The 144,179-nt window shown below is 41.1% G+C and overlaps 1 protein-coding gene across 2 annotated transcripts; it reads left to right on the top strand.

The window, feature by feature from the left end:
• The first annotated feature begins 50,419 nt into the window (after nt 1–50,419).
• On the top strand, nt 50,420–142,890 carry nlgn4xa (neuroligin 4 X-linked a). 2 transcript variants are annotated; one of them, XM_076723051.1, is made up of 7 exons: nt 50,452–50,800; nt 59,512–60,237; nt 74,228–74,290; nt 84,234–84,386; nt 126,721–126,906; nt 129,837–130,626; nt 139,516–142,890. In XM_076723051.1, the coding sequence occupies exons 2-7, from the start codon at nt 59,787–59,789 to the stop codon at nt 140,408–140,410; spliced, it is 2,538 nt and encodes an 845-aa protein (XP_076579166.1). In that variant the 5' UTR covers nt 50,452–50,800; nt 59,512–59,786; the 3' UTR covers nt 140,411–142,890. The 2 variants fall into 2 exon arrangements, with proteins under 2 accessions (XP_076579165.1, XP_076579166.1); XM_076723050.1 differs by lacking the exon at nt 74,228–74,290 and having other exon boundaries at nt 50,420–50,800; nt 139,516–142,876.
• The last annotated feature ends 1,289 nt before the right edge of the window (nt 142,891–144,179 follow it).

The following is a 144,179-nucleotide window of genomic DNA, read 5'->3' as shown; positions in this document are numbered from 1 at the left end:
CTACGTCTCCTGCCATGGCCCTGCCTGACATCCACTGCAACAGCTACTACTATTAGTTATACTTTCATTATTATTTATATCCATAGTGCTGTATTACGTATACTATCTGTTACTGATACATACATATATCACATACATGAATATATCATATATGTATATACTATGCTGTATATACTACATAGAGTTAAGAGTCTATTATTAGAGGTGTCACTGTTACTGTGATTGCATTTCTGTATCTGGGTTTGTCTCTCTCTCTCTCACTAACGCAACCCAGTCAAGGCGGATGGCCGTCCACCCAGAGCCTGGTTCTGCCTGAGGTTTCTGCCTGTAAAAAGGATGTCACTGCTGTCACTGAGTGCGTGTTCATGGGAGACTTTTTGGGTCTCTGCAGATAAAGAGTTTGGTCTGTACCAGCTGTGTATGGGAAATGTCCTGAGACAACTTCTGCTGTGATTCGGCACTATGTAAATAAAATTTATCTGCTGGGATCAGATGACACAATAACAGCTCAATAATGGCCCATCTGATTTATGAGGGTGGGTCAGGAACAAAAATGAGGTAATCCAGACATCCCTCTCCTCAGCAACATGTTCCCAAGACAGATCACATACACTCTGTCCAATGTGTCCTGGGTCTAACTAGAAAGCATCCTGATGAGATGCCCGAATCACCTCGAATGGCTCCTGTCCACGTGAAGGAGCAGTAGCTTGACTCAAAGCTCCCTCCTGATGTCTGAGCCCCTTACCCCATCTCTAACCACGAGCCCAGCCAACCTACAGGGAAGGCTCAGTATCCATGATCTCATTCCCTCTTTAATAATGTTGTATGCTTTTATTCTGAGCATCCACTGGTCTATTGAATTCTTTTTGGTGGGAATTAACTCCAGACATACATTTCAAACAATCTATATCTGTTCCACCTTGCCTTCCACTTGTCTGACAGCCAATGTTAAACTGACAAAAGAATAGTCATTTTAATATGCTTCAGCAGACGCTTGGCTGTGATATCACACTTTGGCACATCATCGTGGTTTTCCTCAAACATTCTTTGCTGTGGAGAGCTCAGTGAGAGTCAATAGTGATCTAAAGCAGAAAGGAAAATGTAAAGTAAAAGGGAGCCCATGAATACTTTACATGGGCTTTCCTGCGAAGGATAACAGTGACAAATGAGCTAACAGAGCATCAGCATCTCATTTCCAGAGTCCTCACACTCTCTCGGAGCACTCTCTGTTTCCTTTTATCCCTTGCTGGTAGTTTCTTTTGAGGTGTCCACGATGTGGCTTAAAGCATCCATTAAAACCAGTAGAATGTGTGCCACAACACGTGTACCACAAAACACTCTCTCCTGTCCTTGTACATCAGCAGAGCACCATGAGGATGCCTGGTACAACCTTCCACTTTAAAGAGACACCTCCCTGTTACAGCTGCAATAAAAAGGAATTAAATATAGATGTGTACAGTTGAGAGAATACCGCAGTTTAAAGGCAAGCAAATGATGCAGTAAAGGGTCATCTGGGTTCAATAAAAAGTCCCTCGGGCTTCATGGTGAGTACATCAGGAAAGCTGGTCTCCCTTGATTTCCTGAATTATGTATGTGAGCATCAGGCTGAGGTGGTAGGAGCAACACTTCCATCTTACAGTATGTTAACACTAGGAGTATACAAAATGTGTACCATTTGTTAATTTGCTCACATCGTTGGAAATTGTTATTATCCCTTATATTGTATTAGTTGCTCACAGTCTTACAGAATAACCACAAGTGCACATAACTTTTTTCATCATCTTAACTCTTAACTCTTTTGTGAGGAAGGACAGATGTTTTTCATGCTAAGAGTGGGAACTTGAGTGCACTCAAAAAAAAAAAAAAAAAGATTTAAAAAAAAGACTTGAAACACACATAAAGACTGTCCAATGGCCACCATGAGTGACTATTTCTTCTGAAACCTATTGGATGTGGTCCTCAAAATGTTGCCAGTTTCAAGCACATTGGCCAGAAAACACAGACAAAGCGCTGTGCAGATATGCTGCATGTCACTGTTATTGTCACTCAGTTCCATTTGCATTTGAATGGATGGCAATGGTGTTGATCTTTTCAACAGTGTTTTACATCTTCATTCAGACCATCTGATATTGTGAAAGTTGGTAATTCCGTTCTCTTCAGACAGCTTCTTTAGTAATGCTGGTGTACAAGCCAATGTTGGCAGCAGTCACGTCTACGCACACAGAGACCAACTTTGTTGTCCAGTCACGGAAGAGCTTCACATGTCCATCCATTATCACCTGTGCAGTTTGGTCAGCACCCAACTGAATCAAACCAAGGAAGCCTGAGGTGTTTTTACACAACTGATGTTGCACATTCCTGATTTTCAGGATCGAGCCAGTTGCTTTCATTCCTGGATACAAGTTATGTGGAGCTCGGACAACAACATAATACTTGAACCATTAACATGAAGTAGCATTAATATTGTCTGTATTTGAATCCCACTTTCAAAGTAAAGTCTAACCTAGGTCCAAGTATAAGCTGCGCAACCCTTGATAGTCTTGGTGAATAAAGGAAAAAGAACTGAAGTTGTCATTGCCATGTTGTTATGTAGCAATGTCTTTATCATCTCAGTTGAGTATGTTATCATGTTAACGTTTGCCAATAAGCAGCAAACAAAACAAAGCACAGTTGAAGGCACTGGCGATGTAATCCCTTTTACAGGTATTTGGTCATTAACTTATACAATTATTAACTATTTGACAAGAAGATATTTTGACCTGATAATCGTGCTAGAGTGGCGGCTGGTGATTATTAACCCTGGTGGGAATACAGGCACTTGGCTTCTGCTCACCCCCGGTTCAGACAAAAGGTGCAAGTGCTGCGATAGGTCAATTCCTGAGCAAGCAGTTCACACCAGGAAACATCAATTCATCCAGAAATCAATGATTCTGGGGCCTCCGTGTGGCACAGTTTTGAAACACGAGTCAACCTCTGAGCCTTTGCTTGGGATACTCTTGGCATGAGGCCAGCGCTACGACCAGTTTGTCATTTTCAATTTGAATTTCACAAGATCATCAATATTCTCTGCACTCTGCAGAGGGCTTCACCCCTCCACACACACACAAGGAACACACCAGAGGAGAGACAGGCGAAGTGAAGATTAACAAGGTTGGTAGTGGTTACTAACAGGCTTGGTGAACAACATGCTAACGTGCTGTCAGATTCTGTTTTGTGTGTGTGAGTGTGTGTGTTTTTAGCTGAACTAGAAAAGAGAATATTAGGTTAAAAAAGATTATTGATGCTGTTTGCCCTCTGTGAAGTTTGCTGGAAGTGATGTAATATAACCCAGTGCCTTTTTTGTGGAGTGACTTTATTCTCTTTTGTTCACAAAAAAAAGTTTAATCCACTCGGTCCCTGTCAAGAACATGCCAAACTAACAGGCGGCAATATAATCCAACTCCCGTCACCGTGTTGGCCAAACAGAAACCTGGTAAGGTAGTACTAGTAGGCAAGTAGAGATCTGACCAAGTCTCGTCCAAAACCAGTGACACTGGCAGTGACGGATTATGTCGCAGTGACGGCCCTAGAGCCGTCCGATGCCTCTGTTCCTCAATATAGTGGAATAGTAACTGGACATTTATCTATAGACATGTAAAAGACTAGGTTAAGGTTAGCACCAGCATTATTTTAGCCAGATCTGCCATTGTTGGTGGTTTTGTCCAAGACCCGGTCGCAAGATTACAGATCCTACTGCGATGGATCAAGTTTTATCAGGGGCATTAGCTTTATCAAGCATTAGCTTTAAAATAGCTTTATCAAGGGCCCGAAACTGAGATGATACTGACTCCGCATCAGTTACATTTGTAACTATCTTGACTTTTAAGGGATGGATTGTGCTGCAGGATGGAACGCTTTGAGGGATTGGTGGCCATTATAAAGTTTGGAAAAGAGTGGAGCTCTATGGCACAGAGGGACAATGCAAACAACATCAGTCTCTGGATACTCACACAATGCTTGTTAGTAGGATGCATTCATTGTTTGTTTGCAGATAGGATTTGTTGCAGCTCCCTTTGGTTGTGTATCTGTATTTTATGATGTATATTGAGCATCTTAGGGACAAAAACAGAAAGAGTGCTGTTTTATTTTATTGTTGTTTACTGTTTTTTTTTTTTGGTTGTTCTTTTTTGGGCAAATGTGGCTGCAGTAAGCTTTGGGTTCTCTTTCTCTGGATTAGAATTAAAAGCATTCAAAAGGTAAGAATTTGAGTTTAATTATAGCTTGATTCCACCAGACATGGCACTATGATGTCTGTGACGTGGTTTTGTTCCGTCCTCCACATGGCTTCATACCCCACCGGGAATGTTTCAGAAGGGATCTTTAGCATGCCACACTTAAGAATTATACAGTACACAGGGTCCATATATTTCTGATCATGGACACAGATCCTTCAGATCATGGAAAATTTTTTTTACAATGGTTCAAAGATCCCATTGATTGGCCTCTTTGGTAGGTAGATCATATCTGATCCAACCAGCAGAGGAGTATGAGCAGGCGTTTGTTAATGTGAAATGAGCTGTTTATGGGTGGGCAACTGTGGTCCACTTATAATTTATTTTAGGATTGAAGGTCAGATGTGAGCAGGAGGGAGTCCCAGCCAAACCCAGCATGAGAGGGTGTGTAGCAGTGTAGTGATGGAGCTTTGCTGGACAGAGCAGGGAGAAGTCCATGGAGACACCTGCTGCTTATTAACCTGTGTATGTATACTGTATGTATATCAGCCAGTGCAGAACAAACAGAGGCACAGACACCAGGCTGCTGGCAGCAGGAGCTTTTGGCCTACAAACATTGTTCATTTATAGACTATTGGCTGATCCCCAGCGGAAGTGGAAAAAGTTTTAGCACTGATGGCACGTACTTTAAATCATGTCTTGCTTTTCTTTGTGACAAAAAAAAAGAGGGAGGGAATTCTCCAGGGTCTCTGCTACAATAAAATTCTGCACAGTGTTTAAGGCTTCATGTTGAATGGCCAAACTTAGCCATTTCTCAGCTGTTGGGAAAAGACTGGGTGGCAGAAAAAAATCAAAAGCCTTTCTTGTCTCACACAGCACTCACTCTCCACTCTTCTTTTTGAGCTCTACTTCAGTCTGTGGGGTAAATGCGTAGTATGCAAATAAGTTTGTTTAAGCCACTATGTGGACAATTACAACATTAAGCACACCACTACTGCAATTTTCACTTGGATTATCTATCTTGTTCTTAAGATAAGATATAACTTTATTAATCACTCGCTGGGGAAATTAGGGTGTTACAGACAGCAAGCAGTATAATAGCAGATAAAATTTATAACACAATAGAAAAACTACATATAAGGCTTAGTATGCACAAAATGTGTAATATTTAATAGATTATATATATTATAAGATACTGCATGGATGTAATATGTGATCTGCCTTTTCCCCCATTTTGTCCCTGTGTTTTCCCCCTCCTTTTGTCTCCTGTCTGTCGTGTGTCTGAGTCTCTGTCACTGCAGGGTGTGGCAAACGGATTGGGTCCAGCTTCCTCTCCTCCTGAGCACAACTGCGCTCAATCAAGTAATCAAGACTCACCTGCTGTAACGATGTATAAGCACCGGTGTTTGTGTTATCTGTGTGGTGCCTAATCCTCACCTGCTCTTGTCCACACCCTGCTCTGTGTTCAACTCTTCACTGTTCACCTGATAAATGTAAAATAGTATTTTAAACAGTAAGTGAACAGTCCTTTTGAGAGACTGCATCCACTGTTTAGATCCCAACAAAGATGCTGCAAATACATTATTTGTTTTCATACAGTGGCATTATATGAACTGAACTGAACTGAAAAATGTCAAACCATCGTTGGTTTAAGTTCTTCTAACAGCCCCACGTCTCAAACCAGTAAACAGCTCTTTGAAGCACCGCTGACAATTGAGGCTTTGAGTGTCATCCACCACATGGTAATCTTCTTTTGAAATATATTGAGACACAATGTATGAAAGAAATGCACATTGATCAGCAACACAAAGGGAAAAGCGTGCTCACTAAATTACAGTAGTTGTTGTGACGTCATTTCAGTTTAATAAGAGGTAAACGCTTTGTGCAGCTGCTTGATAAACAGACGATGGGGATGAGTCAATGGCACGCTACACTGTCAGCAAACTAACAAAAGATACAAGAGAGTCGACCACCTTTTGTGCTTTTCGAATATAGCATTTGAAAAAATCTAAAAGACTCACTGTTAACCCTCGTGTTTTGTATTTTTTTGGAGTGCTCACTTACCTGGAGTGGTGTGAACAGTGTGTGTTTACAGACGGTCAGAGAAAGGCATGACACACAGCACGCAACACTCATAGAAGCCCTGAATATCGGGGACAGAGGATATTGTGTGCGGGTGTAATGAGAGCTGTGTTTGCATCAGCACTGCAACACCACTTGAATTATGAATTGCTAAAATGATGAATTAGTCATGTCTCCTGGTGCTTTGCAACTAATGCATTGATTCTATTTTTCGTAGTGGGAGGAAACAGACATGACGTCACATTAAAGCCACATTCATTGATCTATTGACTACTACAACTGTTGCTGTTCCTACTGATCCCTCACACCTCCATCCAGATCATTATTTTTTTTAACCAAGTAGATGAATGGACTGCACAACTGCAGGCTACATAACTTTTGCAATGATTTGCCGGTCCCACACAAGTCCAGCGTCATGCAGGTTACAACAGATGCTTCAGATTTCACCCTTAAAACTGACTAAATAACAAAAGTAATTTTATACTTTAAAAGGGACTTAATGTTTCATTTAAGATGAAATTATTGGAATGGCTTAATGTCACTTCGTACATTCAAAAAGTGCTTTACCCTTAGAAATACCTCAAAGGCGCAATGTAGTGTTGTTTTTGGCCGCCTGGTTTAATTTTAGTCTGAGTCTAGTCTTTGTGTCCAGCCGTCATTTTAGTTTTCATTAGTTTCAGTCACGTTCATCGGGTCCCGTTCTCTGTGTCAGTTGTCTGTCGTTAACGCTAACCTACCGCAGCTCCATCTTCTAAATAATGCCGTGAGTGGGGATTGAGGAAGTAACGTCGCCTGTGACTGCGCAGTGCGACCTGATGCAGCCCCTGAAGTGAGACACAGGAAACAGAAATACTGCAAAATAACAGTAACAACACGACGAGACGAAATAACGTTATAACATTTCGTCTCGTTTTCGTCAACGAAAATGAGGAGACATTTTAGTAGAGTTTTTATTTTGTAAACCACATTTAGTCTCATTTTTCTCATTTTTTTCAGCAATATTGCATTATATATTTAATTATAGTTATCTTCACATGACCAGCATTTATGTTGCATCTTGTCTTGTTTTTGTCACGTGATAAACGTTTGTTGACGACGATATTTAATCATAATTTTCGTTGATGACAGCAACACTAGTGCAACGTGTGATTGATCTGTAGTGTGGAGTGTCCCCCACGCATCCCCTGGACACTCAGATCAATGCATAATACAGATGGTCCCAACATACAGACAGCAACTCAAGAGGGCTAAACCATCCAGGACTACAGTAAGGCAATGGACTCCAGAAGCAACTGACATACCTCAGGACTGCACAGACTACACTGACTGAGAGAGACCCTGAGGACAACAACAAATTTGCTGTGTGCGCTGAGTCTCCCAAAAGGGTACAATAACTACAAACCCTGGTTCACCAAACACTTCAGAGGACTCAGCCACAACAAATAAGAGGCATTAACAGAGGGTGACATGGATACATTCAGGCTGCCTAGACACAACCTCAAGAAGGCCATTAAATTTGCCAAGGAGGATGACAGAGGCAGGCTGGGACACAATTCAAGTGCCAATGACCTTGCAGCTGCCCGATTCAGGACAATCACAAATTAAATAAGAAGAGCCCTGCTATAACCTCACCCCAACCATATCTGAATGCTTTGTGCCACCCTGTTCCAAAACGTCCAACGTTATTCCCCTTCCAAAGAAGGACTGATCTACGCCCCTTCAGACTTGTTGCTCTAACATCAGTTGTCATGAAAGTGCTTTGAAAAATTCATCCGATCCTTCCTCACACCAATCACAGACTGTAGCCAACCACTCCATGGATGATACTGTTATTCTCAGCCTGTACCACACACTTCAGCACCTGAACACACCCAGCTTTCATTGTCTTTAATACTATCCTCAGTTGCACACCAAGCTGCGACAGACAGCTGCAGGCACACCGTCCTATTGTGTGTAGTTTACAGACTTCTTAACCAACAGAAAGCAACAAGTGCAGCCACCTGTCTGCCCCCATCGCCACCAATATTAGAGATTCACAGGGCTGTGTCCTTTCCCCATATCTGTTCTCCCTGTACACCACTGTGCACCCCCAGCCACCCTTTCATCAAGCTGGTCAAGTTTGCTGATGGCACCTAGGACACTGATAAATTGGCCTACAGGAATGGTGATGGTCATGGACTTCTGAAAACATCCCCCTTCAAATCCCCCACTACTCATCAATTATGCAGCTGTAAAGGTAGTAGAGTCTGTTAAATTTCTGGGTACCACAATCACCAGGGACCTGAAATGGGAGACACGCTCATCTCTTCCTCTCTCTCGCTCACACACAGAGTTTGCGACAGTACAACCCCCTACTATAGATTGTGCAGTATGGGCAATTGTTTCACTGCACGGTATTACCAAATCAAACTCCTGTTTAACTTAGTACATTTGGCAAATAAAGTGATTCTAATTCTGATCAGAAACCAAATCTTCTCGGAGTTGAAGCAGAACAGAGAGATTATGCCCACCCACTCCGCTCTAGACAGAGCAGGGGCAGCTTTAGGACAAGGCACTTCCAGACTGGATATTAATGAGGCATCAGAAGAATTAGGTCTAGTAAAAGTCCCTGTATCCCCCTCATTAATAAGACAGAATCTGTGCTCATCAAAGAGATTCTGCAGTGAAGTGACTTGGTGGGGAAGTTGGCCAGCAAAGAGAGGAGCTGGTTCCAGGGTGTTCCAGCATGTGGAAGCTATTGAACTGGGGTTTTGGTTCCAGAACGCATTCTGGGGTACAGAGGAATGGTGCAATCAGGTTTACTTGCACCAAAGAAGTATTAGTAAAGTTGTGATATGTATTCAGCACGAGAGCCATTTATTGCACTTTCAGAATACAGTTTGTCCACCTTTTTAAGCTTGACATAAAAACAGATTAGATTGATCACTATTCAGTTAATTATTATACTCTGATCACAACTGACCTCACCCTGAAATGTGCTCAGATGCACCTGTGACCACACCCAACAAAAATACGATTTACAGGCAGGTAAATCAAATGACTACATAAAATGCGATAGTGGTGCTTGCAGAGAAATTCTCTCACTGTAGAGTTTTTTTTTAATCACTCAGTGTTTTGGTTACCTCTCATCAGCCTCGTTTTCAGTCGGCAGCTGTTTTCAGTTCATTTAACAGCTTAAGAGCCAGATATATTTCTCAGCTGCTGGAGACCAAAAGCAGAGCTAAAAGGAGACTAAACACTGATATTAATAGAGGGAAATTACATCAATCAGGTGGACACAAACATGACTCCAAATGTTGCTTTGCTTGATGTGCAACTACATAAGAACTATGTGTCATGTTGACCTGTTTGACCGGCTTGCTTTTTTTTTTGGCCCTAAGTGGCCAAAATTAGTTAATGCCACTTTCAGAGGTCATGAAGTGGTCAGTTCACACAAATTATAAAGCAGCTCCAAAAAGATATTGTTCATCGTTGCCTTTAAAAATGACCCACCCCTCCTGTGGAAGGTGGTTGATCCCAGCTGTTTCCACTCACTAATCAGGGCCTGGAGCTTAAAGGCTGGGAGAGAGCTGCAGACAGCCATTTGGCAGATGACAGTCATGTGTGTTACTAGCATGGTGCTACTTTGTGCCTGAGTCGGCAGACTTACTGTTGTCTAATGTTGGAAGCTTCCCTCAAACAACTCCCCTGTCTTTGCGTGGGGATTGGTAATTGCGAGTCCCTTTTGGAGGGAGTGTGCTTATCATCTAATTAAGGATCTTCAGTTCGGCCTTTTGGTATAAATAATTCATTGTTGTTGTAAATAGTTAAGTTCCTTCCTTTTCCCTGGGTTGGTTTATTTATTTATTTATTTATTTATTTATTTATTTAATCTATCTACCACTCATCCCCTGGAATTTGTCAGGGAAGTAACATGGTCACTACAAAAATGATTCATCTGATGTTTTATGACCTTCTACCCATTCGATAAAGATTTGGTTAGTTTAAGGCACTAAAACAGCTTGGTTACCCAGGTGAAAAAATACTTTATTTAGATTATACTTTTCGAAGAATGTACCAAGTACACTTTTGTTTTGTCGCCTTCAAGTGTACCCAAGTAGTCCTTGAGTACCACCTGAGAAATACTTGAGTATTCTTGCAGTGTAAATAGAGTGCTAAATTGGCACAACTTTACCGAAGTACACTGGTGAAAATTGTGATTCATGAGCATTCAAAACACACTTGCAGTGCAATTGTATTATATCAGAAATGTGTTGGAAATATACTTCAATGTTTAAAAAGAAGTAGAATGAAAGTACACTTTGATTAAGCACTGAAATAAGTATACATTCTGTAATTTAGTACACTTATAAAAGTACTCGTAAGTACAACTTATTTTACAATTAGAATAAAGTATACTTTTCATAAGTACTTTGAAAAACCACTTTAAGTATTGCAGAATTAGAGTATTCATTTTTAATACAAGTAGAACTTAATGACATCTAGTTAGAAGTACATTTTTTAAAAGAATATGTCAAACATACTTTAAATTAAGCACAAAAAGCATAATTAAAGTGACTTTTCTGTATTTTTACAACACTAATGGTATACTACTTTTTGACCTGGGTGGAAAAAGATCAAGGTTTACTCAAAAAATCCAAGAAAACCCTAAACTCCAGCAATGCACATGGGTAACCACCTCGGTTCCAGTCAGATTTTTGCCGTAGAAAACTACTATGTAATCGCTGAGGCAGCTGTCATGTTAATTGGCCTTTTAGAATCCGTTGGCCCTTCAGTGGAGAGCTATTGATTTCAGAATCACTGCTGTACCTCTCTCACTGACCTCTACTGTACATGGCGAAGGCCAAGCCACCATGTTTCCAAGAGCATAATTAGAATGGATCTAATATCTTTTTTATATGCGCTCATGGCTCAGCTATAGTGCGCTGTAGCCTCCCCCTTGCCAGACCTTTATTTACCCGAGTAGGCCTGCTGCATTTTGATAAGAGCCTCTGTCTGGAAGAATTAATGTAAAGAGAGGGGTTTCAATTTGGGAGCAGGACATGTTTGAATGGGATAAATTCAAGCAAAATGCACCGGCGCCTCATCCCATACATGAGAAAAATATAGACTTCTCCAATCGTCTGAAACCTTCTGCTTATTTTTGCCTCAGTGATTAGCTCTGTTCACATTCAAGTTTGGAGCATCACTTCCATGCAGACCATCCTTCCTCCCTTAGCTTGATGGACTGTCAGCGGGTACAGACTGCTGCTCATTTGTGCACATTACCCACTTATTCTTTATGTGAGAAGTGTTGCTGAATACAAAAAAGTCCACACAACAATACAAACTAGTGATGCATCTGCAGGAGTTAGCGCTTTCATTTTTTTTTTTTTTTCGAGAAGTGCAACTATGGGCTGACAGAGGGGAGGCTTGTGTTGCTCCTGACGGATGTCGCCAGCCTTTACTCATGAATTCTAAATCAGCCTCAACTAATTAATGTGGAAAGGCCATGCTGCAGCCAGACATTCTCTGTGAGAGCCAGACACCAGTTGAGAGAAGAGGAGGCTGTTAGCAGCTATCCGATGGAAAAATAAGAAAAATAGCGAAGCAAGAAATGGAAAATCACTGATGATATGAAGTAGAATGTCCCTTTATATCAGGCTTGGAGTGCTCCTCCGCTTCTTTCTTCTTCTCTCATGCCCTCTCTTTTCTTTCCTGCAGTGACCTCTCCTGTGTCTTTGATGAACCCAGGAGCAACTTTTTTGGGGGGGAGCTTTAAACTCAGTGTCACCTGTCAGCTGACCAAGTATGTTTGTAGGCCATATCTGCAAGTTCTTCTGATATCTTATAAGTCTTTGTTCATCGATTGTGACTATGCAACATAAATACTGTTCACTTTATGCATGATAAGACTTGTTGTTTTCTTAGTTAGCTTGAAGCAAATCTGTTGCTGCTTGATCTTTCTGGGTATATTTGATTGTTTAGCTAGCTGGATAAACTGTTTCAACGACAAAGAGGGAGGCCAGCATAGAGAGAAGACATCTTCTCATGGCTTCTGTGCAGAACAGCTTCAGTGAGCCACTGCACAGCACTTCAGCTTTAACAGCTTGTCACAGATGACAACATTGTAGAAATGTCTCTATTAAGCGCTGAACAATGAAGAGGAAAAAGTGCCCAAGTGCATCATGTGACAAAAAATGGAGGATTTAGAGATTCGGTCTGTATGCTCTTATTCACCAGGATCATTCTGTAGTTGGAAAGCAAGCATAGCTTTAGCTACAGCATGTGCAAAAGCAAATGTGGTACGAGCCAGAGCAGCTTTCTAACAGAGAGAAATAGATATTATACACCAGAGAGCAAAGAGCGATGCACAGTTAGATGCACTGCAGCAAGAAAAAGAGAAGGAAACAGCTTTTGCTAAGGCTGCCACTTCGGAGGCAGCTTTTGAGAACATCTCACCTGGAAACTCAAAGCCTCTCCCACCCAGGAAAGACAGCGTGACACCTCATCATAGACACAATGGTGTTGCTAGGGCTCCATGGGGCTTCAAGCAAGAAATCCCTGGGGCCCCCACCCCACCCGTGCACGCCGCAAAAATTTGTTTTTTGCACACATAAATGCACAATTTCTGGGACATTTGCGATGAATACTGAAAAAATAGATTAGAGGTTCTCAAAGTGAGGTCCAGGGACCAACAGAGGTCCCTGAAAGCCCAGGCCTATCAATAATTGTTGTTGTAAATAAGTGGCTCAGGCCCCCCAGTGGCTGGGGGCTCCAAGCAACTGCCTGTCTTGCCTGTCTGCAAGCCCTGCCCCTGCATAGACAAAGGCAAGCTAGGACATCTACAGCTCACCATGACCTGCCATCTCCCAGCATCTATGTCAGGCAGACAGATAGTAGAATGAAACACAGGTATCAGCATATCCCTGACACCAACACGTCAGAGCCCTGCTTGGACTTCATACAGACCATACTGGACAACAACAATGCAGAGTACAAATAGTTAGTGACCTAAACCAGGCAGGTGCCAGTAGTTTCCTGGTGCCCTCTCTGACCTTGCCCACTGGGTCCATAGCCAGGAAGCAAACTCAACCTCACAAGCAGAAGGCAGAGAGAGGAATGTCACAAAAGGAAAATGTGATGCACACAGTACTAGTAAAACACCATTCCAGACATTTCAATGGATAACTTTCTAGTTAACAGCTACTAATTCATAGCAGCCATTGCAGACTATCATTATTTGTTTGCTATAATGTTACAATTTCATCTGCCCAATAGAAGGTTACTGTCATATTCGTCTATATTGTAGTTCATGGTTTCACCACTCCATGCCGCTGTTATTTGCCACTTGCTGTAGGTGAAGGATGTGTAGTTATCAAAGAATGAAAATAAACGATTAGCTATGTAGTTAGCTAGGGTAGTAGCAGCACTAGTCTCTTAAGTGTCAGTGACAACTTAGCAGGATGAACCACATGCAGAAACATCTGAGGCAAAGGAGCTGGTCAAAACGATTCACAGATCTGTTCTGTTATTCATGAGTCTCACAGTGTTCAGGCATAACTGAGATTCTGGACACTCATGTTTCATTTGCTGTTAAGTAACTCAAACTGCCTTCACACCTTCTTGTTCTTTTCTCTACCAAAACCCCTCCTGTTGTACGTCTTCAAATGCCATTACATCATAAGCTATTTCTTCCTGAACCTCAAAAGCTGGCAAATGTCACATCAGTGCATCATCTTTCGAGCTTTACATAACATGTCTGTTTGCTCTTGTCTGCTCCCAGGCAGCAATCACACAGGACATCCGCTCTTCACGTGATCAGGCAGAGAGCGAGGGTCTGTTCAAGCTCGGCCTTTGTTCTTCCGCCTCCACCTGGGTCCCTCTTTGCTGCTGGAGGCCTTCACCTGGATCTAGCTCTGGAGAACCAGCTGGAAACAAACGTCCCCGCGCTCAATCATTCCAGCGAAAACTCAGATGACTGGAACATCTTTATCTCAAAACAAACTATAAGTCTGCTGCAAACGAATGGACTTTGGCCACCTGTCTGTCTGTTTGATACCTGTCCAGGTGGAATTGCATGTTGCACAAGTTCAGGATTTCCTGCCACAAGTGTGGTATGGTGCGATTTAGATTTTAGAGGCTATTGGTTTATAAATGAAATGTCTCATTATTGGTATTATTATTGTTACTGCGTTTCTGGACCTTGAGTGCATTTAATTGCAACACAATCTGTCTGAAGAAATTACATTGATGTGCTTGTGGAACAGAGAATAGATGACACTGTTCACTGTTTACTGCAAATGAGGGTGAGATTACTGAATTTTCATCCCTGGTGTTAATGCAGTATATTGGTTTGCTGTCAGAATTTAGGGCTTTGAAGTTCACATTTGTGTCATTTTTATTCCAGATAATGCAGAAGCACAACCATTCTGATCATTTCGAATTACAGCTGCTACTGCTATTAAAACAAGTACAGCAACAACTGCACCTGGAATTACAACTACGACCACTGCTACTACTACAACTACTACTACGATTTATATGATAAACAAACTTGTCCTACCGTGACTACTACAGATTAGTACTGCTGACTGCTACCTCTACTGCTACAGTACTACTACTACTACAACTAAAAATGTTATATATTGGTCAATGTATTTAGAATTAAAAGACTCCTGACAAATAATTTTATTGCCTTACATCCAAGCAATCAATATGCTGCTATCATGAACTTGTGAAGTTGCTGCTGCCTCTTAACCAGGACCCCCTAAATGTGGGGATCCGCAGTCTCTTCATTTTTTCCCTAGTGTACTCTTGTGTTTCCCTGTCCCTCTGTTTCTTGTCTGTTTCTCCCCCTGTCTGTTTTGTGTGTATGTGATCACTGCAGGGCATAGCTGGCAGGTCTGGTCCAGCCTCCTCCTCCCCAAAGCACACCTGACTGCAATTATTCAATCAAGACCCATCAGTTACCACAGCATATAAGCACCGGTCTTCAAAGCAGTATTCTGGGTGTTGTGCTCCAGCTACACCTGGTCTGTCTTCCTCATGAGTTGCTGAATGCAGATTCCAATCTCAGATGTGTTCCCCCATGGCTGCCCGTCTGCTCAAGTGATTGAATCTCTCAGATTTGAGTGCTACTCTGTCGAGAAGATCATTAAACTGCTTCAACTTTTCTTCATCTCTCGCCTCTTTGTCTGAGTCACAGTGTTCGGGTCTGTTTCTTGCCAGTCTTTTGTTGCCCCTGTGCCAGCTTGTTTGAAATGTGTTGCTGGCATAACATTCAGAATGAACACGTGTTTGTAAAAATCATTGAACCTGATGAGGTGAAACATCAAATGCTGTCTTTGTACTATTTTCAATTGAATACGTGTCCAAATGGATTAGCAAATTAATTATTATTACGTTCTGTTTTATTTCTATTTTTCACAGCAACCTCAGTGTTTTGGAATCAGGGTTGTCTTTTATTGAGCAAATACGTATTATTTTCATCGTGACAGTCATCTGTAGGTCTGTTGTGAAGTGGCACCTTCACACTATGTCTGACTTTATTGTTGAATGCAGCCATTTTTTAAAAAGTTTATAGTTAATATATGTATTTTATTTGGGTCTTATTGTGTTTCATTTTGTGAATATGTATTCTACTGGTTGCAGATCATGAAGCTCTCATTCAGGGACCCATTGAGGAGACCACAGTGGGAATACATGTTGCCAAAGACCAAGATGTGTCCACCAGTGGACCTGGGACTGCCCTCCAGGGCAAGATGATGTGAATAATTTAAATGAAATTGAATTATTTTCAAGATCCAACTGCTTTGGACTAGGAGGATGTAATTCTACATAGGATATGAGAAAAATCAGCAGTCCTTGAATGCTGTTGATAAAATTTGCAAACCCTTCGACCACAATGTGGGTTGCAGTGGCAGTCTCTTTGCCATGGACCTGTGGGTACCTGGACTGCCTAATCTAAGTATTTATGAGTTTATCAACCTGAAACATCATTCATCACGATCCAAAACATGATTTTTCTTATCACTGTGGGTTTATCTGTTGTCTCCCTCACCCTGGAAATAGTCATGTTCCATATTGCCCTTCAAGTAGCTGCTCCTTCCCCAAAATGTATAGCTCGCCCCTGCATCCTTAATGAGGGATATTTCTGTATTTTCTCTGCCCAGTGGAGCAGCTTAACTAAGTTTAATGATGTAAATGACCTGGTTCATCAGTTTAATATTCTATGTTCATCAGTTTTAGATTACATTGCTCCCATTAGGGTGAGGTCAAGGCCCCAGTCAAATCCATCGTCCTGGGTAAGTCATGATACTCGCAAACTAAAAAGAGAATGTATAAGAGCAGAAGAAAGGTGGAGGAAAACTAAGTCCACCTCCTTCATATGAGAAAGTTCATCTTCTGCTTATGATTCATTAGTAAAAGAAGAGAGAGTAGGCATTTTACAAACCTCATAGCTGCAAAAAAGAGTAACTCCAGCGCACTGATTGACTTGTAAACCCTGCCCCTTCAACTGTTTTGTCCTGTTCTGTTGAAGATTGTGATAACTTATTCTATTGAGAAAGGTAAGGACATCAAAGGCTCCATAACGCCCCCTATTTGATGCATAACTTCTCCTGATGCCTCCCCCACATTTTTCAGTGAATTTACCCCCATTTCCCTGAACACTCTGCTTAATTTTGTGTCAAAAATGCACTTACCCTCATGTCCCCTTGTACAAAGAAGTATTAGAAGTCATTGCCCCTTGTCTTCTGTCTATTGTAAAATAGACATTCACAGTCCTCTGGTTTGTTCCCTGACAATTTCAAACAAGCCTCTGTTCAGTATTTTTTAAAGAAACCTGATCTTGGTCCAACACTCCCTCATAATTACAGACCAGTCTCTAAATTAAGCTTTGTCTCAAAAATCATTGAAAAGGCTGTTGCTAAAGTGCTAAATATCACCTTTTATGGCACACTATTATTTATTGAATTTGAGTAACACAGAGATGCAGGTGGCAGAGTATTATTTGGCAATCACAATTAACATGATAAATGGATAGCTCAAAGCACATCAATCCACACGTGGCGTTACAACGTGTCTCCACATGTGACTTCAGTCACACTGTGAGTCTACTTGTGTTCCACTTGTGATCAGCCTCCATCTGTGAAGAGAACGCGGCGCCAGTGGCGGACCTGCCAATTCTGGTGTTCTCTGGTGAATGCCAATCGAGCTGCACGGTGCTGGGCTGTGAGCACAGGTCCCACTCAAGGACATCGGGCCGTCATGCACACCAGTAGCCTGCTGGAGGTCATTTTGTAGGGCTCCGGCTCACACAAAGGAGCAGATATCGGACCCTTCTACAGCCCTGGCTGGTCTCCTGGTATCTCCTTCATGCTCTTGAGACTGTGCTCAGAGACACAGCAAACCTTCTTGTGACCGCACGTATGGATGTACCCTCCTGGAGGAGCTGGACTACCTGTGCAACCTGACTGGACTGCAGGTACTGCCTCATGCCACCAGGAGTAACAAGGACACTAACAGAACTCAAAACTAGAGAAGAATCAGCCAAGGAGGATAAGGAGAGAGCAATTGTCTGTGGCCACCAAATGCAAAACTGTTTCCTTTTTGGGGATTGTATTGCTTTTGCCTCTCAGTTGCACCTGTTCATACCAGAAAAACATTGAAACAGTGAGGGCAGCTAAAGGCTGGAAAAACCGTGGAATACTCAAAAACACTTGTTTATAACATTCAGTTATAAATTAACAGTTAAATTGGTGATAGGTAATAGCATCATGACCGGGTATAAAAAGGGGCATCCTCAAAAGTGTCAGTCATTCACAAGCAAGGGTGCGGCCATGTTCACCACTTTGGGAAACACGCAATTCTGAAATAAATATTAGATAGATAGAAAAAAAACTTTATTCATCTCCATGAGGGGAAATTCAGGTGTCCAGTTGCACATATGAACAGATAAAAACAGATAAAAAAAAAAAAACACACATTACCAATACAATAGTAAATAAGATAACGAATTATGTGCACAGTTGAACAGTTTAACAGGAGCTGTTATACAGCCTTATGGCAGCAGGAATGAATGATCTCCTGAACCTCTCAGTGCAGGGAGAGGAGCCTGTTCCTGCGGCTGCTTCTCTGAACTTCCAGAGTCTCATGAAGAGGTTGACTTTTGTTGTTGAGGATGGCGTGCACCATACTCCTCATCCTCCTTTCCACCATTGGACCCCACTGATTCTACCCATCTCAGAGGCACACCTACTGATCAGCTTATCCAGCCTGTTACTGTCTCTAACAGCCATACTGTTCCCCCAACAGACAGCACCACAGAGGAGAACACTAGCAACCACAGACTGGTAAAAAAAAAAAAAAAAGTGCAGCATTTCATTACATACCTCAAAGGACTTAAGTTTCTTTAGAAAGAAAAATCTGTTCTGTCCTTTTTTGTACAGCGCACTCGAGTGTATGGACCAGTCCAGTTTGCTGTCAAGGTGCACTCCCAGACATCTGTAAGACTGAACAACCTGAATGACCTCTCCATCAACTGTGACAGGCAGACGGGGGAGTTTCTTCCTGCCGAAGTCCACAATCTTCCCCTTGGTCTTTGATGTATTCAAAATTAGACCATTCCTCTTACTCCAGTCAGTTGATACAATATATATTAATATTGCTCAGGAACACTTCTAAAACACTTCTTCGACTGTTATTGGCAAACACAGCTTGTAAAGTATTGCATTCTGTTGAATTTACATTTTACACAGCGTCCCAAGTTTTTTGGGAATCGGGGTTGTATATGTAGATTGTAAACATAAGTGAAGAGTATGGCTCCAGGAGGACGCTGACCAGGGAAGCACAGCAATTACACAGACAGGGAGACAAACAAATGGAGACAGGGAGAAATGAGATAACATGCAAACCAGGGAAAGAAGGAGAAAAGATGAGAGGCTGAACCTCCTGGGGGACAGTGGTCCAGATCTAAACATCTGGATGAGGCACCGACGGAGAGTGAGGTCCCAGGACAACCGATGACCCAGCACAGAGAAGCCTGAGTGAAAAGAGTTTTCCACTGGTGCCTACAATGTCCAGCTGGGTGAAAATAGTCCCCACCAGGGGATGTGTTTTGCAATTTTTAAGCACGTGCTGTCATCAGAAAACAGCGTCTATGTAATCATGCGGTGGATTAATAATACTTCAACAATTCCTTAATTGAAAAAAACTGAATCAAGATAAACGAGTCTGATGTAACAAACTGATTTTCTGCAGGGCGGCCTCCATACGCAGCTCGAACTCACGGGGTTTGACAGAGGCTACTATGTTCGGGCAACACTTCTCCTCGATTACAATGCGTGACCAGAAGCGGACGTAGCTTTTTCATTTTTATCTGACTCATACAGCTGCACACAGCCATAAAATCTTAAACGAGCTTGCATCTGCTGATGTGGTTGCACTTTGGCGAGTTTGTTGAAGTGATGCACTCTTGCTAGCACACTGCCTCTTTCTCTTTTTGTTGCTTTCTCTCAGAGGACCTCTTTGACATGACTGTGTGTGTGTGTGTTTGTTTGACATGAAAACATAGCTTTTTTTTTTTTTGTTCATTCAGCTTCGGCACTGTGAAAAAACTCCTGTTAGGGAAGACCCTGATTTTTTAAAATTGCATCCACATTTTGGCCATTTGGCCGTTATTTCTTATTTTACCAATTCTGTCCACTGAGTTTTGAGGTCAACATTCTTGCTATTTTTAGCTCCTCCTATAGGTTGGGCTTAAAATGCCTTTGGTAGGCCTATTTCTAATCATGCCCTGAAGCTGTGTACTCAGATTTCTGCTGATTAGACAGATTGGTAATGAGTTGTGCCCATTTTCCCTCCAAGCCCTGGCTTTTGAAAAGTTTTTTGCTTGATGCCAGCCATGCTTTTCGTCCGATCTTGTGTATCTCAGTCCCCCGATGCTGTATCCCCATTTTGGTGTTGATACAGTGAAAATCCAACAAGATCTATTCATGTTAATGTTTTTCAAAAACTTCAAAATGGCAGAAAATCCATCACAAGTGTTTTTGTTTGTTTGTTTTTGTAGATGTTTGATGGCTGTGTCATGGGGATTCCTCTGAGTTCTGGTGGGTCTCATCCAATGGGATGGATTTGGATTTCAAACCAAATCTTACACTCAGGTGTAATTTGGAAAGCCTGACTGGATTTTGGCCCTTTTTTTTGTTCTCTGTTCAGAGTTTTCAGCCTTTAGTTTTTTCATGCAGGCCTGTCTTTGTTCATCCACATGGTGAGGCGCCAACATCTGGCACACTCAGCTGGGAGACCTCGTCCTGTAGTAGAGTTGGACTTATGGTGTTAAAGACAGAGCTGAGGTCCACAAACAGGATTGTAGCACAAGTTCCTGAGGAGCCCAGGTGCTGGAGGGTGAAGTGGAGGGTCATGTTGACATTGTTTTCAGACCTGTTGGCTCTGTAGGCAAACTGCAGGGTGTCCAGGAGTAGGTCAGTGATGGTTCTGAGGTGGGACGATACCAGATGCTCAAACGACTGTCCTGTCCTGTCCTGTCCTGTCCTGTCCCGTCCTCATTCTAAATGCATCTTTGTTTTGCAACCTTCACTGTCTGAGTTTGGCTGTAAACCATAAGCCACCCTGGTGTGTGATTGTAAACAGCAGTCCTCATCCTCACAGATGCTGATGTAAGACGTCACAGCCTCTGTGAACTCATTCAGACTGTTGGTAGCTGCCCTGCAAGGTGACACAACACTACCAAATGGAGAAAACACAAGTAACTGTTTGCCTGTGTTTTCTGTCAAGTCAATTACAGTCAAATTCTGCAAACACTGCAATGAACCAAATAAGTAATAACCACCACAAAAACTCTTTCTCCTCAATGTGATAGGGCTGTTATAGAGGATTCCTTTTCCTGCATCAATTAACCCTACATAGTTTCACCATTAGCTTCCTGAGACAAACATCATAAAACACAGAAAACGCAGGTAATCGCATGCAATTTATTTTTTCATGCTTCTAAAAAAGCTTTTTTACAGCAACATCCAGATTTAAAGCATTGTAGTTCACCACAAGATCATTGGTTTTGCAGATCTTGAGCCTCAGGTTGTTGTCGTTGCACCTTGTGATGAAGCTCTAAGTCAGTCCGATGTTCTCGTATGTAAAAATAGTCTCTAAGTGAAGACAGCATGTTACTCACTGGAACCATGCATGTTACAATAGTGATAAATTCCATTTTGCCAAAAAAAATACAGTTAATACCTTTAAAATTCAGTCAAAATCTTCACTACATATACACAAACTACAACTTGACCGGTTGGTGGAGGCATATAATGTGGTGCTAATTCTAGTTTGTACATGGTTCCCTCATTAGAATATCGGTCATTTCTTACATTGCTTTTTTTGCTTTTAATGTTCTGTTCTGCGAGCGCACGCACGCACGCACGCACACACACACACACACACACACACACACATATTGGACATGCTTCTACATGTGGACTGAAGCAGCAGTGTCTTCTCTCTCTCTTTCACATTCACAACAGACAGGCAGCTCCCTTTCCCTGACTCAGTGTTTAATGACGGTGATCATTTGTATCTGCTCGAGAGATTTTATATCGCCTGTCACAATAATGCCACTCTTAACCTCACAGAATGTCACAGCATGCCCTCAGTCCATCCGTAATAAAGAGGACAAAGTTGTCCTGAGTCACTCGGAAAAAATGAGCTCTTCTGCTGGTGAGCATGCAGGAGATAGGAGTCAGCCAGTGTTTACGCTGTGAGGAGTGTTTCTGTATGAAGTGGGATTGGATTAGACTCCACTGTAGAGAGAGCTGGATTTCAAGAGGCTTTACAGGTGTAGAACAATGATGCAATAGCCTTAAAAGTCTAGGTTTAGGCTGGCCTAATGAATCTAATGAAATACTTCAGTCAAACTGTATTGTAATTGGACAGCACATATGAAGGCGTAGAGTGAAGCTCTGCGGCTGTCTTCCAAGTTCAACGAGCTCTTTCCCATTGCGTAAAGAATTTTTGACCCCTGCTGGCAGAGCACGGAGCGCCGGCCAAATGAATTTACTCTGAAATGCAGACAGGCATGAGATCAACAGTATTCGGTTCCACACAAGATTGGTTTAAACTTCCGGAGGTGGAACCATCCAGTGGAGAAAAAGATGTGGAAAGTTGGAAGTCATCTTCCCTATGAACCTTTAAGACCTCCAGCACTGTGAGTAAGGACAGAATTACTCCAGTTCATATGTTTGATGAAGTCATGTCATGTCTATCGGCATCTGTTCAAAGGCAGCAGTGGCTTAAGTCAGAGTGAAGTTTGCCTGCATTTGCATGTCACATTGCCCCCTGGAATTGTTTTGACTCATCATCTCATTTTGCTTTTATTCATTTTCATTACAGTCACGGACTAATGTAAGCTTTGCAAATCTGCCGTGACACGCCGCGTGTGATTACTGCGCCACGAAGAGTTGCTTGACAAGTGCGCCGGCCCCTCGCATCCGCGTGCCGCGCACCAGATAAGTGGAATGAGAGCTGCCACTAAAAGGCATGCAAATTCAAGTAGTTCCACGTAGAATCCTCTTCTCACTAAAAATTGGCTCGCAACAAAAATGTAGCAGTTACAAAGGAAAACTTGTTCACATGAAAATAGACCATGACAGCACTCGAAGCAGTGAGTACATATTTACTCTGCCAATAGTATTGTTTCTGAGTACTGAATATCATGAACATGGGGTTCCTGCTGTTTTTTTGTATACAACTTTTTCACTGTCTTCATGCACCAGGTATACAAATTGATTGCATAGATATGTATTCTGTTGTTGTAACTGGTGTTTTGTCATTGTACGTTTTCCATACGTGATTATAATATCATGGTGCAAATTATTGAAGTTGTGTTAGATTTTTAAAAAACCTACAAAGCGGGCGCTCAGCACAAAGGGCTACTTTATAACAACGACATTTTGGACAGAAACCAGTTAATTCCAATGGAATCTAAGTGACCAATTTGGTTACAATGTGAAGTAAATTTGCACATTTTTGCTGGTCTTTGCATTCAACTTGGGTGAAGTTTGGCCTCCATTGTTGGCCAATGGCAAACTGTTCTTTGAGGGAACAAAGAGATCTGAGAAATGCAAAATAGAGGAAGCACATCTTCCCAACAGCATCTTAAAAAATCCATCTTACAAACTTTCTCCAGCTTAAGAGGTATTTGTGAAAAGTTTCGGAACTTAAGACACTCTGAAAAATGATTGTACATTAACTAGATTTGCACCAAATTTCTTCAAGCTCAGACATCGACAGGGCTTGATTGGGAGATTAATGGCAGACTGGTGCTCATAGACTAGTCTAGATGATTTGGTTTCCCAGTGGAGAAGTAGCAAATGTTCTTAATGGCACTTTGTGCTTCCTTATTTCCATAATTTTTGTCTTTAATTTTTCTTCCTTAAAAGCTCCAAATGAACACTGTGGATTTCTATACATGGCAACATCATTATACCACTGTCTCTTGCACTGGCAAAAAAAAAAAAAAGGGCATCCATCACATGAGGCAGTTATGTTGGTTTGATGAACATACGTCAACAGAGTGTCAGAATCATTTGTTCACAGCGTTATGTGACTAATATGGACTGTCATTATCTCCTCTGTGATGTGGACAGAGGTCCCGTGGCTCCCAACAGGAATCCTCCTCATCCAAGTGCCACAATTCAGGCCAATTTCCAGCTTGTTGACATTTTCACTACTGGCAAAGTGTTAAATCAATTTCAGGGTCACATTTGTCCTGGGGTAATTGTGCGATGCTAATTGGCCCTGCAGCTGAATCCTGTCAGTCACTGAGGGAGAAAGGGCAGGGTGGAGGGGTGGAGGGGTGAGGATGGTGATCACCAAGGCCAGCTGCTGCACCGCAACCACTTCCGGCAGCCAGTTTCACAATGACTTCACCTTTCTCAGAAAGACGAAGAAAGACTGTACTTTTTTTAATTGAAAATTGACCAAATGACTGTTTAAAATGAAGGTGTTAACAGAGAATTACCACCAAGTCTGCAGTTCTTCTCAACTTTATAGAATTTAGTTAATTGCTTTGGGTTTCCAGTCCACAAAGTCAGCTCTCATTAGCCTCGTTTGCACGCTACCTGCCCAGCACCAAACAGTAGACAGACAATAGTTGGAGACTAGCTTGTGACCTCGTGGAGCATTTTGCAGTAAAGAATGTTTCAAGCTGGAATGACACGAAAGAGTTCCCTTTTTCCATCACTGCAATGACATCAGGCACACCGGCTCGCCTTAAAAAAAGAAATAATGTTTCGCCATTTCTCTTGGAAAGCGTGGCATTTTGCGTCTATTCTTCCTTTCTTTGTATTTCTAAGATTCTTTTTCGTATAAATGAATTGCCTCGGAGATCAGACAGACATCCCCTCACCCCTGCTGTAAGGCGATGATATGTCTGTAGTGTGTTTTCAGCTTTTTTTTGAACTTGTTACTGATACAGGTATTACTGATGCAGTGATATGTATTATTTTTGGATGATGCTTTTCTTCACAGGTCTGTCATTTCCTCAGAGTTTCTTATGATGGTTCCTGGAAAGATCTATGTAACTTTGTAGAAGTAGAAATTCGCTTGTGAACAAAAAACATTTATTCATTCATTCATCAAAATGCAGCTGGGCTTACTTCCTCTGATCACAAGGTGTCAGTATAAATTTGAAATTATGTAACCGGTGGAAAGTAATGGTTAACACTTTATTTGAAGGGTACTTCTCATGCTTTGCAAAGGTATCTGGACTTGCTTGAGGATCGAGAAGATGAGTCAGCTTGAACCAAATTTGGGGAGTCCCAGACATTTTACCTCTTAGACCAACATGACATCGTCATGACATGACATGACATGACCTGGAGTGACTATGACTGAGTCTTTACGACTGTTGTCATTGTCAGTTATGGCATTTTTAAAACAACTTGACTTTAACTATGATAATAATAACCTGTCATAAACATGCCATAGCAGGCTAATCATCAAGCCTAAAGAAACTATTTAGCTTTGTGTTTTAACATTAAATTAAACTGTCATATGTGGTTGGTTTGAAATTGGCTGTCATAATACCATTACAATTGTGTCATGAATATTTTTCTTTAACTACAGTGGTACAGTCTGGATTAGCCATTAAAATGTCATTAAGTTTAATTACACTGTGAACGCAAATACACATGAAACATTTCCTTGGCCTCAACTATAGTGGCACTATACTATATGGACAGTTGGACAACAGGGAGTACAGTAAGTTTACTACAGTGATTTATGGAGTTTCCCCAATGGACAGGAAGCAGCTTTACTTGTTTCTAAAGTATGTTAACAGCTAACTGCTGCTCTGCACTGAGTGCTTTTTCACTGGTGTGATGATCTTTGAAGATGAGCCAGAGACAGACATGAATGCTATTAGAGAATATACATAAACAGATAAACGAGACTCTAATCACAATGAAATGGGAGCATGTCTGACATCAGAGCAAAGGAAGAAGAAATGAGAATAAAGAAATAATTGGGTAATGCTTTAGATTACAGCCCACAATGTCCAGCACATTTAGTTATTATATTTCTATATATTATAATATTTAACTCTCAATGACACTTCTGTTTATGAAGGAAAACTGGCCCTGAGGGCCGACAAATAGCCTTTTGCCTGCTACTCGAGAAACAGGCAAAAGGCCTGAAGTGAAACAAGAACAAATGCCAGTTTAGAGCTCAAGAAATCATCATCCTTGGAGACAAGCTCCAAGGATTCAGCAACTGATGATGGCAATGCAATGTGACACAAATTGCTAAATGGATGGTGAGTACCTTCCTGTCCATGGTTGTACCACATCAGGGGTGAACTCAGTGTAGGATATTCTTGAGCAGACCCCAAAGACTGTTCAATGTGCCATGCCGAAAGGATTATACTCCCTTGGTAAACACTGTGTGAACAGCTCTGACCAGATATATAGAAAAAAAAAAACTGGTATTTTCATTTAAGAAGTTCAAAGGTCTCCTGGAGAAGACAGAAGACAGGACTGATTAGCAATTGACAGTTAGTGGCCCTGTTTGAAGTTCCACATGACTCCCTGACAGCAGGACAACTGGACCCCTGCCATGCCTGGTGCCTAACAAGCAAGACGGAACAATGAAAGATTTCTCATAATGCCATTGAAAGGAAGAAATAATCCAACACTACTGCTGGAAAAGAAACAGAAAGAGAACTAAAAACACTACATCAGTGTCTGAAACTCACACAAATCACACTGGGACTCTTCCCTCTGACACCCAAATATTTCCCAGTTGTGATTGACTGTTACTCAAACTTTCCGAAAATGGCATAGTTAACCTGTGTCATAATACATAGAAAATCAGTGCGGAGTGACAACAGACCATGCATCAACAGCAGAAAGTGGCAAGAGTAAACCTTCAAGCATCTAATCCTCTGCATGCATAGTCAAATGGAGAAGGTTGAAAAAGGAGGTCACATTCTCAAGCAATTCCGAAAGAAAGCGGCCAACAGTGACTCCTACATTACATTCGACATCCTTGACCTGCATAAATTTCCTCATCTGGCTCCTTGCGTGAGTCCCACAGCTCACCGTCACCTCCGATCTCTGAATGTGTATGTGTGTGTGTGTGTGTGTGTGTGTGTGTGTGTGTGTGAGTGTGTGTTTTGGGGGGATACATGATAATAAGAATACATACATAAGAATACATTCCCTATTATTAGTTTTCTCACCATTTTATTTCTACATCTGCTTTGACTGTTTTGAGATGGCCTTTTATACAGAGTGTAGCAAGGAAATTCAAAAAGTCTTTGTCCAGTACCTTTTGAACAAGTTTGATACAGCTTGAAGACGATTAGAGGTGGCAACTCTGCTATACATATATGAGAATTGACTCCAAACTCCCATTTTAAACATACCATTGTGAAATATGGAGGAATATGGGGCTGCTGTAGGAGCAGTGACGCTGGATACTGCATGTCAGATCACTGGACATCAGTCATTTCTAAAAGCACTGATGTCCAATTCATATCTGCTTTTTGTTAACGTGAACGTATCATGACCCCACATTGGGCAAATGCAGAATGGCTCCGTGATCACTGTGAATAAAACAACTTCTCCACATGGGAGGCTCAGCTGTCCTTATACATGCTTACTGCTCAGGCAGTGTATAATCACCATGACGTAGCAAGTGTGTAGGTGTGGATCCTACAGGTATGAACAAGTACCAGTGTGAACAAGTCACCAGCTTACTGAGAATTTTGTTGAAGGATAGCTAAATGAGCTCATTAGAGAATGAATTATTTTAGACTGAAACTCTGGTACATGCATCAGTGTGTGATCTTAACAATTACAGCTGAATGATCTTTAACGAAGCTCAATGAAGCATGAAGCCTGAACTCCTTCCACTAACTTCAGCTGAGCGTACTGACCCCCGTTCATTCAGCCTTACATCTGTTTTATATTAACTTCATCTTGTAACATAACCATGTAGAGATTATAGATTAGGGTCCAGCTCATTTTAGTGTAATACAGCTTAACTCTATATCAGTAGCCCGTTGCTGTTGAAGGATAAGCTCCAAACAGATGATATAGCCATTTATATCATCTTGTGTCTGGCTTGTCAGAGCACCGTTAAACGATGGATGATATTAGCCCGAGGCTGGTTCAATACCTAATTTAACCGCCCTCTCTACTGTCTTAAATGATAGATCAATCAAACATGGCTATTGACTTGATTTACATTTTAAGAGGAGCAGACACAGTCACACTGCACAGGCACACTGCTTTACAGAAAAACATCTCCATACTCAAATAGAGATATTTTTCACTAATAAAAATGTCTGCATTGATATTTTGAAAATAATATTATTTATCTTAATATATCATGTCCATCCACAGTTGGCCAAACACCACCTACCGGGTCCCCGAGCCTTGCAGTCCCTTTAAAAGTGAAGGGTAAAAGAGCACTTTACTTTTCATACTATGGGTATAAGCTGATAATACTTACATACTTTTACTTCAGTAAGGTTTTTAATGTGGGGTTTTTACTTGTAGTGGAGTATTTTCACAGTGCCTCATCCATCTAAGTTCTCCACACTCTATATATAGCTGTTGTTTATGGACCAGTTCTTTCTTTTCTGGCTTTCCCCTAAAGTAGCCCAGACCCTTGTACTGCAGGAGTGTTCCTGTGCTGGACAGGTTATTTAACCATCAGGATACACAGCCTGATTTTCTGGTCGGCGGGGGGGGGGGGGGGGGGGGGGGCAACGGCAGTGCTGGTGGATCTTCTGAACCATGAACAGAGACATCCATTAATTCATTCACTTAATTGTCCATTCCTAATGTGCTCTCCTGTGTTATCCTCTTCTCTCTGCAACCTCATGTCTTCTCTTAAAAGCTCAAGAGGCTCGTCTTTTCCCTCTCTTTTCTTTCTTTTGCTGACTGGCTTTCCTCCTCCTCTTCCTCCTGTTCAACCACTTCTGCAATTGGTCATGATGTGTCCAACAGGGATGGAGGACAAACTACGGCCAAGTTGCATCAGTTTCCCACTCACACCCTCTCCTGACCCTGGGCACTTGCAATCCTAAGGCAGAGGTAATCAATCATGCAACAGCAGCAGCAACAGGAAGACCAATTACACCAATTTGGTTATTAACTTGTGTGATTAAAACACAGTTTCAAAAATCACATGTACATATTTTAATTGTGTGTAGCCTTGACCTGCAAACTAGTCACCTTCCCCAGTCACCTTCTTTTTTTTCACATTTGTATCCAACATCCAGCCATTGAAACTTGCCAATTGATCAAAAGAAGGATTTGAAGGAGGCTTCAAAAAGGGACAGCCGCGTCGCAAGGCTGTGACACATTCAGTTTTCCAATGTAGTCTTTGAAGGATGAGGCGTCTGAATTGAGACACTGACACCCACTGTGACACGAAGGGGAGGTTGGACCCTTGCCCCAAAGTGCCTCAGCCCATGTAGAAAATGTCCAGTATGCCAGATTACCAGTCCAGCACTGCTTAGAACATTCTATTCATTTCCTGGAGTTGAAATTTTGATCTTGCTTTAACAATGCATTCGCAAAAAATCACCAAAAATCGATCAATAGCAACCTTGTCAGCAGTTGTCCAGATACAGTATTTTGTTATGAATGGCTGAGTGATATCACCATCTTTTAGCCCTGGCACTGACAAGGCATTACCGTGTTACAGTTACTCTGTGGAATCTCAGGTTTCAAATGACACCTCACTTGACCAATCACAATCTGCCATATGAGGCCTATCAACCACAGTGGTCAATAACACTCTGAGTTGAACCTGAGTCGTGCCTTGTTCTATTCTTCAGAGGGAGAATCTATCCATTTGCAACCAATTTTGCAGATGACTGGCACTTTAAATAACCAGTGAGATTCAGAAAATGCCAATATGCCTCTGAAGTGGCTCCAATCATACAGCTCAAATCATCTCAAATCAGTTCTATTACACACTGTTTGAATGATAAAATTTCATTTCATCAATACAAATATAGACATTTATGTAGATAAATATAATACATTGGCTTTTTCTGGAGAATGCCTGGATATATCACCAGAAAAAACAAGAAAATATTCAGTTCATTATTGAACTTGGACTCAGGTAAGGCTTCATGCTCCCATGGGGGGTGAGAGGGGGATTTTTTATTTATTTTTATATATATATGCTGCACAAAAATTGACGGGAAATATCTCTTTGGAGGAACATTACAATTGATTTGTGTGTGTGTGTGTGTGTGTGTGTGTGTGTGTGTGTACAAATACAACATATAAAATTATGCATAATAGGTAGTTCACTGGGGTGTAGTACAAACATAACGGTACAAACATGCCTCGAAGCTGATTTTTATGTGCATTGTTAACTGTAATAAAAGGGGAGCAAAGGGTTGATTTTCTCATTTCTTTACCCAGACAATGGCCGTGAGCTATTTATGTTCAACAGCATTGTTGTAAAGGGCATCTGAGCACATGCGTTATGATCGACTATAACAGTTTCTTACGGCATGTCCTTACAATGTAGTGAGCAAGCAAACATTCGATTTATACCATGTTGGAGTGTCATAACAAAAGACTGGCATCGCAAGACCTTGAAAGTGAGTGAGGCAAAAGTTTGGTGAGATAAAAATACAATGAACAAGTCCAAGTAGAGCAGAGTGAATGCCGAAACTTATTCAGTCTGACTATATATCCTGGATTCATGCTAATGTATGATAGAAAATGAAGCAATATCAAGAAGTTTATTCTACAATATTGCTTCCCTTGTTGATGCTTTTAGGGTAATTTCTTGTGTAATAACAAACTGTATATCAAATGAAACTTCTCTGTTTACGGATTTAGACTCTCCATTTCCTCTAATCACCTGTAAAGCAAAGGAGGACACACAGTTGAGAGGGAATTTTCACTCTAATATGCAAACGCTGAAACACAAATCAATTGCAGGGGGCAAATAGCTTTTTGATTAAGATTCCCTGGCTGCCTAATGAAGAAAGCTATCTCTATATATCCCTCCTCCTCTGTACACTTATTGGAGGGGAAGTTAGAATCTATTAAAATTGAGAGCTCTTATCTGTAGATGTGGCATGTTTAGTGGCAAACATGTACACCACTGGATGCGAGGGATGAAGCGAGTGTATTGATCACGTCCCAAAACTCATCAAGCCATTCCAAGAAAATGTCCTATGGATCTGACAGCCAGTCCACTCGGCCCTCGTGATTTCCTGGGTGGGTAATGACAAATATTCAGCTGTATGCCATATAACATAAGGGAGACTTTGGCATTTGTCATCAACTCCTGTTACAAATTGTTTTCACCCCACAGAGACACTGATAGTGTTCATATGTCGTCCACATGGCTGTTCTATGATTGTACTGAGGCTGTGTTGTCAACGCTGAAGAAAACACTGTAGAGAGAAAAACAGTATGTGCAAGTACAGAATGAAGGATTGGAAATAGGGGTATGATGACAATGTGAGACTTAATGTGAACTTGGCATCACTAGCATGCATACGCATGAACCACGATTCATATCGCGTCTGGCATATTTTACAAAAAGAATGACTCTGAGTGATGTTGCTCTTCATTTTTTACTACGTCCATCCCATTTGGTGAGATATTTGGAGAAACTTTTTGTCTTTTTGGCAGGTACTCAATCCCTCTCATGTTCATCCTGCCAATAGAAGACGAAGTCGGTAGAACATACTCACCTGCTGTACCGCAGGGGAATTTGCAAACACATCAAATAGGCGGTTATGTCATCAATATTGCAGACAACCTTTTTTTTTTTTTTTTTTGAAAGGTTACAAATATGGGACATTTTATTTAAATGAGAGGACAGTAGGAGAGCAGGGTAAATATACGAGAAACCCTTAGAAAAACAAGTCTGTCTGCAAGTAATGTCTTTTCTGTTGTGGTTGTGTTTGAGTTGCCACAGACACAAAGAAATTTTCTGAAAGGATAATAAACAAAACTAACTTTGCTGATGCATTTTACACAGTTTAGCCAAATCAAAGTAGCATGCTTATCAAATGATCGGTGTGATGGTCGTTTCTTCAGCCCACTTTTTTGTGGCTGTTCGGAGCAGCTGCAAACACACTTATGGGTCCTGGTCGCCAAAGCCAGGCAGAGGGCTTGTGATAGAGGGCAAGTTCACCCATTCAGATGCGTCGGTCTGCATGGGGTATTTATGAAATGTATCCAGGCCTGGACTGGTCATCAGGAGCACCAGCACAAGTCTGGGTGACCTGGCTGGCTGATTGGCCCAGAGTGCCAGGCCAATCTCAAAACTGCCAAATTGAATGTATAAATCAAATCAGTGAAAACAGTAGTCACTGTAGGTTCTCTCTCTCTCTATCTCTGTGTGTATATATATATGGATACATGTCAGCCCATAAATTGAAACAAAATCCAATTTACTTCAATTACATTAGGATTTCCCTGGCTTTTGCAGTTAATTACAGTATAGGGATGCAGAGGCTCACATTGATGGGAGTGATTTGGTTAGCAATTTTTAGATTAGATTTTTTTTCTATTAAATTGATTTAAACTAACAAAATACTTTTGTTATTTTGCTGAGGATCCTATGGAGCCTCTTCACTGACCCCTGCTTGTCCTTGGACCCCACTTTGAGAACCAATGGTGTATCCATCATCCTCTCCATGTGTCCAGCAGTGCTCCTCCTCTCTGCTTGCCCTCTCTGGTTTCATAAGAGGCTTTCTGTGTCAGTGAATTTTCTGCACCCATGCTTCTCTTCCACACACTAACCCCAGGGCGCAGCCTTGTTTTATGCATGTCCTCTTCCCATTGCGAGGCCCATAAATGGTCTCTCAGTGGGGAGAAGTGGGCCAGGGCTGCTGCATGCCACTCACATGGGATGTGCAGGGCAGCTGAATGCCACTGATGGTCTGCCCTGAGCCTCGTTGACTGTGGCTGATTAACCCCCCCCCCCCCCCCCCCCCCCCGCCCCCCATGCCCACTCCCTTCCTTGATATACTCTCACACACTGCACTCTCTGACTTCAGGAAACTGACTGTAAAACAGTGATTGCATGGGTCATGTACTCAGCAACTGCCTGGTTTTGAGGGCAGCAAATATCACCAATTAATCCATTTTAACTCACACTGAGTTAAAAGGAATATCATACACATGTAGACACTGTGGACAGTACAATTTTGTTTTGTCATGCTGGTCCCTGACTATTTTTGAAATATTCTGTGTAACAAAATTCACTAGTTTGCACTTATCATAGAACAAGAGTAAGGGTGCTCTAATTTGGTTCAGTTTAAATAAACTCTGGTCAGTTTTATCAGTTTTGTTTGCTTTGGTTTGTTTGGAGAAAAGTGACAGCTTTCAGTTAAACTTGTGAGAACCAAAGAACCAAAATGAGACGACCTTAAAATGTTTTCAGTATGTCATTATTCACAAAGTATGGTCAATTTTCAGTCTAATAACACTGATAATGTTTAGAATTAACATTATTTCAACTGAGAAATGTCAGTCAGACATGCAGAGATTTGTGCTGATTTGTGTTTCAGACAAGGTAAATGACTAAGAAAAGAATAGGTATCATCTGCATAGCTGTGGCAGGGAAAGACATGAGATTGAATAACAAAGCCAAGCAACTTGATAAAAGTCTGTTTAGTGGTCTGCCTTTAAACCAGACTAGCAGGGGCCAAGAGGATTGTTCTGGTAGAGATATGCAAAAAGAGTGAGAAGATTAAGACATCAGGCTTAAGTGTTTAAAAACAAATAGGAAAAAGAAAGAGGTCTGCAAGTCTTTACACCACAAGGGCTGAGTGTGGGTTACTTTAAAAGAGAGTTCAATTGAGGTGAATCTGTTGGTGGATATGAGATAAAGACGATGTGGCAGTCACTGACTGGTGACTCTCTAGTGTTCAGGATAATGAAATAATTGAATGGTTGGTTAATGTTAATGCAGCACTGTAATGCTGGAAGTTCTTGGATGCTCTCTGAAATAACCTTTGATGGACAAATTGGCTGTAGATTGCTCTGTGCAAACAGAAAGAAAAGACCACAAGCATTTCTTTGTGAAGCCATTATTGATGAGCCTTTATTGCTTTGGCTGTCCAGTATTCTCAGCAGGTTTACGACCACTTGGCTGCTAAGCTTAAGTGGACTAATAACCCTGGATACAACAGACCACAAGGCAACCAGTTTTGAGAGTTTTGATTGCTTCAAAATAAATAAATAAATAAAAAGTAGGCCAAAAACAATGTTGCTAATAAATACATGGCGGAGAGAAAACATTTCTGTGGGCTTTAGCAAATACTGAACAGTCCATCTCCAGTCTTTGCATTTCCTTTGTATAGAAACCGATTGGGTCAGGGCAAACTGCTTTGAACCATAAGCTCAGTCTAGATTTGACAGTCAGGTAAATTCCACTGATACTTCAGATCAAAGTGTCAGATGTTAGTCCTCTCTTTCGGCTGTGCAGCAGTGTTCAGCAGCAGCCAGATGTTCCACTTATTTCTGAGCTTGCATGTTTTGATTTGGGATATTTTATGCAATGTAAACATATGTGATTAACAATCTTGCTCTGAATTTCTTTTATCTGGAGATTACCACTTTAATATCTCATTATACAAACATAACAAATGGTGTTCAAGATTAGATAAGATGAGATAATCTTTATTAAGCCCACGGCAGAGAAATTGGCATTGTTACAGCAGCAAAGAGGAGAGCACAATAGTAAGAAAAGTCAGTGAAAACAAAGCAAGATATGATACATAAGTGAATAATGAAATAAGCAAAAACCGGTAAAACAAGGCAATATTGATATTACGTTTAGTGTGATGGCTGCAACTACTGCCACACAACTTGCATAAATGCTTTCATTTTACGTTATAATAGCCTGAGTTAAGTTCTGTTCAGCTGACCTTTTGTATGGGCCCAGAACCTTTATGGATTGACTGATTTTTCTTGTAAATAAATCTCTTTTTTGTGAAAATCAACCTTGGACTCCTCATTGCATTGGTTTTGCGATCAATGCAACATGGAGGAAGGAGTGCAAGAGGAGGCCGAGCAGAGACTAAAGAGACACACACCAGACCAATGCTAATTGTTTGACCTAGTAATGTTTTTTTTTTTTTTTTTTTTTTAATTTATAAATCTCATAATAGGACAATTATATAAATCTGAGGCGACAAAATATTAAAAGAAAGACACTCTCCTGCTCTTGCAAAAACCCTCCCTCTTTCCTGACCAATTTCCATACAGTCCTTTAGCCAAGTAGCTAGTTAGACAGGTGCTCTCACTGAAGTCCTTCAAATCCTTAAATTCACTCCTATTGTTAAAAGCTGTGAACAGCTGATACACTTTTGAGAAGAGGAAGGAGAGAATATTGATTTTTGTTCACTCAACACAACAAATGTGGAGAAATATATTGTAGGCTACAGGTGACTTCCTGAATGCATAATCATTGTCTCAGATGGTGCTCCCATGAAATATCTGTGAACTCAAGTAGCACAAGAAAATTGTCTCAGGCATCAGCAGTCATTTTTATTCACTGAAGGAGGAATAACAGCCGGGTGTTGAGCACATCCTCGTAGGTGTTACTGTGCTGCACTGCTCATGTGATTACCCCACACAGTTTTTGACTGAAATCATTAAATGAACTGGAAACATTCAAAGTTGATTGACAACTGAGGCAGATTAAAAAGAAACAAATGAGTGTTGTGATAAGATGATTACTGAAGGAATAATACCTTCCTCACTACAACCACACAATGTAGGAGGAGTTTGTAACTAATCAGCACTCACCCAGGGTTACTTTTCTAGGAGACAAATAATGCATCTTAATCTAACATGGCAACTGTGTAACTGTGGCCTCCCACCTTGCCACTTTCTGTCCGACAGATAGAGCTATAATGAATATTTGACGTTATTTCCTCACTTTGCTGACTCAAACAGGAGGCATGCGTGATTACACAAACTAATCACTGCTTATGAATTTAAGTGATTAAACAGAATTCCGAAAACCAGGCAGTGAGAGCTGCAGCATCCGCACCGCCTGCCAGCGACTAATGGGCTGTCAGTTACCGCAGCCAGTGAGCCAGTGAGTGCTGCGAGGTAGGGCCTGCTTTTCACAGGTCAAGGTCATAGACTGGATTTTTGTTCACTCAGCCCAGGTTTGCGTTCTGGGTTTTGTTTCTGTTGTCTGAGATGGGTATTTTGAGAGTTATGTCACGTGTTTCTCCAACATCTGCTCCATAATTCATTGAATGGTAAAATGTCCAGGGAGCCGGACATTTTCCAGGGATTGCGAGACATTCATGTCACACGTTGTTGAACTCGAGCTTGTTGCATATATTTATAATGTGTTTGTCGGCTTTTCAGACACTTCAATATAATTTATCACCGTGCCACGACAATACAAGATTCCTTGTCATAATTCCTATTCAGATAAACATATTAAGCATCCATACCTGTTGTGACTGACAATATATGTCAAGAGGTTGACATATTCCCCCTTTACACATAAGAACTGTGAGTAAAATGACCTTTATCACCCAGTCCTAGTATGATAATGTAATACACATGAGCTTTTGTCATATTGTAAGATTGTAACGATGATTGAATTTATGCTGCTGTTATTGTAACCAAATAATGCAATGAAATCATGGGAATAAGAGGGATTGAGAATTGAAATGTAATCAAGCGCAAGGTTTTGTAAGCAGAGCTAAGTTAATGAAAAACAACTTGTGATCTTGGGAGTGGAATCAAGTGAGTCATGTATTTTTCCACTCAGCAAAACCCAAATGAGGAGTCACATAGACACTCAGATGAGGAAGTCACGTAGGCTGCAACCGATGGCCTACGCCAAACCATGCCAAAGGCCAAAAGCTGAGCGGAAAATCACCAAAAAGGGACATGCACACATATAAGTTGCACATGCACCAATTCAACAGTTTGGTGGACAAAAGAACGTACGTAATAGAGAGGAGCGATTAAGAGAGAAGGTTATAAAATAGAACAAAGGAGAGTTCTTCATCTCTTCAACCTTAAGCCAACTCAAAAGAAGGAGTAAGTGAGAGGCCTGACATCGCAAAGGAGGGTTCCAGTCAACTCAAGAGGACAGAGCACAGGAGGAACTGGAGTTTAAAGGTCTTCTCCACTCACTTTGCTACAATAAGGATGGGACTTTGAAGGGACTTAAGGACTTTGGACAGAGTCGTGGGTTTCTTCAAGTTTCCACTCCTTAGCAAGAAGAGACAGGTTTTACTGGTCAGAAGACTGATCTCTTTCCCTTTCTCAATAGATAATTAATGTTTAGCTACAGCTTTTTATTATATTTCTATGTATGTTTCATGTTCATGTTATATGAAATAAGTTTGATTAATACATTCTTTAGATCTATTAAGTAATTTATGAATGTATTGATAATAAAATACGAAGAATGTGAATTAATAGTAAATAAATGCTTCATACAGTTGCATTTAAGCTACATCTGCCGACAACTCCATATACTGTTGTAAACCTTTTATTACTTCTTTATATACTCCTTATAATATAAACATAAAACATAAACATGGCAATGGTAATCTGAGGAAATTCCCACAATGCATTGTAAAAGCAGTGTCAATGACCTTTTCCAAAGTAATTCCTGCCCACTAGCCCTTTACTAGTGTCACTACACATTGAGTCACCCTGAGCTGTAGAGGGCTCTCTGCATCAAGATGGAGGGTATAAATAAACACATACATGCTCACCACACTCCACCATGAAGCAAAGCCGGTCACCATTGATACTGATGGACACCTTACTCTCAGATAATGTATCACAGTATACGATTTTGTACAGACTTTTTCAGTTCTTAGAGGATGAAGCTTAATGATTTTAGTGATCACCTGACTTTTCCTCTAGTGCCTGCATGAAGTCGATATTTTTATTTGTGAGAAACTTCAGTTTATGACCAAATACCTGCAAAACTAATGACATTTTCACAGCCTCAGCTGCCTGTGTGTTTCGTGCTAATTAGCTTGTAAGCATAAACACACTAAACTAATAAGGTGAACATGGTAACATTGCACTTGCTGAACATTAGCATGTTAGCATTTCTCACTGTGAGTATGTCATCCTGCTAACATTAGCATTTAGCATACAGCGCCACTGTGCCTGCACTCTTTCCACTAAGTTCCATCGGGTGCGTTATGCCCGCAAAGCGTATGATGGAGGTGACTGTTGCCATTCTCGTCAATTAGCACATTTCCATTGGGCACATAGTGTCTCCGTTGCAGAGGCATCCCAGAAGCATATCAATTCCAGACAGCAAGTCAGATGCAGGAATGATGAAGAGAATCCGATAAATATTCAACGTAAAATATCCTGCGTAGACTCCCAATCATAAATCAACAATAAACACGATTAAAACAGACAAAAAAGAAACCATCTAACTATGAAGACTAGTAAGCAGAGAAAACCAGAGAAAAGGACTAAATAAACACAGCAAATCAACAAACTCAGCAGGCAAAATGCTCTGCTCGGTGGAGATTCGAGACACATGGAGGATGGAGCAAATACGTGTTGCATACCTTTATGTTCCACCTTACTCCATTAAGGGCACTCTACCTCCTGCATTGGTGCTGAACATTGGTATCATACACATGGCATATCATGCCATGTGAATGTAAATAAAGTATGCTAAATTCACTCTAAAAATGTAGTGAGCGTAAGAGATATGTTACACAATGGTTTAATATGTGACAGATCAGCAGCATGAAACTTACATTTTGATGTTTTGATGTTTTGATTATATTGTATTGCAGTTTGGTTCTGAGCCTCCTCTCTCTGTACTCACACTCTGGAGTCTCGCTCATCTGATCTGATTGGTTACACATGAGTGATAGCCTATCAACACTAAAGGTTACTGTGCCACAGACACGCAAAAAGGTGCATATGCACAGACTGGAGCTACTCTGGCGAGCAAGTGGAGCTGTGCCTTGTTTCAATGGATTAAAAAACACTTCTCAATATGAAAAGTAACACTAGCGATAGTCCGACTAGGAGCATATTATTGAACAAACGTCCAGAAGGTGTCAGTCCTATAACACTGACTGTCCAAACAGACGGTGTGACATCATGTTAACGCTTGATTTAGAAAGTTCAGCATCTAAAACTTCAGATAGACATGTCAGGTTTGAAGAGTGAAAACTCTAGAAAAGGCAGAGATGCACTTTTTCTTCACTGACAGCACCCTCGGTGGACCATGATGCAATGCAGCCAAAAGACAGATTGTACTTCAAGTTAGGGCCATGACAAGATATAGTCATGGACACACATGCCTCGTAAAAGAATCACCACAATGTTAAACTTTTTACATGCGAATACATCTTTGGCTTCTGAAAGCAACACGTTTCGGCCTGTTATAACACAACAAACACCAGCTGCAACACTGAAATAGGGACTTCACCTACACTTTAGAATATCCAGTGATGACACTCCATCTGTTCGTCTGCCCGGTCGCTTTGGCTGCCATTTAAGATTTGGATCAAAATTCCTGTTGGTCAGCAGATTGCCAGGAAATTTCCACATTCTGAGGTCGGGTACAAACTTTGGGCAACATCAGTCCAAATTCATGAGATGCACAGGCGACATGGGACATCTGCAAGGTGCGAGAAGCAAGGATCGCTGAGAGGTCCAGGAGAAAGAAGGATGTGAATATCAATGTAAAACAGATGGAGGAAATACCTCTGGCAATTCAAAACACAGAAGGGGAGAATAAAGGAGAAAGGAAGATCAGGACTGTGGCCATGACAGAAAGGGCTTATAGCATTCAAAACATTTGGCAACTTTACATTTCTTGGTATTTATTATTTAATATTTCTACTGACTGATTCTACTGTATGACATGTAGGATCCAGATCATGTTAAATCCACCTACATTATTGTGTAAAAAAACCAAAAAAAACAGCATTTCAGTTGCATTGTGTACATCCTCTAACCTAAAAGTGATCCTCAAAGAAAATTCGATAGTAAGTTTTCCCTCCCGTTTGGTGTTTTTTTTTTAACCTGGTCTTGAACAGGGACCAGCCTTCCATGCCAGCAATACCTCTGGGTATTATAGCTGAAACCTGGTCAATATTTGAATACCTGCATTCATGTAGTTTGTGTCTGAATTTGGCTACTGCTATGAAAAATGCAATGGCACAAATGTGTCATACTGTTCAAATTCTCACCCCCACAGCATCAAACACTCAAACTTTGTCATGCCTCTTGGCATCTCATACAGCCGCAGAGGGTACCCTTTAGTGTTTTTTAGATGCCCAGAGCAACTACTCCAGCTATCCAACACGTTCCCATCCCAGCGACGCACAAAGCCGTCCTGCCACAAAGCCTCTTGAACATGTGGTTGATGTTGTGAAAAGGTTCCAGTTTGGTTTGGTTTAGGCATCACAACTATTTGGTTGGATTTAGAAAAACATAAAAACATACTAATAAATCTTTGAAAGTCGTGTGTTTGTTTGACCTGTCCATCAGCTTCCACAAAACTATTACTTTATGTCTTTAACTTTTCTTGATCATGGAAACCTCAAAATGAGTTTGGAGGCCCAAAGAACTCTGGCATGCACTATAAATAGTTTTATAGTTGCATGAGGTGTCCTCCTATCTGCATTCTAATACACTTGTGACCACTTGAATTGTTGTTTCATGATTGTCATATTTAAAAAAAAAAAAAAAACATGGTGAACCACAATATTTTTACAATTGTTTATGAATTTCATTCATAAGTGTTCTTTATTATAGTTAATACTTTGGCGTTTCTTTTTTATTTATCAATTTGGATGGATTTTGAGCTACCTGGCTGGAAAACACCAAACTAATCCGGCAACACTGTCCGCAGCTCTCCTTAAATTCAATATAGCAAAGCTATAATAACCTACCATACTAGTCTACAGTGATAATTATATGGAAGTAATACTCCTGCCTCTCTTGCGAACTCACCAACACTAGATAGACCTTGTTCCTCATGCTTGCCCTGAAAGCAGTGGTAAGTAAACCAGCATCTACGCAGCACCGCTCTACATGTCCTGACTTGTAGTATTTCACTTGCTGCTATCAACGCTTTTTCTGTTATCTTTGAAAAAGGATGTGAGTCCAAATGCAGAACACAGACAATGGACAGGAAAAAGAATTCATGATCTCAAAATGGATGTTTACAGGGAGATGTTCCAAGTATATCGGCAGGTTCTTTGGGTGGTGGACTGGAGCTGGGCAGAGACAGCAGACTCGAGACATGAGGACATGATCCTGAGACACAACTACAATAGAGTACAGTACATTTAAGTACTTAAAGTACTTAGATGCAATTATGGCAGCCCTGAGTGGCAGTTGTGATGTCTGGGTTTAATTATATGATTGAGAGTAACTCATCATATACTTATGTACATATAAGTATGGCAATTTTTAAAACACAGTTACAAAGTGATTCATGCACAAAAAAGAACAAACAAATGAGGTAAAATACATTACAAAGGACAGACCTGACAAAACACAAACCGAAACAGAGCCAGAAGAGAAGAACTGTACTGGCTATAGTGGCTTGTCACAGTATTTTCAGCCTCTTACCTGCTGCCATTTCCTTGCTCAGCCAGTACTTTTCCACTCTCACTCCCCTTGCCAGCCATACCTCACCACTCACCTGACCACACACCTGAGATTCATTCCCAATCAGTCCAGTACTTAAGCTGCTCTCCCACACTCAGTCAGTGCCAGATTGTTTCTTCACATCATGCAAGACTTCCCAGCGTTCTTTATCAGACTGATCTCTTGTTACCGAACCTGTCTGCCTTTGACTTTGTTTGATCTTCTGTTCTGCTCTGCACTTCCTGGATCTGCCTGTCTGTGACAGCTGAATGTTTGCCTCGCCAAATATTTCAAGAGACTCTCAATAGTTTCGAACAGAACATTGATCTTGCCGCATCTTGTACTTTGAAAGGCAATCATTCAGAACGGGACATTGATCCGTACTATGGCTTATCCGTCTGTCACGCCACTGGGTCCTAAACCAACCCATTACATGGCTATATAGATGAGTTTTTAGAAACAGTCTGAAGATTCAGCAAATCTGATAGTTTGGTGGCATGATACCAAAGGGCTGGGGCTGAAACAGCAAAGGCACAATCACCTTTGTTTTGCAGTTGAAGAACTGATAAAAAGCAAAGATTAAAGGATTGGATTGGTTGAAAAGTGGAATGCTAAAGAGGTCAGAAATGTGACTGGAGGCAAGGTCATGCACAGCCTTTGATGTAATCAACAGAATCTTGTTGCTTATTCAGAATTTTACAGGAAGCATGAACAGGGGTCATGTGAGACCGGCAGATAGTTATGGTTATTAACTTGGCAGCTGCATTTTGATCTAACTGTAGAGCAGCTTGACAAAGACACATGTAGAGAGCATTACAGTAAGCAAAGAGAAAACAAGGGTGTGAGTAACAGTTCAAGATCTGTAGAAGACAAGACGCAATTGACTTTTGGTTGTAAGTTATGTACTGATCAAAAGATACAAAGATTTTTAGTGGTAGACATTTGATATAAGTGAAATGGACCAATGAACTGCTGCTGTGAAAACTGCTGTAACCCATGCCACGGCCATACATGGACATGTTTGTTTAGCAAACAGAAGCACTTCTGTATGACAGTGACATCGTGTACCAGTCCTAGGGCTGATGCCCACAAAGTCAAAATTTGCAGCAGAATGACAATTTTATTCAAGCCTCAGAAAAAATTGACCATCAGTGGATACTAAAACATTTCACAGAAAATAAAACAAAACCCCCCAAAAAAGCCAAAGCAGCCCAAATGAAACTGACTGCAGATGAGCTCAGAGCTTGATTTACAGATGTTGCATCCTGCTACATTTTGTTAGGGTGATTGTCGCTCGCTTATCCAAACACAGCTTCAGCCAGGCTCCACCAGATTTAGATCTTCTGCTTCTATGCAGCTGCCAAGATGGCTGCAAGCAGTGAACCCAAGCTCCAAAAATGCTCGATCCTGCATTTCCTTGACTGCACCTCAATAACATTTTTCATTTGACCTTCCCTTCACACCTGCAACTCTCCAGCTCTACTTGGTTTATAATTCAGGCTTTCTGCTAGAAATGTGCAGTCTCGAATCCCAAGACATGACGTACTCCAGCGTTAGGGCTCCTTTAGAGCCACAGAATACATTTTGCAACTGTGTTTACAGGCTATGGAGGATTAGCCATGATAAGTCAACTGATCTTTATGTGTATGGACAGGTGCCTCTTCTTTTTAAGTTGACCCTTGGCCCATCAACCTTCAGCCACAGCTGAAGGTTGATGTGGTCTGCTAAGGTCAAGGAAACATGATCCAAACCAAATTTCTGACAGGGGTGCAGGGAAAGAGGAGGGTTGGACCCAAATGCAGGACACTAAGCGGGCAGTTTGATGAAAAAAAAGGCAAGCTCTAATAGGTAGGCAACGAAAACTGGAGGCAGGAAGTGGGCTGAAGCAAACCCGAGAACGCAAAAGCAATCCAAAAACTGAACTAACAAACTCGGATGGTACGAGGAACCCAAACAATCAAATGCAGATGACCTGACAACTGAAAGAGGGAAAACACATGGACTAATTAACTAATGACACACAGGTGATCCAGAAATCAGACAGGAAAACCACACAAAGAAACCAAATAAAACAGTAGACAGACTAAAAAACAAACAACAGCAAAGAACATTTTGCCATGACCTATTTTAGCTGAGAAACACAACCCTGTGAAAAATGTAGTTCTGGCAGGACTGAGTGATCAGTCGAGTGGATGACCTCTTTAAGGAGTTGTTCTTTGTCAGTTGGGGAGCCTGAATCAGTGGAAACACCTGTGTGGACGCTCAGAGCCTTTATATGTGGAATACTCTATTGCGCAGTGAGACCAGATTTAACTTCCCATGTATCTCTATGTGGAGCTTGGCCAGATACATTTGCTTCTGCTTGCCAATTGACCCACCTCTTTCTCTTTGCACATATTTCTATCTGATTGAACTATGACATGCAGAATTGCAAGGCTCTCCAATGTCCAGCCAGTTTGAGAGAGGGCGTGGGATTGAACTTTCATGCATGAGTTATTGTTTGTCTATACTCTTGTTTTGTAACTGCACCGTGAAATAACCCAAGCAGCAGAGAAGGATTGATGTCGCTTGGCTGCTGGGACTGCAGACAGTAAAATGTTCGATGAAATGCTGGATAATTTACAACTTTGTTGACTGCTCCTGTTTGCCTGCTTGCAATTTCGGTCCGACTGCAGCTTTGAGATGGAATTTTTGATTCATTACAGGTTGTACAGTCAACATGTCCTCATATTTAAATGCCAAAAGAGGTTGGTGGTCACTGTCATCCAAAACAAAACATAAAAGCATTACAAAAATAATGTATCAATGATGTGTATTGGCATTTTCTGATGTTGATATTTATTTATCCTACCCTGTATGAAGTTCAATAGCAATGTTTTAATTTTGTTTTCTATATGCACATGACAACTATAGCAAAATAATAATAATAATAAAATGTAGATGGCAGGGTCTTTGAAGAGAAATACACCGCCACACTTCTAGTGGGTCTTCAGTGATGATTGAGAGGGATTATGTGGATTTTGGGATTTTGTCTTTTTACATTATACCTGTATGTATACCTTTATTCTATAACTATGTATTTGCTTGCTTTTGTTTTTATTGTCTTTAAAAGGTGCAATATGTAATGCGCATTGAAGAATATTAGTTTAAAACTTTCAAATGTTAACTAGAAGCAAGGAGTGGTGCTCAGGCGCATTAAAAATTGTGTCCCTCTGGTGCTCTTCAGTTTGGGGATCCGAATAATTTCGAACTAGTAAATAAGTCTGAGGCACTCAAGAAGAGGTTTCTTCTTGGAAGATGTACGGTCTAAAGTGTACTTGAAGTGGTCCTTTAAAAAGCCCACATGCGATTTCAAGGTGGCCGCGGGCTTCCTGCGAAGGGAACAGCCTGAACTATGTCAGCCTTTGAATGGCTGTTGTGATGCTTCATTACAAAATGAAATTCAAGCACCATGTTTTTCCATTCAAGGACTTTCCTCTCAGCAAATGATTCATTTTGAAATATAATCTTTTATTAAACCTAAATTGTGATCAATGTCTGCCATATACTGTGTATATTCTATTCACCGATTTGGACTTTTCTGTGCAGTACTTTTTGAGGCTCAAATATTCTACATAGGTATATGCAATATGTATTCATATTGTGAACCAAACTCATAATCCCCTCCAGGCTTACACCTTGCAGAGATGAATATCATCTGACATACAACGCTGAGGGCTCAAATCCCCACAACAAGCCACTTCTCAAGCTGTCATTGTGACACACAGCAGGGCATTCTCCCTCACAGTCACTCTGTCACTGTACGGTGATTATTAACTGTAGTTCTGTCAACACCGCTTTACTTTGTTAGGACAAAGTAGTTCTGAGAGTAAGTGCTTGTAAAACATGAGCATCCTGTTTTAATTTAATAGTACATTAACATGGTAGGAAGTAGGTACCACGTTAGCAAGCCTCTGCCTCCCCACACCAGCCGATTAACAACATTCAGATGAAGCACAAAGACAAAGCAGTATGAAATAAAATCCAAATGGTCAAAATATAAGCATTGTGTGGTTCATTTGAATTTGAAGGACCTTTCAAGGTATTCCAGTACTTGATTTTTCCCACTCAAAATTCAAGCACATGGTGCAAAACCTGCAGTGAAATATTGAAGAAAATGCCAGTGCAACTGGTGTTTTGAGTTTTTGGTATCTCTTTACAAGCTAGTGAGATTTTAAAATCTAGAGGTAGGATATGATTTTGTTGTGATGGCACTGGGATATACTACAGCTTTCTTCATCTAAATCAAAATTGCACAGCAATAACAGGAAGATCCCAAACACAACAGAGCTGCATCACCACACTCTGCCACACCTGAACGCCAGAGAGCAGAAAATAGTGTTGGATTTCAACAGTAATAGTGCATAAAAAGAACCACAAATGATGATAAACCAAACCTCATCCAGGACCTCCACCTCAGTGGTCTTCATCCTTTAGAGGATGCTGTACGCCTGTTAAAAGGCGCTGGGAAAATCAACAACTTTGACAACTCAACTTCAATCTGCAGTGAGGATAGAATTTGGACTATGCCTTGACATGTGAACATACCTGTATCATTTGTCAATTATGATAAGGCCATAGTCCGGGCTGTATTATATTCCTGTGAGTAGCATCATGTAACATTATCAAACAGTAGATGCAGATGAACGGTGAGTTGTGAGTAATGCTAATCGTAAGGCCTCTAATAACAAGTTTAGCTATTTATTAACGCGAGCTAACGTAGCTATCTACTCAGTTTGTTTCCATTAGGTTGGCTAAAAAGCTAACAGATACCTATTTGATGGTCCATTCTGAACAGAACTTTGGGATTACTTTGCCCTTACATCAGTTTTACAGTACCTTGTTGTGATGTGTTGGTTTTCCTCACACAGTCACATGTTCAGATGCTCAATAGATGATGCTTCAAAATGGAGCGCGGTCAGCTGTAGAAGTTGCGACATTTAGAATAGTCCCTGCAATCATTTTAAGTGACCAAGGTGAAGACATTTTCCAAACATTCAGCACATAAAACTGAAACTATCTGCACGGCTGGATACCAGTGGAATTGAGTCATATGTTTTTTTTTTTTGTAAATCAGTTGAACTCAGAGTCACAGGGTGGGCTTTTCCTTTAAAGGGAAGGTTGAAGTGAGTTTCAGACTGATACCCTCAGACCTCGAGAGTAAAGTCTTACCTTTCCAGACTGTCCGGGGATTGTGGAGCAAATACACAGAGTCTCTGCCTGTTTAGAAAGCCTGAAGTCTCAGCAGTACTAAGCAGCAGAGGAGGGACTGGCATTGATCGCAGGCAGAGTATGATTATTTTGTGGGAAGAGACTGTAAAATGTTACTGATGGCTCCTTTAAAGATTATGGATAAAACAGGCAGGAAAAAGAAGCCCTCTGCTTTGTCTCTAATTGCATCAACACAGCGACTACTGTATGTCAATGTTAAGTATTCGCCGAAGAGGCCTTGTCCTCATCTTCACGTGTCAACACCAGAGAGCTCGCTGCTCCTGAAGAATCCCATCGTCATGCCTCAGCGGTCCCTTTACTGCCTTTATGTATCTGTTTGCTACCCCGAGGCGACAGGAATTGTCTGTGCTTAAACACAGAGGAAGAGAGGAATCCTCGCTGTCTCAGATCCCCCCCCCCATCCCCCCACCCCCATCTCTGGCTCTCTGCATGCGGTTACTGCCACTGTTTATCTAAATCATCAGAGGCGAGCTTGTCCTCTGTGAAGTATTAAGCGCCACACTTCTTGCCCTCATCTTGTGGTGCTGCTGTAAGTCTACAGGTCTGACAGTCTCTTCATTCTGCAAGAGAGCACACACTCCATCCATCCATACTCACTCAATCCACTGGGTGGATTTACACTGGGCTTTACCTTGTTTCCATATTGCAGAGATCTGATGTAGCTGCTTGCACTGACTGTTGGCTGTAAAATACATGCAGGCCTGTCCACACTTTTTTTTGTGAGAGTTGTTTATATATATCTTTTGTGCCTTAGATGCTGTGCTATGATGCCATAGTGATGTCATCAGGGTTATTTCAGTTTGGGTTTGAAAATGACAGACTTATAACACAAGTGGAAGAGTGGAATTTGAAGGATGTTGGTATTTAGACCTAATGGTAAAGGTTAAGGTCTAAGGAAAAGATGTTTGATTGCATTATGGTAAATGTAGGATCCAGTCTTTACGGAATTGAGGGAAAGTTTGAAGGAAATTTTGATTTTTACCACATAAAAATGTAATCAGCTGGTTAAACTTTTGAGAACTGTCTTCTGTTTCTTGATTAATTAGTTGTTGTCAAGTAGCAAACTAAGTCAACTTTAGTGAACTTTAAAAAAATGCCCAAATTTAAGAGATTACCTTTAGGCAGCTAAAGCTAATTGTGTTCAGGTTTAGGTCTCATGTTTCAAATTCAAACAAGGACCTTTTTTTTTCCAATAATATGAAATCTGTGGCTTATGTGCATGAAGTTGAAGTATTACCTGTCTTGATCATGGATTGCTTTGTTTGAATTTGGATAAGAGAGGTAACCCAGTGACTCTTAGAAACATGACTAAAAAGACCTTTAGGTGATCACTAGACTATTAATTTTAACCTGAGAAATGCATCTAATTACATTGTAACAGATTTGCCACGTTTCGACTAAAACCTCCACTATGACTGCACTTCAGATGATGAAATTGTCGGTGACTATCCCACCGTGCAGCATGCATGCTAATACAGGCAGAGAAAGGTCACACGTGTCATATTCCGAGTTCCACTGCCACAGGTTGCAGGTGGATTTGTTATCCTGCTGAACATTTGATTTGGCTTCACCTAGGCACCATGACATCCCCTCATCAGTCATGAAAGTCACCCAGTCATTCTGGGCCAAGCTGCTGACAGAAGCTGATATACACTTCAGAGGCGTGGAGGATACCCCCGACTGCTGAGGGTTATGATGTTGGGAGAGGGAATAAATGATGACGATATCAAAGGGAGGACTGCCTTCTGTGCAGCTCTCAGCCTGCCTCATCCTTCGGCTCTGACTCCACTGTTCGGTCCTGCTGTAGGCCTGTTTTCTACTGACACGATGATGAGAAGCATGTTGATTTGAGATGAACTTGACCTTGATATCACAGGGAATCCTACTGAAACTTCAAAAGGCCGAGCATCCATTTCCAGCCTTTTATCGTTATCTAGATTTAGATGTGGACTGCTGAAGGGAAAGGATATCAGCTGTGGATTGTGAATGTGCTTGGCATTGCTTTCTTGAGATCAGATAAAACTTGCATGTGAATTGCATGCATAGGCCTGCACCTAGCAATTGACATTTACAGTAAAGAAAGCAGAAGTTGTGAAACAGGTTTGGAAAGATGAAAATACACCATTTATAAATTTCAGTGTTGTCATGGTATCCCAAATAGATGTCAGTTTGTGGTGTTTCATACCAAGCTGTATAATTGTGGATGATACACCTGTATGTTAGAGAGACCGTCCTCACCAGAAAAACAACTCGGTTGCTGAAATGACCTTTACTCTTGCCTGTAAAGTGGGCTCTTGTGGTCCTGCAAACAATGGCCGCTGTCTTACAGAATCAAAGGAGGAAGTAGCGTGACAATGTTATAGGGCCACAAAAGCACTGAGGAAGGAGGTCAGGGTGGATGGTCAACCAACAAGTCCTCCAAACTAAACAGTAAATTATGTTTATCACCGCCTTCCAAAGTGACGTATATAGCATAAGGATTCCCTGATCTGCCTTCATTACAATTAAGGATTGGGTAGACTTTGGCACAGTTTCTTTTCAGAAGCTTGCAGATGCAGACACATGCATCTGCATGTCATGACAGCCCTTACTTGTTTGTGACATAGCTTCAAAAGATGAGGATTATTTGATGATGATGATGATAATGATAGTCATTGTTGGACCCATAATATAATTTTTGTTGTTTGTTTCATGGGGTCAGAGGTGCAATCCCCTTTATTTGTCACACACTACATAGAACATGCTACACAGGCCATGCCTTGGTGAAATTTTTCCTCCACTTTTGACCCATCCTGGCAGTCCTTCCTCCACGGCAGACCAGGAGTAGTGGGCTGCCATCCCACCCAGTTTCCTTTGTCATCACCATTGGTCAGGTGGTGATCTTCATGCATGTTTTTAGAGGGGGGTTTCATGTTTTTATGGAAACACGGGGAGAACATGCAAACTCCACACAGAAAGGCCCCTTTCCTGGAGATAAGGGGCAGCAGGCACCGAAGGCATGGTGGAGGACACACCCTCCGGCCCACAGCGCCCCAGATGGGAATCGAACCCAGGACCTTCTACCTGTGAGGCGACAGTGTTGCCAACCCTGTGATTAAGAGAACAGATGAATGGAAACGTACCTGTGATGATACCGATGACCTACAGAAGCAAAGTTATAGGCTACCTGTGCCAAGGTGAGAAATAATAACCCCATAATAATAAATGGGTCACCTTACTCAAAGACACCTTATTGGACATTGGTTATTTATTGTTGCCCAGAACACGCGTCTGAACAAGTTCTTCCCATTCACATTCCAGTGGTGGGGGGAGTGATGGGTGATTGTGGAGCCCCTATTGCCATGACATTACAGCTTCTGTCCCCAATTCTTACAGCACACAGAGTTCCTTGTCATGTCGTGCTATATGCATTAAACAAAACTAGAGCAAGACTTGAAAAAAAAAATGCAGAATTTTTCTTTCCATCCTATTGGAGTAAAGTATTCCTCAAGACCCCAGGATCCCAGTTTGAAGAGCAGCCTGTGCCATGTCCCATGCTTCATGCCAGAGCTGCCACAACACAGCGGCTGGTTAAGCGTGATGGAGAGAATGCGGCAATCCATTGGCTGCAGGCTTAGTAAATTTCAGTCGTTGTGGTCCAATGGCAAGCTAGTGAGAGAGGGAGAGAGAGAGAGAGAGAGGGGGGGGAGAGAGAGAGAGAGACCTGGATTCTCTATCACTAATCTTGTCCTCGCAATACACTTGCTCTGTGAGAGCAATTAGATTCAGCACCGTTTCCAGTGCCTCTGCAATGACTCATTGAAACATCTTCTGTGCTGATAAAGCCGCATCTCTATTCTCACCCACCACTCATACTCTCTCTCTCTCTCTCTCTCTCTCTCTCTCTCTCTCTCTCTCTCTCTTACACACACACATACACACGCGCGCGCGCGCACGCACACAGGACGTATAGGGCTGCCTTCAGTACATTGCGCTTCTTACTTTGGATTTGTAGTGCAGCAGGCTGGACGTGGACTTTTGTATTGTGTTTTTTCCTATGTGGTGTTTATTTCGCCTTAAGTCGGGACTTACGTAAAAGACTCTGACTCGGTGGAGGTGCAGGCTGAGGTAAGTGCGCTGCCGGCTTGATGTGATCCTGATCTTTACAGCTTTTCCTCCAGCAGGAAACATACTAAATGTATAGTCTAGCTGCTGAATTTGCGTGCGTTTGCAGCCGCTGACCCCCCCTGCACCCCTCCTCCTTCTCCTCAGTCTCTGATGCCTTGTCCGGACGCGCTTCAGTCTCACATAGGAGCATAATCCACAGGGGATTTATCCAGGGACATTTACTGTTAACCTCAACTGGATCACGGTCATTGTTAATACTAATAATAATATCAGAACTTCCTTGAGGAAAAAAGGAAACAAGCACAATATGGAGGGGTTTTTTTTATTTTTTAATCTAAAAAAAAAAAAAAAAAGAGCCCACAGCGGCAGAGGCTCATTCTTGCGCACTTTCATCCGACTCCACTTGAGGTTTTGTTCATTTGTCAGTGTTCTGATGAATGATAAAACGACTGCAACACCTCAGTCCGCAGTGAATATGCTGATTACAGGCGGTCAAATCACAAATCACACATTCGGCTGTTTATTATTTGTGCAAATCAGTGTTAAGCGTTGTTCCTGCGCAGACCGTGATGGTGCTTTAACCAAACTCGGTGCCAAAGCAACAGCTCGGTTAACTTTAATGCGACAGGACGACAAGAGAGGCGGTTGTGATCTAACAGCACAAAGCGCTTTCCCTCAGGATGGCAAAGCGTTTAAATCCATTTCACACCTGCGTTTTCCACAACTCTTTTGTGTCTCAACGAGGTGCAGCAGAGACGGGCATCTTCCAGCAGCCCTCTGCGCGCATCTCTATCCAAACAGCCACAAGATGGTGGTGTGGATATCTGGATGTGGATTTTTAGGGAAAAGGCAGAAAAGGGGGTGGAGGGTTGAGTGGGGTTTATGCCGAACATACCTTCTTCACAGCTACACCGCTGCTAATGCTGTGATTTTCAGCTTGTGTTCACACTGGGTGGCATTCAGACTGGCTCTGGCATGGATTGCAGCTTCACACAAGCAGCTGGTTTAACATGGGATGACCTTGTGTGTGTGTGTGTGTGTGTGTGTGTGTGTGTATGTGTGTGTGTGATGTCAGGCACATACCTGCCCCCAAGATGAAATGATAATGTTCAAAGTGGCCTGTAGGTCCTAAACAGAGAAGGGCTCATGAGGACACAGAAGTCTTTCAGGAGAAAACACATGATCTGTCAGTATCTTAATAGTAATGCTGTTATGGGGCGTTGTGGATGGGTGTTTGTGTTTGCTCGGGAAAAGTGTAGGTGTTACCTCTTTTGCATTTCAATCCCTCTGCAGGTCTGCGCCGCTAATGTGCAAGAGGTGTTAACTGCTAATAAAGTCACGTCTAAAGGGAGATATATAGATATATTGCTAAAAAGTTTCATATCTTCCTCCAGTGCAGCTCAGCTTCAACTCATCCTGGCATAAAGCAAAGGCTGCCTTCCTTCGCCATCTTTAGCGGGGTGGGGGTGGGGGTTGTTTGAGACAACACTGGAAGATTACTGTAATTGTTGTTGTTTGACAGTGATTGAGAGATATTCAAGTTTTTGGAATCTGCAAGTAATTGTGGGGAAAAAGAAAACATGTACTACAGTTTTGTGTCCAATCAAACAGACACAATAATCGTTTTACCCCCACGACTTATTGTCGTCCGACAAGATTTTGGTCCAATTTCAACAAACTGCATGTCATTCAAAATGAAAGTCAAATATTCACACACACATCGCTCCATAATCCACTCCTCTTGCATGTTCCAAATAATTCCAAGGGTTCCTGGGAACATGTCATTGGACAAATGCCATAAATTGGTTTTAGCCTTTTGTCGGAGAATAATCTTTGGTGAGTGCAGGTGCCTTTACAGTCTTCACACACAGCTTGGCTTTGAATATTTTTTAAATTTCAGTTTTAGTTCAAGGAACACTGACCTTGTTAGACTGCACAAATGGAAGTAATTTAGAAGAGAAAATGATCAACTGAAGCTAAATATTGCCCAAATGTTGCCTTTTTGGTGCGGTCCAATTCTAAATATACATCCATTTTTGTGGGACTTGCATCTGCTTCCATAATGTTGCCATTTCCACTGCAGGCCCTCCATCATATGGTACATCAACATGTTCATCTGACAGATGAGTGATGACATGCAGATGCTGAGTAAGCAGCTGTTCGCTGATCCAGCTGAACCATATGCAGTCAAACACAAGACTGACAGGTTGAGAGCAGGGGTTGGAAAATGTGATGTTAGCCATGCTGGACTATCTGCTATTGATACTTTTTCTGTTGTGTAAGGGGGCTACTGGAGGTCTTAAAGCGGGATTATTGCACAGTAAGATGTCCTGTTGTGTATCAGTCCCACAGACATTACTCCACCAGTCTCTGGTGGTCAGTAGGGAGTTAAAGTCACATGACAGACCATGTTCAGCTGAGTGAATCACAAGAAATAAACCAATATGTCTCCACTTAATATTTAAGTTCTCAGTACAGAACAGTGTTACAGCTTTCATACATAGCCGTCAGTGTATACACCCAAAACAATTCTCTTCATAAGAATCTGTGTTTATTTCGACGTTGGCTCTAGTGGTCAAGCCAGTGAAACTAAAGCCACGATTCTACCACACAGTTCAGTTGAGTTCAGTTCGTGACACATTAGAATGCTTATTTTCGTGTTTCCATCGTCAAAAGTTATGGGTGGTACCAATTGAACTTTTGAGGTATCCAGCACACTGATCCGGTGCTTAAACGTGGAGGTAGAGACACTGCAGTCTGTTGATTGGTCAGAGAGAACTGGAGCAACCAGAGTCGTCATCTGCTCTCATTTACAATGGCCTTGTCTTGCTGCCTGCAGCCTTTTTTTAAACAAAGCTTGTCTGCTCATTGTAATGAACAACCACATACTGAGAAGAAAGAACACCAATCTTCAGTGCTTAATGTGTGTCCGGAGCAAGTGTGTGGTTGAGCGAGTGGGAGAGACTGAGCATCAGAAAGTGACAGCGAATACGAGTGGAGCAGAGGGAAAGGTTGCCAATCAGTCTGTAAATGTACAGTATAGATTACAATGTCTAAGTCTATAAATGCTGCAGCTTCTCAAGAGAATTATGTATTAGGAATGGGTTCTAAGGGTACTATACCAAGTCTTTTGTGAGGAATGCAACCTACAACACTTCTGGTCTACATCTTGTTTAAAGTTCTTTTACATAGTTGAATGCAATAGAAAAAAACTCAACTGGCAATTGGTTGTCACCAGGTTAATGTTCCTGCACATCAAAAGACATCTTCAAAACTTGAAAACAGAGCGTGTCGGTGGGATTAAGAATCAGGAGGCCATCTTGCTGCACCAAAGCCAGAAAAAAAGTGACAGTTCTGTACACATGTACAGTCAACTCACAGGAATAACTCTTAAATATATTACTTTGACTGACATAACATTAACTGCTCCTAGCAGCTGTTAACATTGGTTCGATGGATATGTAACATGACTAACGTGAACATGTTTTCATGAGGATAAATTTCAATAGTATCCAATTCTCCAAATAAGTTCAGAAATTGAAGTAAATGGCTGCTGAAACTGTCATTGGTGAGAACTGGCAGGAGAAGGAAAGTTGTAGGCATGCTGGCCTTTTTTATTTGTGGGAGACATCATCAAAGGACAATTCAAAGAGGAGAGGCATTGCATAAATTTGCGAGGTGACTCAGTGGATAGTGCCATCAAATCCAGAACTGACTGGCCGAGGCTTTTCTTCTGTGTGGAGATTGCATGTTCCCGTCACAGTTCAAAGACATACAGTACTCTACTTTTCACACCCACATAACACATGTAACATGGGCATGATTGCGGATTGTCTGTTGGAAATTCAAGTGTTGAAAGATGTGAGGGGAGGGAGTTCAGATACTGCTCACCCGTCTGACGAGCACATTGAAGAATACTGATGCCTTCAATTGGTCATCACTTTTGGATTTGTCAGATGAAAATGTGAGAACATTCTATTAGCTTCCTCCAGCTCATGTAATAATCTTTTTAGAAGATTTTAATTAAATCACCGAGCAAGTGTAGTTGCTCCCCTATAGCACGTATTTTTATAATAAAAATTCATTGCCCTCTTTGTTTCGCTTTCTGTTGCTTTCCAGACATGCACAACATGCATCTTACACAGCCTAGCAGCAGGTCTTACTTTAATGCCTAATACAGGAGTACATTCAAACTAATTTAGCTCAGGCTGTACCCATTTAGTGTTAGTGTACAGTATATTGTGAAAGGTCTGAAAATATGTGCTAATAAAAGGTTTTGTGGCTTTGACAGCAACTTGCAGTCAGTTTTTATAAATCTGACCCCCATCATGGTCCAAATTATCTTAATTTACTTAATTAATGTCTTAGCTTTTGTACCCTATCAAGAAAACACACATACAGTGTACACAAATGCAAGAACATGTACGCACAGACATCATATGTATGGTAATGTAGCTATTTATTGGCTTCAAAGGGTCCGTGATATTTTATAGTCAGGACAGGGTGCCTCTGAAAGAATCACTTTTTAATGACTGAAATACAAATGACAGAGATCACCTTCATTGATATTCATAAGACTTATCTCCTATAATCATTTAGAATGTGAACAATGTTCGCAATCTCCAGTGTGCTTCTGCCAAGGAGAGCCGTGGAGCGTGCTTTGTATTCAGCCCGAACCATCTGAAGGACAGTTTATCATTAAATGCCACATTATTACAAATACTGTACACTGTATTTTGCACTGTACATGTGTCACCGTAACATTTACAAGCATGTAACCTCAGTGAACAATGAGGAGCAGTTTCACCTCTGATATCCGTCGCTGCGTCGACCCTTTTTACTGTTTACTGTATGATTTCTGTGGTGCCATGTCAGGCAAGCGCAAGTACGGCTACAGATCTTCTTCATATAGTATTTCATTTCATCACTATATCACTGCACTTGTAGGCAAAGAGCCAATGATGAACAGCATGTGGTTGTGCTCAAACGCAAACAAAATGATGTCCTCAAGGCAATATGTCTCCTGCTGATGTCTATGTACAGTAATGTTGAATATAGTTTCCTTTCAACACAGTCAAAGGCAAAGGGGGTACAAAATGTCCCACTCTAGTTATCATGACAGAGTAAACATAAATTGAGCTATTTATTGAATCAGTGAGTCCATTATATTTCTTTGTAAATGCTTATGTCAGCGTGTAGAGGGGAAGCTGTGGTAAATGTGAAGATCTAGTATTTTAGATTCTTCGGCTCCTGTTTTAGTGACTCACTGTCATAGTAACATTGAATAGAGACATTGTAAATTTGAGTTAACTGTAGTTTTATGATGGCTGAATACCAGGGCTTGCTAGGAATTCAGTTTCATTACACATTAGAACAGTTATTTTCTGGTTGCCGTTGTCAAAAGTTGTGAATGGCTCCAACAGAACCACTCCGTTACGTCTTGCTTCTTTTTTTTTTCATTACCCGTGTGGAGCTAGAAACACTGCAGCCCGTTGATTGGTCAGAGAGAATCGGAGAAACCAGAGTCACCATGTTGTCTGCCCTATGCTGTAGGATTTCCCAACTCTCCTGTTTTTTTTTTTTTTTTTCAGTCATCTTTTGTCTTCCTGCCTGCAGCCTTTTCTCAAACAGACTGTGTCTTGTCGTCAAAAAAAATTCCATAATGAGAAGAAAGAACACAAACCAGTCATTGTCTTCCATTGTGTTCTTGGTGTTTAATGTGTGTGTGGTGAGCAGACGGATTTTAAATTGTATTCTGGATTTTATAGGGAGCCGGTGCAGAGAAGCTAATAGGGGAGAAATATGATCCTAATTTTTGTCACAACACATGCAGCAGCATTTGAGATCAGTATTAAAGTCTTAAGTGACTTTTCTGGGCAGCCTGATAGAAAGGAATTGCAGCCTGGAAGAAACAAATGCATGGAATAGTTCATCTGTATTGTGTGCCTGATTTTTGCAATGTTAAAGGGGTGAAAAAAGGCAGTCCTTGAAATTTGAACCTTCATGACCGCAGTATTTCTAAAATCCTAGTCATAGCCCTGCTGAAGACTCCTCGCACAGTAGTGTTTTGTTAATGAAAGACTGATAAAATACCCTTTAAAATGTCTAAAGTGCCTATGTTTCCATTGAAGTTACACGTACTGTATCATGTGAGAAAGGTCTTTTTGGCTCTGTCAGAGTCCACAGATACTCTCAATGACAACACATGATCATGTCACAGAATATAGTCTTGATTAGATTATTGTTAACACAGGGTTTTTCCTGCCTATTTAACTAAAAAGAAGACTGTATTATGGGCTGCCACCTTTTGTTAAAGGTTTCTTTTTTTAGCCTCAGTAATTTCCTAAAACAGCTGGCCACTGTCATTTTGAACAAATGCTACCCAACAGGAAGCAATCGTACATTTGTTGGTGACTATTTTCAGTAGTGGATTAATCCACATTTGGTGCTCTAGTGAGTATTTGGGGCAGCAGGACAGTGTGTGTGGGATTGAGGCAAAATACAGTGTGTGTGTTCATGGTAACGGAGGGGCATGTCACCCAGTGCAACAGTGTGGCTCACTGATGAGTTTTTAATAGTTATTGGACAATACTGGATCTTTATGGGAGAGAAGAATAAGATATCAGTCCTTGGATATACACACAATATTTCTCAATAGAATACATTCATTGTCAGATGGGTCACATAGGATTTGTTGACAATAGCAGAAAACAAACCTGTTGAATGCACTTGTATTGTCATGAAACAATTGCAAAAACAAGTTTTTGATTATTATTATTAATGAAACTTGCATCATTGCTAACTGGCGGTCTTCATTTTCTGTACCTTTTATTGGCGCATTGCTAAATTCTTTTGGTCCTCCTCCACCACCACCACCACCACCACCATCAACTGTCAGTCAACTGTGTGCATTCAATGTCTTGTTGATTGTTTTTTTTTAATAGAGCAGTGATTGTTATGAGCCATTTTAACAGTTTACAACCTGGATGTCTTAAAATATGAATCTCTGTAAATCAGTGGGATTGCATGACACCATTGGCTCAAATATCACACCTTCCTTTTTGTTTATGTTTGTCCCTGTGCACAATCTACAGCACAAACAAAATGGAGACCTGGTAATAAAAATTTTTTCCCTTTTTTTTATAGACCCATCTTTTATGATGACCGGGTTGTCAAAATGTTTTAATAGCTTAATAAATAATAAAGCTTTATAGGCTTGTTTCCGTCAAGGTAAACTTGGTGAGATCCTGTATGTTGCCACTGTAATACAGGACACTGTGTGAAGGTGGATTGTCAGCAGCATTTTTCAAGTCATTTTCAAGCCTGAGCTGACTGTTCCCAGGCAGACAGGTTTACATAACAGATCCTTATAGCTGTAGTAAGGAACCTGAATCTGAATCAGGTCTGTACTGTTTCATTTTTCCTTGTTGGAGGAATATTTAGTTTAAAAATCTGGTTTGCAAAGATTGCCATGTACTTTGACCCTATTAGCAGAATTCAACTCATTTATTCATGCAGTGCTAAACACAAAGTACGGCCGATGGGAATGTAGTTCGTTTGGAGATATTGCGTCATAAAACTTGATGGATAATCGTGACCTGATAATGGCACTGGATGAAAAGTTAAAAAATCTCAAAAGTGGTTACAGTTCATCATTTTGGGAGAGTGTTGGCACGAGAGAAAATATCCACATCCATCCATATGTCTCTGGTAACAGTGACAAAAAGATAGATCTGTGCTGAGGCTTCTGTCTCCTCTATGAAACATCTGTATGCTCACTGTGCTGGATTATTAGAAACTATGATGAACTGGTCTTCGGTCACATCCCTAGCCCACATCCAGACACAGTCTCTCCCTCCTCTTATGCATTAGTTTCATTTTGTTGACTGAGTTGCTGCTGAGACAGTTGGTCTGTGTTTATTTCTGACTCAGACATATTTTTACAAGTTTGCACTAGTTGTAGAAATTGTGTACTATTTTTCACTCCTACTATTTACTATTTTTAAAAGCCAGCAAACTACCTGACTTTTATTCATTCCGTCGATGGTGTCAAATCCGAAATGCTCACACATATCTGATGGTTTGGTGTCAAGAATATTCATTCAACAAGGCTCGCTAATATCCTTCATTTTGCATTAATGGAGAGAACTGAAGGCAACAGGGCTGCAACAGACCAGAGTCATAGTGCCCATCTTGAAACCGTGGTGACGGTATATATCTATGTTGCCAGGTTGATAATGTGTGTTAAGCATCCATATCTTCACCTTAGTAGATTCTTTGCAGCGACATCCATATTCAGTGTTGTCTACTGTCATGGTCACAACTTGTGTTCTGTCAGAATTAGCTTTATTGGACAAGCATATTAACGCCTACTAGGAATTTGACTTTTTTGTTTCTCTCAATGAACGTACGCACTAATAGACATACAGCAGCAGTCCAACAAAAGCTCAGTGGTTTTGCTGAGCTTCAGGTGGGGTTAGGGTTAGGGTTAGGGATCACCAAAGTTAGCAGAATTTATCCTCTGGGGACCATGAGCATATGAAATCTTTTGGCAATCCACCTTGGGCCCCCCATAATCACTGCTGCTGTGAAATGTAGCATCTTTATCTGTGGCTAAATCTGGTGTTTAACTCCTGCTGTGTGGATAAATTGCTTAACATAATTCTTGATACAAAGGCTGGATCAACGTGTTTTAATTCTTTGTCTTTCAGGATATCCATCAAGCTGGAGCTCAGGTAACCAAAGAGCATCCTAGGCTCTGTCTTGTTCTGGACTGGGGAGTCATACAGCAGCCGCCGATCTCCATGCAGGCTCTCGGAATGGGGAGCTCTGAAAAAGTTGCTTTTTTTGACTGGGGCACCTTTGCCATGCTCACAGCCTGAGGAGGAGCAGGAAGCATCTTGGTGGAGGGGTAGAGGGGTTGCAGAGGACCCGAGGGTGGACCATAACCACTACCTGCCAGGCTCAGGCTCAGCACAGCAGGAGCATGTCAGCACCTGGAGGCCCTTCATGGATGTGTTGCTCCACGGCCAAGGCCAAATTTTTGCTGTGGATAGGGCTGGTGTCCATCTGTCTGGCCACTGTTCAGGCCCAACAACACCCTGTGGTCACCACCAATTATGGAAAATTGCGGGGAGTGAAGGTTACATTACCCAATGAGATCCTCGGACCAGTGGAGCAGTATTTGGGGATCCCATATGCATTGGCCCCAACGGGGGAGCGGAGATTCCAGCCTCCGGAGCCACCCATGTCCTGGCCTGGCATCAGGAATGCTACTCAGTTTGCTCCAGTTTGTCCTCAGTTCTTGGAGGACCGCTTTTTACTCAATGATATGCTCCCTGTGTGGTTCACCGCCAACTTGGATACAGTGGTAACCTATGTGCAGGAGCAGAGCGAGGACTGCCTTTATCTGAACATCTATGTCCCCACAGAGGATGGTAGGTCAACTCTACCTCTTCCTGTATACCTTTGTGTTGTTCCCTACTGTATTTTATGCTTGCTTGTGCAGGTCTACCTTGAACTTCAAGGTTGTATTTTACTGGGAGATTTACAGTCATGTTCCACTCAAAAGAACTAGTAGATTACTTAAAATATATATCATTGCTTGAGGATAAACTCAACAGATTTTTGTTATGGCTTCCATGAACAATTGCCCTCACACTCATGTTGTGTACCTTTTAATATCATCATCATTTGAAGGTTAAGTAAATCTTGTCAGTTTCCCTTCTACACAAGACTGGACTGCCCCAAGTTCACAGTAGCAATTAGTGATAATTTGATGATAGTTTCATTGTTTGGGAATAGCCATCCTTTGCTTTGACAATTTTTTTCCCTTTAGAAGACAGCCAGCCAGGCAGAAATGAACAGCAGACATTGTGGGGTGTATTTTATCCATCTTAACAACTAGACCACCCGGATGCACCAGCTCCTGCATTTTTATCGAATCTGAAGGCCCTGTCTTGTGAAGGAGCCCTGTGTCAAAATTCATTTTTTTTTATAACTTCCTCATTTCAACTGGAGTAATTAATAGCTAGCATGACCAGCATGAACAAATAAAGGCTGCTCATTAATGTTGATGTTTCAAATTAAAAGCCTAACCGGAACAGGATGGGTTATGCCCTTCAGGAAGGAAGGAATTGCAAAACTGAATCATTAAATAGTTTAATTAACGGTCACTTAACCAGACAAAACAACTGCAAATGGAGAATTAGACTTTTTTTTCTTTTTTTTTCTTTTTTTTTTTTTTAAATTAGATATCAGAAATATGAGTATACACGTAGATCAAAATGCTACAACAGAATTCAAATTACTTTCACAACAGTCATCCAGGAACTGAATCATCAGGTCAGGAAATGAGCAATCAGTAATTTGGAAGCTTGTGGTCAATCTGTTACCAAATTATTCATCAAAAACATTTGTAATCATTCATAGAATATCGAAAAGAAATGAATATTTGTAATGAATATTATACAGAGAATAGTCAGAATAATCCATGGAATGCCTCAAGGTGATTCACAACCGGTGCAACAGATTCAGATGAGGAACGGTCATTAATGAGCAAATTGCCAAGAATTACACCGAATATTTTTCGTTCAGTTGCTTTAAAGACCTCATGACACACATGGTTCTGGACAGACATGATTATAAACTGCAACTTGACTAAGTGGAGGAGGCATACAATTGCAGGGCAGTAATTCTAGTTTTCTTCTGCTGCAGCGGACATATCTGCTCCATAAATTACATGTCCTGTGTTCTCCTGACAAAATGCTGTTCGTTTTCCATGTATGTACATAAAGAACTTGGCTCAGGCTGCCAGCTCAGCTCTCGTACAAAGCATATGACAACACATCTCTTTAGCGGCTGAGAAAAGAAGCAACACTACTTACATTTTCCCAAATAGCCTCCCTTTAGTAGTAAAAATAAAAGCTATTAACAATACATTTAAAAATCACTGATTGAACTCCTTTCATTTGTGTTCTTACTTGCACTTTATTGGACAAAGTAGCTTTATTCTCAAATGCAAAAGCTTAGAAAGAAACAAGCTTATGCATTCTTTTTTTTTACAATGCATTTTCTTTTTCAGTGAATAATGTATCATAACCTTTGATTTTTGATTTTGCCAGCAGTCTAATCAGTGAACAATGGTTTGTCCAAAAGGACAGGAGAAGCAGAGCCTCTTGTCAAAGTGCTGAGAGCTCTGTCAGTCTATGCTGCTTTGTTTTATGACTGATAAAAGTGCAGCTGAGCAACAGTGATGCAAGATAAGAATAAAAAGAAGTACAGGATTAAGGTGTAGATCTCGGGTTAAGGGTTCATCCACAATGTTTTCTGCACTCCTCTGTTTGAGTGAGCACTTGTGATTTGGAGTGGGTGTGACACCAACAGAGCACTTTACCTGCCCAGGTCCTGCAGCAACCATCATAAGGACTCAATGTGTGTCCCATAAAAAGTGTGTTGAACATAACCTGGAGAGGTTGGAGGTCAGGAGGAGCGGACTGGCTGAGCTGTCTTAGGAAGCAGCAGGACAGTGTGGACAGCCTCTGGAAGGTTAGTGAGGCACATTAATGTGTGTGTCTGCCTGAGATCTTTGACAGCTCCATGCTAAATTTAGTTTGAGCTCTTGAGTACATGGCAGGTTAAAAAGTGCAGGAGAGAGATAATCGCACAATGTTAAGTCAGCGTGCAGTCGGTGTCTTGTTTGAAATGTTCCGCATTTCAACCCAAAGAAGCTCTGCCCCTAAAGCTAAGTTACTGCCAATGCTTTTATTGTGGAGAAGCTACAAGAAAGGCAGTGTGTTTGCAAAAAAAAAAATTATCAGGTGGAAATTGAAAGTGTGTTCAGATTTCTATTACTCAATGCCAGAAGGACAAAAGAGAACAGCTCCAATCTTCAACATGTCATCAAAGTAAGAGATTTCATCTTACTGTGTGGTGAAGTGGAAAAACACATCCATCATGTAAGCACAGCTCTACTACTGGCATGGCATGGCTTGGCACAGCTACCAACCCCACCATGGAAATTTTTTTTTTTACATTTTGACCCACTTGAATCCCTCATTTTCCACTGCATATCTTTCTTTCTTCCCTAATGCACTAACAATGAACACCTTGCCCATGTTTGGCAGTTGCCACCATACATTGGCTGTATTGTACAGATCCACAGCGCTGATTCTGTCAATACAACGACAGAGTCATAGTATACTCACCAGTATTTCAGTTGTCCCTTTATTGGTGGGGTTTTAATTTTGAAAAATCTGCAGGATGTTCTGAGTTTCGGTAGCTTAAGGTCATTTGAGAAAAATGGCAAAGTGGAAACATTAGAATGTATTGGTGACTAAACACAGCTTTTGTCTTAAAAAGAGGAAGTGGTGATGTTGAGTAGTTTCATCCCCTCAATGTTTTCTGTCTGTCTTCATGGCAAAGCCATAGTCGTCCTTTGTTTTGTTTGTTTTGGCTATTATTTGAGAACACCAGCTCTAATTTGAGAATTTACGGTAGTTTTGTTTGGTGCTGGAGATTTTGATCTGTCTGAGTGCTTGCTCAAGTGAATGAATGTAATTGTTTGTGTGATTACTTAGTTGTGGCATTATTTGTTCTTTATTGGATGGCAGTGCTTCAGGTGTTGGTGCACAGATCTTCAGTACAGTTTTACTAGATAGATAGATAGATAGATAGATAGATAGATAGATACTTTATTCATCCCCAAGGGAAATTCACAAGTTCCAGCATATTCCACAAATTTTAAGTAAAAGTCATGCAATAAATAATCTAAAAACACAGCAAGCAAAGAATTCCAAGTTAAAAGTAAAAATGTCCAAATATCGATTAACGATTGCCACATATTTAAAGTATTGTGTCTTGCAATCTCATTTATCCACAACGGTTCCTTGTGTTTAAGGTTGTTGTGAATATTGAACTGCGGGTTTCTTCACCAACAATGTTTTCTCTTGAAGGATTGTTCATCTCTTCCAACCACCAGACATTTAACATCACAGCAGAATCATATGGTGCATTTATCTAATTCACCTCCACTTTCTATATAATTTTTTAATTAGCTGTCAGTGAAATGACTTCCATATATAGATGTGATGGGTTGTTTTGTACCTCGTCAAGCAATCAGCAGTTAATTGAAATTTCTTATTTTTATATTGTGTGTTGTTTTTTATTTATTTTTAGGTCCCGGGGATATTGCAGTGTCTTAAATGACAGACACCTTTTTGCCCCCATTATGGAAAATTTTTCCAATGAGATGTGCCTAAATAAGGGTTAGGGTTAATCGGATTTCTAATGGTCTATAAAACCTTACACAGACGGGGGAAATGCTGAGCAAAATTTCCCAGAGCTCCACGGGCCAAATTCATATTCCTCGATTTGTTCAGCCCAGATATTCAGATTACTGCTATTTAATTTATGTAAAGAAAAGCTGCAAATCATCACATTTGAGAAGTTGGAACCATGAAGCCTTTGCCATTCCTGCTTGAAAAAACGATGTAAATGATTAGATGATTATCAAAACTTTGCAGATAAACTTTCTCAGTCAACTAACTGATTAATTATGAGCCATACGCAGTGTGTTGCCTCAGTCGCCCAAAGTTAATGAAATGTTGGATTTTGGTACATTTATGAATGATTCCTATAATATCAGCAATATGTACTCATTACAGTCTTTGATTTATTATTGTTGTTATGTGAATTCATCACACAGGGTGTCAAAAATACCAGCAAAAATATACTGCTGTTCAGCACGACCACTATGACTTTGTCCATTTATCTAACAGGGTCCTGAAAGGTTTTCATCAGACCAGGCATTGTGAAACATGATGCACTACATTAGTCCAGGCAGCACTATGTCTCTAAGCTATTTTTAATGGATTTTTGAAAGCAATGGGAGGCAGTGTGTGTATGGAGGTAAGGTAAACCTGTACGAAAACACACCACAGTGACTTCAGACTGTACATGAAAATCACCCAAAGTGGGGCTATGAAGTTTTCACCCGAAAATGTGAGGCTTGCTCAAGAGCCTCAGCTTGGTAAATGGACCAAACTGCATTTTGTAGATGTAGATAATGCACTGCGTTGTTTTTATATCACATATTTCCCATTATTGCAAATAGAGAAACCAAAGGGTGAAGAGCGAGGGAGAAAAGAATCATAATAATGTGTCTCTCCACTCTGTGCTCAGCGGGGAGTGACATGTCTATCCCAGTTAGAGCTCCCCTCACTGCCCATCATCTTTATATCCCCTGAGTTGGTCTTTTCAGAAATCCGGTGTAATGTCAAAATATCCTGCCAGCCGGGGATCAGGGAGGGATTTATAGTTTTACTGCACCTCAAGTGGGTTGACAGATTAAGCGATGCCTATTCTTTGTCATCTGATTTGAAGTTGAAAGAGCAAATCCACTACGGCCTGCACTGAGCATGCTCAAATGACTGTATTGTCAGAGCCCTTTAGATTTCCTGCTGAATCCATTGGCCGAGCAGACAAGGTGCTGGCTGTCTGCAGCTGAAATCCCCGAGAGCTCTTTTCATTTGTGTGCATAAAGAGAGAAAGAGGCTATGAGGATATAGATGAAGTGGGGAAGTAGAGAGAGGCTAGTTTGGAGTGTGTGTATGTGTGAGTGTTAAGGCAGTAAAGCTAGCTTTATCAGCCTCTGCAGTAGCTGCAGACTGACTGGAGAGGTGGCGTGCAGCTGTATGAGGAAAGATGTTTCCTCGAGGGGGGGGGGCTTTCTCAGAGGGGGAGACAATAGCACGGCTCACATCGTCTCCATTTGTTTATTGTTGACATCTCCAGTTTTACTGCTCAACACTCAGTATGACGTCAAAGCTGCCTATTCCCTTCATACGTCCTTCCACAGGCACAACCAACAGCTTAGTGTTTCAGTAGCATCCATGATGTTTTCCAAGCTCCCAAAGCAAAAGACATTTTTCAACTTTTTTGTGCAGCATTGGAGCCAGCTGTTCCTTAAATTAAAATAGTCTTTCCAGCACTTCATAGGGCCAAAATAAAGCGAGGTAAACCGAGGTAAACGCAGAGAGAAAATGGCTGTAAGACTGCATTTTCTGAGTCACTGCAGTTCAGTTTTATTTACTCGCATCTCCATGCCAAACACATCAAGTGATTATGTAATTTTATAGGGTGTAAAGTCAGCACTTCCACCTACAGCCCAAATCTGTACTACGCTCAGTCACAACCTGCCCACAGTGCTGTGGGAAATAAAAACAACGAACATCAACTTTAACATCATTTCATTTCTAGATGTTGTTACGATAAAAATGCTAATCATTTAAGAATAAGAGCACAGCTGTGTTAGTTGCTATAAACACTAGCATAATTTACATCCACAACATGGGTATGGAAGATTTAAATGTCTATATAAAAACAGTTGTTAAATCTATTTACTTCCAATACACACATTTACTGTCTTATATGTTAAATAACATTGACATTATTGAGTGTTTTGTCTTTAATTATTGAATGCTTTATTTTTCATTGTGACCTGAACTTTCCAAGGCCTCATTAAAAGCTAATTACAGCACAGAACATGCAAAGTTGTGCCAAGATGGTCCCACTAAGTGTCTGTTTGTGCAGCTTCCTTCCTGTCCCTCCAGCTGGCTAGCCGACAGGAAACTGTTTCAATCTGAATGGCTGTCATTCATACTAATCCCACCCCCGTGCTATGATTGGACAATGGATTGTTTTTTTAATTTAAGCATGGCCAGCACATCTCAGTCTTTCCCTTTGGCATAGACGAGGCATCTCAGCAAGGCCCTTGCCTTTCTGAGACTTCATGAAAACGAATGACAGTGCTTAAATCTAGCATTAGTTGGTGTCTACAGCTGTCTGCTGGATTTGATTTTAATGTGGCATGTAAAAAATCAGTGTCAGAATGAAAACATTATGTGGACCTTAATTAATCACTGATGCACTAATATACAACCTGGTGAGCAAAGTGGCTCAAGTCAAACACACAGGCAGTGTTTCATGCCCAACAAGCGCAAGCTTGGACGACAAAAAATACTAAATGGCAGCCTGCTTATGGTGGATCCTCCAGCAGTGACTTCACGCTCCTTGAGGAACTTCAGTGATGTGTTTTTGATAATCCCTGATTTGACTGGAGAGTGCTTGCTGAGCTCAGACCTTCTGAGTTGGAGGAGCACAGTGGGGCAGAGAGGATTCTAATGTGAAGGATGAGGACGCTGTAACACATAGTGCACTTAAGTAATCTGATTCTTGTTGATTGTCTATATTAAGATGATTTCCGAGACACTAGGTTTCTGCTACAGATGCCAGTCCTGGGTAATGTTTCTGCCAGGAACTACAGCATTGTATCCTCACACATTACCCATAATAAATTGCTACAGACAAAATGAAAACTCAATTTAAGCCCACTCTTACAGTTTCTTTCTAAATAGTGTCCTCTCTGTCCAGCTCCCATTAGGGCAGCTATTATATGAGTTGATAAAAAAGCTCCTAAATGCATCCAGGTTACCTGGAGTTATTACTAGTTGCATAGAAAGCCTTTAATTGATTTTGCCATATAATGTATTACAGTATGTGCTCACAGTAGTTTGAAATGGGGAGTTTTTTTCGAGTGTCGCCTTTCAGGAGCTAAGCTCAACAGACAGATAATGTAATTATATAATGCAATTATGTAAAAAGTACTTAACAATTGAACATTGGTCAAAAATGAAGCAGTTCAGGACGTTCACACACCGTTTCCAGTGCTTTTGTCAGACTTTCATTATTATGCAAAGAACAATTAAATATATAACATAGTTTCAGGTGTATTTATTTGGTGAAAGAACCTCTAATTTCACAGTGACCACTCACTGGTGAAATCAAACCTGCAGGCTTCATATATAACAATTCCCTTTTGATACGCTTCCACATTTCCTCTGGGTTCTTGTGCGTATGTAATCATATGCATAGAAGGCTTTTAATTGGGGTCATTGGATCAATGTGATCCATGTCAAGTTCTTTATTTTTTTCATTTGCACACAAAGAAAACAAGAAACTAATAAGACTTGTTCGTGTTTGTCGGAACTGGCAGCCTTAGAAGGCGGGGGGGGGGGGGCAAAGCCTGTCCAATTGAACTTTTGAGCCCCTTCAAAATTATCAAAATTCATTTTATTATAAGTTAAAAATACACATTATAAAATGATAGCGAGGCTGGCATCAGGTAGACTCACCGCCAAATCAGGTGAAATGGGTGTTCAAACAGCATTTATAATGAGAAAAAACCATTGGTATAATCACTGGTATCATGGGAAAGAGTGGTTGGAGTACATGGTTTCCCGTGTAGGAAATTTTGTTTGTCTACCTATGCTGATTCCACTTTCAGCATAAAGGGGTATTGCAATTAAAAGCATGTGATTGGATCTAACAAAGGCTTTCATGAACGGCTTCTAAAGTGCATCTGATGTGCGAGGCCATCTGGAGGGAGATTAACACAGAATAACTGGGTAGAAATGGATACAACATGTCCTCCATTGTGGATATTTTGGCAGTTCTGGCAACAAATCAGTTGGCTTTTAGAGATAAGCTGGAGGCATTCGGTTGTATGTCAGAGGGGGGATTGAATTCGGCATGTTATCGATAATGTGTACGTATTAAATTATGTTACATTAATAGCGAACAGACCGCATATTATCACTTTAATTATCACTTTAATTGTAACATAGTGTGTATTGCTGAGTGTGATTGCTCAGTCAGTCAGACAGCACTAAATAATTTTCTTTCAAGTGTCCATATACTGATGCACAGTGGCTAATGTAGCTGTTATTAGCCTGACTGACTCTGTCTATGTCCAAAAGATGTCTATGTTCTATTCACCGTAACTGATAACTACAACACTGACGTCAAACTGATTTCCCATTATTTCGAAACAAACTTCTCCACACACCTGTGGTTGGCCAGATATAACAGTACCAGGCTGCTAATAGGCCAAGCCACGGACATTTGCTGTACATGCACATCCTGACAAGTCAACGTGTCTTTCCACGTTGTTACCACATGGACATCAGGAGCTACATGGCGGATTATTTATGACCCTTTATATGACTGCATTTAACCGTCCATACAAGCAGGTGTTCAAACACAACGGGAATTGCTGCTTAGTTTCTCACATTGTAAATATGTATAGCTCAATTTTAAAAACACACAATCAGTTTAAAAGGCTGATGCAAATGAAATTTGCAGGGGTACGATATAATTTTAAAATATAACACTGACTGTGACTGCTGACAGTTGAACAGCAGTGATGAATGAACTATATAGACAGTAATGTAATAAATGTATATGTTTAAAGGGAACTGATGATGGACAGGTAATCAATCTAATTTCTAATGGTCTTGATTTTGGAGTGCAGTCACAAGGGGGCTAATTTTATACGGATTAACAGCATGCATTTTCCATTTATGAGGTCTTCAACCTGAATTCTCACCACAAAGTCAAACTGATCCCGTCTTTGTCTGGCTGCACGACATATGGTCAAGTGCTCAAATGTCCTTCAAGCCTTTGTGTGAGTCATGTCCAGATTCAAGATTTATGTCTAAAAATTAAATTATAGCCAGTCTGAGTCCTTTCAAAGAAGACGAAACATGCTGCGACTGTTTGAAAAAAATGACTCCCTTGTGAGCCGCCTGATCCCAGTTGTTATTTTTAAATACAACATTTTCATTAACACCCGAGCTGGCCTTCCTGTGCTCACAGTGCCTCTGAAAGGAGCTGCCATTCTCTCTTGCCCACATTTTTCGCATGAGGGCTAATGGCAGTCGGTCGTACGCAGAGAGAGGTGAAAGTAAATGACTTCAAGCTGGGTCACGACATGGCAGAGAGAGGGAGAAGTGCTGTCTGTGTCGTAAACTCCCCTGCTCTCAGTTTGCTCAATGCTGCATCAAAGGTGGCAGATCAAACAACAGCCAAGATGTGACATTTGAAGTCTGTAATCTTGTAACATACAGTACTCGGTCGCCATCAAGATGTCTTCAAGGTAGCCTTGGTAAAATACAGGATGTCACATGACACTGGCTGATACAAATCAACATTTTTTTTCTCACTATTTTTCTTTACTATGGACTATGTTTGCGTTAAATTGCATCATGTCACAGAGCTCTCATGTCCAAACCAACAAGAAATTCCATTTATATAGAGGGGGAATGTCATTAAAAATAGACTATAAATTGCTAGAATTACCCAGAAAAGATGACAAACTCAAAAAATTAAACAAAAAGCACCAGTTGGTACATGATAAGTGGTTCGTTCAGGTAGACGCAACCTATCCATAACCATAACCATGCCCTATAATGACGTCCTAGTTAATAAGTACACCATCCATATATCGATGTATGCATAATTTTATGCTGCTTTATCTCATAAGACTGGACTGTGATTGTGCACGCTATTAGTACAAAGTATCTTCTTATTTTAGTTTCCTTACTTGACAGATGAGTCACATGACTAAAATCCCTGAAATCCCCTACATCCTCTCAGGAGTTTTCAAATAAATTACAACACAGGTGATTGTAAAATCATCAAAGATCAAGCCAATCAGTATCCTTGCTTGTAACAAACACATGTATTTTACTTCTCTGGGTGTATAATGCAGCAGTTTATAGACTAAGCCCCCCATGAAATGTGAGTTTCATAAGGCTGAGGTTATGCTCATTCATTTTGATGTGGGTAGACTCATTTATTGAGGCTCACATGTATGTTGTGTGTATATGTGCAACAGCCTGAGCAGATGTGGATGTTCACGCTCAGCCGGGTTACACTGACATGGCACTAGCCCATGTTTATTCAGCTTACTCTCTCAGTAGACATCAATGCTGGGCAAACACTCCAACATCCCTGCTATGCTGCCACATTATTTGCCTGTTGAGACCTATTCTCCACCATTTGCTGATCAGAGAATGCTGTAGCACACATCATGGAGGTTGAAACACAAAGAGATGAGCAGATAATACATTCTGTATAGTGTAACAGCTCAAGGACTATTGGGCAGCAAGGATAATGAGCACCATTTTTTTTTTTTTTTTTCCCAAAAACTCCCATTTATATCATGCCTGCTTCATTTCACTGAAGCAGCACTTGCAGCAATAGGCCCATAATATATCTCCTGTTTTAAAGATACAGTCCATGGTTTTGTTGAAATGCCCCATTGTGTTATAAAAATCATCACATTTTCTCTAAGCTCACTGCTGATGTTTTGTAACTCATAGTTCAGATATGAGCTGCAAGGAAACTTGTGCATATTACCACATCATCAAAATGTATGTTGAAATGAATGGTTCAACATTTTGGAAAATACACTTTCTTTCCATGAGTGATGAGAAGATTGATATTAGTGTCATGTCTGCGTGCTAAAGATGGAGGTCAAATCAGGGCATAGTTAGCCTAGCTTAGTATAAAGAGTGGATGTGGGCAGAAACAGCTTGTCTGACTATCCAGAATTCCAAAATACACCTACTAGTACCTCGAAAGTTCATGTTTTAGGGTGTGTTGCTCGCTTTGACAAATAACAGTAAGATGCAGTGACAGTACACAGCTTCCTAAAGTCTTGTCATCACAGTGAGGTTGCCTGGTTCTGTACCATCATGCCTGTACAGAGTCCAAAACCAAAAACCTGTGCTCAGTGATCGAAACTGGCAAGCCATCACAGTTGCCAAACCACCCAATTTTCCTGGGAGGCTATTTTTCATCACAGGTTCCTCCCAGGATCGCAATTCTCTTATATTTCCAATGGTTTATGACTAATTTCCACACCTGCTTTTCCCTTTTTGCTATCACATTCTGTAATCACTAATCCTGGCCCGTCCTGTGTTCGTTGCTCGTGGAGTTTCAGGGTGATGGACTGTGAGGGGAACTCTCCATGCATTGTGAGGTTTTTCATGTCTTGATATCAGTGGTATCTATCTCCTCCTGTGGCCTGCTTATTATTCCAGCTGGGTATCTGATGACTGGTAGGGCATACACGATGGATGATGGCTTTAGTCTTATTCCCACCTTACTGAGTTCTTTGTGGAGGTTATCAGTGCACTGCTAGCCTTGTATACTGCCAAACACTCTAGTATCCATAAGTGGGACACTGAGTTGCAGACCATGTTGTAGTCAGTCCAGGCAGTGCTGCAGTTGGCCTGCATAGTCTTGGGTGAGTGCTCTATTGGCCAGTACCTAGTGCTTTAACCCTCTGGTGTTATTTCCAATGGCCATCTGAGCTTTGCACATGTATTGACTCATGTGGCTTCTCAGCTTAGTTGCTATAATGCCTGAAAGGAGCTTCCATGTTGTGGCGAGGCAGGTTATCAGTCAGTAGTTTGTTGTTGTACCCTTGAGAGAATCCTGCATGATCAAGATTGTTCTACCTTGTGTTAGCCTCTCTTGGTAGGTGCTCGTTGTTAGCAGCTCACTCATTTGTACCAGGTGAGTGCTTTTAGCTTCTTCAGCCACAAGGAGTAGATCCTTGCTCTCTCTAGTTTTTTGTTCTTGAGACTCATTGTTGGATGTCTGCCTTTTGTGAAGTTAACTAGTTCGTGTTGTGGAAGGTCGCTGTGGTCTGCTGTTGTGTTCACCAGCCACTTGGCATTAGTATTGTGTGATGCCTCTTTCTCCCATATGCCCTTCCAGTATTGCTCTGGGTGTGTATGTCCTTGTGCTGTTATTCTCTTGCTAGTGGCTGTACACTCTGGATGGGTCTTTGGAGAACAGGCCGTTTTTCTCTTGGTCTCTGCCTCTCTGGTGTAACTCTGTGAGCAGTCTATTAGCAGCAGTAACTCTTTGGCAGTCTCTAGGGCCTCTTGTTTACTTCTTTTCCATTCAGGGCCTGTCTCTCATAACACTCCTCTGTACTCCAGTTAGCCAACTAACATTCAGCTGGGCGTTCTTGATCTTGGTTTCCAACCTTCATTCTTGGTCTTACGCCGAAGTATCTCCAGGTTTACTGTTACAGTGACATATGTGAGTTCACTGGTTTCTGTGATGGTCATTGTGGGTATAGTGAGTAGGGCTTTGTTGACAACTGCAAGTGTCACATCCGATGAGATTTTTTCAGTAAATTGGGGGAGTTGCATCCAGGGATTGTGGTCTGGGCACAATTTTCATCCTCTCAGTGGATGCAGCCATCATGATTGGTGGTGGGGAATCATCTAGTTCTTTCACAGTGCTCTACTCTACTGGGGTCAGCTCCATCTCTTCACGCTGTTCCCATTGTGTTTGAGCCTCTCAATCTCTAGCTGTGATAGTATCTTCCTTGTATTGAATTTATAGCAATGAGCCAACAGCTGCTTCATGGTCAGTGATGAAGAAGAGCCAACCCTCTTCCAGGGTCATCTCTGTCTCTCAATGATGTTCAGTAGTGTACCCATTCTGTCTCTCAGTCATCAGCTGTGATAGTAGTTTCCCTCTATTGATGTTAGAGCACAAACATTAGTCATAGCCGCAGCATTGTCAATATTTTTATTTTGTTATAATGAAACAATAAATGAATTAATCTTGTCTTGGCCCATCTTGCAGTACCCATCTTGGGGATCAGTGGCCTATTGTGATGCAGAGAATGTATATTGCTTTAAACAAACGTTCTTGACTTCTTATGTGCTGTATGTATTTTGTTTTTTAACAGTTACTTCTTTCATATCCTTCTGGACTTTTTCTTATACTGCTGAAATATATCACATGCATAAATCCATAACTTTTTTTTTTTTTACACTATAAAGTGTAAATTAAACAGATTAAACAAACCAAACATATACATTAATGTGGTAAGTACCATCCACACCAAGAATGATAACTATAACAATAACTATACATATATCGTGTTTAAAATTGTTCTAACTAAAGTGGGTGGTGATGCTGGTGGTATCAATCAAACTGACCATGGCAAGAAAGCAAATTTTCCAAAGTGTAGAACAATTCTTTTAATTAAAGTGGAATGAGAAGATTCATATCATGTTTGTGTGTTAAATGCAAGCTTTCAGGACTGTCAAATATGATTTTATTGTTTTTCAACTCATGAACCCTTCATTGGTGATCATCACATTCCTGAGGAACATAAGCTGACTCTATGTCTGACTGATTCACCTGCTTTGATGCTGCACACAGACTGTTCAGTTAATGAGGGTACGTATCACAACAGTATGGCAGATTTGTTTCAGCTGATGAAACTGTTTGGTCACAAATTGCTGTTTTGGCCCTGCCAGGCTGTTGTTGCGCTCCTGTTTATTCAAAGACTCTTCATCAGACCACAGCCTGTTCAGCTCACTATGGGTTTATTCCCACTTGTTTTTCTCTTACACAGCACCCAACCTTTTTCATGCATTTTTAAGTCAGATTTTTCTTCTTTTTTTTTTTTGCCCTGATTTTTTTTTTCCCTTTTTTCTCTTTTTTCTTTTCAAATGTCTCCCCTTATTCTACTTTTCTCCTCAACACTAGGAGCCAACTCAAACAAGGCGCAAGGCGCAGATTTCAACAGTAATGATGGTGACGGTGATGAAGGTATTTTCTATCTTTTTCCCCTTTTTGACCAGCAAATAAAAGCTTGACACTTGTGCATGACAGCAAAGCTGCAGACCTCTTTTTTTGATCAGTTTCTTTTGACCCCTTTCCTCCCCCTTTCTTTTTTTACTTCCCTTTAAGTGCGTCTGAGTGCACTCCTCTCAGCTCTTCATTTTTGAATCAACCTCTTTCCTTTTTGGAGTCATGTAAATCAGAGGACCTTGACTGAGGTGAGAGGGCACCTCTGAACAGGAAGGAGGTCCCAGTAATCCTTTTCTCACCTGTCATTGCCAACTCAGATGTGATCTGAATTTGGCTCTGCATGTTATTTTGCCTCCTCTGATGAATTAAATTTTTAAAACAATCATGTCCCTCTTTTCTCTTTCTATGTTTCCTTTTTTCCTTCTCCCATTGCTCGGTGAAGCATGAGCACTAACCCATGTTGTTTTGACAGTGCTAATTTGTTCATCAGTGGCTTGGAGAAAATCTCTGCCACATGTTTTCTTTTGTTTTTTCTTTTTCTTCTATTAACGCCTCATTTTTATGCATGATAATAACCAAATGGCGCCATATTTTTTCTTCGCTGTTTTGGGTAGTCTGTGGGGACTGCTGACTGAAGGTGAAAAAGCCAGAGGAAATATTTCCGTCAAAGGGCAACATTTGTCTTCTGCGAGAAAGACATGGAAGTGCCGGAGAAAGCAGTGGCATTTCTGAATCACATTATTATGGGCAGTTGTTCAGTTTTTACAGATATTGCTCTAGAGAGTGATATTTGACATAATCCTCACCATTCATTCTTCTGCACAAGTAGGCATTAGCCAGGCAGCTCTGTGTGTTGTGTGTGTAGATCAGGAACCAGTCTGTAAAACTCATGTCTGACGATGATAGATTCAAAGTACCTGATAGAGAGGATTTGACTTCAGCTGTGAATTAATCAAACCAAAATATATTCCTTCATTGAGCTCTGCAACCATTAATGGCATTTAAACCAGGGGTGCTGCAGCTGTCCACCTTGCGTCTCCACCATGTTATTTCTTGGACTAAAATCATGTTTTCTCAGGTGTATGCTGCATGTCACCATTTGGCTGCGTTTCTGTTCTTACTGCATATGCACTTGCGGGAAGTAATGCAAGGGTGAAATCTTCAGTCAGACATTGGGAGGTCCCAATAGTCAACCCCTTCAAATGAATAATTTAAATGAGAAATTCCGCTAAAATGATTTACATTTATTTAAGGTTAAGGTAATTAACAGCCATTAGCACATTGAAAAAGAAGCACTCATCTCCTATATGTGTCCACATACATTCACACCTGGTACAAAGTACATAGGCGTATTTCGTAAAGATGATCAAAGTAGTGGTAAAGTTTTAGCATTGATTTTTTATTTTTTTTTAACCAGTAGCTACATGTTGGACGTGCAGTAAAACAGAACATACACCCAGACAGCAATAGACCAAGTGTCGGAGGTAATGTGCACCCTGGCGCACACACACTTTTTCAGTTCACAGCAAGACAGTTTAGTGACAAATCAATGACAGACCCAACTTTCTAACAGCAGTAACAATCTGTTTTATATTAGACATAAATGATCCTGTGTTTTAATTAAGTCCATTCAATTGATTTATATTGAATCACAAACATTATGACACTTTTCATATGGAGCAGGTCTAGACCATACAGAGACCCAACAGATCCCCAATGAGCGAAGACCTTCCTTTTAACAGGCGGAAAGCTCAAACAGAGCAAGACTCTAGGTGGGCGGCCATCTGCCTTTTTTTTTTTTTTTTTTTTTTGCCTTTATTCAGCATAACAGTTATGGAGAGATAGGGAAGAGAGGAGAAGACACACAGCAAAGTGCCCCAGGTTGGAATTGCACCTGTGCCACTGCTGAGGGCTGTGAGTGATGAACTGGTGCAAAACAGTGATCTTTGGGTCAAATTTCCATATTTCATTTACCAGAGGGCATCACCCCCCTCAGTCTTCATTACAAGATTGAAATAATAATGGAAGATATAATAAAGTGATAGATAAGTACAGATAAAGTGATACAAGATAAGTGTTACTGGATGTCGATTAGGTGAATTAACCACAGTTAATGCAATTTGTAAAAAGAAATATTAATAAACAATCAAAGAGAGAACAGAGAGTTGTGGTCTTGTGTTCATTTTTCTTGAACTTTCACGTTCAGTGAATGATTCATAAATTCATAAATCAAATCTGCGTTTGTCAAAAAGTCGTGTCACTTGTATTCAGCATAAATGGAGCTGTCTATACAATTTAGTGAGTAAAAGACATTTTTATTCTCTGGTGAAGTAAATGTTTTGTTCTGTAATTATACAGCATCAGAACATCACTCCATCTCTGAGATTGATGATCTCAGATCAGTCTTAAACTGATCTGCTCCGACCGAAGAACCTGCAGAACACTGCTCTTATAATGAGCTGCTGCAGTGGTCGATGTGGTGCTAATCACATGCAAATTGACCCATTACACATGTAAATGTAGCCCTTGATGTTTTTTTTCTTTCTTTTTGCCAGTACCATATTGAAAATTGATGCAGTAAAAGATCAGTCCGGGGTTGTTTGTTGTCAACACATCCCACAAAAATAACCAAACCAACAATGCATTAATACATCTCTCAATACTGTCTGACTTCCCTTCCTTGTCTGTGCCCATTGATTCCTACTGAAGATGTAAATCTTTAAAAACACCTCAGAAATATATAGTTTAATTTTAATAAAGGACTCAGTAATTTCCTAAAACAGGTGGTCACATCACTTTTTAACAATCGCCACTCAAACAGGAGCAAGTAGTGTATTTCATAGGGAATATTATCAGATGAATCCATATTTGGTGCTCTTGTGAGTGTTTCTGGCAGTAGGACACTGTGTGTGAGATTGAATCAAAGAAGCTAGAGTGTATGTGCTCATGGTAATGAAATAATCTGTCAACCAGTGCAACAATGTGGCGCACTGATGTGTTTTTTCTAGTTTTTGGACAACACTGCTCTACGGCAGGTCTATACAAACCTGTCACATCCATCGACCCCTTACCTGCTGCCACTCGCACTCTCATCTGCTCACCTGTTCAGCCAGCACTCTTCAACGCAGTCAGCCACACCCCCCTGCTCAATCACCTGTCGCACACCTGGGGCTCATCACCAATCAGTGCAGTACTTAAGCAGCTCTCACTCACTCATTGCCAGCTTGTTCGTCGCCTTCATGCAAGACTCGCCAGCATTTATCCTTGGATGGATTTCCCGGTAATGACCCAGCCTGCCTTTGACCTCACCTGTTCTCCTGCCCCCCTGGTAACTACTGTAGCTTTGTGACTCTGACTATGTCTTTTGCCTTGCCCTCCCTGAATCTGAGACTCTGTGAGATTGTTTGCTGTTTGGCATACCAAACAAATCCTGAAGTCATTGTTTACTCTGAGTGTAGCATCAAGCCAGCTTCCATCAAGGCGCTGCTATTGGATCCTGGTAATACCCGTTACACAAACCTATGGGTTGGTCAAGCAACTTGGAAAGTGTAGTGAGCTGAGCAACCAGTTACTCTACATTTAATGAAGCTTCACTGCACCGAAGCTACCCCAAGAGAAATGTAGCAAGCTAAGCAGATAGGCCGTTTAGTCGCTAATTAAACAATATACAGTGCTATTTGCTCTCACTGTTGCAAAACCAATATGGCAACAAAAAAGAAAAAACACCTGCTCCACAAAATGGCAAAAAACAGGTGCTGAGAGAGTGTGTGTTCATCTGTATGTGTGCACACACACCTGTGTTTGCATGGGTATGCTCAATGTAGACTTGGGCACATTTGCAGGACTAATTGTCAAAATTTAAGGGAGCTTTTGTGGATGCTACCACGCTATTTGCTCAACAGTACCACCACACTACCAAGAAATGTAGCTGAAGTAGCAACATTGCTACTTATAATGTCGCTACTGCCCAACACTGACAATGACTCAGTATAACCATGTTTGGAACTAAGAGATTAGGCAGGTAAAGTTAAAAGTTAAGCTATGCTTGTTGGGAGAAAGGTAGGAAAGGAGGTCAGGTTCAGGAGAACAAGCTGTAGACACATCTTTTCACCTCAGAAGGTTGTCATGTAGGATGTTTAAGCAAACAGTTCCCTCTTGGCCCAACCAGCAGACACAAAGCAACATTAGCATTCATTTGGAGTTGTATTTGTGTCGCTCTCTTTTTAGCTCTGGTTTGGTTTTCACCCATTCCTGTGTCTGTCTGCGGTTTGGCAGGTAGTTTACAGTGGATTTATCAGAGCTTTTTAACTGAAAACAGCTGCCTGATGCGTCTGGAAACCAGGGTGACGAGAGCACAGAGACTGAACCAAAACACAAAAGCTTAAACCAAAGCGTGAGCTCGGTACCGCTTTAATGCCTTGTTTTATGACCTGGATTACTTTGCGACAAAAAGCAAGTAGAGGGAGTAATTCTTTAGTGTCAAAGTGTCCTTAAAGCAAGACACCAAACCCCAAAAAGATTCAAATGGGATAAAAGATGCACGTCACTGGTTAAATTGTCTACTCAGACATCACTGTCTCAGTTTTAATGTTAGAAAGAACATGTCACAAGTGCCAGCTTTTGATGATCTTAATTTCTACTACAGGAAAAACACAAACACTTGCACGCTTAGAAAAAAAAAGATTTCTATATGGCAAAAGGTGGGGACAAAAAAAATGTCCTCCAGCACGATCTTGCCTTGCCTGTGCTTTCAGGAGACCGTGCAGGATCGATGCACTCTTACTGTTTGAACATCTGCAGTGGCAATGAATTACTCCTGTGGATCCCTTGTGGTTCTACCTATACCTCACCGGCTGCTGCAGAGAAACCTCACAGCACTGCAGACAACCCATCTCAGACGTTACGTGTTGTACCTTCCCACATCATTTTCTTTAAGTTTACTCCTTCCAATTCAATGAGCTTTCTTTCAGAGGTGCTCGCCTTGAGAGCACAACTTGAATCAAATGTGCCCTCAATTCTAATTATTCAATTATGTCTCCAGAACAAGAAGTATTCAGGGCATTATTAGAATTGCTTTTTGAGATGTTACTGTAATTACTTTCCTCCTTTTGAAAAGAGACACTGTGGAAAGAACAGTATGGTGAGTTCAAAGAACAGGAGCTGCACATGTATATTCCCATAGAAAAAATGTTAAGTACATATGTGTATATTATTACGGAGCCCCTGAAGTGCCACGAAGAAAAAAAAAAAACTATATCGTGCGCACAAGATACTAAAACGTGCGCATGAAATACTAAATCAAGCACATGAGATACTAAAACGTGCGCACGAGATACTAAATCGAGCGCACGAGATAATCAAGCGCAAGAGATACTAATACGTGCGCACGTTTTAGCTAAATCGTGCGCTCGAGATACTAAAACGTGCTCTCAGATAGTTATGTCCCACGCTTTGATTGTCCGTGCATACGGCCCTCTGTAGTCACCACTTTAGCTTAAACGTGCGCACGTTTTAGCATCTCGTGGGCTCGATATAGGTTTTTTTTTTTTTTTTTTCCTTCGAGGCACTTTAGGGGCTCCGTAGTGTGTGTGTGTGTGTGTGTGTGTGTGTGTGTGTGTGTGTACTTGGCATATGTACATATATGTACTGTATATCAATGTCCCACCAATATTTGAAGCATGGAAACTCACACATATCCACTCAACACCACGGCAGCTGAGAACTGTGAATTCTAATTGGCTGGCAGGTGTTGATTAATTTTGAGTCAGAGAGAGAGAAGGAGTGTGAGAATATGGACAGAAGACTGGGCATGATATTAAAAACTCTCTTTGATCATGAAGCCTTATGTTACTGTACTGGTCTGTGGTTTATCAGTGGCAAGTATGAACTACACCACAGACAGGAGTCTCACAGATATCCATGTTTAGGCTTTGTCTCCTCTATGAAATGTCTATATCCTGATCATGCTGCTTTAGTATAAACTGAACTGGTTATGGTCACGTCTCTAGCTCGTGTCCAGGTGCTGTCTCCAAACATCTTCATCTCTGTGCAGTTCTCATGCATTAGTTCTGTGTCATTGCTGTGGCAAATCATTGTAAAATGTTGTTGACTGTTATATAGATAGATTTATCCATTCATGAAATAGACTGACGTTCTGTCAACACCCCCAACTGTGACTGACGTCCAGAGAGAACATTATGTTTCCATACTGGATATAGCAGAATGCAGTGTTCCTCTTATTTGTTGTAAATTGAGTGTATTCATGATTTATGAGCAGTTGGTGAATTGTCTCTTCATATTGTGTGTATATAGCCCAGCAAACAAAAATCTGTCGGATTAAAGCTTAAATATAATTCATATTGCACATATCTATATTAGGTAATGTAACACACTATGTTTATAATATTTACAAGGTACAAAAGTATTGGACACACATATCTTATGTCACATATAGTGACCCAGTATATTATGCAACATGTACAGTATTTGTATGCCTACAAAACTAAAATATTCCTGCTACATATTAAAACATGCAAATTTTAATATATGCAAAAAGATGATATTGGATCAAATATATGTTCATTTTCTGAGGGCTGTAGTTCATTCTTAGTCTCTATGGTTATAGTTGCATTCTAGATGTTCACTTGTTTTTTTTGTTTTTTTTTTTGGTTCTTGGTACTTTTACAATACGCTCACCATAAGGTTTTCAGTAGTTGTTTAGCTGTTCCTGACAGGTTTACGTGACTTTGGGCCACATAATGACTCATATGCTACTCTGGAGAGAGGAGGCTGGCTGTTTTTTGGCGTGTCAGTAGGATTGTATTGAGTAGGCTGCGGTCTGTAGAGAGCTTGCAGGGACAGACAGTGGTGATGGTAGTGATAGTGGGTGGAGGTGGTGATTTGGGACACACTTTACATTGCCTCCATTAACTGCCATTTGCATTCATCCCACTAACAGTAGAGAATGCTGAAAGCAATGGAAAATTCAGACACACCCCCACAAACAAGCCCCCCCCTCCGTGAAACACCATCCCCTGCTGCCCCCACCCCCATTACCCATATAAATATGAGTAATGCGTGCGACGCTGTGCAGCCAGTGGAGGAATATATTACCCCCCGGCCCAGGTGGCAGTGATGAATGTCCGAGACGAACTCACTGCACAGTCACCCTCGAAGGTCTACAGGCCCTGCGGAGAGTGAGAGACACACAGACAGCAAGACAGAGGGAGAGAGAAGAGCACTCGAAGCAGTTTGATTTCTTTAGTTTTAAGTGCACTTCACACTGACAGGACTGGGACATGGTGCCCAGAGACCACCCTCTCCTTCTCCAGCCATAAAACATGGCTCTAAATCGGCAGGGCTTCTCTCCGCTGGATCAAAGTGCCCTGAGTGGACCCCCTCTCTCCCTCCCTCCTGGCTTCTGACTCCACTGCTGCACTACACCAAAAGAGATGGGTAGTAACAGTCAATTTGCCTGTTTGTTTGATGGAGAGCCACCCGAATAGTTTTGTCTTAGCCCACAGAGGCCTGCAGCAACCATCAGATGCATATCAGTTAGAGACTATGACAACATAACGGCACCGCTCTTGTTTTATGTGCATCTGCCACTTCAAGGTTGTTTCCACCGCCCACACTGTTCCACTGGGCCTCTCATAATGTGGAACTGAATGACAAACAGGAACTTATTGACACCATCCTGCTGTCCTTCCTCTGTAATTAGCAGGCCTGTATTTAACTAGAGTAAATCTGTCCATGTCGGTCCAGGATGTCCAGTCCAGCTCCTCCTCAGGCACACTGTTTAGAACCCACATTATCCCCACCCCCTGCTTGGTTTCAGGTGAGGAGCTGTGAAAGAGATGCAGGCACATTAGCAAAGCCAAGGCACCCAGTCAGAGAACAGCGAAGATTAATAACCTATCGCTGGGGGTTGCTTTCTATTCCTTTGCCTCACTGTTTTCTTTTGCAGAGGAGGAGAATAATGCACTCCTCCTGCCCTGTGCCTGCCTGCCTGCCTGCCTGCCTGGCTGTGTTGCTCTCTGCCAAGCCTACTGAGGTGCAACATATACAGTACAGCCAACGTTTCAGTTTCACACCATTGTGCATCTCACCACAGCCTATGGCAACTGGAAGAGAAACCAATAATTGGTGCTGGGCACCCTCTTTAAACCAATGGCACAGCACAGACTCAAGCTCTTTAGGTACCAAAATTTTATATACACTAAAAGGGAAGTGATGTGTTTTATTGATGGTAGCTTAACATCAATAGAAACATAGGACAAAATGGAAACTATTGGTGAATGAAAACAAAAATTATGCCCAAAACCCACAGCACAGTCCTGACTATGACATGACTCTGTTGTTATACTGATGTATTTAGTGGTAAGTTTGCATTCAGAGCAAAGTAAACAAGACCACAAAAAACAACAATCTTACTAATTTGTTATAAAAATAAAAAAAAACAATAAATTTTGGCTGTTATACAAACCTGTTTCAAATAGAGGCCCGTTCTCTGTATTTGAGGTAAACTGAAATCACTGTTTAAGAATTTACAGTAAGGGCAATATCATGGCTTTTAATATCACTCAGTCGCAGCACACAAGCTGCCCAGCTCCCCTCTCAATTTGATATTTTCCTCAGCACATGCTCTCATCCCAAATGACATTTGAGACTTCCAAGCAGCCTGGTTGGCAGGGCCGGGGATAATGGGTTTGTTCAGCTGTTGGTTCTAGGCAGCGCTGGAGATCTGAGATGCTTGGGCCATGTGAGGACAATGAGGATACTACTTTTTGAACTTGGGTTAAAATGGGTGAAGTGAAAAAATATGTCCAAAAACACTATATCTGCGACAGCCTGCCTGTTTTTAAGTGTTCAAATCAGCTGGAGGCTCCTGATGATGAGATGCTCTGACGGATTTATTCTGAACCCTACTTGTTTGGGGGATTTACTTTATATCTTCTCCTCACATCTTCTTTCATGCAAGGGGCCCACTCTTAATTTATAATCACCACCTACACATGTACTCATCACCCAGCTTAATCACAACTGGAGAGCCTCATAAACAAGGTATTCATTTGGCCTAATTGCAGAGTCCCCTGCATATTACGCTAAGAACAAATGCTGCAGGCAGAAGAGGAGACAGATGTAGAGATTGCAGGGTTGAAGCCACGAAAATGGAGCCATGGAGCTTACTGGAGAGTGTCAAACAATATCTCTAGCACCATCTATCCTCCTTATTTGCCGCACTGTAAAAATTAGCAGCGTTCAATTAAAAATGCTCAAACTTATTACCTTGCTGTGAAGAGTCTGATACTGTTTAGTGTTTGCTTGTTGATTGCAACTTCAGGAATTGATGTTGTCCATGTTTCCAGCGTAACCATGATTGACTCCAATGTTACAGCTCCTTATATAGAAGACTTTAGTCTCAAACAGTAGTGGAAGAAGGATTTGTTCTATTAATGAACACCACTACATACAGTTTTAATATAACTGTATCCATATCTGTGTATTTTTTATTTTTTTTTTGCTACAGATGCTGAAAAACGCCAAACTCAGGAATTATCATACATATAGTGTGTAGACCAATATTAGGTTGGCACAACTGTTGGTATTGATGCACATGTTGACCAGTTAATAACAAGATTTGTCAATAGAGGAATGTCAAAGATGCATTTTAGGTCATTCATTACATAGTTTATCCACCAGAGAGCATTTGATTTTTACACTGTAAAATGTTCAAGCTGCTGATATGTCATTGTTATTTATGTCTTTCATTGTAATGATTGTAATAATCCAAAATTTTCCATAGCTAATATTTTTGGGGATATTCTTCATCATCACATATTTCAAACAGAATTCAGCTGCGTAAAGCATGTGGTTCTCCTTAAAATCGCTACAAGCTAGATGAAAAAGCAACATTTTTATGTCTTTTTTTTTTTTTAAATTTTCATTTTCTTCTCTGCAGATATTCATGATGAGAACGGGTTAAAGCCAGTCATGGTTTACATCCATGGCGGCTCCTACATGGAGGGAACTGGCAACATGATTGACGGCAGCATCCTGGCCAGCTACGGGAACGTCATCGTCATCACAATCAACTACCGGCTTGGAGTTCTGGGTGAGTCTACCAATCTGGGCCTTTAATTAGTTTTGAGAAGGCCGATTGAGTTTGAAAGTGAATTATTGATTTAGGGATGGATTTAATGACTAATTTGTTTTCATTGTTTCACCGAGGTCCTGGTCTTTGTGTGAAGGGGAAAAATAGGGTGGATGATATATATGTTGCTATTTGGGTGTACATGTAGGAAGGTGGACCGTGGAAACCTTCTTAAGCTGTTTATGATTGCATTGTTCAATCTTTGATGCTTTTAATTAAAATGGAATGACTCATGGTCTGTATGTTATGATAGATTTTAGATGTCATTTGTATGGAGCAAATACATGCTGAAGCAAATCAAGCAAATTAATGCACTCACACTCATATACACACCGCAGAGATGTTTGATACTCCATTCTTGCTCTTGATTGTGTGCATGGTTTGTGGGGTTGTATGCTGCCGGCTATTATGAGTTTTGTCTTACCAGTGCCAATCAGCTGCTAATGGCAGTGTAGGTGGTAGTCTGCATTCTCCTCCTCTGTCAAATGGCTGTATTCAAATGCAGCCTTGAATGACAACCCCCCCACCCCCACCCACAGCACAAGATGAATTGATGAAAACTAAACAAACATTCTGGCATTTGTATCCTTTTCAATTACATCAATCATTCTGCAACATCAAACATCCAGCTGCCCCAAAAAATTCCATGCTGGGAAAATTGATTGTTGTTGTTGAGCTGGTACCTATACCACAGTGCTGTGCATCCGATTTTGTTCTAGTCTGTAAGATGATGGTTTCTGGCTCATATAAAGACTCTCTGTCTTGCCTTTCACGTAAACGTTTGGGTTCTGATTGTCAGTTGCCCAAGAAAATGTTTGAGTCTGAGAGGAGGCTGATAATATCTTTTATTTTGAGGTAAAGAGTTTTCAGTCACTCTATATTGAAATCCTTCAGGAGGGAGCTAAGCTGTGGCCATTTTGGAAATGGATAGAAAGATACAATTGAGTTAATTTGTGCTGCTGTATACAGATCTGATGCCGTACTGTTTAAGAAGCAGTTAGCGTATATCTGAAAAGTAAAGCAAGTGAGAGTCCTTCGTCCACTGTGCTTGAAATGTTGAAGAAACCATCACCGCACTCACTCTTTCCTCTGCAAGATGGGAGGCTATATGGGAGGAAATAGCAGTTTGATAATAATATCATTATGGTCAGAGTTGAGCTTGGAGATTGCCGAATGTTCTCAAATTCTCCTTTGGTGACCTAAATAGTGATTTGTGATTTAAAATCGGGCCTTTCTTTCTTAAATACCCTTTACCAGGCTACCAGTTGCTCCTAGGAATGAAAACAAACTCCCTGCCTGCACACTAGCAACACAGATTGTACACCTGCTTCTTCCAGACCTTAAATCATACCTAACGTTGCCTTTTATGCAGCCATGTCTAACCCAAGGTTTGTGGTACCAACATCATAAAAAGGCCTATTGCTAAAAATGAAATGTGATACTTGAACAAATCCTCCAAACAATGAAGGATGTCATTTGTCCATGCCCTCTAGAATGACACAAACAAGTATTTTTGTATCAAATGCCACTATTGTATCCTAAACCGAACCGCACTGATGAGGCCAGGGGAGCTTCATCATCATAGTTGCAGTAATACGCTTGTTTAAAGTGAAGGAACTGCGGCAATCATGGTTAAAAGAAACCATCACTGATTCTCTGAGGGAAATGGGAAACAAACAGTTAGTTGGCGCATCCATCCAGTCCTTCTTCTTCAGACTTTGTGGTTTTATAACAATGTCACCAGACTTCCTCCTTTGCGTAGTCAGAACTCCGAAGTCCACTCAAGAACTTTGTTACTTGAACATAAGTATTTTTCAAGAAAAGGTGTCATGAATCAATATTGCAGTAGAAATAACATATACCATAATATAATACACAGCATTACCCATATCACCAACTAGTAAGTAATAATAAAGATGATGGTGCACTTGGGAAGACATGGGTGGTGGTGATGGTGCCCTACATATCCTACAGTATACCATATACTGTATGCTGTAGCTTTTAGTAGAGCTACAGGAGACAATAATTGAGAATGGCAAAAAGGGGATAACATACTGTATAAGCTGGCTCTGTAAATGCAAAGCATTGGAAATGTGCACTTGTTTTTCCAGGCAGTGCTTAAAAAAAAATATACTTTTACATAACTGTAGAATAATTAGTTGAAATACAGTTCATGACAGACAACTGCAGAAATGGAGACATCTCTTTTCATATATCAATGTAATATTGAAATTTGTTAAGTTTGCTGATGTGTATGATTAAATCTTCACAGCTGTTTTCAGACTCTCTGTAAGGAAAATGAATCCTTATGCTTTCAAGTTATAGCCAAATAATATTTGCCTTCTTACCACTTGAAGTTCACTTATATAACCCTACTGTGAAGGCAAATGTACTTGCATAGACCTAGCCATGGTTAATAGCAATATATCTGTATAACACTGCTGTTTGTATTCATTGTTTGGTTTAAAGTTCATGTATCTGCCATGTGGTTTCTAAGCTGTTTGCATGTGGTTCGTTGTCTGTGAAGCCAGACTACATCCTTATGTTCATGCTGCCACCGCTGCTGCTCTGCTCTGCTTACCATTTGTTATGAGGCCGAGCTGTCTGCACCAGTCACTATATTTAGTTGCCTGAGAGCCAGGGGGAAAAGGTGTTCTGGAAAAGTGTGCACTGCAGAGAGGAAGAAAGCAATGAAGAGATAGAGACACAGAGAGTGAGAGAGAATGCAGATGAGAATACACAGAGATAACAGAGGAAGGTGAGTAGAGAACAGCAAGAGGAAAACACAAGGAAATGTAGAAATGGTGATCTTGTTAGGTTGCAGATGTAAAAACACACCCGTCCCCAAATCCAAAAGCGTATGTCGCTCTGACAGAAAGAGTGTTCCATCTCCACTAATTGGCACACAGAGGATTCACCCCATGTGCTCACACTAAATTGTGTCATTGCAGTCACTGGATGGAAGTCATCTGTCCACAGAAAAGTGACAAAAAGTGACCAAACAGAATTGGACCCAGTGCTCTTTGGTGTCTTTTTGGTATCATTAAGTATAACAGACCAGTGTTGTGCCAAAAGTTTTTTGCCTAGAGGTGTCTGTCCCTTGATGGTGTTTATTAATTTATTACAGCTTGAATTGCTCTTGCCCAAATGGAGGTGAATATGTTGTTTCTTAATATATTTTGCCGAATATTTATTGCACAATTGCACAGCTAATTAGGTGCCGCTAACTCTGTCACAAGTACTGCTTGACAATAAAAACCTCCCACTGGTTCCCTGGCAGAAAGCTTTGAATGTGAAGCATCAGCTGCAGGAAGACTCGGTGTTTGCATTAGCAGCTTCAATATGACAAGACTGTCAGGTTGGCTGTGGTGCCCTGCTACCAAGTGGAGGTCAAAACAGTTAACCCCCGCTGTGAGGCAGTTGGGGAAATGCATGTCATCACAGCATGGTGAGGTAAAATGCAATTAAATCTAGCTAGCTGGCAAGCAGGAAAAACTATTGCATTGCTACAACAATGTCTGATGAGGTAAGAAATATGAGCAGTAAGACTATAAGACCTGAAATTCTCCTTGTAAAGAAAAACTTTGTGTGCACTCCGCTACAGCATTCATGGTAGGTCAAAGTTGAAGCAGGAAATCGGTCTGTAAACTGTGATGGATGCTTACAATGGACAGTTGGGGTAATCATTTTATTGGTCAAAGCTTCAAGGACCTAGAAATCTTTGAATGCAAAGGAAATATTTGAAAAAGCTGGAACAGAAAGTTGCAAAGTGAAAGAAGTTCTCACTTCCATTCACCCTGCAATGACACTGTTGTGTCCTCTGTCCAGTTGCAGCCACTCAGGCTAAGGTCGCCCTTACAATTTAATCTGAGGATGCCTCAGAAGCACCCACAAATTCATATGTGAAAGGACTAGAAAGGTCTACTAAATGCAACAGACCACAGCAATCCTCCCAACCTCACAAGATTTCTGGGAGTTGTGGTTCATGTGATTCAAACAGATACCTCCAGCTGCTGTGGGGAAGGTGCTAAGTGAGTGTGTGAACAGTGTGAGGCTGGGCTGAAGCAGACATCTCGTGTTAAGGGATGACGAGCTCTGCAGGGCAAGCAGCTTTCTGTAGTGTCTATGCCAGCAGGCTGATAGAAGAGAAGTGTGAGTAGAGTGAGAAGTCATCAGACACTCATCACTCTTCACCACTTTAACCTCACACACCCTATTGGACAGTCAGTGAGTGTATCGCTTACATCATTTCCCTCAGCTCACTTCCCCTGGGTTGATTTAAAGGTACAATTGTACTAGTGTATCCAGTTCATGTATGTAGGGATAAAATGACAGAAAAACCAGCTAAAGTCAGTTTCTCGTCCTGTTTATTTGCAGGAAGTATGTCCTCGGGTGCCCTAGTAGCTCACCTGATATAGCGCATACCGTGTATCAAGCCTGAGTCCTCATTGCAGTGATCCGGGGTTCAATTCCAGCCTGAGGCCCTTTGCTGCATCTCATTCTCCCCTCTCTCACCTGCTTTTCCTGTCTGTCTCCAGCTGCCACTATCGCAAATAATGCAGAAATGCCATGAATAGTCTTAAAATAATAATCTCAAGAATGAATTTAAAAAAGTGCCTCATTATGGCCAGAGGTTGAGTCATTTTTTTCTTTTAAGGTGACATCACTACAATGATGATGACTAATGAAAAGTAATGGTCTGAAGCACTGAAGCAGAGGTCAAATTTTAATGTTGTGCTTGACAAACTGCTTTGTTCAAAGCAGAAACTCGGGGAAAACAAGGCAACAAAATATACATGCTCACAAAAGAAGATTGGCTCGTCCTGTTCCAAATTGCTGCATGACTCAGCAGACTGTAAAGAATCAGTCTGGCACCAGACAGGGTTGTTATTTATTGCTCCAACTCCAAGATGGATGTCGGAGTCACTGGCATCAGGATGGGCTGGTTACATTATAATGGAAATTATAATGATGGTCTCCAGTTGGTTGTTATTATTGAGCAATAATCATCATCATTGTCATTCATTTGCACTTTTTCACTCTGATACTCAGATAGTTCTAAACTATGAATTCACATAATTATTATGTGAACTGGTGGCCACACAGAATACTCTATTTCCATTGGCCACATTGGCCTGAGGTTTTGCATTGATTTCAGCTCCAACTCTTAACATTATTAACATAATGAAGTTAATAATTAATGAGTGGTTATTGGACTACATTGTCTCTAAAACTCAAGAGTTATAATGCTGCTTGGTAACAACTGGCTCCTATTAAGCTCACTGTATTTACTGAAAAGGCAATGATGTGTCAATGTTGTGTTCACAACTTGTGTCTGCTGCCCCAAGTGGCCAAAAACAACTGACAGAGAGGATAGGGTTGATAGCATCACTGTTAATGAACCAAATTGTACTGTATTGCTGGAGAAGCTGTAGGGCTGCTGGCTTCACATGTACTACATGTACATGGAAAAGCTTGTAATTTGATCACCGTGTGACTATGGTATAATCAGGACAATCAGCTCCAAACCTTAAGTTTATTAAAAAATAGGACTGTTGCATGCCTTGGCATGTACAACGAGTCTGAAGTTTTGGTGAAGCAAGTCTAATGTCAAGGTTTTCGAGGGCAATCCAAATCAAGTCTTCATTCACAGAGTGGGTAATCGTTAATTTTACAGGTCTGTTATTGCCCGATAATTTTCCAGGACATTTGCTACAAAGAACTTAGAAGTAGTTGTAGAAAAATGGTAATTTCTTTCAAAATTAATTGTTACATTTATTAAATTGTATGCTTGTCTGAACACAAATTACACATTTTTCATGTTCAGCGAACATCTCTGTTGTGCACAGATGAGAAGACTTTCTGGGCTGTCCTCGCAATTATTAGAATTAATTAATTGGAAGTGAACCAATTGATTCTTTATAATTAGCACCAAATTAAACAGTTATTTTCAGGAAAAACTTCTTGTACATTATAGAATAAAGGGTCACAAATTGCAAGTGTTTCAGGTCTCTGAACAGAACACTAAAGTCACACAAACATTAAGTTTTTCTAGAGCTGTGCTAATGGTAATGGTTACATTGTGCTTTCAAAGCAGAGGCTTAAGTCATTTGAAGATTCAAAGTGTGCAAGGCCTGCATGTCAGCAAGTCACTGCAAGGACTACTTTTAAATTCTGTGGTTTAACCAGTTCAAAACTTGAAATTTGGAACAGTTTTTGATTTCAAGTCTCCATTTTAACCAACTCAAGCCTCAAGTAAGTCAAGTTTTGTGAAATAAATTTGAGTCTGCAGTCTAGGTCTGGTGTGCTTAGACAAGGGGTTGCCAGTGTTAAAATTCTTTTTGTGATCTTACTATTTCTAATGGCAGCGGAAGCCTTTGCAGCACATTTGGCCCACCAATGCCCCACATCTGTTTGGCAGATTGTAAATTAATTCAGAAAATACAAGCATTTAATTATAGTATAGACGTGTTAGCATAAAGACTAGAGGCAGGGGGAAACGGCTTGCCTGGCTCTGTCTAAAGTAAAAAAAATGGGGTGTGGTGATGTTACACAGAGGCACAACTTGGTCACAAATAGAACTTCGGGCATCTGACACACTGAGCAAGAGACCTGGAGACTGAGAGAGAGAGGGAGAAGCCATTGCTAACTGCTAAATTAAGGTAGCCTGCAGAACAGACAAGGGTGTAAACAACAGTGGGATTAGCAAGTAAGTCACTAGAAGAGACAGAGCTATGAGTGCTTGAGCAGAACTAATGTAAGTTTAAAGGTCTAGTGGGTAATTAGCCACTGTAATGTAGAATACAGCAATTTTAACTCGAATTGCTGGAGCAGCTGAAGTATGCCACTGCTATTACAGCATCCAGGAACGACACACTCACCTCAGCACGGCAGCACGTCATGATAATACATACGGCGTATACTGTATCTGTTACTAAGACGCACTTGAAAAATCTGAACCTACTTTTTAATGATCGGAAAATGATTAATGCCTGGAGTCAATCAGAAAACAGATGAAATGAAGATTTTATTAAAAATTGAATCCCACTGTTGAAAATTGTTTGATCCGAGCACCCTAAGTTGTCTTTTTTCACATGACGTTCAGCCTTCAGAGTCCATCAGAGGGTCATGAAAAATATGATATCCTGCTCTGACACTAACACTGACGAGTTGAATAAAAAGTTACTTCCCTGTCTTATTACTCTGTGGCACAGTACACAGCTTGTTTGGCGTGAGTCAGTGACCCTGAGACGGAAATCTCTCATATCAGACGGACGTGATGAATCTCAGAGAGTGGCTGTCAAACTGCTGCTCACCAATCAGCTGGAATAACTTGCACTCTCCCTAACCTCAGGAATTATTAAAGAAAAAGAAGACATCTTGAAGGAAACAAGTGTGTCTGTTCAACAAATTTGGCCTTGAACGCAGCTAATAGATGACAGCATGAGGCACCCAGTGAGGGCTTTAGGAGTGGAGGCAACAGACAGTAAAACTATATCATTTACATTTATTTGTCAAGTTAAGATTTATTCAGAAAGCAATACCACGGTAAATCACAATAACACTAAAAACAGCAAGTCTTGAACCTTTTCATAAATATAGGCAAGCTTGTGTAACTTTTGCTGGACAAAAAAATGGATACTAGCACTGCATCTGTCTCTTTTGTTCCATCTTTTTAAGTGATACATTGATCCTTACCTACTCCCCACTATCCATATTATTCCTTTCCTTTCTAGTTTTCCTGTATTTCATTCTGCATCATCTATTCTAGTCCGTTAGTGGCCTCTCCAGTAGCCAGAGGGCAGGCACTCAGCCTCCTCTTCCTCCTCCTTTATGAATCGTCCGTCTCAGCAAGGACAGCCGTGGCTGGAAGGAGGCCATTACTACTCCAAGCCCCCCAACCCCCACCCTGGCAGCGGAGTGACGACAGCATGTGAGGAGCGAGGGGAATATGCCGTTGCCGTGTCGCAACATTGGATAGTGGCAGATATACACTCTGGTCGTGAGTTAGAGGATGAGCTGAAGCCTTCTGACATAACACAGAGAGGTAGAGAGCTGCAGCTGCCGCTCAGACCCAGCTGAAAGAACAAAGAAAAAAAAAAAAACGCTCCCCAAAATCTGCTTTTTACGTCGGCCAGCACACATGACGAGGGCAAGGGGAGGAGGCCGAGCGGAGTCATCTGCTGCTTTGGCAAAAACAGTCATTAACATGACAAATGGTGCTCTGTGTGTGCCTTTGACAATGTGCGCCACTGCCATGGTCCTGACTAATCAGCAGTGTCCATTAGCTTTGATCACATCAGCCCTTCTCCTCTGACTTCATGTGACGACATTTTTCACATTAATTTAGGACAGGGTTGGAGATGGAGTTCGACTTTTTGGGAAATGCGCCTATTTGCTTTGTTTCTCACAGTGAGATGAGAAGATCAGTGTCATATTTGCATTGTGTGAGCATGGAATTGGAATCATGCATAAAGGCTTGAAGCAGGGGGAAACAGCCTTCCTGGCTCTGTCCAAAATGAATAAAATAAGACATATATATATGTATATACACGCACACACATTGATCTCTTTTCCTTCTTTTTCTCAAAATAATCTAAAATGGGGTATGGTGATATTACACAGAGGCACAACTCGGTCACAAATAGAACTTTGGGGAACAAACATCCATCGATCCATCCATTATCTGTAACTGGTGATCCTTTGGAGGGTTGCTGGAGGCTGGAGCCAATCCCAGGCTCAGTCTCATGTTTACACCTACGGGGGATGTTTAAGTCCGTGATTACCTGTGGGAGGATGCCAGAGAGTGCAGAGGAAACCCACGCAGACACGGTTAGCACATACAAACACAATATAGTCTATTAATCAGTGTGCTTTAGAGGTGTTTGTAGGACCTTTGGACAGAGCCAGGCTAGCTGCTTCCATTCTTCAGACTGAGCTGGGCAAACCATGTCCTGACTGAAGCTCCACACTAAATACACAGATATGACAATGATCTCATCTTATCTCACTCTCAGAAAGAAAACAAATTTCCTAAAATTTTTGACTACTTTAAAATGGCACTGACCCTCATTTAATTGAAGGAGACTGTGGCTTTTTCTCTCTCTGGGAACAATCTTCACCCGATTTCCTTTTATAACTTGTGAGAAATTTTTTCCTTACATAACCCGAGCCTTTGTGCTTTCTAACCAATCCTGCCTTTTAAAGGTCAGTGTTGTCATTGCCCTTTGCCCAGCCTTCACTTTGATTCCAAACAAAAACTAAAGTACATTGATATTCATGTTGAAAAAGTGTATTCTCTTGCAACTCTGCTCTTAAATAACTGGGAGGGATAGAAAAAAAAAGTTAGTTCACGACGAAATGTTACTTGGACGAGTCATTTTTGGCTGAGGAAACATTACAGTATCAACCATTTACTGGTGCTGGGAGCTGCTCTCCATACAGGCTGCCATCTACAGAATGCAACAGATGCACTGGAGGGATTTGAGAGGCTTGAAAAGTGCCCAGATGGTTTTTCCCTGGGAGGCAACCTGCACATGCACACGGCTGTGCCACGGATAATAACGGCTGATAAAATGGCTGAAAGTAGAATGGGGTTTAAAATGGGGTTTTTTGGTCAGCGGCTGAGTAAATCTCCATGATCTGAGGCAGTGTTGTTTTCAATCTCCCTGGCCGGCCCTCCAATGACAGATGATGACTGCAGCACAAACAACAACCCTTCCACCCCACACCCTCCTCCCTGTTTTCTCAGAGAATGTGTTAGATGAGTGCAACATGCTCTCCTTTGACTTAATGTAGTTATAAGCAAAGGGATAGTCAAGATAATTGCTCCCTGCAAATGAATTTTCAGCAATTACAGTTGGCGAGATGGCGGATTCATTTTGACTGAACTGAAAAGCAGCGCAGCAGGTCTGAAGGATAATGAAAGGGAACAGCAAATAGCTCGCCCAAATGGATGCTTTGACAAAACAAAACACAAAAAATATTCCCCAAACATTGAAATCAGTGATGGCTAAGTGGAGCAGAATGATAGCAAAGATTGTTGCATTAGCTTTTAATCTGTGATAGGAGTATGTCAGAGGGTTGATTTGTTATTCTGGAGCTGACAGAGCTGGTGTCTTCATTGGCGTAGCAGTCACAGCCACTCATCAAACATTAGCAAGGACCATTTCCCCCACTGCCTCCTGGGAGTGCATGAGTCACTTCCTGCGATCCCCACCACATTGCAGTTCAATCATCGTCTTCAAATGGCAAATATTACATTCACACAGATGTCCATATGTGATTTCCTCAAAATAGCGTACCACGTGTTTAAGATAATAGGCCACCAATTTTGATTGTACTTTGACCAGTACACTGTGGGTAAGTGCCTGCTATTGCTGTATGTCAATTTGTAGCATAGTTTGGCTTCTGTATGAAACAAGCCTCTACTGCGGCATTATCACCAAAGGATGGAAGGATGCATCATTTTGAATCTCAATTATTTAATTATATGTACCTACAATATCCATATTCATCCATACATGACCAGTAAGGCTTCTCTAGTTTGGTAAGGAAACTAAAACTTTTGATTACTATTACTGAAAGTGGTCATGGTTTAAACATCCAGTACACAACATCTGGTTAGCCTTTCCAAGTAAAACTTTCTGAGAACAACAATGTGGTTACATGTGGTTACCATTTTGACACTTTGGTTAGGTTTAGGCACAAAATTTACTGGTTAGGCTTCGGGAAAGATCTTTATATGATGGTGAGAACATCCTGTCACTGAAGTCTTTCAGACAACCCTGCATGTTGAAAAAAATGTGCAATGAAGCGGTACCAGGTAAAATGTGACGCTAAGTGGTCCAGAGCAAACGTTCAGATGTCACGAGCTGGGAGTAAGAATGGGTTGGCACCTATACCCTTGAATAACATGTTGAACAATCTGTTTCTTGATGTCTAGGATGTATTTCTTAAAGTGATTTGAACAGTTTTGGAAGTTACAGACAAATAATGTCATCCTGCTGATAGGGTTGTCAGATCAGAAAATGCTTGTATGTGTTGTTCAGGAGGGCATTGACAAATGATGTACTTTCTGTAATTTACTTTGGAGGACTTGTTGGAATTACCCTGGGGTCAAGTTCTGCTTAAGGCCCCCAAAAGGTTTCAGTGATCTTGGCCTTAAAATATATTACACAACTTCATACAGTGTGGCCGAGACCAAAGAATGCTCATCAGTGATTTCTATCACTGTCATGTAGATGTAATGCTATGTTGCCTAGCAGTGCTTTGATTTCATCAAAACAGTTGGAGTTCTTTCTTTTGATCTGTTGTCAACCTTTATCCTCAGTATTTAATGTTTATCCATATATAACAGCTGATATGTCACAACCAGCATTTTATTTTCAAAAGACTTTCATTTGCACAGTTTAAGATGTCACGGAGTCCAGACCCTGGAATTTGAATGACAACTGAGGCAAAAGCCATAATATGAACCACTAAACTGTGTTGAAGAGAGCTCAACAGCTTTTTTTCCAAATGACTCAAAGGTGTCTTTGAATACACAGCTGTCATTGTGATGTTTAAAATCACACTTGCTCTCTGTTACCTTCATTCAGCTCCTGCAGACAGTTAATACATCAAAGACAGCACTTCCTTACACTTGCAAAAAAAGTCAAAAGCTGCCATCCGAGGATATTACTAAAGTTCTCTTATCTGCAGGCTGTCATATCCTGCATTAAGGTGGAAGAGGTATGGAAATGAGAGAATCAGGAGAGAAAGAGACAAGGAGGGACATCCCTTCTCATAGCTTAGGGATTATATGATCAGTCAGTGAACTGTGCATGTTCTTATACAATGGCGTAGTAGACGCAAGGGACCCCTACTCCAGAAAAAATAGCTGTAGTGACATCCATTTTCTTGTTTATTGGGGGGCTGTCCTCCTGTGGATACCTGCTCACTTGTTGATGACTTGATGTCAAACTGAGTTAGCTCTACTGTACATTGTTGTAGAGTTTGATAGCTGAAAATGTTTCCGAGATCTAAATCCCAAACAACAAAAGGTCAGGTTTCGGTGTCAGAATCAAAGAGCCATTGCTTTTTCTACAGCTGTTGTTCTGCACTGACATTCAGCTATCACACAGGGAGAAATCCGTTATATATCCACCAGCCGTGGTCTTAATGACCATAATGCTCTGCAGTCACATGTCATTATATATCATGTCAGACAAAACACAACTTCCTGTGAAGTAGGCGAGTTGTATTTTTCTCCCTGAACCTCCTGACAGCTTTACCCCTTGCAGCCCCCATGATGCCCAGCAGTGTGAATAATTTGCAGATTGAGCCAGCAATGCCTATTTATACCACCTCTATTGGCAAACTTTCCTTCCCTGTCTCCATGACACTGCTCTATAAGCTAGTGATATTTTTTTCCACACGGGTGGCAGCCTGTTGCAGCCGCTCTAGCTCACCATTGAGCTTTGTATTTAGTTTCTTTAACTTAATATGTTTTTTTGTTACTTCAGATGTGCAATTACTCTTTTGAACTAAAGTGGTTGAGTTTTCCCTGATCTTTCTACTGGTTTCGGCATTATTTACAATCATATGTCCCATTGTCTACACCAACAATCAGTTCATAGTGCTCCATAACACGGTGGTGTTTAGCAGAGAGTGACCCGATTGTCCCTGTGAGCTCAAGAGAAAGAGACAGGGAAGCCATGCTGGGCCTGTGATGTCATCCACTCAGCTATAAGCAGGCTGCTGATGCAACACCCACATGCACTCCCTTTTATTTCTGGTGACTTTAATCATGCTTCTCTTTCCTCCACTCTGCCCACATTTATTCAAAATGTTACATGAGACAATAAAATACTGGATTTATTTTATGGCAACACCGAGGAGGCATAAAAGGCATCTCCTCTACCTCCCCTGGGAAGATCTTATCACAATCTGGTGCAACCCCTGTGTACAAACCTCTCAGACACAGGCAGTGGCCTGTCAGTGAAAAGATGGCCCAACAAGGCCGATGAAGCTTTCAAGGACTGTTCTGATACAACGATATGGGACGTGCTTTGTCATTCTTATGGGGAACACAACACAACAACAGCCTCACACGATGTGTAATGGACTATATCAACATCTGGAGACTGGTGTACCCACCAGGACTGTACAGTGTTTTTCCAACAACAAACCATGGATTTCTCCTAACATAAAGATCGTTCCTCGGGGAAAAAAGAGGGAACCAAAGAGGAGCTGAGGGAAGCAAAGAGGAGCTGAAAAATGTGAGGAGAATCAGGGAGAGGAAAAAACAGCTATAGGTGGAAGATGGAGGATCAGTTGGAGCAGAACAACATCACTGGAGTCTGGAGGGCACTTAAAACCATTTCTGGCCACAAGGAACCCAGCTCCCAGCCTGCATGGGACTGAAAGCGGGTGAATGACCTCAACTTTTTTTTTTATAGATTCATTAGATTTGATTAGCCCGCCCACAGCCTCTACAGTTCAGACCCACTACAGTCCGTCTGCCAACCTCCCATTGGAGTGGATGACATTGTCTCACCAACTGACTACATTATGAGAGGACACAGGACTGAGGTGAACCATGTTGGACAGGTGAGTCCAACATGGTTTTGTGCAGCACAAAGGCGGCACAGGGAACACTCCTGGTGACCCTCTTCTTCACCCTCTACACTATAGAGCTCATGGACATATCTGCAACAAATATAGATTAGTGAAAAACAGCTAAATTTGCGGACATGATCTCATGTTGCCAATGGAATAATAATCGATTAATAAGCCCTAAGGTGCAAAAGTAATGTGTGTGTGCCAACAAAATAGCGGGACAGGAACAGGAAGCAATGTTAGCGGGTTGATAAGCATCAATTTCAGGAGCTAGCATACCTCAGGAACTAACAAAGAGCTTTCAACAAGTTGTAGGATAAAAACGAACAATACTTTCTAAATGACCATTCAGTCCCATCCACACTCTCAAATTGGCGAGTGCATCTTTTCCTCACTGAAATAATTCTTTATCAAAGTGAATGAGGAGCAAATTGTTGCTTGATTGACAGGGCTCCCAACTTATCATAATGAGCAGTGGGGGTTACACTTTGTCCGGACAAGAAGGTTTATCTCCATAATACAGAACATGCCCACTACATGATACACCTGCTTCCTACTCCAGTCTTATCAGACTGTCAGGGTTAGGATAAGGGTCAGGGGGTGTGTCATGCAGTAATTTGAGACTACCGTTCTCTTGCTGCAGGATCCACCATGAGCATTTCAGCATTTAACATGGAACCTGACCAGTCACCCAGCATGCACCGGTTAGTCACACAACATCATGGGTTTGTTTGAGTTGAGTAACAGCATCCTCACCAGGTGGCGCATTAATCCGACTGCAGGGAAGGAGGGATAATTACAGTTAAGAATGGGGAAGTTTTATCTTGTGGCCATCCGCAATGATATGAAGCAGTCTGGAGAAACATAATGGCTGACGCACAGACGTGTCAATCATGGCGCTTACTTTTTCCCCAATAATAACCAGCCACTTGTTAGAAAGAAAGAAAAAACTCATCTGTTTCCATTGCATTATTTGTGCTTTCCCAAATAATGGATTTTGAACTGGGAGGATCTCTAGTTGGTAGAGAGCAGACACAGAGCTAAAAGTGAACATTAAAACAACTCCAAATAAATGATAAGTTGCTACATAGCTGCTTAATGCATAAATAGGTAACTGGATTTTAAAGATTTCTAGATGATTGTATTCAAGAAAGTGTTTGTTTCTGTCATTGGTTCTAGGCATAGATTCATACCAGATATGAATTGAGACAGAAGAGGTAACCTTTTGTTCTCGTGAGAAATGCAGTGCTGCTTTAGCTCAGGAGTTTTCCAGCATCAACCACAGAGCAGCAGACCACCAGAATGCATCAGGCACTGCTCCACCAAAGAGGAGTGGGTTCATTTGCATGATATCTGTGGGGCAGAACATTCCCCAGATGCAAAGCTGATTAAAGAGTGATGTCGCTCAACAACTTGAGGGCAGAGACAGAGAAGAGTGCGATGGCCGACCACCAAGCGGGCCAAGGCTGCTTTGATGTTTTGAAGACACAAGTGTGGAGGCGGCGGCTGGTGCTTCTATCCCTAATTAACCCATCTGAATCCTAATGAATATGTATGAATATGAGCTTCTCCTCTCATATAATCCAAGTTGTTAAGTCTGTAATGGCCACATTTTTTTTTCTACCTGCGCCATGACCTTTACGTGACCTTTATGCATCAGCACAGATCGCAATTTGCTCTCTATATATAGATTGTATGCCAGTAGGAAACAACATCATTCAGTTTCACTGCCATTCAGCTACACTTGACTGCACGCTCATAATCTCTTTGAATTCGAACTAATAAATTAGAAAGTTACAAATGTAGCTGTCTTTATATGAATTCCGGATGACTGCCTGGGCATTACCCGGATTTCCAAATTGAAATCTCCACACTGCTAGCAGTTGATTTCCATTTTTTTTTTAAAGTCTTAATATGGTAGATTAGAGGCCAAAAAACATTGAATACTAAAGACTGGGATCACAAACAGTCAGTTAAGAAACTTAGAATCTTGGCTTTTGCACTAAGCTCTCTGTTTCTACAGTGTATAAAATTGCAAAATTTGTATGTAAATATCTAGATGAACATCTTGACCTTGTATTTGCAATGGACGCTGGAGGTCTTTCTTGGCAATCATTTATGTCTCTACATATATTTATATTTGCAGACAGATTTGTCCAATATGATTTTTTTCCCCTCATACACATACATTGGGAGCGATCTGTGCTTCAGTGTCTGGCTCAAGGACACAGCACATGGATGTGGGAGCCAAGAAACAAAGTACCAACACTATATAATAGCCAAAACACTCTACCAGCTGAGCTGTAGCCACCCAGTGAGTAGATTCATAGGATTTAAAACAAGAGAATGGCATGGGAGTTATGAGTGTACAGCGTGTTCCTTCATTTGAGTTTCAGAACCTTAACAGCAAGTTAGGGAGAAATTTTGTTATCTTAAAAATAGCCTCTAACCTGATGTCCCATGATACCTGAATTCATCCCACATGACTAAGATGAGTGATGTCATGTTCTCTCTTAGCACCCAGAGGAGATCACCTGTCAAACTGCTGAACTTCACTGCAGTCATGTGTGATAATTACAAAAGCATCCTGTAGAACTCGGTGAAAATGCTTTCAGTCATCTCAGCCATAAAGGGCAAGATGTAATAGAAAAAAGCTATATAGCTTTCCCATAACAGTAATTATGATTATGACAAAACAGAGACTAGAAGTAACGCCAGTGCACCGCAGCAATTACTTCTATTTTGATTTGCATGTTCCAATAATAGAGCATTGATTTCACACTGTTTTTGGGGGTAGGGAGTTTGGCTGTATCAAGCCATTTATGTTCCTGTCAGCCTCCCTGTAGGAGCTGTTGCCTGAAGGATCCACAGCACTCTTGACAAAGAGGATTAGCAGCTGCTTTGACATGCTTGTATGTTTGCTTAGTATTGATTGCTTATGTAATTTTTTCCCTGCTTTGCGACCCACTTCTGTCGACTTGGGATGATGGTAGAGGTGATGGAACGCAGCCTGAAAAAAAGGCAAGTGAGGGGCACGGACAACAACGTTCTGTCATCAGTGGCCTCAGGAGTCAATGTGATGTGTAATCACAGCTATTGATTGTTTATTATAGAGAATTTCTCCCCTCACCCTCCACATGAACCTGTCAGAGCTTGAACACTGCAAAGATGCAGTTTGATTTTGGTGCTCCAAAGCTGTTCAGACTGTTAAAACAGGTCCGCGGCTCGATATGGGCAATAAATGCAGGCTAATGCTTGGTTGAACTGAATGTCTTCCAGTGCCCTGTTCCCCCTTGTTATGTGGTGGAGGTCAGTTTTCTCATCTCCCTTGATTGATTTTCTGAAGTTAGAATGAACATCAGGACAACTGAAGCATTTTATGGTTGAGTCTGACACTATATACTAGCTGGAAAAACACCAGCTGTGCTGAGGTTTTATCTGAAAATTCAGCTGACGTGGCTATTTCTATTTCCCCTGATCTCTGCTGATCTTCCTCTGACGACCAGACAGTCTTTATTTTCTTATTCTACAGAAAAACATTCCTTCCTCCTGTGTCTCTCCTTGTCTCTGTCTCTTTGACCGTTCTGTTCTCCTTTTTATGGTCACTTTCATCAGCTGGCCAATCACTTTGCCTGACAGCATTCTACAGCTGTCTGACCAAGAATGGTAAGGTTGCAATGTGGAGGCATTCCTCTCTGGTAGAGAGCTCCCAGAAAAAAATACATTAATACTGAAGGTATTTATGCCTTTTGGTATAAAAAGGTAGGAAAGTGGTCAGTGCCATCTCATATACAACTATGTATCTTGCTAATTTCTAACAGAAAATATGTCTCAGGAGAAACATAATGCCACCAGGGCTGCCAACAAAACCAGCATTTTTACTGAAACTGAACTGAAACTCAAACTTCTTTAGTACCCTAAACCAGGGTGTCAGTGGAGATCCAAATTCACAGAATTCTCCAAGCTGCAAACAAATATTGCAACCATTCTGTGTTCGAAATAAGAGCTAATGTTGATGTTTGGGATTAGGGGGAGGGGGTGAGTCACTGGGACTGCAGGTCGGACTGGACAGGGCAACTATGACTGTCATCACTACCGTGGAAGAGGCAGCACCCGTGATGTTGTTCAGCTTTCTGAGACATTTTAATGTTGAGGATTTGCTTTGTAACGTGTTTTATAATCAGTCTGGGCATTCATGTAGACACACAACAGGTGCACACCCAAAATGTGCTGCCACCTGTTACTGTGGCGAAGCAATTTTACTGAACACTTACAATACAATTCTAAATGTAAATGTTTAAAAACACAGTTGTTCCCACGCAGCAATGATTATGGTTTTGTACAAAAATGCTCCGTGTGATGAACAGGAAAGATTCAGGGCTATGATGAAAACATTCAGGGATTAAGCTCCCTAAGCACACCCCTGGCACTGCATATGGCCCAAACCTAACAACACATGGGACTCAGGATGCAAACCCAACCCAGTATTGTTGGTGTGTGGCTGGTTGGCACACAAAATTGCATTGACTGACCCTGACTGGCCAATAACACTGTGTGTGTGTGCCTGATCTCCTTTATCATGATGTTTTTCATTTTAAATTGCTTTAAAAAACACTCTTTTGTGCATTTTTTTATTAGGCAGTGTGCATTTTTATTTTTCTTCTTGGCAAAATGTCTGAGTTTGAATTCACAAAGTTAAAAGTTAAGCCATCACTTCTCCAATGTCACCATCAATAACACTGATAAGAAAACTATTCTCAGAGAGTTGGCAGTTATGTAATATAATTACACCACAATCATAGGTCTTTGAAAATGTTGTGTATTTTCTGTTTCTTGCTGTAATGTAGTTTTAATGAGTCTAACAAAGACGCAGCTTCATCACAGAGGGATTGAAATCCGGGCTTGTTCTTTTCTTTGTGGATATAAAATCACCATATTTACAAACTATTACATTTCTTACTACAACAGATTAACTGTTAAGTCTTCCTGAATCGCGAAACAAAGAAAAATTATACGAAGGATTCGAAGAGATTAATACAGGCAAGGTGGAAAACGTTCAATTAGAGCTGAATTCATTTATTTTTTACATTCATTATTTCTACGCAATTAGAAAGTAACATCTGATTTACAGTGCAGAAGCAATGTAGTGTCTTATCAGTTCTTCCCTGGATGTGTGTTGTGTTATTAGCAGAGACATGGGCATTGTCAGCTGGCTGGTTCATGTGCATCTGGCAGCTCTGTGGAGGTTGACCTGTTAGACCCTGATGGATTTCATAGCCCAGCCTTTGGAGGACAGATGGTATGTGGTGAGGTGACAGTAGTGGGTTGCTGTGTGTGTGTGTGTGTGTGTGTGTGTGTGTGTGTGTGTGTGTGAGTGAGGGCAGCTGATGAACAAGGGGATTTAATGCCTTGTGACCCAGATCTAGCCTGAACAGTGATGTGTGTCCTGTGTTCAGTGCTGTTACAGGGTTTCACTATGAATGCGCATGTGTTTACAGCCACACATGCTGCAGTACAGTATGTATCCACACTGTATTATCTGCTTTAACTGCAAAAAATCAGCAAAAACACTCCTGGGTTTTCAGCAGTATCGACAGTCTGCAAGACAGCAAAGAATAGCACTGACTATAGGGACATGATGACAGTGAGTGTTGGAGCTACTCCCCCTCAGTCACTATCACCCAGCTGTCCTCGACCTGGATGAGCTGTCACTCCAATGGAGATCCCCCATTTCCCCTCTTCTCGCCCCTCCAGCCCACCATTACTTCCCTCTGTCCTGCCTGTCCTCCCCGCGCTCCTCGCCACAGTCGGTGGATTTGCCGCACACAGGCCTGATACCTGTGACAGCTGTCACACATCATACACCCCTGCAATATGTATGCCATCGCTGGCAGAGAAGTGCAAGGAGGGGCCGAGCGCAACTGGGGTCATAGCAGAAAGCTTGTTCAGCCTCGCTGCCAGCTCCGCTGTTGCTGCCACAGCTTCAAATTCCCACCAATTTCCTGTTTTGTCTGCTGTTTTCTCAAATGATAAGTGCTGAGATGACTGTGAATCTCTCCACATGTGAAGTAGTAGTAGTTCAAGTATCAATACCACAATGGATTTAAAAAAAAAAAGTTTTTGGCGTTTTGATAGTGCAGCTGGGCCGTTGCAGTAAAGACACAGCATTGATGCATGTGGCACAAGCTCTACCAGGTGGCTGGAATTTGGCTGCACTGTGAAAAGTAGGGCAAAGGGAATGGAGAGATGAAAGGAAGAAAGAAAGCAACATAGGAAGAAGAAGGGATAAGAAGTAAGAGTAAAGGTGGATAGAAAGTAAGGAAGGGGAGTAGAAAGGCAAGAAAAGGAGGAGCACTGAAAGGAAGGAAGAAGGACGTCGAGGAAAGAATTATCGGAGAAACTGAAGATGGGAGAAGAAAAAAGCAAAAAAGAAAAGTAGGACACGCAAGAAGGAAGGAAAATGAGTGACAGGATAAATCAAGAATCAATAAGGTAAGAAAGAAGGAAATAAAGAGAGGCAATAATGATGTTCTATTATGATACTGTATCTTCAGGAAGGACAGAGTGTAAGAAGAAACAAGAGACCAAAAGGGCAAATGGCTTATGAAAGGACGAAGGACGGAAAGATTGAAAGTAGGACAGAAGAAAAGACTGAAAGATAGCAAGGTCGAAAATGATGAAGAACGGATGGATGGAAGGAAGGGGGAAATTGGATGCAGGAAATCTCAGAAGAAAAGAAATAGAACGGAAAGCAAAGAAGTGTTTGTGTGTGTGTGTGTGTGTGTGTGTGTGCGTGTGTGTGTGTGTGTGTGTGTGTGTGTGTGTGTGTGTGTGAGCAGAAGGGACAGAAGAAGAGGAAAAAAGGGAGAAAATCAGATAAAGAGATTATTTATAAGGGAAGGACCGAAGGAATTAATGAATGAATGAGTAAACAAATGAGGAAGGACAGGGCGAACAATGAAGGGATTAAAAAGAAAGAAAGAAAAGTACCAGTGTGCATTCTGGGTTACTTCCCAGTCCTGATGTTATGTGCAGCTCTGACTTTGCTTTGAATTCTTATTTTTGCTATTAATTAATTTGCAGCCTCATAAAAGAGGCTTCTTTACACGCCGAAACGGCCAAATACACTGATGTCGAAATAATCAAATCATTAGAAATCGTCTTCGCGTCCTTGCATGTGCGTCCTGAAGGTCGGCTTTTATCCACCGGTATGACTAAGTGACTCCTTCACCCTGTTTAAAAGCCTGTTTCCTGGGGGGCATCATGCTCAGAAACATCTACATGTTCCATTTTGGAAACTTATTCCTCTCCGTGTGCCCTCATTCCGTCCTCTGCCGATTGCAGATCTGCCATGGCTGGCTAGGTTTCGGGAGCAATTTGGAAAACTAAGAGGGGGCTGACATCCCCACTCAACTTTGCTGCATGACGGAAGGGGAGGGGGTGAGAGTGGGTGAGTGTTATGGGGAGTAAAGGCAGAGAAAAGACGGAATATTTTGGAGGGGAAGACACCCTGTAGGCCTGTTTTTTTTTTTTTTCCCCTGTGCCCATTTGATTTGTCCTCGCTGGCTGTTTAGCAGGAGCTTTGTCAGATATTCTACATCAGGCCTGTCAGTCTCCCAACAGCCTGTATGTGTGTGTGTAGCATCACGTGGATGGCCGCGATGATGAGGCTTTAATGATGTGGGTGTCGAAGCTGCAGTAGCCCTGCCCGGGGCCTGCCGTCACGGATGGAGGTTAAGGAGAAGAGGAGGAAAAGGAAGTAGTCCTGACTCGGACTGACACATGGTCGGAGTTTGACAAGTCTGCTGACATTTATGAAGTGACAAACACTCGGTCACAGTCACTGAGTCACATGCCTCAGGATCTCACCATCGCACTCCACAGTGGAATGTGACAAATCAAGTTTGCCATTTGTTTTTCAAGGTGATCCGTCTGGGTTTTGTGCTGCATTTGCATATACACATAAAAACAAACAAACAAAAAAGGCACAGTATAGGGTACAACCTTTGACAGAAGGTAGTTTGTAAAATTTCTGCCCTATTAGTTCGGTCAAATGTAAGTGCTATTATTGGGAACTGGGAGCAGCAACAGCTCAGCCTCAAAGTGGTCAACCACACAAACTTGCAGAGTGAGGCTGTAAGCGCTGAAGCACCTCACACATCAAAATTGGCTATCATCGGCTGCATCAGGCATCATGAAGTTCCAGCACCAGCAACATAGCACAGGAGCTTCGTGTCAGGAGCTTCGTGAAATGGGTTTCCTTGGCTGAACAGCCGCAGTCAAGCTTCACATCAGCTTCGCCTGGAGTGCTGTAAAGCGTGCCACGACTGGACTTTGGAGCAGTGGAAATGTGTTCCGTTAAAGTGATGAATCAAGCTTCAAGGCCCGTTTAGACACAACACTCGCCACTGGGCTGCATGCACTGCTTTGTACAGGGCAGCAAAAAAAAGCCATTGTGGCATGTTGCAAGCCGTTGGAACTAATGGGTTTCAGTGGTGCCGTCGTCGTGTTGTCTGATGGATGAATCTGGGTTTGGTGGATGCCAAGAAAACACTACCTGCAGGAATGCATAGTGCCTACTGTGAAGTGGGGGAGGAGGATTGTTCTGGGGGTGCTTTCAGTGTTTCGGCCAGAATAATAATTCAGGCATTGAATCTAACCACTGTCCACGTTCACTCCATTCACAACAGACCTTGTTTACTGTAAGCTTCCTGCTGAGATATTTTTTATGTTTACGGTTTATGCCAGTAAATTTTATTTTCAGTTTGAAACAAACAAAACATCCAAAATAAAACCAGCCATGCCTTCAGTTTCAATTCCATAACTTTCAGAAAGTTGGGTCAAAGACAAGTATGGGGCCTGACGGTCTGCACTTCTGAGGTACTGTAGCTGCCCAGTGTTGTTTTTGCATTGATTGACGAGTTTGGTTTAACATGCCAGGCCACCAGGAGAATTCTCCTGGTGCTCCCAGTGGCCAGTTCGGGTCTGACTAGTCCCCTTAGTTCCAGTTAATGGTCTTAATGCTACAGGATACAAAGATATTTTCACCAACCTGGTGCCTCTAACTTTGTGGCAGCAGTTTGGGGAAAGCCTTTGCTGTTCTAGGACTGTGTTTAGTCCATAGACCTGGTTGGATGAGTGTAGAGGAACTCAACTGGCCTGCACAGATCCATAACCTCAACCCCATTGGTCACTTGTTCATAGAAACAAGGATGTTGATTGCAAGCCAGGCCCTCTTGTTTAACATCAGTGCCTGACTTGGGCACACACACTCCAAAATCTTGTTGAAGCATTCATTGAAGAATGGCGGCTGTTGTACCTGCAAGAATGGGGTGACCAAGAAGTTCATTTAGGCGAGGTGTCCACTGTATTTTGGGGATATAATACACATAATCATATGAAATATATATATTACAATTGTGAGATACCAGGACGTAGTGAGTCATAACTTTTCAAAATGACTTAAAAGCAATGCATTTCCATAGGAACCACATGTGTTTTCATCCCACTGATCATTAATGATTTTTCATTTTGTACTAGCCACTGTGCTCTTGCACTGTTGATGTTTTGAAACTGTCCTCTGTCAGTTTGTTGAGGGGAAGTTTTAGAATTTCGGGTCGCTATTAGCAGTTCTAGACTGCCAAAGTAGGAAGCACAAGTGGGGTCCTTGACTCTATGTCAGATGATTTGTGATAATTGGGTTAATTTCAAATTTGTTTTGGAATATGCACCACCAAAAATAAGAGTCTCCATGTGAATCCAGCATTACTAGCTGTCTTGTCTACCTTAAATTAAAACTAACAGGGGTCTATGGGGGCTCACAGCAAATATTTCCCCAGGGTCCCTTTAGGTGGTTAATGTAATTAAGCATTTACATTTGGAATAAAGAACATACTTTTTCTTCTTTTTTTCACTTGTCAGGCCTGATTTGGCCATTCTTAAGTCCAAATCAGGGATAGCATGAGATGAGTATCAGAACATCGGCTGCTCATACTGTTTAAGGAGGATATAGAGAAGTTAAATGTACACTTACGGCTAATGAGACATGTCGAGTCAAGTAAAGTCACATGATTTATTTACTTACCGTACAATACATTGCATGCTGTAAGAGCATTGTTCCCCCATTGAAATTTCTGCAGTGTGCACAAATGCTTTTGCCGTGAACTGTTTGTATAGTTCTGCAAGATGTGCGAATGTCTCCCCATGGATGTCAAATAGATTCTAATTAGCTCGGCAGAATTTAATGAACATACGCCGATGGATCACTGGGGTAGGGCCCCGGCTGAATGGATGTGTAACCAATCGTACTTTTCCACAGTTGAGGGGCTTGCTGCGACGCAATATCTCTCTGGCACATTCACCTCCCTTTTTTTCCCCATTCTGTCGATGGCTTTCACTCTGCATATGTATCCCAGGAAGCATTCTGCTGAGAGAGCAACGAGGAGGGAGCAGAAAGCTTGTTTATGTCACAGTCTGTTTCCCCGTTCCTCCGGTCCAGCTACATTTCTATTTTCTCTTTAGTGCTATTCTCCACGTATCCACTAGATGCCCTCAGTCTTTCTCTCCTTTCCCCATCACCTGGCTGCCCCACCCAGATCCACACCTGTTCACCATTTGTCTCATCTGCTCTGTAGTTGCCTAGTCTTCCCACCCACCTCAATCCATATCCTATACCCACCCCTCATGGCAATTTAACTCTTTTTAGTTTTTTCAGTAATGTGTGTGTAAATGTTGATTTGCCATGATCTAACCCATTTTCAGCTCTTGAAGTTAATCAAATGTCACAGTGCAGTGCACACAGAAACAATTCCACCACCCGTATTACCTCATTTCCTTGATGACCAAATCGTTATCACGTATAAATGTATCAAATTCATATCTACCTGCCCCCGAAAGAAAGTCAAGATCTCCTCTGGAGATGCTCAGATATGTGGTCACAAGAAAGAAAAGGCTCTCTTTTATGCTCCATGGATGCGGATTATATTTACAGCTGCTTTTAAAATGCAGCTGTGGTACACATTGAGAAATCAGATTTCTCTTTGCCTGTGTTTGAAGGAACACTTTGACATTTTGGGGGAATACACTTGTTTGCAGTCTTACTCAGAGTCAGATGAAGAGATCAATACCAATTTCATCTCTGAGAGTCCAGTGAAGAGGTCTATATCCAAGATGTGTTTAGCCGAGCTCATCTTGAAGCATGAAGACATAAATGTAACACAACATTGTCCAAATTTCATTTGCACATTTCCTTAAGAATGCATCTAAGTTGAATTTAAATGCCAGATGCAGTATTGAACCTGCTTTAATGGGACACAAACAGTGGTCTCTTGGGTCAAAGTCCTGCATTTGTTTGACCTGTCCATTCACCCCGCCTTCCTCCATATGTGGAAGCCTTCCTTCTCTTGCTTCCTTCCTTTGCTCCCATCATAATTAATATGACCACTGAAGGTTGCCACCTAACAATAACCATAGATATAGGTTATTCTATGGGTAATTTAGATTTGCAGCTGAGAAAATATGTAATACGGGTAATATGAGTTCCTTAGTCATGAATGAAGCCAGCAGTTCACAGCAGCATAAACTATATGCATCATACAGACATGCATGGAGTTGGTGATGCAGAAATGTTTTGTTTTTTTCCCCTATTTGCTTCAGGTAACATTAACACTTTAAATTTTCCACAGCATATCATCAATACACAAGAATGATGGAAGGTGCAGCAACCAGAGACCACTTTGGATTATGTTTTTGTGCTTGCTCCTGATTTGCTGCCAAGGCCCTTTTACACTGCTGGTATTGCAGCTAATAGAACGCTGACTAGAAAATAATATCATTGGTATTTTCATCACTTTGATTTGGCCAAAAACCAAAAGTGATTTCCACATAGCCTTCATGAGGCGACTGATCTAAAAGCAGTTTTTAATAGCTCAAGAATGGGCAGTTGTCACATGTGAAATAATGTGCACTGAGTAGTCAAATACTGTATACATAAGCATGTTCCTGTCAGCAATCCTTGCTTATTTGTAGCAACAGTGTTGCTTTTTGCTCCAATAATTTATTTTATATTCTTCATAGCTCTCTATTCTAATTACTTCACTGAAATAGATAGCACACGATCAGTCCGTTTTGTGTGGAAGAAGAGTTAAAGGAGGCACCAAACATCCCATTTTATGGGAATGCACACAGAACCTGGAATAGAAAACCTTAGTAAACAAAGAAAGCCGATATCCTCCATTGTGATAGCTGGGGTTTCAGGCTCTGTCGAGGCAGCTCACGCAAAGAAAGCCTGACTATGTCAAACTTACTTTGTAGTATTCCCCCGTCTGCTTGCACAGACAACCCATATGGATATGTTTCTGGTGAGGATGAGCTTTGTAGTTCTTTGCCACGTTGAGATTTTATGTAACATTTATATGTACAAAACAGTGCATCTACTGCTGGATGTGAGAGGTGATCAGTTACATCTAATCTGGATTTGAGATAGCTGTTAGTACCTAATATAAAGGCAGCCCTCACACCACCAGATTGTAGAACTGTCACACACCCAATGTGCAGACACAGAGCACATACATAGATTTATGTGTCTGTGCCTAAAGCTGGCTTGTCCTAGATCAGCTAATGAACTCACTGTTGTTTCCTTTGATGCTGTGAAAAAGACATCTTTCATTGTCAAAGTAAACTACAAGGATAAGACTTGTGCCTCGTTATTGGGAGAGAAGTCACATATCATCAGAGATTTTCTCTCTAAAAATAGGGAAAAATCCAGACAACAGACTTCCATTGTTTACCTGCCTCAAAAACAGCTCCAATAATTAAGATGGGCAACATCTGTGTGTGGCTGGCATTGTATGAACTGTTGAGAAACAAAGAATTTACAGGATGGTGGAGCTGCATTGATGAGTCAATTCAAGATACCAATAAAACTCCTTTTGCACTCAGCCTTTGCTTTCAGTCTATAATTAGCTGCCTGTTTATTTAGCTCTTAAAACTTGATCTGAGGTGACCTTCCTCACCATCAAAACCCATGGAAATTCTTAACCCATCAGTGTATTTGGGACAGTCACAAGCCAATACTATTTTATTGCAGATGTCACCAGTTTTTATTGTTGTCCAAATCCCATTGATAAGTTTACATAGACGTAGTGTTAAATCTGACTGAACACAGGACCCACAGGCCGCACTGAACCAGGGACACAGGGACCTGAGAGTTAAATGTCTTTTAATCAGGGACTTGGTCAAAACAGACCTAAGGCAACAATGCGATCGCTGAGTCTCGAAGAAGTTGAGACTAGACAAGAGCTTCTCCTGGATCTGCTCACCTGTCTATTCCTAGTGTTTTCCTTTTCCCCTTTTCCCTTCGTGTTATTCATCTGTGTCTGTTCCCTGTTGTCTGTCTGAGGCTGGGCGTGGCCTCCTACTCTCTCTGCTGGCTTCCACCTAATCACCTGCACACCTGCTGCGCATCAGGCTCATCAGACAAGCAGTATATAAGTGTGGCTTCCTGCACTGCTGGTTGCCAGTTTTTCCTGATCCCGAAGCCTATCGTTTAGACAATATTTAGTTCATTTAGTTATTTCCCAAGACTGTGCTTATGTTAAATTTTCTTTTGCTTTTGGACTATTTCTTAAATGTTTGTGTAAGAGTTTTTGTAATAAATTTTCTTTTGTTCATTCATTCTACCAATCTGCATTTTTGAGTCCGGTAAACTATTGTAAGGTTTAGCCTGAACATCTCTAGTTTCTGTCTGAGTCAGGAAGGCAGGCAAGAAAGCAAGGCAAAAATGGATCCAAAAGGTACTTGGCAGATCTGCTTGGTCTCAGTTTTTACTATGACGAATACTGAGACCCGGTTTACATTTAGGGAAATCGCATATGTTTTCATGCGTTTTGGCCTCTCGTTTACATGCAAACAGAGTTTCTTTCACGGATGGATCCCAATCAACATTGAAGCCAAGATTAAATAAAAGGTCCAAAGTATGCCCTTTGATGTGTTTAGGGCCTGTTACATGTTGAGTGGGATTAAAAGATTCAGTGCTATCAGAAGTATCATCAATATGAAAGTTAAAAACACTAAGAAGCACAAATCAAGATGGCTTGAGAGTAGTTGATAAAAACCGTGTGGACAGTAAATTAAAATGTAAATACAAATGTAAAAAGGATTAGTATGTCCAACTTTAATCGTCTGCAGTTCAAAAAAAGAGAAATACCCGGCGCTCGCCATCTGACCAGCCTCTAAAAACGGGCCACCCCAGCCTGAAATTCTAGGTTAGAATAAAAAGATAAAAGTGTAATCCTTCAGATGACACGGAGTGGATGTTCACATGCACTGACGTACAGGCAGTTTGAGGGAGTGTTCGAGGTTGAATAGAATTAACTATCAGTTGAAGTGCCTGAGCCTTTTGTGCACCCCAGTGCTATCACAATGAAAGAAGGCTGGACGTTTCCAGATGACCTAACCCTTCATAACCCTAACCCTCCAATAGGTGCTTTACAATGACAAATAAAGAGCCAATATGCTATGAATGTGCATGCTAACAAGCAACTAGTTAATGTTAATATGTGTACCTTAATATAAAGTGTTACTGTCCCTTATAGTGTTTGTAATGTGGGGGTTTAATCAACTTCAGGGCACATTTTACAGTTACATTACCCGGGGTGGATTCCACAGACAGATGCTCTGCATTCAAACAGCCTTTAAGATAACTGACAATTAAAAAAGAAGGAGAAAATACTGGTTATGGACCTGAGCCAAACTGAAATCGGAGCATTTGTGTTTTTTTCCAGAAGTCAAAAATCATATAGACATTTTGTCATAACACAGATCACTAAGAATTCAGCAATGGAACACAGTTTTACTCAACAGTATATTGTGTATTCCACTTCAAATGTCAAGGTAAAAAGTCTTTTTATCCATCCGTCCAGCATCGAAACCACTTATCCTTTGCAGGATTGTGGGGAATGGAGCTGATCCCAGCTGACATTAGGCAAGACACAGGGTACACCCTGGACAGGAGGCCAGTTCAAAAACTCCTTTATGTTATTGTTTATTCAGTGTAGCAGTGTTAGCTGCCTTTTTAGATGCCTCAGTTCCCACAGCATCACCTGTACAGAGGAGCAGATTTGAGTGTCTGCGGCAAGTTTAGATATATCTGTAACAGCAGCAGGAGAAAGAGGACTCACATAGCAGCTAAAAATTCAAAATTAGAAGAGAGCATGAGTGGATATCATGGATAAGGCCATGTTCAGAAAGACAACCAGGCCGCTGTTTGAGTTGTGGGGGTGCTCATGAGAGCTCACACACATGGTGGCCTGGCAAAAAGGAGTTGAATCTGGCCCAAGTTTTGCTGTAATATAACATATTCACCAAGGCACTGTTCTGGCCAATCATGTACCTGCAAGCACACATTTCAGCTGGATAACCTTGTAATGTCAACACAGTATTTTTTGCCGTTGCCTGGTGATCATGGAAATGAAAGATAAAATGATCGCCACTATGGTAACTTTCTAACTTAATTTTTTATTATCGAATGCTGTGCAGTGTTTGACCATCTGGAAAACCTCTAAAGACCTGTTTTGTTTACTCAGACCAGCCTTCCTGGACCATATTTCATTTCACCAATACCTGAAGTAACATGCACACACCAATGCAAGGGGGAAACAGCAATTTTTTCCATTTTCTATCACTTATCCAGGGCCAGGTTACCTTGGCAGCAGGTTGATACCATTCCTGTAAATTCTTGTACAATTAGCCTAAAGCACCTCTCATACCCAAAGAAAGTTGTTCTTGAAACATTTTGAGTACATGCATGGTTTTGGGGTCTTTCAAAATGTAGCAATAGCCCTTAACAGTCAGAATCACTGTAAGTGCTACTAGCATTGAGTAAAACTGTATGCCTGAATATCTTATGCAAATAGATGCTTGCAGATGACTATATCTGGGCCTTATTAGCTGGGAAACAAAAACAGCTCACAGCATGAAGCCTTACTCTAGTCAAAGGTCAATAAAAACTAATAATACCACAGAAAATGTATATTTTACATATGCTTTTCTCAGAGTATGTCCAGGGTTGTCCAGCAGCATATCCTCATTTTCTGATTTTCGTTGGTCATAGGAAGTGCCGGTCATCTGCACAATGGGTTTCAAATGGCTGGATCTTTTACATGAAAGAACAGAACAAAGCACTTCCTTCCAGTGTGGACACTCTTTCACTATCATCAGCTGTGGACATAACGAAGAAAATCCCATTAGTAAAGTGAAAAAACCAACATATTGCCTTCGTGTACATGTATACTTGAGTTATGCAGGAGAAAATGTGGAAGAATAGCATGTGTGCTGGCTAATTTGTGACTAAACAGCTTTCAGAGGATTATTTTAGTGTTCTGGACAAATATTTTACTGGGTTGGATCATGTGAACCTATGTGAAAGTGACAATCGATAGATAGATTAATGAGACTTCAGTAGTGAATTTTCTAATCATTGATGTTTGTTGATTGTATCTTCAATTGGTTTGTATCAAGCGCATCACAAGTCTTTGCTTTCTAGTGGTATGTGGCATCAGGGCAAGCTTAAACATAGCAGTTGTTTACATAGACTGGTGGAGCTCTTCACTGGCTGTCGCAGTGTTAAGAGATTTTAGGAAAGCATGCCCAGACGTCTCTCTCCCCTAGTTTTTCAGTTCTTCATTGATATCCAGAGGCTGGAGAAAAGATATATTATCCCTCTGGCATGTTCTGGGTCTACTCCAAAGTCTCCTACTTGTTGGAAGTGCCCAGAAAAACTCTAAGGGGAAGCACCCAGGAGGTATCCTGATCAGAAGCCCAAATCAACTCAACTGGCTGATTTCAACTCAAAGGAGCAGTGGCTCCACTCCAGACTCCCTCTGTCTGATGTCGCTTGGTCACTGCCCAAAGGCCATACACATAGTTGAGGGTTTGAACAGAGATCGACTGGTAAATCGAACGTTTTGCCTTCCAACTCACCTCTCTCGTCAACATAACAGTCCAGCACGATGCCTCCATTAATGCTAAGACCTCACCATCCCACCTCTCCATCTCTCATGAACAAGAGACAAGAACATGAATCCGGAGATACTTGAATTCCTTCGCTTGGGATGGCAACTCGCCCCCAACGCAGAAGGAGCAATCCACTGTTTTCCAGAAGAGAACCATGATCCCAGACTTCGAGGTGGTGATCCTCATCCCTGGTGCTCAACACTAGGCTGCAAACCACTTTGGGGAAGTAAGGAGAACCTGCTGTAGAAGTGTCTAAATACCAAATACATTCCACATTTTTTCACAGGTGGTAATAATGATAGGAAAAAAATGACACTGGTGTCATCCTCTAAAATACCCTCAAATATGTCTAGTCTGTGGAGACAGGACGTCGACTAGCCAACCACAGCTAATCTGCAGCTTAAGTGAAAAAAGGAGAAATTGTAGAGGAACGTCCACATTTGTCTTTTCCAGTCATTATCACGATGTCATTCTTAGTGTGACTCATTGCACTGCTGTCACCAAAAATCTGCCACATGATGTGACCCTCGAATGCACCAGCGTGGGCTGACGCACTCTGACAGCTGTGGTGTGTTTGTTTCACTGCTGTACTGTCAGTCAGGGGAGGTTATGTTTAACACCAGGCATGCCCCGTGTAGGCTTTACTGCTTCAGCCTAATTACAGACATCAGCCGCGAGAAAACGCCTGACTTTGATTGTCTTCTCTTCACCTTCCCTCGTCCCCCGTGATTGTGATTGTGCTTGAAGCTAGTCTGACCCAGCCGGGTGAACGACTTCATATCTGACAAATAGGAGGTTTGAACGTGGCTACAGCTGAGCTGAACTGACCTTGCTGAGCTTATCCCAAACCATTCCCTTCCCATCATTCCCTTTGATAATTAACATTTAATCTGGGAGCCGCAGGAGAGATTATCTTCTGGACAGAGAGCACAATTAAGTACTATTACTGTCATGTTGTCAGTGTGCCCTGCTTCTCTCCATAGCATAGGATTATTAAAGACCTCTACTTTTTCTTTGCTGCGATGTATTCTCGATTCACTTTATTTTTCTGATTACAACCATGAGACACTAGAAAAGCAAGTCCCATTTACAATTAATTTGCCACTTACTGAGCGTGGACTCACATGATGTTTGTTTTGGTTTTGTACTTCATGCTAATCTCAATGATCTGGATCTCACGGCTAATTTCATAATGTCAGTGAAAATTAATCTCAAGGCAGGCCATTTGCGCTCAGCCACTTCATGCGTCTTGCTCAGATTGGATTGAATTATAAATGCAAGCGAGAAGCATTGGAGATGGATGGAAACCTTTTGAAGGCTGATTAATATGCATTCTAGCCAGATGTGTAAAAGATGTGAAGCGATCCTCATCTTAAAATGCGTACACAGTCCTTACTCCGCAACACATGCACATGATTTGCTGGTTTCATTGGGTTCAAAGAGAGCAAAATTGATCAGTGCAACCATTGAATGATCTGCGTTGGTGAGAGAGTGGCATTGTTTGATCAACTGGATTTCAGTTTAGATTTTTTTTTAAATCAGATAGCAATGGCATCCGATCACAATGCACAATGTTGCGAAGAGGAATTTGTAATTTTTGTATTGTGGCAAATGGAGACAAATAGTAGGGGGATGCAGGATTCAACCTTTTCTCTCCTGATACTGAATAAGTTAATTCAGTTAAAGGTATTTGCTGATACTGATCCCCAATCCAATACCCAAATTTAAAATCTCTCAAACTCATTTGGATCACTTTTATGTAACATGAAGCCATGGAGTACTGTGGTGCTAAAGACTGGCTCCATTAACACTTGTGTCTCATATCCGCATAAAATCCAGATGTGATTTAATACACTTCCATTTACACACCCCCATATGTCTCTGTTGGCCAGATCACAAATCTGCTTGCATCATCCTCGTTTCCCTCGGCTGCATACAAATCAGGATTGGCTCTACCTTACTCGCTATACTAAGCTATACTGGCTGACTGCAGTCAAAAATAAATACATGTACCAGAAAGTGGAAACCGTAGATTCTCGTCTTTGATGAGCCAGTTATGTCATGATCTGCTGATTGGCTTATTCAGGTCAGTATCAGCCTAATGCCAATACCATAAGTGCTTTCCTAACACACATCTGTGGCAGTGTGAAGCGTAAAGAAAAGTGTATTAAATTACATCTGGATATGAGAGTTGAAAGCTTCGTGCATAGAAAAGTGAAGCATTTTTTCATGTGCTCATATGACACTGCACTATTTTATGTCGTAATGTTACGCTTACAACACCAAATGTCACTGCAATATTTCAAATTGACATCAAAAACATAACAAAGTCCACATCTTGGATTGTTCCTCGGATCTGTGAGTTCAAAAGAGAAGATAAAATCAGACATTTCTCTGTTTCCAGTGTGAGTGATGTAATGAAATTAAACGCATGCATTGACTCATATTGCTCTCTGGTCTGTGAACATTTCGTGCTCAAAGCTCAAGCACTTGGCATTCTGCCAGGTCACTGTCTGTCCACAGAGCTGCAGTGCCATTTCACTCTGTCATTTTTTTGTCACTGACGCTTTTTAACATTAAACTGTGTACAATAACATGCTGTGGCATTTAGATAACACTCTGATGGTATTTTCAGGACAGGGGAAAATCCATTTTAAATTTCAACTCAGATGTATTGTGCAGATTACGCCAGTGACTGTGCTTGTATTTGGCTCTGCAAACACATTTCTGTTGTCAGGTGAAAATCTCTTGTGTCTCCAAAATGCCAACATTTCATCGACTTGTTCAGTTTGACCACATGCATCCCGGACTTTATCCAGTAGGGTTTTGCAGGTTTGGAGCACTTTCTGTATGCTGATGCTGTCAGTGTTTTATTTTGGCACACAATTGTTGTTTTACCATTTTGTGCTAAACCCAATGGATTTTCAACTGCCAATTTGGAAAGTACTTTTTTATTTCTATTTTATTTATTTTTTTTATTTTTTTGTCATTTTCCTGTCTTTTTCTACGGAAGCCCTAAAAGGCCATGGACCAACATAATTTTTTCGCTCCGTTTTACCGTGATAACAAGATAATATTCCACCGTTTTATCGTGATAATGACATAAAAACCAGAAGGTGCTCTGCTGCCCTGCACACCACTGACTGAAGCCAGGCCTGGACGTGCTCTCCTGCAGCTGCACACTCAGTAAGTTAAGCCTGTCCAGTGGAATGTTATATTGGAATATTATGAAATATGGAATATTATGTTGTTATCACGATAAAACGGTGGAATATTATCTCGTTATAGCAATAAAACATTGGAATATTATGTCGTTATCACGATAAAACCGTGCAATATTATGTCGTTACAACAATAAAACGGTGGAATATTATGTCGTTACAACAATAAAACGGAGCGAAAAAATAATGTTGATCCATGGCCTTTTAGGGCTTCCGTACTTTGCACCAAAATATGCGAAATATCCGCTCCTTCATTCGGGCTGTGTGATACATTGTCGGAACACATCCATCAATACCACACTCAAAAACACAATAATCAATTACAAATACTCCAAACACATAAGAAAAGTAAAGATTAGGATTTTTTTTCTTACATAATACAGCTGCACAATACAAAGAGAAAAGAAACGGATGGTGATGTCATTTCAGTAAATCCTACTTGGCTCCTGTTGTTACAATCCCATCTTCCATAAATGACTTTTATGTAGTACTAATTTGTTTTCCCAAACACGTTAGCGTACAAAGCATAATTGCCGCCAGAATTAAGTACCGTATGTTCAGATGGTTTTTTTTCGAATTGAGCTACATTTATATACCCTAGGGCTACTAAAGCCCTGAAGGTTAGGGAGAGATTGTGGTTTTGGTTTATTGTTAATAAAATAAACATGTTGTTTAATATTTCTCTTTTAGTTCAAATGGGGCCCTTGACAAAAAAGTGTTTAAGAATCACTGCCATAATGCACCTTACAGACCAGATATGCTCATCGTCACAAAATAAAGAAAAATACAATGTTTTCAGTCACTCCTCCACTTAAAATAGTTAAAAATCAATCAGTGCTGTCACTCATTAGACCTCCTGCGTCAGTACTGTTCAAACCTTGTGGTTGTGATCACTCTGCGCTTTGTCATAAATGACCTATATTACTCTCCTAGCCCCTGTCAAGACAGCATACAAATAGGAGAGGAGGGAGATTAATGCCTTTCCATCAGAGGAGTGGGAGCGCTGCTGATGATGAAGGGTTTCCTCTGTGCTCAGTGAGAGATCGCAGTATCACTGACAGCACAACAAAAACCTTATCTGAGAAAATAAAAACAAAACAAACCAAAGTGAACAATTCTCCATCAGTTACTGGGCAAAAATATAATAGCTGTTTTAATAGCTTTTCAGAAATGTTCCAGGCTAAAATGTTTGTTCGTGACTTTCTCGTATTATTGTGACCAATTTATATGACATGATCATGGGTCAATATTCCTGAATATCAACTTCGTGGACACTTCCACTTGGGTAAGTTTCCACCCTGACTTCCTATTAGTCCAAAGCAATAATGCAGGATCAATGATGTCGCAGAGATAGCGGCCTCCACTGATTAAATCTTAATCTGATCTCATTGTTATTGTCAAGTTTTTACCAATGATTTTAGTGACTTCCATTTTCCTACACATATGACATCCATCCACAGCCTGACAGTTTTCCGTGATCGCGTCATACTGCTGTTTTTTGACCAGAGCCCTCCCTGCCAGTAGCAGTTACTTGCCATACCACACTGCTAACTTATGGTCTTGCACATTTAGCTTCTGTAGTGGCCTCATTTTTGAGCCAACGCTCCCTGATCCCTGATTGTGCCCCTCCTCCAATCATTGACCCTGACAAATCCTAGGGCCAGCTTGAGGCTAGACATAAAACCAGTCAGCTCGACACCACAAGCCCTGGTCCCCGGTCAGGGCTCATACCAAGAGAGGGAAACACTCCTTTCTCTCACTTCCCATTCATGACGTCCAGCCTGAAAATAGACCTTCCTTGACTTGCATGATTTCCCTCTACTGGCAAGTCCAAGCCTCCTCAAACCTCCTGCCATTGCTTGGGACCCATGTCTAGCTCTCACCTCTGATCTGTCCATACCGTATCAGGGCGCTACCCCTGCCCCAGGATTGCTGTTCCACATCACAATTGCGATGTGGAACAGCAATCCTGTGTGCTCCTGTCCCCATCTCTGTCTATTCTTTTCCATTCATTCCGTCATCACGGATAATTGTATTGAAGTAACTGAAGGAGAAAAACACATTGTTCAAACACAGTGGATCATGGAGGACAATTTCATCCAGAAATCAAACAAACTAGGTTTTCAGGGCTGCTTATACACATATTTACTCAAAAGACTATACAGGGAGTTCATCTTCTGTTTCACCTTGGCAGGTAAATTAAGCGATTAATCAATGGTACTGTTTGATAAATAAGAGCAGGGGTGGCTCTAGTGTCACATTATAGTTGAGCCTAATTAATCCAACCTGATCTGTTTCAGACATGTTAAAAGTTGTATTTTTCTGAATATTTCAATTAGTCATCAGTGTGAAATTGAAGAGAAGAGTGAATGTGGAGAACGCTACATACATGGAAGGTGTTTTTTTGATTTTGGAGCAGTATGCGTGCACATCCCTGTCAATTAAAGCCACACAAATCACGAGAAAGTTTCAACCTGACAAACACATAGAGCATCCCCGTAAGCAAAGCATACATGAATACACCATACATTACATTGGGTGGTATGGCTCTGTTCTGGGACCTCCCTGCCTTTTCACGTGTTTGCATGAAAAGCCTGAAGCAGAGAGAGTTCCTCTCTGCTTTTCCATGTGCTGACATGGAATGGCCATTGTAGGGAGAGCAGCAGCGTGACACAATACTGGCAAACCTCCCTGGCCTTCCCCTTGTTTACGTGGAAGTGCCAGCAGGAGGTTCTAAGAGTGAATTATACAAATTGACATGCAGGTACACCAATTAAATAAGCTAGTTCATTAGTAAGTTTTAAAGAGTTCAAGTGTTTCAATCACAGGTTACTCATAGTGAACACATAAGATGTCTTGTGCTTCGGGCCGGATATAGTGTTCATAGCCAGATGATGACCAGTGGCCCATAGCTTTGAGCGTTGGGACAGGTTGTTGCTCCTATGTGGACAGAGTGAGCGGTGTAGAGTTCTGACAAAAGCCCACAGGACAAGGACAGGCAAACCAAGCCTGGGACATGGGTTTTCCCTCCTCAGTGGCAAAGAGAGGCTCTTGTTGGCCAACTTGAGGTCAGTTCCTCAGATAGCGCATCATAGCAAGCAGAGGACAAAAAGCAGAATTAGTTTTAGCATTCAAAATGGATGGTCCTCGGCTATTCCTGTCAGACTTACAGTGTTTTAAGAATAGGAAGAAGTGATGAGTGTGCATCATTGTATCTGCTATGGTGAGGTCTTGTGAAGGATCAAAAGAGTCTGTGCGTGTTGTGAACTCGCCACCTCTGAGAAAACCATAAAAAGGAGAAGGTGGCACAAAATGAGGCGCAGTAAGAGCATGCAGACACACACATTTTTAATGTGGACTTAGCTAAGCCAGATCGCATATATCAATCTGGGGACAGCATGTAAGTTTGCAGAGTCGTAGTGTTTAATTTAGCACAGTCTGAATAAATGGTGGTCAGATTGGATGGTGCTGCCTCTGGGCACAGTTGGTGAAACTTCAGAAATTTAAACTGGGACAAAGAATCAGCAATTTCGTTATTCAAACCTGTAATATGGGCTACTTGAATTATGAAGTTACCCAGGACAGATGACCATGTAAGGCGCCTAAATGGAACTGAGGAGCACCCATTGTTGTGTAATTGTGTTTGAAACCAAGTATTGTGTAGAATGATTGGATTGAATGAATGGATTGAATTTCTCTGAAACTATGAAAATCTTGTCTCTATATTTGCCCAATTGTATGCTTGTCTGTAGTTTACAGCGACTAAGAAAGACGTTCCCAGAGTGTAAATAGTACCAAACTGAATCCTTTTCGTGGGCTTTCCAAAGAGCAAAACATTTGTCCCTTTTTGTGAAATCATAGGAAAACTGTGGGACCCTTCAAATGAAGTGCGCTATCTTTTCAGTTGGTGCCCAAAAAGCCATCATTCCTCACTGCTTCCCAAAGAGAACCCAAGCACTATCATTACATTACATTAACTGAGCACTTATCTGCACCTGTCAAGTGAAACTGAAAATTGACACCATTTGTTTGAATTTTGTGTTAGCTGAAAAGACAGACAGAATTTTCTTCACAAAATTTACCCCGCAGAGTAAATGTGTACCATTAGAGTGTTTTTCCATTCCGGTATTGACAACTCTCCTCTAGATCTTAATTCACTAGTGACTCTCCGATAGACTCAGCAGGGGTAAAATGTCGACTGGATTTTTCCAGCCAGCCTAACTTTAAGCAATATGTCATTCTTTTCCCTCTTTACATTAAAAAAGAGAGAAAAGCTTTGAGCTTGTCATTGAAATGAATGTCCGATGCCAGCATGAGCCATGCTGTGCTCACCAATCACAAGGATTTCAGCAGTTTGTGTGGCTTTTTTTCAAGAAACACCATCCTGAAATCACACGCTGTTTGTGGTACACAAAGTATTGAATGAGATATGATTGCACCAAGTATTTTCTCACATCTTATTCAATCTTGTTTCCACATGAAGAGAATCAGATAAAATAATTCTTCTGTCAGAGGAAATTCCACTTTCAAGCAACTTTACTTAATAGCAGTAAAATATAAAGAAAAATAATGATACACACTTCTGGTGTCCAATACAGGCTTGAGTTCTTCTGTTGCCATTAGTCAGGTCACACTAAAAGAAGACAGGGTATCAGAGAACTGCGATCCAGTGGCCAAGCATGGGAGTGATTCCACTCCCAAAGTTACAATAATAATGCAATAATAATAATAAAAAAACATGGTTTGTATAGCACCTTTCATAGAAGAAATACAGCTCAAAGTGCTTTACAACAAAGAAATCACATGCACCAAGTGCCTGACATAAAAAAGACAGAATGAGCATAAAAACAGGGATAGAAATTAATGTAAAATATGATAGAGAATAACACCCACTTGATGATAATTATAAGACAGATAACATATTGAGAAATATGTCTGCATCCCTGATTTACTAATGTGCTCTCTCCTCTTGGTTCTGGTTAAGAGCTGAGCTGCAGAGTTTTGAATGGGCTGAACTCTCTCAGGGTTTTTTTTTTTTTTTTTTTTTTTTTTTTTTTTTTATGTGAGGCCAGTAAATAGTGCTTTACAGTCAATCAAGTTGGTTTGAAATAAAGGCAGGAAACAGTTTTTTGGCATTTTTTTTTATTTGTCTTACTTCAGCTGTTTCTAAGGTGGAAAAATTAAGTTCTCCTTGCTGATGTGGGGCTTTCATCTGAATCTAGGATAACACTAAATTTCGTGACCTCAGATTTAATCCAAAGCATTAATTTCCCCAGATTATTAAACACCATTTCTCTTTTTTTCTGCTTGCAAGTATTTGAAGAGGAGAAAAGGAGAAATACTATGAGCTGTATGTTATCATGTTGTCATCTGATGCTTCCTTTCCTAGTGGACTAATATATGTATACTTGTATTGAGGTCAACTCAATACTACTTCAACTACTTATTGGCTTGGGTCATTGTGCATCTAGACACCATGAGGAAGGCAAGTGTGCAGAATATTTAATTTTTGAGGTTATGTTGGATAGGACAGAGAGCCAGGGGAGTGGTGCTGAGCCAATAGACCCAGTTATAATTTGCATGGTTGCGTTAACTTGGGCATCCACATGTATGCAAGGGCCACTGCTGATATACGCAGTGTAGGAGCTGCTGTTGCTGCCGGGCTTGGCTTGACGCGTCACATTTTGCAGTATTGGTCCAATTTTGTGAGGTCAGTGAATCTGGTGTTTGGGTGGCCTGGCAGATGAGATCAGAAATGATGAATTTGTAGGATTTATTGGGTATATTGTTTGTAGAGAGTTTAAACAGGGTTGGGGCAAGAACCGATCCTTGTGGGAGCCTGTTTGTCTGTGTCCTCCATGCACCTTTATTCTGTCCATGGTTGGTTAGCAGAGATTTAGTTGTTGCTCTTGCCCAGGCAGGGAGTGCTGTTCCTGTCGTAAGCTTGCTTTCAAAGCCATTTTCAATGTAGGTGGTTAGGTGGCCAGTACTGGTTCCCCTGTGCTGCGGCCCTTGAGTTCCAAGATTTTAGAAGGAACGTAGAGAGATTGGGAAGTAGCTTGCTGGTAGCTTGTTGTCTTGGTTTTGGTATGGCATGGATTGAGTTTGTGTGTTTAATTGTGGTGTAGAATTGGGTCAGCCATGTAAGAACTCAGGGGGCCAGTAGTCCATTCCATTCAGGATGCGCAGTCTGAAAGTGCCTCACCATTACTGTCTGCTACTGGGTATCCCCTGTCAGGGTGGTGGCTGTTGAAGTCCATCACATAGATGGCAGGGTGAGGTAAAGTTGGTGGGACTTGCTTATCCGATTTAGCACTAGGGGGCATGTATACATTAGCAATGTCGACACAGCCAATAAAATGGTTTGTTGTCAAGTGGTTTGCTTTGGCAATGTTAGTTCGCCAGGCGGGTCTTGGTACTGACCAAGGGTGAGATGTGAATGTTGATTCATTGCCCTCTAGTTTCACAGACTGACAGGACAAGCAACTTAACAGCCTCAAATCCTAGAAGACCAGGTTCAGAAGTAACCTATGTTGAGGTGAAAATCAGGCAACTTACACCTTCACTTGCTATAACACTGTTCATTAAATCTCAATTTTTACAAAAATGTTTCTTATAATTTTACATTTAGAGGTTTTTAGAGGCCCCTTTGATTTCTGGTAAGTCAGTGTTTATCAGCCATTGTCCATAGTGTATCTCCAGGCAGTAGGCTTAGTTATGTATGCAGTCTATTTTTGGAACATGGAGCTTTGAAATGAAGCTTTGACTAATCTTCACACATATTGAGGAGCGCCTGGTAGGCATGCTTCTCTCCTTGGCGCCTTTGTGATGAGGGATGACAGGGGATAGAAAAAAAGGGGTAACAGAGGAGAAATGAGAGAGACTGAGCGGGGAGGAACAGAGGGGTGAAGTGGAGAGGGCAGTGCAGTGACAAGGCCTGTGGCCATCCTACAGGGTGTATGAGGCTGCCAGAGGCCTTGTAATCCTCCCCCACCCCTGCTCTCCTTCCCTCTCTATCATCTCCTCCACCTCACCATGACAAAACGGATCTGCTCTCTATCAATGAGCCACAGGCTACCTCTCCTATTTTTCCTCCTTTCTTACCCAGCAGTCCTCATCTCATTTGTCATTTACACTGCCTCGGTCTTGGTCAGCTTGCAGGGACATGCTGTCCCTGCCAGGCTTGGCCACCGAGCTCATAGGCCTGGCAAGGACGAGCCACCAGTTCCCCCAGTGACAGCATTTAGAAAGCCACTTAATGGGTTTAGGCACATTTGCTAATTTGTAAATAAGTTTCGGATGTGGTTCTCCCTGCCAGGCTGGTTTGTCTGGCACTTGACTGGAAGGGATCTCTACTGGCTGACCATTTCTGGAGCCATGAGTGAAATCAATTTCAAAGGCTTTTTCATACTTGACTATTTGTGTGCTGGGTCTTGACAGAGTACAATTCAACACTGAATGGTTTACAAATGGACGGATGTGCTAACTAATTTTTATTATTGTCCTGGGTTTTACTGGAGACTGATTCAGAGGATTTTCAATGCAGGAAATAAGTTACAAGAGACACAGTAAATAGTCACTTTTTGGCAAGATGGTAAAAGCCACCAGCACATACGCCTCATTCGCACATTCCCTGTCTCTGAAGAGCCTAACATTGTGTCTACACAGGAGGTGTAGCATGAGCAGCATATTAGCAGAGCAGCAGCTTCATTGCTCCATCTGTGTCTACACAGCAAAATATTAAAGTGTAGGTCACCCACAATTTGGCAGTGTTTAGAGCCCAGTACACAATCACTGGAGTCACTTGTGTAATGTTGAAGAAAATAGACTTGAAGCGTAAAAATAAACTTTGGAATGCATTTCGTTTTGTGTCAGCTGTTGTACTTATTCTGCAGACAGCTGGAACAGGTGAAATGAATCTCACGTAGACACATCTTGACACATCTGTGTTTATATACAAACTCAAAAATCCTGACATAAACATACATGTAGCATATATGTACATAGCTCAATCAAAATTTGTTTTTGAAACTACAGCCAACCACACTCAGCAAATCCCATGACAAGACCAAAACCAACAATGCATTCACCTTTACCTTATCCTGTCTACAGATCTCAGCTCCACGCCCACTAGCACCTGCTGAAGGCATAAGTCTTTCAATACAGGTCATACAAATATAGTTTCATTTCAAAACAGCTGGTTACTGTCGTTTTTAACAAATGTTCCTCAAGCAGGAGGAGATACTGCATATTTGTGGCATCAGGATTGTGTATCTGAGACTGAGAAAACTTAAACTACATTGTGTGTGTTCATGGTATTGTGCAAACATGTCACCCATTGCAAAAGTGTGTCTCACAAATGCGCATTCAATATTTTTTGGACAGCTATGAAGCTCCAAAATACCTCTTGGAAGTAAAGTTTAGATCTGTTTTTCTCCTGTTTGTTTTCATCAATCTAGGGTTTCTAAGCACAGGAGACCAGGCAGCCAAGGGCAACTACGGCTTGCTGGATCAAATTCAAGCTCTCAGGTGGATCAAAGAAAACATCCAGGCCTTCAAAGGAGACCCAAAGAGAGTGACCATTTTTGGCTCTGGTGCTGGAGCGTCATGCGTCAGCCTGCTCACCCTTTCGCATTACTCAGAAGGTATGTTTGTATGCTCACAGGCATGCATAACCACACAGAGATATGCTCACACGCAGAGGGCCTTTTCATTCATTTTCAGTTTTTTTTTTTTTCATTTTGTCCTATCTGTATTTACTCATCACGCACTGATACAACGTGGGCTTCACATCACAATCTATCATCATCACAGTGAGCTCGGGCGTGTTGGTTTTGCTTCACATACGGCAGGTGTGAGCAGCAACATTTCAACACTGGTGACAGTAAGTATTTATTGTAAATGATTGAAGTCACTGCAAACACAGAGTTTTTCACATATTCAAGCTATAATAATAATAATAAAAAAAATGTACAGCCAGGAGAGAAGTCAAGTTTTTCTTGCTTAGCATAACTTACAGGAAGACAGTTCTATTTATGCACAAAAAGTACCTATTGGGCAAAATGCCATGAAATTTTATATGCATATTCATGCTACCCAAGAAGTAACCCTTTCAGGAAAAAAAAAAACAAAAAAAACATTGCAGCACATAATGTAATCTAATGGGAAGATTTACATTATATTTGCTGTGCACAGTCATTCACCAAGGAATAAATCCCTTTCATTTCACTGACCCCATGATATTTGCTCTGGCCCCATCTTCATTACTTCAGTACTGTTACCAACCTGTTACCACAGATCGCTTATGCCTGCAAGTTGTGGTCAAAAAGAGGTTTCCCTCCTGCAGCAGGGCACTGCTTTATTTCTATTTTCATTCTTATTGTATCTTGATTTGGGTTCGAGCCCATTTTGACTCCCGAAACTGCTTTGATAGCCAGTATTTAGCATCGAGGTGCCACAAATTGTGCTTTACACTTAATCTTGTTATCAGATTTACAGGCTGCATATTTTCCAAATACTAAGCCTCATGTAGACGTGTAGTGTTTGGGTACAGAACATGTCCTAAACTTGTTTTAAACATAGCAAAACCACAAGCAAACAGGGACCAGAAGCCCAAAAAGAAAACATCATAGTAGCAAGAAGAATGCACTGAATCAGCTCAGTAGCATCAGTTATTTAAATAGTCTCTTTTGTAACTTTTCATCAGATTACTGGTCATATTTGATCACCACATCCAGAGACAACAATCAAAGTATGTTGTCATGTGGTATTCTGCCGCAGAGAGCAAAAATGTTTTTCTTTTTTGGGGGGGCTCTCGCGAGCTCCTGGTTTTCACAAATGAATGGTTGTGTGAGACTCAAACATAGACAACCAGCAGGAAAACCATCTGACACATTTGTCAGAAAAAAAAGAGCATTTGGAGGATTCGATCTCAGAAAGTGCTGCTACAGGTCCAAGGCCATTTTCATCTATATATGGTACAAAAAACAGGCTTTGTGAAAAATGCACCTTCCCACAAAATCAACCTTTTTATCTTGCTGGTAGAAGCCCACTGGGTTTACCTTATAGGCAATCAAAGTGAGGGAGACTTTGTGTTTTCTTCCTTTGTCTTGTGTTGCAGTTATTAGGTCTGTTTCATTTCTCTTCATCTTGTACTTGAGGGAATAGAAATGGCTTATTTTACATTTAGATAAAAGTCCTCATGTTCTGATGGGCAGAGCAAATCATGGCTGAGAGAGCTGACAAACAGCGACCTGCCCAGCATCTTGGTGATGTATTATACATCACCAAGATGCTGGTAAATGTAATGCTCTTTTTTGCATTTGTACCTATAAATTGGAGCCCTGTTGTTGTGGAGAACCACCAGCTTGTGCATTGGCAAACATACCAAGGTCAGAAAAAAACACGCAGTCACTCTGTTTGTATAGTTTTGATGGAAATCTGACTTGAGGTTTAGCTGATACTCCCTCTCCAACTTGCTGTGTTCCAGGATGTGGAAACTAGCTCAGGTATTGTTACTATATAAGCAGCAAATATCTTTTATGTTTCGGTTTGTTCATTAGGGACACAAAGATGGAACAACAAGATTCTGAATCATTCTTTTATTTGCCTGGAAATGTTTTTCTGCTGATGTGACAAGAGAGTTTAAAGATTGAGACTTTTGAACTATTTATATATAGGGTATTAAAAAAAGATGAGTACTAAAAAAGGGATGAAGTGTTCTTTTGGAACAGTACTGGTCATGATACTGACTCGAATAAGGGGATTGGTGTATGCCCAACATGACAGATCCAAATTAATACTGTTTTCTGTTCTGCTACATTCATTTCCTGTAATGACTTATGTTGCGCAAAGCTATTACTGATAACAGACTGCTCCCTGTATGTGCTTCAGAATAGATATATTTCTGTAGTGGTATTTCCTTACTGTGGAACCCAAGTCTTCACTTATACCTCAAGTTACCTTACACTTAGAAAAATTATCTTAACTAGTTCCAGAGGTTTAGAGATTTTAAAATTCACCTGAAATTAAACTAGAAGAAGTCAGAACCCTTTTCTTGCATTAATGCACCTTCTGCCTTCTGTCAACCAATTGCAATTAAATGTGTAAAGCAGTATTGTTATATCACAGGCAGAAGTTCAGTTAAGATGTGGCTGTGGTTCTACAAGCACTCTGTCAAAGGCTTGTAAGATACAGCACAATTTTGTTTACATCGTTTCCCTGTCAATGAAACACAGACACAGAAATGTACCTTCATTTCTGACATTTCCCCAAAGACCTTTCTTTTTGTACATCCTTTAGAGAATAAAAAACTATCAACGCTTAATTTAAAAATCACTTTGACATGATTTTCGAATGCATAATGAGATGTCATTCATTCATCACTGGTATCACATCAGTACGGGTGCTCAGTGCATCGCGAATGAATAAATGATGTCTTTTTTCCATGCTTTTAACTAAAGTAAATGTTTGGTGCATTTCACTGAACATGAAGTATGAACTCTTTGCTGTCAGCATTTGTGTGTGTGTGTGTGTGTGTGTGTTTGTGTTTCATTAATACCATCTCCAATCTCAGATCTGTTCCAGAAAGCCATCATCCAGAGTGGCACGGCACTGTCCAGCTGGGCGGTCAACTACCAGCCGGCCAAGTACACACGTGCCCTAGCTGAGAAGGTGGGCTGCAACATGCTGGACACCATCGACCTGGTTGAGTGCCTGCAGAACAAGAACTACAAAGAGCTGATCGAGCAGTATATCACACCTGCCAAATACCACATTGCTTTCGGGCCTGTGATTGATGGCGACGTGATCCCAGATGACCCCCAGATTCTCATGGAGCAAGGGGAGTTCCTCAACTATGACATCATGCTGGGGGTTAATCAGGGTGAGGGGTTTAAGTTTGTGGACGGCATCGTGGACAGCGAGGACGGGGTGTCTGCCAATGATTTTGACTTTGCTGTGTCGGACTTCGTGGACCATCTCTATGGCTATCCGGAGGGCAAGGATACTCTACGCGAGACCATCAAATTCATGTATACGGACTGGGCAGACAAGGAGAACCCAGAGACACGGCGTAAGACCCTGGTGGCTCTGTTCACTGACCACCAGTGGGTGGCGCCAGCAGTGGCCACAGCTGACCTCCATGCCCAGTATGGCTCACCCACCTATTTCTACGCTTTCTATCACCACTGTCAGAGTGACATGAAGCCGAGCTGGGCTGACTCAGCCCATGGCGATGAAGTACCATATGTGTTTGGAATCCCCATGATTGGCCCCACGGATCTCTTCAACTGCAACTTCTCCAAGAATGATGTGATGCTGAGTGCTGTCGTCATGACCTACTGGACTAACTTTGCAAAAACAGGGTGAGTGCTCCCTACCTTTGTCCTTTCCTTTTTCTTGCAATTCTCATTGATGTTATGCCATCATTCATATGAGAATCGAATTTGACAGTACATGAGATACATAACCAAATTGAGTCAAACGCATACTGCTGGAATCAGTGGATCTTACTGTTTACCCTGTCCACTGAGTCCATAATGTGTAACTTAAAATGGAGATTCGCAAAGTGTAAATATTTCACTGGAAATATAATTAAAAGGACAATTACAATAAACTCTAACACGGTAGCCAATTCTCATACAGGAAGAAAAAAGTATTCTTAGAAACTAATTATAATGGGTAAATACGTCTTGGATGGAATATGATAGAACTATTACTGTGTCTATCTACTTCAGAGACACTGAAGCATTTTGGCATGAAAACCTTTTTTTAACTTAACCATGTATCCTGTATCATAAATTCATGCCTTGCATTTGTAACAGCTTGAAAATCATTTCAAAATCTCAGGAGTTATGATGATTGCACTTATGGGTAGACCTCCTGCATTGATGCATTAGGAGGTGCAGCTCCCCTCTACCAATATGGTGGCCATTCCTTAACAAGGTATTGGTACTGGATTAATGGATTCTACGAAGCCAGGGACATGATTTTTAAGTGCACGATAGACTACAACTAGTAGAATAGCAATGCTGGACCGGGACAGCCTCCAGGACTGGACGAGGGCAGTTTGACCACAGTGAATACAGTATTGAGGTGATTTACCATAGCTTCGACCAGGAGAGGAGCAAGAGGGGGTCTGCACTGGTGCTGTTTTTCCAACCCAATTTTTGTCTAATTTGTGGTCTGATAAACAGTAAATTATTCAAATTCCATATTGCTGTTTTGTCATAAAGAAGTGGGCACGTTTTGGAAAAATGATGACATTGTACTGGCTCTCTTATCCTATGTGCACAAATTAAAGAAAAAGGTGGGAACAAATGAACAAATCTTGCGCTCACTTGTAATAGCATTATTGTCATCAGTGTCTACATAGCCGCAATATATATAGTTCTCTAGCATTCTGTACTGCAGATATTAAGTACTTGATACTCAGATGATGCAGAGATGGATTTGGGGTGGGGTATCAACAAAAAGTTTTGTTATGATTAGAGCTAATGATTAACTTATGAGTCAAAGAGATCAAGCGGAGGTTAATAAAACAAGTCAAATCCTCCCCTGGTGCTGTGGCAGGGCTGGATTTGATGAGGGGATTTGCTTGCTGTTTATATTTGGATCACGTTTTTGTTTCACACGCACCTTGAGATTAGGTATCAAGGTATTTGCAGCCCAGTCATACTGAAAATTCACTTTAAGGTGAATAAATAAAGTCTTGATCAGCTTCATAGTTCACTCCCCTGCTCTCTGTTTGGCTTCCATCCAGCTGATGCCTGATCAGCAGGGGATCGGCTGCCTTATACACATTTTCAGAGGGCTTTTTTCCCCCTGCTTCTTTTTTCACCGCGCTTCCGATAAAGCAGTGACTGAAAGCGAATTCATCACTGGGACTGTGGCCATTTTTCAACAAGTCGCACACTCTTTGCAAAGGCTCCCGCTGTGATTTGCGGCAGATTGATGTTTTGAAACTTTTCCTGATGTCAGAGCAGAAATAATTTGGCAGTTTGGATGTACACACAATACAATCGAGCGTGGCTCCGATTATGTTTGGGCTGGGTATGGGTGCGCTGCTGCTATCATTCTGTCTTTCAAGCATGTGGTGAGCTTGATTTGCAGACAGAGACGCAGGAGGTATATTGATGATAGATGGATATTTGTGTTTAAAAATCTCACTTAAAAATGTTTAATTAAATCATTTGTATATAAATATCCGATTAATAAAGTATGCTGTACTCCGATAGTAACTGATTAATTGGTGGCATTATAAGAATTTTGAAGGATTGTGCTAAACACGGCAAAGACTTTAGAAATACCTTGCGTCATCAGTCCCAGGGGCAACAGTGAGCTGGTGGGCCCCTATTAACGCTTTGTTCCTCCAGCTCTCTCTGCAATGGGTACGGCTTTTCTAACCACAGATTTGCTGTCAGGGATAGTTCAATGATTAATGGTTCAGCTCAAACGTCTTCAACAATATTGCTTATTTTTGTTGTTGCAAGTCCCCCAACTTTATGGAAATGACTTCTTCTTCGGTTCATTTTTTTTTATATATATATATATTGAATACATTTAGGTTCGTGGATTGCTGGTGTGACAAAATAAGCAATTTGAGGGCATTGCTTTAGGGCCTAGGAACTTGTGATGGCCATTAGCCATTGTATCTGTGATTTTCAATTACTGGCTTCTCCTCTGCTAATGTACTCGATAGAACAGTCAGTGTACGCTGAGCTCTGACCTGACTGCTGCCAAATGGGCAGAGAGACAGAAAATCTTTGTCTGCACAGAGAGTGGGTCCTATGTAGCTATGTTAGCAAAACAGATTGATTAAAAAGTTGTATGGTCAAGTTTAGAGTTCTCAAACAGCAACAGAATTCAATAGGCTATGACAATCTTTCTACTGCATTGTTTCCTGTTTGGCATCAGAATTGGGGGAGCATAAAAACCAATGCCCTCCCCATAGATTGCACCAGTGTCAGGAAATGGAAAAACAGGAATTGATTATGCCAAGAATGAATGATATTAATAGTCAGGGGAAAACCAAACCTATACATTTGCTGCTCTCTATAAATGCTATAATATTTACAGCTACTCTGGTGTCAGACACAACAACATAAAACAGAACACATTACAGCTTACCAAAAGACACGAAAACATCTGTTCCACAACTGGCAACTGTTAATTTTCAGTTTTCATACACCTGTCAGACTGAGAAGAGTATGGATTTAGCATCTCAACCCATGGCGAGTGTCACTGTTATTATCACTAGATTGGATACTTGGTGGAAACTTAAGCAAGCAAAACGTGTGTTTTGCAGTTAAGTGAGCATAGAAGGCATTGTCTTTTATTTATTTATTTAGCGAGCAAATTCCGTAGCCGAGTGACATATTGTTCCAGCATATGTTAGTGCTCAGTTGACAGGCCCACCACATGCTTGCAGTGCCTTATGCATGGTTCCATATGTAGCCACCAGTTGGAGGGCAGACCTTTCATTATGGCAGAGTGCAGCCTTTTAATGAGAGAACCTCATTAGGCAAAGACACAGGTGGATCTATGTGCAATTTGACTGCTACATAGTTGCAACTACTCTTCCTGGAGTCCATATTAATAGAAATATTATGGAATAAAGTATTTATTGTGTATATTAAATGATGAATGTCAGTGACAGTAGTGTGACATTTTTGGCTTTAGGGGCCAGGCAGCTCTGCTACCAGACCCTCTTGAGTTTGGATAACTGTAATTATTAAGCTGCCACACTCATTACTAGAGCCCTTTTATTATCATCATTATTATATTACTATTCTTCTTCCAATGAGGAAATCTGCCATCCCACGCAGGAAGTGAACAAAACTTTGGATATAGGTCCAGTCCTATCCCAAACTTCCTCAACTGGCATTGTGGGCTAATAGCCCCAATGGTGGCACGACAGCAATTGTTTAAAATGTAAAACTTTGAGAATTCTTAGTGAATGAGTCATATATGTTACAACTTTGCAAATTTCACCTAAATGTGGGCCAAATGAGCAGAAATGTTCAAATGCTTTGAGTTGACAGCAACAATGAACCACTCTGCAAAACTAATAAGACCTTTTTTGCTCAACTAATCAACGATCAAAAATAGAGCCCACAGTGCATCAGAATGTTTCACTATAAACAGTACTGTAAAGAGATATTGCAACTTATTGTGTTATTGTCCCATTATTTTGATGTCATGGAAGATGTAATGGGGTAAAAAGTAGAACTGTATCTTAAAAAACATAATTTTTGACAGTATTTTGGGAGTTTATCCTCATATGAACTGTTGCAGTCAAAGAGAAGTCTTTAAGGCATCCTTAAACACCAGTCACTTATGGAGCAATCAATCTTTGTGCAAATGTTTAGTTCTTTTTTCACCCTCTAATAGTTTTAATATGCTTTGTGCATCTTTAAGCTAAATCAGGCCAGCCTGCTCATGATTGCTAGCAGTTATTATGTTGCTCTTTCTTCATCTTGGTTTTTATTTTTATTTGTGAATAGTCGTATCTCTGATCATTTGAACCATTCAACCCATAGATTAAAGTGCATACCATGAATATGTGTGATCCTCCTGGTAGCTTAACATGATCACATCATGCCACTGGTGGCAAAGGTTGTTAGTTCAAGATGCAGGTGATGCAGAATGAACATCTTATATGTCCGCAGACATTGCGCTGTGTGAATATTTAATTCTAATTTTGGTCTTGACGGTTGTGCTGTCTTGTATTTCTCATTTTTCTTTCTCCTCTTCCTTTTGTCATCTTCTCCTTCCTCCTCACAGTGCTCAGCCCCAACCTACTGCTATGCAGAACCTATAATTTCTATTTAGTTTGTGCAATCTATCCATTTACAAATTGTGTCATAGTTTTTCCTGCATCTACAATTAACCTACAACAGCCCACAGGGTTACTGTATCAAACTTGTTGCAACATGAAGTGAAAGGGCTGACTCATTTGTTTGTTGAAGTTTTGATAATTACAGGATTGATTTGATGAATTAAAGCAGGTTCTTGTCAGCTTTAAGTGAAACAAGGTGAGTTATGAAAGAAGAAAAAAAACACCTCTCTCAATTCATATAAAAGGGCCAGACAAAATTATTGATTGAACACATATACCGCACTTACTTCTAATGCAATGGCTGGAACTGCTTCTCTTTGGAGATGCGTCTGATGTCAGATGGTTGTGCCGATGATGCTACTTGCAGCTAGTTTTCCAGGTTTTGAGTGGAACAAAGTCTTTTAGAAAACTGTGAAAAGAACTGCTCACAGTAGTGGGTTGCTTCATATGATTTCATATGATAAGTAGCTGCCTGGAGCTCGAGGTCCACCATAAAGGCGAAATCACACAGACACTTCCTCTCACCAAGTCCCACGACCAGTCTTCCCTTCATCTCCATTAATTCTTCGACGCCAATTGACACTTTGGAACAATTTGACTCTGTCTGCAGTGGCAACTTAACACATTCTCCTTATGAATGAGGTTCCAGCTTCTTGGTTATAAGCTCTCTTACCACAAAACTTGCTTGCAGAACACTTTCTCTATCAGATTGTGGCTTTGTAAAAGCTGCTTGTTGGGCAATCAAACTCTGCCATAGTATATTAAAGCACATTTGACCTTGCAACTGGTCGAATTTAGCGTGTCTCGAGCTGTAATGAGTTCTTGAGATTTGCCTTTTTCATCACCTTCTGGCATCACCCGTAAGGCTGTGTGTCTTTGATCACTGAAAAAAAGTCATTGCTGTCGATAAAACCCGTTATATTTCCGAGTTGCTTCTTTTGTATTTATGAATTACCTCACGGGCCGGATCCAACGGTCTTGCAGGCTGCATACGGCCCTGGAGGCTGGACGTTCCCCACCCCTGTGTTACAGCATTGCTTGGTCTGGAATGCCCAGTATCTTATGACAGCTAACATTAGCAAAGTTTTAATGTCGTGTAATTGACATTAGAGTCAGTTCAGTAGCTCATCAATAAGAAAATGCCAAACTCAGCACAGCAGGGCGTGGGGATGGTGACTGTGATGTTTCCTGTCCCAGGAAAGGTAGATTTAGAGCCTACAGGCAGATGCTGGGTGAATGTGGGGCTTCTGGGATGCTATATAAACAGCAACAGCAGCAGCAATGTCAGCATAGTGTCAGGTTAGCACTGTGACAGTGGGTATGGCAGAGGAAGAGTGAGCAGAGCTAAAGTACACGATCATGAGGGCTTTGGTTAAATGTTGCAGTGGGATGAGTTGTTTATTAATTTAATACAGAATGACACTGGATACATTTCAGTCTTAAAATGTGAGAGTTGTTCTCTGAAAGACACTTGGAAGGAAGTCGTACAAATGATATGCTTGCAGGATATGTGAAACAACAACGTCCACCATTAACATTCAGATGCCTATCAAAACATCCATCAATCCAGCCCTTTGGCCATTTTGAGAAACAGGTTACAACGCTCCATATCACAGCCTCAATATCAAATTCATGGTTAAGCTCAGATCTTAAAATAATGATTTATTTACAACTGCTACTTCTATTTATGTCATTTTTATTAATAGACTTATTTATTTATTTACTAGGACCAAGGGCCCAGAAACCCTTGAAAGAACTCAGTTCAACCGTAGCGAACAGGGACTAAATTTGGTTTGTTTAGTCTACTAGTTACTGTTGTACTTTAAATTCAGTGAAACAAACTCATACTATGAAGCAAAGAACATTTTTTAGTAAGATAAACTATAGCACTTGGGACTGGCATTGTTTTACAGATGATGGCAGGGACTACTACACAATAATAATAATGAAAAAAAAAAAACTTGGAAAGAGCCAGAAACAGATGGCATGTGTGTGGAGGTTGTTATTGTGGTTGCAGACTCACTTTCCATCCTGCCCTCCTTTATTCAATCAGTGGAACAACCTTCCAAAAGCCGTGATTACTTTGTTTCAGAACTCCTGGGTCAGCTTTGTCTCCAAAAAGACGTCTGTTACTTGGACAAGCTCTTTGTTTGAGCGAGCAAGATCCTGTCAAAGCAACAACGGCAACCAAACAGACTCTGTCAGGTTCAGATGCGATGACTCAGCTGACTTGAGGCGTTGCTTCACTCCAGATGATTATCCTGAAAAAAGGGTTAATGGGTTGGCTCAGAATGTTCCCTGATATAAGTATCTGTTGTTATTTTTGACACTGACCTCCAGTCTGACATGGCATCCTTCTCAAACATGAAGCTTTAAGGAATGTTTGAGCTGAGCAGCTGCACATTTGCCTCACTGCAATATGTACAGATACATGTGCATAGTCTGATCATCATTGCTTACAATACTGGTCGCCTTGTCCTTTTTGAGATAATGTTAGTTGTTTACCAAATTGTAAGACACTATGCTGCATTTCATTCACCAAAGAAAAGAAAAATCTCATGATTATGGGAGCTCTCATAAACAAAAGGAGCTTTGACTAAGTGCTAACAACTATGTTTCAGTGCTGAGACAGTTCAAAAGAAAGATTATGCATCTGTCCCTGGATGGTGTCTTTAGTCAGAGTTCGCTTACACACAACAGGAGCTAAGATCAAATGCTACGTCAACATTAAGTGATCAGTCAAAGCGCTGCTTGTACATGCTGTGGCATTGGGCCGCATTGTTATGGAGACAGCTCGGGTCCAAGTTAACTTGCTGCCGACTGTAGCAGTGTGTATGTGTGTGAACAAGACGATTGTTATTTCAAATTCAAATTTAACTTCATAAAAAAAGAAGCTATTTCATGTCAATTTCCATTTTAGCAGTTATTTCTACAGTCAATTTTTCTTGTGCATCATGTGCACACAAATATGAAATGAAACTTCAACGTGATGAAATGAATTAAGTTAAACATTGGCAGCTCTGGACTTCCATACAGCTCATGTGTAGGTTACATAAGCTGTGTCCCATTCCATACTACATATTAATTATACAGACTACATATACAATTCTTTATTATGGACAGTTTTTGCAGTTAGTATGAGATAAATCAACAGAGTCCTGCTTAACCGTTTCATATTTGACAAAATACACAACATTTTTTTTCTTTTCTCCAAATATTGAGTAGCAATTGTTTTTACTTTCTGGAGTGTTCTGTTGATGTTTACCACAACCTCATGTGGTCTCAAATATTTCACAACTATACAGTACATTACCAACATGAGCATAAATACGCCTTCTCAACACTTTACACTCATTATATTACAATCATTTGGATGACACTTTGGTCCAAAGTGACCTATTAGTACATTCAAGGATGTTAAAGTGCACATACTTTACATATCCTCATTCCTGTGCATCGATTGATCAGTACTCACACTCCTATACCCATACATCCGTGCACACGCACATGCCTACTCAAATCTATTGATAGCCACTTGAAACCTTTTCAGTCAAACACATGCAGGCTGGATAGTTACTGTATAATCTTGCAAATTTGAATACACATTTGGAGATCTGTTTTTTACATATTTACAGATACCTGTGTACATTCACAAATCTAAATACATATTTCGAGGTACATCCCCCACATGTACAAATCTGATTAGGCACACAAGAATTGTGATACAGTTACACGATTCTTCACTTACATTGGCAAACAGATTTGCTATAATAATGGCCTCATTATTTAGATATACCCACTCACACACACCCCCACACATAGAACAAATGTACACATTCACACACAGATACACAAACACTTGTCACGTGTCAGCTCCAAGGTTGTCTAGACTTCACTCCCCCTCACCTCTCCAAAGTTAATGAAATCACTCCCACAAAGTCGCTAGAGAGGCAGCTCTTTTCCAAACTATAAAAAAAAAGAAAACACCGCAAGTGAAATTGAACATTAAGAAAATGTGTCCTGGAACAGTCCTGGAAATGTTTCATTGATGTGTAAAGGACACAGAAGATTTTTTCAGCTTGCGCATTCAAATCCTGAGTAACCTAGAAACGCATTAGCTTTGAGAGGAGAGTAGAAGAAAGGCTTTGACTTTTCAGAGTAATGACTGATCTGTGCTATCATGCTGCTCTAAATTGATTTGAAGGAAAAGTCAATTCACTGAGCGTTTTAAATATGATCAGTAGGTTATGCTATTTTATGTCCCATCAATGGATGTTTACTGTCATAATGGATTTGGAAAGAGGTACAGTATATTAATTATCCAGCCCTCTATCCAAAGCAGTGTACATGTTCGTGAAAGCTGTTTGTCTCTCTGATCTCTTTGATTTTGATCTCTTCTATTTTCCTCTTTCAGGGATCCAAACCAACCGGTTCCACAGGACACAAAGTTCATCCACACAAAACCCAACCGGTTCGAGGAGGTAGCCTGGACCAAGTACAACCCTAAAGACCAGCTCTACCTTCACATTGGCCTCAAACCTCGAGTCCGAGACCATTACCGTGCTACCAAGGTCGCTTTCTGGCTGGAACTAGTTCCACATCTCCACAACATCAATGAATTTTTTCAATACGTATCCACAACCACCAAGATACCTCCGCAGGACACCACCCCCTATCCTTACACCAAACGATTCCCTGGCAAAAACAACTGGCCATCCACTACCCGCCACCCTGGGGTCCCACCCGCCAACACCAAGCAAACCACAGACCAGCGCAAGAGTGGCGACCTGACTGATGAGTCAACTGTGGTGATCGAGACCAAAAGAGACTACTCTACGGAGCTCAGTGTCACCATTGCAGTTGGAGCATCGCTGCTCTTTCTGAATATCCTAGCCTTCGCTGCACTCTACTACAAGAAAGACAAGCGGCGGCATGAGTCGAACCGACGTGTCCCCACCCCTCAACGCAACTCCGCTCCAGCAAACACTCCCTCCACAGCCAATGATGTGGCCCACCTGCAGAGCGAGGAGCTGATGTCTCTGCAGATGAAGCAGCAGCAGCTGGAGCATGAGCATCACCATGAGTGCGAGTCGCTGCAGGCCCATGACACACTGCGCCTCACATGCCCGCCCGACTACACCCTCACCCTGCGCCGGTCGCCAGACGACATACCCCTGATGACGCCCAGCACCATCACCATGATTCCCAACTCGCTGGCCGGCATGCAGCCTCTGCACAACTTCAATACTTTCGGTGGTAGCCAGAACAGTACCAACTTACCCCATGGCCACTCCACCACACGTGTATAGCTCCACTTGGACAGGACGGCACCGGATTCCCTCTGGATCAGCCACTAACCTCACAAAGAAAATATGAAAAGATACAAGTGTGTGAAGGAACTCAGCAGATGTTATTTTGCTACCATGTCTTGAAAAGTATATACAGTATAAATTGAAAATATTCAAAGTGAATGTTACTCTATTTGGAGCTAAGCTTCATGGAAGGTTTTGAGGAGTTTTACCAAAAGACAAGGCAACCAGGGGATGACTGTTAATATTCTTACAACACAAAATGAACAGTCTCAGTGTGACAAAGAAGCCTTTGCAGAGGCTTTTGTGCCATAAATGTACAATAGGAAGACAGTGACAACAGTTGTTGAAAAGCCGAACGTCTGGAACATCATCTTTTCATGATCTTTCATGCATCGGACACCTGACTTGGGCACAGAATTCTACACCTCAGCCTGAAATGTATTTATGAAAACTTTGTTTAGAAAAAAAAAAAAAAGAAAGAAAAAGAAAAGAAAGAAAAAATGTATAAAGTTGTGTGTGGAAATTTTAAAAAAGGAAAAAAATTATATTAAAGGAGCTCCTCCTATTATCGTTTTTATTTTGGCTGAGATCTTTTGGGTTTTATCAGCTTGTGCTCTCTGTTTAGGTGAGTGTAAATATATCCGAGCATTCTTCATTCTTTTTCTGATTACAACCTGTGTTTCATTATTTTTTCCACAGAACAACCAAAATGCGAACACAATCCCATCCTTGGAGATTTGCACACTGTGCATCTGCAGGTCATCACATATAGTACTGTCTTGTGCGTTGCTTTGTTTCCACCGTTAGACATTGCATGGTCCAGGAAGAGCTTTACTCTCCATTTTCAGACATGTCTCCTGTCTGAGAATGAGGACTTACTTGATCCCATCACCTGCTATCATCCTGTTATGCTTCAAATAGTTTTCTTTGTGGGCTTTTTCTGTCTTGCAATCTCAGCACTGCCTGAGCGTACAATGTGACCAGCAATGTATTATTTAGAAATAAAAAAGGCAGTGGATTTTTTTGTATCAATATTAGTTGGATATGTTTGTAAGAAATATATGTTAGATATTTCAAATTGTCATATGCTAGCAATATGTAAAGTATTGTGCCAGGCTTGTGATATTTTGGGTTACAAAAGCAAGTGAATGAGTGTAAATATTAAAGATATTAATTATTATAAAATTACAACAAAAGTAACCATTAACTCTCTTTCCATTTTGCATCCTATTACAAAAAAAGAAAAGGAAAAAAAAAAAAAACATCCAGAAGATTTTACGGTACATTTGTAAATTCTATAAAAGATATATTCTTGCCATTTGGTCCCTAAACCAGTCAAGATAACAAGGGTTTTAATGTAGAGTTTTAAAATCCTGAGTTTGTCTTATATTTGTTTGCGGTTTTGCCTTAAGTGATAATAGAGATATTTCTGGCTGGACACCTGTATAAACTTTTTCTGCAACATTTTTAATAAAATATCACAGTATTTTCTAAAAAAAAAAAAAAAAAAAAAAAAAAAACTATGGAAGGTTTAATTGGATTTGATTGAATGCTTGTGTGTGTTATGTATGCATGGGGTCGGTGCATGTCAGATTGACGCTGTACATTCTCAAATTATTGTGACTTTTTGAATTTTCCTGCTCTCAATTGGTACAAAAATTCAGTCCACATTTCCTAGTTACTTCCAGTCGCTTCTACTCTTCTACTTTGACGCTCTTTCTGTGTTAATGGAACTCAGCACGATCCTGCACAGAGTCACATTAAAAGCCAGCAATTTTATAAGCCACAATCTCCCTTTCCTGGTAGGATTTTTAAAGGAGGGCAACCACTGAAAACAGAGAGGTAGAATTTAATACTTAATGGACATTGTTCACAAATAGATGTCCAGGCACTAAATGACACAAGGAATGCTAAGAGGAATAGACTGGTATATAAGCTAAATTAAAGGTCAGTGTTCAAAAATGATTTCAAAGGCCTGTAGATAACCTTTTGTCAGGCTGCAGAAAAAAAGAGCGATAAAAAGAAAATGTTCTCTGTGAAAGTGTGAATAGAGCATCTATGTAATCCAACAGAGTCTTTGTGTGAAACTCAAAGTTTCTGCAGCTGGCAGACTGGAAACACCTACTACTGTTACTAGGTTACAGCTACAGCCACTGGTCCCAGCCTTGAAACAGTCCATCAGATAATCCCCCTCATAAAGCTGTGAATCGTTGCTTTCACTGTTTTTGATTTTTATAGTTATTAAACAATCAAGATATTCTGCAACATGCTAATTTGTGAGCTTTAGGGGTAATTCTGGTCAGATTTTGCTACCTTTGGACAGAGCCAGGCTAGATGTTTCAGTCACACGTCTGACTCTTGGCTCATTAACCCCTGACAAAAACTCCTCACCTTTTCCAGCGTGGTGTTTCAAGACTTATAATCCTAGTGTGCACTGCATGTTATTATTAAAACATTAACTTTGCTCAGTGTATTGAAACTGAACTGAATGCATGTCCGGAGGGTGGCGGTGGGAAGGAAGGAACACTGTCCTGTGGAAATGTATATTGAATTTCAATTTAGAATTATCCACCACTGAAGCACAAGTAATGTGCCCTCCTCAATGTTTGTTTACCTGTATTACAGAATCCCTATAGTACAACGAACCCCCCCCCCCAATTTTCAAGAAGGTAGATTGACTGTTCTTGCAGGGATGCAGCTGTATGGTTCTTACTGAGTTCGACTCGATCAATACCAGCAATCGAGGACTTGAAACTTTTGAAACATTGAGCTGCATCTGCAAACAGTTTGGGCTCTGCCAGCTAAGCTAAATTCTTTGACTCTGCTTCGGCCTTTGTGAATTGCTGTTGTGCTCCGTAAGGGAAAACAAGACGTGCATCTGAGCTGAATAGCAAAGAGTGCTGCTGCCGTGGCTACAAGGCCTCCCCTGACACTCGCATCTCTACTCTAAGCATCCTGCATTCAGTAAAACTGCCTTGAAATCACCTTCCCCATCGCCACCACCTTAGCTCCCTTCTCACTATTCAATCTATTGATCCCCTTTGCAACAAGCCAAGCAAATTATCTTTTGACTTAAAACTGAAGTGACAGGGGGAAAATTGAAATCTTTAATAGTAATCTGCAGTTACTGAGGCACAGTGGATGTCTCCATACAATCTCGTGTGACATTTGCAAAGCTCCCCCATACAAACAGGCTGATGCGTAAAATTCTTTTTGAGACAGGGAAAACTTTCTTTCATTATCGTTTCATCCATAATATATGATCCAGCAAAAATGACTTCCACATGCTGAGATGAATATTTATTTTGAGACTTGTGTGCGAACAAAGCAGTGCAAATGTGCAGGCACCCTTTTAATTGGTAAGTTGTTTAGGCTTAGGGTAATGGGGGGGAAGGTGGAGGTGGGTTGGAGGGAGAAGTGATGCAAGGAGAACGATGGTAGCGGGTGGGTGGGTTGGTGGGTGCTGAATGTGAATACTGGAGACTCAACTGGAAGTTAATTAAGCTGGCAACAGCGTTCCATCACTCAACCACAGTCCCAGAACTGTCATTCAAGTGCACCACTCTCCAGGCAGCCATTACTGAGGCATATTGATCGCCACGGTGACAAGGTAGTGCACCAAATGGGAGTGGGCAAGGGTGAAGGTTTTGTGCTAGATGTGTGTGGTTTGGGAAATTGGAAAGAGGGTGTTTCTTGGTGCTGTGAGCGCCATACAGAACACAGCAGCAGCAGCAGCAGCAGTTAGATCCTCAGCTGTCCTCCCCGA

The sequence above is a fragment of the Chaetodon auriga genome, chromosome 23, assembly GCF_051107435.1.
Source record: "Chaetodon auriga isolate fChaAug3 chromosome 23, fChaAug3.hap1, whole genome shotgun sequence".
NCBI classification, from domain to species: Eukaryota; Metazoa; Chordata; class Actinopteri; order Chaetodontiformes; family Chaetodontidae; genus Chaetodon; species Chaetodon auriga.
The sequence above is the reverse complement of the archived record's forward strand: the minus strand, read 5'-3'. Positions and strand labels throughout refer to the sequence as shown.

Excerpts from the sequence above, each read along its gene's own strand:
- nlgn4xa (XM_076723051.1), top strand. The coding sequence starts at position 59,787 with ATGTCAGCACCTGGAGGCCCTTCATGGATGTGTTGCTCCACGGCCAAG. Across the intron at positions 60,238-74,227 it reads CTATGTCCCCACAGAGGATG|GAGCCAACTCAAACAAGGCG; the intron begins GTAGGTCAACTC and ends CCTCAACACTAG. Across the intron at positions 126,907-129,836 it reads CCTTTCGCATTACTCAGAAG|ATCTGTTCCAGAAAGCCATC; the intron begins GTATGTTTGTAT and ends CTCCAATCTCAG.